Below are 144179 nucleotides of genomic sequence, written 5' to 3'. Positions count from 1 at the left end.
AATGATAGCTGATTGGGGAGTGTGTATATACGTGTGGTGCGATGGGCATAGTGTTGGCGTGAGGAGCAGAAATGATGGGATTTCCTTGAATCAAACTTGGTGGCTGTTCATGTTTATTTTGTAGTAGTTTCTTTAGGTTTTCTCTTTGTGTAATATGACTTGGTCCAGATTGGAATGGGCTTTGACTTATTTGAATGATGAATTTGTTTGAATGGTATAATGTAAATGGTAATTTTGAATGAGTTTGAATGGTATAATGTGAATGGCTCCTTCCTTTTTTTTGTAGTTTCGAATGAGTTTGGATGGGCTCTTTGAATGAACTTGGATTTTTATGGTGGATCTTGAATGACATAAGGATGTAACTATATTTGGATTTTTTATTCCATGCTTCAATTTTCCATATTGCTTGCCCCTTGTTTATTCCTCTCATGCCCATTCCAAAATCACGACTTAATAGGCATTATGTGACTTTGCTTAGCACAAGTCAACTTCCCGAATTGACCTTGGCCAAAGAGAAAGAAATTGATCATTGCATCTTTTAATCCAACTTGTTCCACTTTATAAGCCGACCCGACCGACCCAACCTTAATTCCCTTGTTCTTGATGGAAAGATAGCCTAACGAGTCATGGAAAACCTTAACACTAGTACAAGTCAACATCAGTCGAAATATCCTCAAGCATATGAATAGAACCCCAATGTCAATGACTTGAAATTCCACTAACGAGCGATATCCTTCAAATTATCACAAAAATAGGGAAGTAGACCCTTAATCATGGAATTTGATGAATATGGGTGAAGAATAACTTTGAAGCTTAGTGGTGAGGAAATCCGCAGTATCCATGAACCATAATCCTAATTCCATATCTCCTTCACAAAAGAACCTGTTGAAGTAAGTCTGCCTGAAGTAGGAGCCTTGGACCAATAAAACCCTAATTCACTAGAATACCTCTGATCCCATGTCTCAAATTATTGATTAATAAATGCATGTTGTGTTTATGACCTAATGAAGTATGTACATGGATGCATAGTGTAAGCCAGTTAGAAATTAAAAGGTAGGACAAATTTGGGGTATGACAAGGCTGAATTTGAAATGAGCATGATGGGAGAACTCAAGTATTTCCTTGGGATTCAAATCAACCAAACTTCTGATGGAACCTATGTTCATCAAACGAAGTATGTGAAAGAACTTCTGAAGAAGTTTAATCTTTCTGAAAGTAAAGAAGCCAAAACTCCTATGCATCCAACATGTGTCCTAGGTAAGGATGAGGTAAGTAAGAAGGTAGATCAGAAGTTGTACAGAGGTATGATTGGATCTCTTCTATACCTAACTGCTTCTAGACCTGACATTCTCTTCAGTGTTTGTTTGTGTGCTAGATTCCAATCAGATCCGAGAGAATCTCATTTAACTGCGGTTAAGAGAATTCTGAGGTATCTGAAAGGTACTACTAATGTTGGTTTAGTTTACAGAAGATCCAAAGAATACAACTTAGTAGGATTCTGTGATGCTGACTATGCTGGAGATAGAATTGAAAGAAAGAGCACTTCTGGAAGTTGTCAATTTCTTGGAAGTCATCTGATCTCATGGTACAGCAAGAAGCAAGCTACTATTGCCCTCTCAACAACAGAAGCAGAATATGTTGCTGCTGCTGGTTGTAGCACACAAATGCTCTGGATGAGAAGTCAGCTAGAATATTATCAGATATATGAGAGTAACATTCCTATCTTCTGTGATAATACCTCTGCTATATGTTTATCTAAGAATCCTATCTTACATTCAAAAGCTAAACATATTGAGATTAAACATCATTTCATAAGGGACTATGTTCAGAAGGGTGTTATATCTTTAAACTTTGTGGATACAGACCATCAATGGGCTGATATCTTTACAAAACCTCTTGCTGAAGATAGATTTAAGTTCATTCTGAAGAATATCAGTATGTGTAGCGGGGAAAATCTGATATCAAAGCCATAGGATGACTCGAATCAATATTTCAGTGAAAGTCGCCACCGCGCTTTATTGTTTCCAAAGGAAAAGGGAAAAGAACGAAAAAACCCAAAGTTTGTTTTTTTAAAACAAAAAGAAGAGATCTTAGGTACGGGTGTTGCTTATACAAGGGGAAGGTTTTAAGCACCCCTCATATCTGTGGTACTCCACAGGAACCTTTTTGAAAATCTGTGTGTGTATGTGCTAAAAAGGGTTTATTTTATTTTTAAAATAAGCTCGGCAAAGCGTTTAGCTTTGGGCCTACATACCTCCTCGGTGCAATGGAGAAGTCAGAGCTAATGTAGTTCCGCTTAAAGGGAAAACATTTTAAAAAACGAATAAACACTTTATCATCGTCGGAGAGAAATACTCAGCCATTGATCTTGAGCATGAGAACAAACAAGTTCTTTGCATCGCAAATGAAAGAAGGGCTCCAACTCGGATAAAATCGACGAGTATTCCACTAGCTCTCTCACGCGGAAAAGATCTCATTATATCAATCAATTTCAAAATCGTGGGGTATAACCACTCGTTTCGACAATTAACGGTGTCTAAACTTTTGAAGAAAAGCCACTAAGGGCGAAAGATATTTTAAAAGAAAAGGTTTTGAAAAGATTGCAAACATAAGAAGGTTTTTGAAAAAGGGAGAAGATTTTGAAAATTTAAGAATGGGAGGAGATGAAGAGGCTATCCTATTGCGTAAAATAAAAGCTAAGGAAAGAAACGGTCTAACCGAAATAAGAAGCCAACACTTGACATTATGAGTCAAGGTAGATTTCCCATCCTTTGGAATATCAATACTAAACCAACATTATCACTTGGGGATCCAGATGAACTTATTATCTTTAGCACCACTTTGCATTAAGCACATTAAAATTCTGACGAAAATCGGGCAGAGTAACGGCTGTTTTCGAGTAAAATCCTTATCTCAATGCCTTGGAATTAACCATCAAGGGCTTTCAAGGAAATACCTGCACATACAAACAGACAACAATCCAATGCCAGACAGACAGAATAACAGCAGAGTAATAACAGAATAAGAGTCCAGAGGCACTAAGTCCATAAGTCCGAATCTCCAAAATGCTAGGGATAGTAACCAATAGTCCAAAGAGAGCCTTATGTGTTTTTTAGATTTTGGTTGTTTATTAGTGTTTTAGCATAAAAATAAAGTATGGTCCAAGTGGACAAAAGGAAAATAGCGGAAGCATAAACATATGTCCAAGTGGACAAAGAGAAAATAGCGGAATTATAAACGTCCAAATGGACAAAGAGAAAATGGCGGAATTATAAACGTCCAAATGGACAAAGAGAAAATGGCGGAATGTAAATATGATGAAATGATAAAATAAAGCGATAAAGCGAGAAATATAGAGAGCGGTATAATAAATGGCGGAAATTAAAGTTAGTTGTTAGATGTTAAAGATAACCATCTTGAAACTTGTCAAGTATGTTATCAAAGTTAGTAATGAAGATCGATGGTGAGTGAATGATGTACTCGGATTTAAGGTCAATGGAAACTTATCAGAAGCTTGATAAAATCATAGCGACTACACGATAAATTTCCATAAGTCATAAATCAACCGCATACAATTCTCTTCCATATTTGATCTTTTATCGAGTCGGGACAAATGTAGGAGAATTCTCCATGTATCAAGATCATCAATCAAAAGAAATAAGAAGGAGAAGAAGAAATGATCTAGTCTTTATCAAGAATCCATAGAATTCTCAAGATATTAAGACTTTCATCGATCAAAAGAAAACAAGAAGAAAGAGATAAGAATGAAAACAAATTGATCTAGTCTTTATCAAGAATCCATAGAATTCTCAAGATATTAAGACTTTCATCGATCAAAAGGAAATAAGATAAAAAGATAAGAATGAAAACAAATTGATCTAGTCTTCATCAAGAATCCATAGAATCCTCAAGATGTCAAGACTTTCATCGATCAAAAGAAAGATAAGATGAAAATAAGAATGGAAACAAATTGATCTAGTCTTCATCAAGAATCCATAGAATTCTCAAGATGTCAAGACTTTCATCGATCAAAAGAAAGTAAGATGAAAATAAGAATGAAAACATAAAAGATAATCAACTCACACTATAATTAATATCATTCATCCATTTTGGTGGATTAGGTCATTTCAAACCTATCAACACCCTAGATCCAATGATATTAATGAAGTGTAGGAAGAAGGAAGCCAAAACAAGCACAAAAAAGGCAAAAAAACCACATTCTGCCTGCTGGAAATCGATTTCATGCAGGGGAAATCGATTTCCATAGTGCAGTTTTCAAAAAAACAAGTTACGTTCAGCAGGAAATCGATTTCAGCCTTAAGGAAATCGATTTCCTCAGTGTAAATTTCAGCAAAAACAGCATTTAAAGGCATGAAACTTGATTTGAACAAATATACAAACACCTTATGATCACACATCAACTTGAGCACGAATTTTACATCAAATCACCAACAAATAGCACCAATATAGCATCAAAGATGCATTGAACACAAACAACAAAGAATCACATTGTGATATACAAAAAGGATGAAGAAAATTACCAAATCTTGAACAAAACTTAGATCTACTTCAAGAATCACCAACACAAATCTTGATCTCTCAACAATTGAAGAAAAAAGAGTGAAATAGATGGTGGTTTAGCTCAAAGTTTGTGAGGTTCAAGGTGTGACTCACAAACTTTATGAAAGAACAAAGAGCTTTGGTGAATTTGGTAGGGATGAGGAGAGAAATTGCAAGGGGTTTTTTGGCTCTCAAAGCTTGAGAAATGAGAGAGTAGTGGGCTATATTTATAGGATGAGATCAAGAGTAGTGGTAGTTTGGTCTTTTTGCATTTGGTAATTAGCTTGTGTTTAATTGGTGATTAAAGTGGCATTTAAATGGTAAGAAATGGTAAAATGAGGTTTAAGTGGGTTTAATGAAGGGGTTAATTTTGATGAGGTGGAAAATTGGTAAAATGATCAAAAATAAAAAGGTGCCAAAATGATGTCAAGCTTCCCTCCTTATATTTTTTTTGAATTTTGCCTTAAGGAAATCGATTTCCCCAGGAGTGAAATCGATTTCACTCTGTTCCAGAAGAGAATTTGGCGCAAAATACACTGGGGAAATCGATTTACCCAGGAGGGAAATCGATTTCATGCTGTCCAGAATGTGATTTTGGTGAAGATTGCTGCAGGGAAATCGATTTACCCAGTAGGGAAATCGATTTCATCAGTCAAAAATGTGAAAAATGCCTTGTTTATTGCATGTCTTGGCTTGGTACCTACAAAACAAAAGCCTACAAAGAAATAAAGCAATGTTTTTGGTATTTGGGTTAGTATAACAAATAAAAAGCTAAAAGTGCTTGATGATTCCCCTCAAAGGAAAAATGATACCTCAAGATTGTGATCTTGATTGATGATTGAAATGCAAATGATGTATGATCTTAGGGTCAAAAATTGGGGTATGACAGTATGGATTTATGCCCAAAATGATAAGATGAGAAGATCTTATGTATAAGTATCTTCTGAAATGTGATTGGACTTTTTTATAAGAAGTTCTGATTGTAATCAATTAGAAGTAGTGATTATGTTATTACTAACGTTTCATTGTCTAAGTTGACTCAGAATCTCTTTAAAAGTAAAACAACTGTAACTGGCTTTCCAGATGGTAAACACGTGTTCACTATTTCTGGAAAAGCATGCGTGCAGTTGAGGGGACGCCTACTTAGGTAACTGTGTTAATCACTTCATTTGTCATAAGTCTCTCTCCTCATGTCACGTAACATTAAATGCCATTCATCATTTCTGTTTATTTTTTTTATACTCTTCAAACGTTTCATTTCCCTCTTATATTTCTCTCTCTTGCATTCAGTTTCTTTTTCTCTCTCATTATCTGCATTTCGCATAAACCCTAGTTTATTCATCTTCAACCTAGCATTTACCATGAATCCGTCTTCAAGTTCCTCTCAAGAGGTTTCTCCACTGAAAACTTGCTCCATTCCTCCACCAGTAATGGAAGTTTTGTGTAAATCTCATGTGGACGCTGATGATTTGGGTGCTTATGGTTTCAACCAAGATGCGAAGGCGAAGGCTCAAGGGTCGTCGATCTATTTGAATAGAACGGTTGGAAGGGTTGATTGGTTCCAGGTTGAGAAACAAATCTCGGGGATCGCCTACATTGATTTCAAGACGGGTCTCACAAGAGACTCAAGATTCCAAGAAGTCTCAAGCCAGATCTCTTCTGTGATGCTGTTATCAACATTTATCCAAAGGAAGAAGACTTTCTTGAGATATTGGATGAAGTTAAGCATCATGTACTTGACTTCTATGTTAAGGGAAAGCCCCGTTTGAGACATTAGCTTTCTTCCTGTGAACTGTCTCTCACTTCCTCCTTGGATTCATGTATTGTCTTCCCGTAGAGCTTCTCGTCTGGACAAGCATGCAGTGTCTCAAGCTCTTATGGCTAGACAAACTGAGAACGATGCAGGGATTCATGATATGTTAGCCAAGATTATGTCTAAGCTAGGGTTGTAGTCCTTGAGTCCTTGTAGTTTTCTTTACTTGCAGCATACTTTTGTTTGCATATCTTTTTTTTGTAACTCTGTTTGTTTGATCAATGAAAAGCTCTTCTGTTTGACGTTTTCTACATCTGAATCTTTTATATTCTTTTTGATGTTATGACAAAAAGGGGGAGAAAATGTGATAAATGATCTGATTAATATTATCAGTTACTGGGTAAAAAGGCCCTACATTACTAACAGAACTTGCAAAGTTCTATGCTTTAAGTTGTGTTGTTGCAGGAATTGAAGATTCTCTTTAAAGATCAACATAAGAAGCAACAAGATGAATCAAGCTCTTGGATTCTTGAAGCAAGCTGAGTGCTATGAAGCTTCAGGATCAGAAGCAAGAAGGAAGAATGTTCAGATATTCTGATGATAGAATATGATCTGAAACATTGTGTCTATTTGTTCTGATACATTTTATATGGCTCTGATACATATTATGTGTTCTGAAACATATTCTATGTTCTGACTCATTCATGCTGACTTTTGTCGTTTAGCGTTGTTCTGTAACATTTCAGGATGTAGAGATGCTCTGATGATGCTCTGGTACATTCAACAATGTTCTGATACAATGTAGCATGAAGTGATGTAAGAAGAAATTCAAGCTCTGAAGCTGTCCTGATGGAAGCAAGAATCAGAAGCTGCGAATGTTCTGAAGATCAAAGAAATTCAAGTTCTGAAGCTGTCCTAATGGAAGCAAGAATCAGAAGCTGTGAATGTTCTGAAGATCAAAGAAATTCAAGTTCTGAAGCTGTCCGATGGAAGCAGGAATCAGAAGCTGTGAATGTTCTGAAGATCAAGCATATGTGAACGTCTCTACTGAAATACTCAGGGAAGTCTTTTATTATTAAAATTCTTCTAGTATTAATTTCAGGGGGAGACTATTCATCTCAGGGGGAGATTGTAAATCTCAGGGGGAGACATATTCACATGCTTATGCTTTAGCTGTGTAATTGTCTTTAGCCGTCTGCTCTTTCTGATCACAAATTCATATCATTTATATATGTTTTTGTCATCATCAAAAAGGGGGAGATTGTTAGAACAAGATTTGTTCTGATCAATATTCTTAGTTTTGATGATAACAAGGATATGAATTTTGTGTAAGATAATGTGGTACTCTAATACACTGCAATTTCTCTTTCAGGAAATATATAAAGAGTATGCACAAATCAGCGCTCAGAAGCTTTAACTCAGAAGGTTCAGCATGCAACATCAGAACATGGTCTGGCAAGACATCAGAAGATGGTCAAGCAGAATCAGAACATGGGTCTATGGATGCATCAGAAGAACTTGAGATCAGAAGCAGAAGCACTGAAGTTCTCATGGTATCACGCTCAGAAGCACTTCAAGGTCAGAAGACAAGAAGATGCTTTGCACCAAGCTGTTTGACTCTGATGATATTCAAACGTCGTATACACAAACATCAGATCAGAAGCAAGTACAAGATGGCAGGCTACGCTGACTGACAAAAGGAACGTTAGAAGCTATTAAAGGCAACGTCAGTAGACACAGCGTGAACAAGGCTCGAGGTAGTTGACAAAAGAGTGAAACATTAAATGCAATGCTGTACGGAATACGCAAAGCATTAAATGCTCCCAACGGTCATCTTCTCAAGTGCCTATAAATATGAAGTTCTGATGAGAAGCAAGGTTACCAATGCTGAACAAACTTATTCTGAAAAACTTGCTGAAACGCTGTTCAACTCAAAGCTCAGAAACTTCATCTTCACCAAAGCTCACTACATTGCTGTTGTAATATATTAGTGAGATTAAGCTTAAACATTAAGAGAAATATCACTGTTGTGATTATAGCTTTTCAGAAGCATTGTAAAACTCTTATTTGATTACATTAATTTGTAAGTAACTAGAGTGATCAAGTGTTGATCAGGATACTCTAGGAAGTCTTAGCTTGTGGCTAAGCAGTTGTAATTAGAGTGATCACGTGGTGGTCAGGATACTCTAAGAAAGTCTTAGCTTGTGTCTAAGCATTTGTTCCTGGAGTGATCAGGTTGTGATCAGAATACTCTAGAAGACTTAGTCGTGGGCTAAGTGGAAAACCATTGTAATCTGTTGCGATTAGTGGATTAAATCCTCAGGTGAGGTAAATCACTCCGTGGGGGTGGACTGGAGTAGTTTAGTTAACAACGAACCAAGATAAAAATAACTGTGCAAATTGTTTTTATCACTCAAGTTTTTAGACTACACTTATTTAAACCCCCCCTTTCTAAGTGTTTTTCTATCCTTCATATATATCTATTCTTGCAAGAATGAAAATATTTTTCAATATGCTACTTACAAAAATGATAACTTCATATCCGAAAAAATTAAATAAATAATAAGATTAAAATTTCTAGTTTGCCAATATCAAAAAGAGTTCACAATTATTAAAATATTATAATAATAGTAAAACTTATTTAAAATAGTCACCATGGTAAAATTTGTAAAGTTAGAAAAAAATTGAAACTAAATAAATCAACTGAATTAAAATATCCAAAAAAAATCTTTAACAATATAAACATATAAAATATGATTTTTGTTATAAATAGTAATATCTGGAACTCCCTAACAATACAATAAATAATAATATTAAAAAAAATATATTTCATACATGTATATTTTAATAAAATAAATAATATTAAAATTCCATAATAATAAAAAAAATATGATTTTATTTTGCAATAGATATAAAAGATCAAGCGAGTTAAAAAAATTGTACGAGATATCATGGAAAAATAAAATTTTATATATTGATGGTAAAATCAAAAAGCATATTGAAAAATATTTTTGGTAAGATTATATTTTTATGAAAATATTAAACATAATAGAAAAGATTCAATAAAGTGCTCCTAATGTGAAATTATTAAATCTGATTGTTGATATTAATAGTTCTCGATTCTCATAAAAGATATCAGTTATATATATATATATATATATATATATATATATATATATATATATATATATATATATATATATATATATATATATATATATATATATATATATATATATATATATATATATATATATATATATATATATATATATATATATAAAAGGAGATACATTCTTTTGGCTGACTCTTTTATCTCTCAATTTTACCCTTTGTAATTTATAAATATATATATATATATATATATATATATATATATATATATATATATATATATATATATATATATATATATATATATAAGGAGATACATTCTTTTGGCTGACTCTTTTATCTCTCAATTTTACCTTTTGTAATTTATAATATTTTTAAAATAAAATCTATAACTATATATAAAGGAGATAGAGCATTTTGGGCTGGCCTATTTTTATTCCTATTTTACCCTTTAAAATAACTGCAATTTAAAAATAAAATCCTATTAAAATGAAACAATTTTCATAAATCGAGGATAACTTCCAGAGTTGGTTTGTTTTCAAATTTTCATAAACCTCTCAAAATGATGTAACTGTAAAACACAATTATTAAATTTATATATTTAGGAACAACCAATAAGAAGAGAGAGAATTTAAATTTATTTAAAGTTTAATTTTATTTTTAATTGCCAACATGGAGGGTGGTTGTGATAATGGAGGAGAGAGATAATTTTAGTTTTATTATTTACTTAATAAAAAAATGTGATTGGTTGTATGTAAATCCAGGTGTTATGGCTGTGTCCATCTAAGTATTTTTCTATACGTAATTATTGTCTCCCACTGTGTGCATTGTAAAAAGCGGACAGACGGGCACGAGAGAGAGAAAGTTATCATTTTATTTTTATTTTTAATAATTATGTCCATATAATATTCTTTTTTAAAAGGAAAGTATGTGAAAAAGATAATAAAAATACATACACACGTTTAGGAAAAAAAGAAATCGGACAGACGGACATGATTTGATTAACGCGAATAGAAACACCAGACTACACTAATTAGTCTTAATTTCACTATCTTTTTCTCTAAGATTATGCTAATGCTTACATTTTTGTATTACTATGGAAAAAATTGCTAGGAAAAAAGAAAGTCATTTGAATAAAAGAAAGTTATTCAAATAAAGCTTTCATGTTTGGCATTCCTCTTAAAGAACGTCATTGGTTACACAATATAAATAATACTTCAGTTCTTGAATATGATTTCCAATATATTTGTTTTCCATTTTCAAAATGTATAATATTATTAGCATGTTTAGACAACACAAGTTTATTTTTATCTTATTTTTATTTAGATCTAATAAGTGTGTCTAAATAGATTTATTTTTGGTATGACGTATACCAAAAACTGTGTTAGTCTAATAAAAAAATAGTATGACATATGTAGAGCGAGAGATAGAGTAGAATGCTAAAACATATTGAAACTAAATATTTGTCATCTTAATTTTAATTAAACTATTTATATTTAAATAATATTATTTTTAATGGGACATATATCAAAAATTAAATAAAAGCGATGCCCTCTCTCAATAGAACTTTATTAATCTATAATATAAGAAAACTCTATCTTTTTGAAGAGTTCTTCTCATGCTGCCAAGTGGCTTATTCTGAGAGCAGGAACTGTTGCTTATGGATGCGCCATGTGGACTGTTGATTTATAAGGTATGTTCTTCCATCTTCCACTATTGATGTGTTACATAATTGGCATTAAGGTAGTCTGTCCATGCATCTTCTCTGCTGAATAATTATGTGTTACATAAAGAACTTAATGATGACTTTGTATTCTTACATAATTGGCATTAAGGTAGTTCTGTCCATGCATCTTCTCTGCTGCATAATTATGTGTTACATAAAGAATTTAATGATGACTTTGTATTCTTCTTTCCATTCAGCTTCTGCATCGGTTATGTAATGAAGAGTGTAATGAAGAGTTTGTAACTCCTACATTCTACCTTATGATTTTGTTATTTATAGTATTTGTTGACGGATCGGTAATGACGTATCGGTAATGAAGTGATTTCTTTGGTTGGTTTTTCCTATACTGTTTTTGGTTTGTTGTCTGTCTAATATTATTTTTTGTGTTGCACAGGATGGTGACTTACATGTTGTTCCTGCATCACATGTATCTCTATTTTATGAAAAAATGGCATAACAAAACTCATCAGGTATGTTTGTTTGTTATTGTTTTGATTTTGATGAGGTTTTTTCTTATATTCTATTATTTTGGTCTTATGTTGTTTAGATACGACGGTGGAATGAGATTAAGCAACATCAGAACAAACCAACTGACATCTTGGTTTAATTTTCTACATTTATGTACTTTACTTGGGTTTTCATCAAAACTCATCTGATCAAGGGAAAAACTGTCATCAGGGTTTTCAAATCATTATTTTTAGTTGATTTCTGCCATTTTTGTAAGTACAATTATAGAGTACGTAACGTACAATTTTTGTAATCAGAGTGCAATTAATTTTTGTAATAGGATGAAAAGAAAATAGATAAATTATATTGTGATAAGTGTGATGATTGTATGTGGTTTATTTGTTACTATTTTGGTTTTAATGAATTTTCATTTTCATTTTTTTATGTTGTTTTGTTCTTATTGTTGAACGGTTCCGTTGGTTTTCTACCTTAGAAATGATTCCACTTTTATAAGTCCTGTCTTTCCAACTTTACTTTTCAACGCTTCTTCCAGTTCTTCTGGAATTATAAGTTTCCAACTTTACTGTTGGACGATTCTTCCGGTTCTTCTGGAATTATAAGTCCCGTCTTTTAAACTTTACTGTTGAACATTTCTTCCCATTCTTCTGGTGATTTTGGGTCTTAGTTTTTGTTGATATATTTTTTGGGTCTCAGTTTAAAGAAGAAAAAAAATAAGAGTAAAACAAGAATAAATAAAATTTAATCCATTATATCTCATTATATCTAATGAATTTTGATTTGTTTTATTATTTCTATATATGTTACCGATCAAAAAGAGAACATAATCACGATTTGATCATTAATAACCTATATATTTAGTTAATTTCAAAATATTTTTTTATAAAATTTTTAACCCAAAGAAATTATACTGTACTTTAAATAAATAAAATAAAAAATATTTTCTATAAAATCCAAATCAAAAAGAAGAAAAGTGAAAATAAGAAAAATATAAAGAAGATAGACATAAAATATAATTTTTGTTTCAATTGTTGAGTTGAGAATTCTATTTGTAAAATTATTATTATTGCTACATTAAAGTCTAAAATGGATAAACATTTACAAACTTGATTTTTCAAAAATATTTAAAATAAATAAAGTAAATATATATTACAATAACTTAAAGGGAAAAAATTACAATACCTTACATATACGCGGAAAAAAATATAATAAAAAATATAATAATGATCAAAATAAGAGAAAAATAGAATGTGATGTTTGTTATTGATCTAAATATGAAAAAACATGTTACTATTGAAATCTATGTCATTGAAATAATTATTTAATAAATATGTACTAATTATCTAAATACGAGAAAAGTATTAAAATTGTCATAGTAGGGAAATCCGATAGAGCAAATATATAGTGAAATCTTGGACGAACCAATGAAGAGGAGACCCAATATGATTTTTTTTAATGGAGCGAGATAAGATTGCAAATAACTTGCTATTTGTGTTATATTTTGATGAACAACTAATTATAAATTTTAATTTATTATACGTGTTATTTAATATTTATAAGATTTATTTTTATACGAAGAAATTATTTATTTTGAATATAATTATCCATATAGGTCTATTAATTTGTCTATATTTAACATTTTGTTAATGTAATAGTGTTATTAGACAGCAAAATCGACCAAACAGTAATATAATATGCATTTGATTTGTTTCCTTTTTTATTCTTTTTACTTTTAAATGATAATAAATTTGTTATTTTTTTATATTTTCTAATATCTACTGTATATTTCATTTTTATATTTTAAAAATATTAAATGTTACATTCAATTAAAAATAAATTATAAAATATTATATAAAAATTATTTTATATAAAAAATACAATATAGACAAAGTTATTTTTATAAACGGGAACAATCGTTTTTATAAAAATTGTGATCCAGATATTATTTATATAAAAAAAAAACTTATAGGCACATGTTTTGTTATTCAGCTAACATTTCAACTTCTATATAATGCTTATTTATATATACTCTAATTATTTTAAAAATAACTATATTAGTTATGAAATAAAAGATAACCATATTAGTTATAAAAAAATTAGTTACAATCATTTAAATTGATTATCATTAATATTATTCTAATTTTTAATTTATATTTTTTTAATATTTATTTATATTATATTATTTAAACTATATACATATGATGTTAAAAAATTTAATGCGACGATTTTAAAATATAGGAATTTGCTACACATAAATTTAATACGGGTTAGAGTTTACAATTGTTTTGAATGTTAACATATAGAATATTCATTCTCACATAAAATATATGATATTTGTGTTTGTGAATGAAATGTATGAGAGTAAGAGTTGTATTTAGTTTATGAGAATGTGAGTAAATCAATTGTGTATTTTTTTTATAAAATAATTGTGTGTTTTATCTATTACTTAAAATTGTTTTTTTAATTTGACTCAACAAAAATGGTTTTTTTAATTAAAATTAATTAAAAAATTTTAGTACAAAATTAATAATATATTAAATGCATGTTTTTATCTTTTATTTAATTAATTAATAAAACACAAATGTGTGTAATGGTGAAGTGTTTACGGAAAAAGTTTTGATTGAAATGAATTTAAGATGAAATCTTTTATATTTTGTATCTTGAATTATTTTAAAGGTTGGAGACTTTAATATATATATATATATATATATATATATATATATATCAAGTAGAAGAGAACAAAGGGAAGAAAAAGAATATAGAAAGACATCAATATCTACATTACCTGCGTTCTATTTTTTTAATACATATCAATTTAATGCCCCTTTATTTTCTTTTATGGGGGGTTAATTAAATAGTCAATACATAACATATAAAAGTAATTTATATTCTTGGAGAATTGATTTTAATAGAGAATTGATTTCTATTAAAAGCAATCTTTATAATCTCTTAAAAAATTAGGCATGTTGGAAGGGAGGGAAAGAGAGATATTGTGGAATCAAAATATTGTTTTAATTATTTATAAATCAATAAAAACTTATTTCTCAACCTATTAAAGGTATGTATTATTTTCAAGATTGAACTTTATTTTTTTAAATATTTTCTAATTTAAGGTATTCTCATATTATATTATTCATATCACCTTTTTTTCACCTAAATAATTTAATTAAAATCAAAATTATTTATATTTTTACCTTGACCTATTTATAACAATGGTGTATATCACAAATTTTATAGAAACGCCGATCATGATCTTATTTATATTTACACACGGGTACTTATATGGTACGCATATATGGTACTGATATTAACCCATTTAATTCAAAATTATTCGATTGATTCGATTGAATATTAAATATTAACAGAAAAATAATGTTTATTGATCAAAATATTTAATATTAAAACAAATGAGCCTACCACACTGGTCCCAGTGTGAATGCACATGTATCCCGTTAATATTCAAAATATTGAATATTAACTGGAGCACGGAGTTATTGATTAAAATATTGAATATTAACGGGAGCACGAAGTTACTGATCAAAATTTTGAATATTATTGGAAACATTAAGTTACTGAACCAAATTTTAAATATTAACGGGAACAAATTTTGAACATTAACAGGAACATGAAGTTACTAATCAAAATAATAAATATTAACGGGAATACGGGGTTATTGACAAAATATTGAATATTAACGAAAACACGAAGTTACTGATAATTTTTTTGAATATCAACATAAACATTAACTTACTGATACATTTTTTCAATATTAACGAGAACACGGAGTTACCGATCAAAATAATGAATATTAATGGGAACATGACGTTACTGATAAAAATATTGAATATTAACGGGAACAAATTTGGAATACGTTGAAAGTAAATGTGACTAAGTTTATTGCATTGGACAATCGACATCGTGTATTCTTTATTGATCTTCTCAATTTTTATTGCATATTAATAAAATAACACTTCATTATTCTATTTTTTATCAATTTTATTTTTAATTTTATTATGTATCTTTCATGAACGAAAAGTATCATAATAATAATTACATCAATTTCTTTTTTTTTATAAAAAAAATATAATATTGAACAAAATAAGCAAGAACATGAAGTTACTAATCAAAATATTGAATATTAACGGGAACATGAAGTTACTGAATAAAATATTTAATATTAACGAGAACATGAATTACTGATCAAAATATTGAATATTAACGGGAACATGAAGTCACTGATCGAAATATTGAACATTAACGGGAACATGAAGTTAGTGATCGAAATATTGAATATTGTAACAAATGAGCGTACCACACTGGTCCCTGTGCGAATGCACGGATATCCCGTTAATATTTAAAATATTGAATATTATCGGGAGCACGGAGTTATTGATTAAAATACTGAATATTAACGGAAGATAAAGTTATTTATCAAATTTTTTAATATAATCGGAAACATTAAGTTACTGATCCAAAATTTGAATATTAACGGGAACACAAAGTTACTGATAAAAATAATAAATATTAACGGGAACACGAAGTTACTGATCAAAATAATGAATATTAGCAGGAACATGAAGATACTGATCAAAATATTGAATATTAACGGGAACCTGAAGTTACTGAATAAAATATTAAATATTAACGAGAACATGAATTACTGATAAACATATTAAATATTTACCGGAATATTAAGTTACTGATCGAAATATTGAATATTAACGGGAAAATAATTTTTCTTGATGAAAGTATCTCAAACTTTGCCCAAACCTTTAAAAAGAAATTTCTATATTTCACATATCTGGTTTTATGACATTTACCTCTAGAATAATATATATATTGAACAAAATAACACGGCCACAACGGGTACCCGTGCGGACGCACGGGTATCACGCTAGTTTAGTATAAGATTAATAAAATTATCATATATAGTAAATTCACTAAAACACTTTTAAAACATATATTTATCACCTTAATTTTAATTCTATTAATTGCTTATAAATAATATTATTCTTAAGGCAGTATATAATAAAAACTTCATAAAAAAAATATACACACATTTTTTTCTCTGCTGTGCGCATTAAAAAAAGCAGACAAATGGGCACGGGAGTGCCCGTTTGAACGCTAGTTATAGATAATGTAATTATAGTTGTGTATTGTGTAACTTTTATATTTTGATTCAAAATTTATAACTGTGTTACCGTTTTTAAAAAATTGAAATAAAACATTTTCATAACTTCTTTACAGTTTCTATACTGCCCTATTCAATTTCTTCTTTCTATTTATTCCAATTAAAAGAGGTTTTTTATTATACTACAATAATTAGAAACAAAAAGAAACGGGAGATAATGAAAGAAAGCTGTTCTGGACTGGACCAAGATTCGGCTCAATCTACTTTCGGCCCACTTAACCTTGGGGGTCCAAACTATCTCATGGCCCCTGAAGAGCAAAGACTGCTAGTCTACTCCCTGCCCGGCATAATGCTCCCCGCGAGCTGTCTGGCGCCCGGCATGGGTGCTCCCCGCGAGCATCCTCTCCGCCGAGGACCTGCTCCTCGTAGGGCTCCTTCATATCCACCCCCCGAATAATGCGGAGTCCACGTGGTCCCTAAAAGACCGTGTCTCCCTTAAACTTCGGAGCGGTTAACCAGGATAGAGGGAACTCACGCACCTCCGATATTTCCGCCCCGGAAACCCGGCAGTCTCCTAATTGGGCCTGGGCGTCCAGCCCAAATAGCGAGATCGTGGCCCAACGCTGGGGGCTATAAATACCCTCTTTCACTAGAGGGTCAGGTATTCAATCTCTTCTAACCTTTAGCTCGTACTTGCACTCTTTTGCCCGTCTTCTTACTTTGGCATCGGAGTACCCTGCAGGTACACCCCCCCTTCACTCCACAAAGATCCAACTTTCGAGCAGGCCTTGACGATCCTTCTGATCAGGCACGATCAAAAGCTAAGTAGAAAATTAATGAAAAAATAAGTAGACGATGAAAATGGAAAAGAAGAGAGGATTAATGTTTCTTCTGTAGATTTTTTTTTTCATTTTTCTTCTCTTCCAATCCTTTTTTTCCTCTTCTTTTTCATGTTAGTTTGGTTACCTTTCTGTATTATTTTTTTATTTCGATATTTCAAAAATGACTAACCTTCTCCTCCACTCTTTGCATATTTCTCTTTTCCTTTATTTTGTTGTGATACATTTTGATTATGGATTAGTGTTTCCTTCTCTCTTTCCAATGGTTTGATATTATTATTTTTCAATGTCAATTTTTATCTAGATAATATGGAAACATATATACTTCAATAGCATGAAGGATGTGGAGAAATGAAATTCTTAATTTTCTTGACAACGCTGCAATAATTAGAACTGTTTTTATATTAGTTTTTGTTTGATTCATGTTTATCAATATTTTTCACTTAATCTTGTTTATAGACACACGACTTCACATCTACTTTCAACAATGCATCTATTTATTCTATATGGTTTCGTTGGAATTTAATTAGGGTTTAAATGATGTTAATTATATTGTTGTTCAACCAATGATTTTTGTAATGTTTGAGTATGTATGTTTGTATTCTATATTCTAGATCTTTGTCTCTGACAGGGAAACATCAACTTGATGTCATCTCTTTGGATAAAAGTATATAGGTTTTCAATTTCATAGACTAGGACTCTAGTAAGTGTATTTTTAAATTCGCCTAAACTAGTTCCCACAATCTTATCTTTCAAATTAGCCTCCTAACTAAGTTCTTTTCTGTGAGCTATACCATAAAGCATCGCAACCAAGCGATTAAACTCCATCTTCCATTACCACCCCTGCTCTCATTCATAGCCATTACTGTGAAAATATCCATATTTTGAATTTGCATATATAAAAACTATATTAATAGCATTGGAACAACTTTGGCATGTAAAAAATTAGTGTAAGCAATGTAGATGCATTGCACTGTTTAGGGCACTTTTGTATAACACTTCACACTTTCATGTATTAAATAACATTTGTTGTTTTGAAATTAGTTCTTGCTTGCTTTGATTTTGATGATAATGCAAAGGAAATGGAATATTTGTCTTAATTTGATGTTGTTTTGATATTAGTTCTTGCTTTATTTGATTTTGATGATAATGCATAATGCTTTGGTTATTTTTCAATTGGAAATTGATTCTTGTCAACATCGAATTATGTAGCATCGACATTTTAGATTGAATATATGTTTGGTATATGACACGTGTCTGTGGACATTGACACACTGGTTACATTCAATTTTACGTTGGTTTGTGTGAGTGCTTTATTGACAAATTAAAGTTTAAAACATGTCTTATGTTATCTACAGGTTTTGGTTCCTTCAGAATTAATTCTTCAAAAATACCTTGTTAATTGGTCACCAAGTCCCTCAAGGCCATGTAGGGTTATATTGGAGATGAGGTGCGCTTCTCAAAACAATTACAGAGCCAGGTACTAAATGCTTCTTGTATGTAATAGAAATTTAGAGCATTGCATAGTTGAGAGTGAAAGTGAGAGTAACTAAGAGAATTATGTTACAAATATTTTATGTAATTTAGATCTGTTTACAAATTAGCTAGCATAGTGTATTTATATATATATATATATATATATATATATATATATATATATATATATATATATATATATATATATATATATATATATATATATATATATATACTCAACTTATTCTAAATCATCAGATAGAGATGCGCTAACACTAATTTACAAGCTTAGGACCTTGCTTGGTTTGGCCATATGTAACTTTACTATATTATTTTCAATGATTGCTTTCACAATATCTCTATTCATGTTTGTAATTTTAATTCTTCCAGGTTTCCATGTGAAGATGCCTTTTTTAACTCATATTGAGCCTGTCCAAGTGATACTTTAAACCGACGAGGTAAATTCTTTAGAACAATAATGTGAAATAGGGTTTTTGTTGTCTTTATAATTTGGATTTTGAATCATGGTGAAAATTGCAGGTGACAGATATACCATGTGTAACATTCCTCTACTTAATTATTTACAACAACCTGCTAAGAAACAATCTATTGCCAAAACTTTTGGAAAAGTTGCACAAGTTACAGAAGCATCATCAAGGCAAGATGTTTCACCTGTTGAATAAATTGAAGAAGAAACTTCTCGCTTTTGGACCATGAACATGCTACTAGAGCATGGATTCAACTTAGCAAAGGCAAGCCCATAATTTTTGTCAACTGTGGAGAATCTGAATTGGCAGCTATTTGTGCAACCCAGGAGATTCTATATTGAACCAGTAGTCAGGGAGTTCTACGTTGGTAGTCAAGATGCACAAGGAGGTAAAGTTGTTTCTCACTCTATAGTTAGAAATAGGAAAGTTTTTTTTGAACCTGAGAGACTTAATAGTCAGTACATGCTAGTATGTGAGAGTGATGAATATGAAAAAGAAGTTGATAGTTTTGGGGAAAAGGATATGGAGAAAGTGAAAATATAATTGTTGTAAAGGGAGCACCTTAGGATAAGTTTTCACACAATGAGTTTAAATTGAAGACTAGATACTTAATTATAGAACTAGGGAACTTACACCTGTTTATTGATACATTTATCATTCCCACTTCATACACATCCTCATTAACTAATGAGAGATTACTTTTGTTAGATGCAATCTATACTGATCGTAATGCAAACATATGCAAAATAGATTATAAGAAAATAATGACTTGCTTGGGGGAGAATTCTGGAAATCTATTTTATCCATGTTTGATTACAGAGCTGTGTAGAAAACAAGGTGTTCAGTTTGATAAAACTGAGATGCTTCAAAGAAAAGTTCCCCCTGGTGCTTTATTTGGGTTGTTTTTGTGGTGACTTTTGGGGTGGTGGGGATTTTTTGGTTGGGATTTAGTTTTGATTTCTTTGATGGTGGTGGTTTTTTGGTGTGTTTTGCAGCTCTCTTCTTTAATTCCCTCATTGGGATATCATCCTCACTTTAACTTTTTTCTTCCTCCTCATCAGATTCAGTTTCTTCCTTAACTTCTTCTTCACCAATCTTCCTCACCTTTGTCTGTGTTTCCTCATCCTCTTCAGTCTCCTCATCATCACCTAACTCAATTATCTTTTTCTTCCCCTTCACATCTTTCTTGCTTACTCTATTTCTTTTTGGCTTCTTCTTTTTCTCACCTTCTTCATCTTCTGATTCATCTTCCCCCTCATCATCAAATATCCACTTTGAAAATTCAGGAGTTTCATACTGAGATTCTTGCTCAGATAGTTCTGCATACCTGAGTTTGATCCAATCATGTTGCTCATCCTGAAATTTTCATGCAGCCTTCATTCTCTGCATTCAATGCTCTTGTGCGGGTTGCATGGGCTTTGGTTTCACCATGACTCTTTTCTCTTTGAAAGTTGCAGATAAAGCACCAGGGGGAACTTTTCTTTGAAGCGTCTCAGTTTTATCAAATTGAACACCTTATTTTCTACACAGCTCAGTAATCAAACATGGATAAAATAGATTTCCAGAATTCTTCGATAAACAAGTCATTATTTTCTTAATTATTTTGCCTATGTTTGCATTACGATAGTATAGATTGCTTCTAACAAAAGTAATCTCTCCTTAGTTAATGAGGATGTGTGTGAAGTGAGAATGATAGCTATATCAATAAACAGATGCCAGTTCCCTAGTTAAACTCATCGTGTGAAAACTTACCTCAAGGTGCTCCCTTTACAGCAATTCTATTTTTCACTTTCTCCATATCCTTTTTCCCAAAATGATCAACTTCTTTTTCATATTCATCACTCTCACATACTAGGATGTACTGACTATTAATCCTCTCAGGTTCAAAGAAAACTTTCCTATTTCTAACTATAGAGCGAGGAACAACTTTACCTCCTTGTGTGTCTTGAATACCAGCGTAGAACTCCCTAACTACTAATTCAATATAGAATCCTTTGGGTTGCACGAACAATGGTCAATTCAGATTTTCCACTGTTGACAAAAATTCTGGACTTGCCTTTGCTAAGTTGTAACCACGCTCTAGTAGCATGTTCATGGTCCAAAAACGATAAGTTTCTTCAACAGCTGAAACATCTTGCCTTAATGATGTTTTTATAACTTGTGCGGTTTTTCCAAAAATATTTACAGCAAATGCCATTTGTCTAATAATTTATCCTTAATCTTTAAAATCTGTTTGAACTCAAAACATTAGTGTATTCAAATTTGTCAAAAATGATTAACGTATTCAAATTGTCATATTTGAATACTTAATATTTATTGTCAAATACTTAGTTTTCACATTTCATAATCAAGGAAAATTTTGAAAGCGTAAATCTTTATCAATTTCATTTATGTCCCAAATCATTTTCTTTAGCCCCACAATCCTACATCACACCGTAGACATATTCCTCCTAAAACTTTACGTCAAGAGATAAGGTGAGAACTAGTCTATTCCTTTATCACCACTGATAATCTTTATAAGTGCGCTCTTATCACAAATTACAACTGTTTTGTATACTAAAATAATATTTTTTACTACTGTTTTCAAGTAATACTCTACATTATATTACTATAATATAAAGAAATTAATTGATTAATTAATACTATAAAAAGTCATATGGCGATCAATTTATAAATGAAAAATTGTCAAATTGACTATTAAATAAGTTATTATCATTAACGAATAATAGTCCAGTAACAAGAGTTTAACGACATTTTTCATATCAATTTCAAAATATTTGGTATTAGTCATATTTATCTCATATCTTTTGTCAAATTTAAATTCAATAATAATTTTAAATACGTCATGGTGATTAGACATGGGACGAGGACAATTTTTACTTTTTCTTTATATCTAATTTAAATTTCTAAAATTTTTCATTTCCTGTCTTAATTTTTGACTGAGATGAAGATTAAAACTCTAATTAGTCTCAACTAGATTTAGGTTGAATTTGAAGGAGATGGATGTTTATTGTTTCAACTTAGTCCCGATCCATGTGGTATGCCTACTTGTTTTGAAACATTTCCCGTTTGGTAAAATGGTGAATTTTTAATTATTGAAGTTGATATCATTTAAAAATTATTTTAAAAAGAAGAGAAAGATGTTTCTTTTGTTCTTTCGAGGCAATCGGTTAACCGATTGGTCTTAGGTTCAAATGCTACTTGAAGAGATTTTAATCATTTCAAATTAAAGGCCAGCTAAAGCAAATCTCGTCTTTATGAAGTTTTTTGAGAACTCTATCTTACTTATAGTTCGTCACTTGTTGAGAACTAACTCTGTCTTTCTCTTAATAATTGGAAGTTTGTGAGTATTAATGTCATTAATATTAGACCCGTCATTATATTTTATAATTGAGGAAAACTCAAATATAAATTCAATCAAAATAAATTTTTTTTAGAAAATTTCTTTACCAACCTCCCAACCTTCTAGTTCACCTCTGGTGAAAAACCCAAACTACCCCTGACTTCGGAAATGAACTTCCGAAAAGCAAGAAAAAGGTGTTTTCGGAGATACATCTCCGAAAGCGCCTTTTTTTTTTTAAAAAAATTTGACATATTTCGGAAGTTCATTTCCGAAAACAGTATTTCGGAAGTTCATTTCCGAAATACTGCGCGTTTTGCAGATTAAGCAAAACGGCCCCCTCCCCCAAATCATTTACCCTAATCTTCTTCAAACTCAACCCCAAAGAGATTTTTGTGCAAACCAGTTCCAAGCTACCTCAAAGGCTCCATCTAGTTGCTCTATTACATTCTAAAGTCCTCCAATCTATTCAATAGGTAAGCATTTTGATTTTAAGATCTATGATTAAAATGTATATTAGGGTGTTTACAAATAGCAAAAAATGTATTAGGTTAGGTTTATACTGATATTTAGGATGTTTAGAATGTGTATACATAGGTTTGAATTTTGATTTTGGGGTCTGCCATTGAAGGTTGCAGAAAAGCTCTGCGCAGGGGTGTTTCGGAAGTTCATTTCCGAAAACACCTCCATCCCAGTTTCGGAAATGAACTTCCGAACTGTATCAGAAGTGCAATTTTTTTTTGTTTTTTCATTTGTCTCGCATATTAATCGATTTCAATTTCGATTGTTTACAGGAACATGACAGGCAACCAGCCAGCATGCATCAGACAGGGCAGGGAGTCCCAGACTGCGTCGGCTAGACGCGAGCGGGCGGCGGCGCAGCTGGCGTCGACACGCGGGCGGGGCCGGGGACGCCGTGTGCGCGTTACACAGGATTTGGTGGAGAGTTCATCTCCTTCAGGCTATAGGAGTAGGCTGGCTCGGGTATCTTCTTCCCGCCAGCGAGAGGAGGAGGATGATGATGAGGAGGAGGAGGAGGAGGTCATACCGGATGTTGACCCTCCAGTCGGGGAGGAGGAGGAGCAGGAGGAGCAGGAGGTGGATAGCTATCCGGGAGGGCCTTTTGACACTTCCCTGCTGATTCACTACCAGGATCACGTCGCTCGGCGGATCTGGGAGGGAGAGGTATTTTTTTAACTTAGCCGTTTATTTGTCACCATTTTTTATAATTTTACCGTTTATTTCTCGCTTATTTGTTTTTTGTTTGTAACAGGAGAGAGAGCCATTGAAAATGGTTAACCACTCCAGGAAGATTTTCGGTCTGTTTAAACCAGCAGCTCAGTGGTTTAACGACCATGTGCGAGGTTCAGGGCTTAGCGGGCTCTGCATGACCGGGTACACCACCATCAGCACCGGCATGCAGGGGGCATTTGTGGAGCGCTGGCACAAGGAGACTTCATCTTTCCACCTGCCGGTTGGGGAGATGACGATCACCTTGCATGACGTCCAGTGTCTTCTCCACCTGCCTATTAGGGGGCCGCTGTTGACCCACTCCAAGATCCAGAGGGTGGAGGCCATTGAGTGGATGACGCTCTATCTGGGCATGGAGGAGGAGGTTGCTCACTTTGAGTGCGCCACGACTTGTGGGCCTCATGTCCGGTTCACTACACTGAAGATCTATTTTGAGTTCCACCTGGACGCGGCGGCCGAGGCCGAGCAGGAGGATAACGACCTGTTCACACAGTATCACCGCGACTGCGCTCTCCGGTACATGCATGTGGTAGGCGCTGCATGCTTTGTGGACAAGAGCGCCAGGTACGTCGACGTGACCTACCTCCGCTATTTCATGGACCTGGATACCGTTCACCAGTGGAACTGGGGGGCAGCTACTCTGGCATATCTCTACCAGAAGCTGAATGAGGCCTCCAACTGGAGGACGAGGCAGCTGGTCGGATCCTGCACTCTGCTTACGGTACGTTTGATTTTAACACATTCTCGTATTTATTTATTTATTTATGTTTCGTATTTAATTTTAATACATTATCTTGTTTCTGTTTCAGAGCTGGATCATCTCCTACTTCTCCCGCATCCACGGCTTCCACATCGATCCTGAGTATGTGGACCCCATGCCCAGGGCCGCCAGATACGTTCTCCAGAGGGGGAACGATGTGGTGGGACCATACCGCCTGTACCTGGACCGCACGATGCACGACGACGTCACCTGGAGGCCGTTCGCCGACTACGCTCAGGTTGTCCCCTTCGACGGGGTTGCTCTATATTCAGGCTGGTTGGCATGCGGGACCGGCATCATGGTTCGGTATCTCCCGGAGCGGTGCATGCGTCAGTTTGGATTCGTGCAGATCATACCCAGGTCACCCTTCGAGGCTGCTCCTGACACAGTGACCAGAGTGCAGCTCACTGCCATATGGGAGCATTGGGAGGATCATGTGGTACCGGAGGAGTACCGTCGCATGCGGGTCACCCAGGACTGGCACAGTGTGGAGGGGTACGGTCACATGGTTCTACCGGGTGTCCCATCCTCTCTTGAGACCCGACGTTCCCGGCGCTCCTAGGCCAGCACACGAGGAGATCCTGGAGAACCAGCAGGCCGAGGATGATCACGCCATTGATCTCATGCCGATCTGTCAGCGGATATCGATGATTGGGCGGGACGCGTTGGATCGAGGTATCGTGGAGCGGGGCGGTCCAGAGGCAGTCGCGGTGATGGAGATGATCGTCCTTGATGCGGACCGTGCGGCGACATACAGGCGGCAGAGGAGGGCCCAGGGTGAGAGGGTTAGGCACACCCAGTAGTGGTCGGGTTTATTTATTTTTTGTTTTCGGATTGTATCTTTAGCACACTATTTTTATTTGTTTCGGTTTGTATATATTATTTTCATCGGATTAGTATTTTTTTTTTGTTTATTTATCATATTAGTGTTTTCAGTCTATCTATTGTTTATTTTATTTGCCGGTAACGTTTAATTAAAATGCGGTTGCGTTTAAGAAAAAACATAAAAAAAAAACACAGTTTCTGCATAATTCGGAAATGAACTTCCGAATTCACCCCCCATGAGGTGTTTTCGGATGTTCATCTCCGAACGCACCCCCCATGAGGTGTTTACGGAGATGAACTTCCGAATCAAGGAAATTTTTTTTAAAAAAAAAGCGCTTCGGAAGTTCATTTCCGAAGCAGGGGTAGTTTGGGAATTTCGCTGGGGTGACCCCCCATAGGGAGGTGGGTAAAGAAATTTTTTTTTTTAACGAGTTTGGAAGGATCTCCATAAATATAAATGATGATGTTTAGAGTCAATTTTAATTTTAAGAGTTCTGTATAAAAACTTGAAGTTGAGTTGTAATATTTTTTAAAAAAAATCTTGCTTAATTGTAAATTAGTCGTAGAATATGTGAATTGAAACTCTTTTGCTATAATTTAATCATAAAAAAAGAAGTGTAAGATCAAGTGTTGTAAGTTGTTTGGACCCTTAAGAGGGTGATGATGCAATGGTTAATGATGATATTCATAAGTGGTTTCAATGTATAGTTTGCGGTTGTTGTTGATACTTGATAGTAAGTAGTAATTGATAAGAATCTAAAGTGGCATCAAATTATCAAATTATGTTATTCCATGGATATTCTTTATGTGCATATGTAAGGTCGGCCAAGTATAGTGATGTGCCTAAGTGGAAGAAGAAATCAACAATTTGTTATTTGCTCCTTCAAAAAGCAGATCTAGCAAGGAGTAGGTATCATAGCAAACATATGCTCATTAGCGTTGTCCCATGGGACAATCCACAGTAAGCATGTAGATTGTGAGACTATTCGTAGTGAAAGTGTAGCGCTATTATGACAACTAGTGGCCCACACGGGTTTTTGGTGTGGGTTGGACAGTGTTTATCAGATACATATATTATTAAATAAAAAATTAAAAAAAAAATTATATGAAATTGAAACGTAAAAGTTATATTATTTAAACAAAACTATTAAATTGATAAAAAAAGAAGATATCAAAATTAGAAAATATCAAAATATTATTGAAAAGAAAAGAAGGAAAAATGGACTGCAACATAATTTTATAAGTTTTTAAAAACTTCTGTTAAGAAAAACTATTAAATACAACTTTGTAAATAACAATTGTGAAAATTAGATAAAATTGCCTAACTAAATTAATTTATTATATTTGTAATAGATAATAAATTAATTTCAACATTTTCTTCCGTATATAAATTGGACTCATACATTATTTTAAATATATTTTTTTTGTTGTTAATCACAATAAAGAGATAGTGGAAGGCTTAATAGGAAAAAATTAAAGTATAAACATTTATTCATGAAAAAGGAGTTGACCGAGTGTTGGGCAAAATTTGCATTAAATTTCCAGATTTGACAAATTAAACAATGATAAGACTTAATGTATTTTGTGGGATCTAAACCAAGAATAGATCTAAACCAAGAATAAATGGACTCAATGTTAAAACAAATCTTGTAGCCTTAATTATTTTAATTAAAAATAAAAGTTGATATATTTAAAAGATCGTAATTATAATTATATTTAGTTTTATAAAATCATAAGTTGTTAATCGCAAAAGTCAACCACACGAAATATTGTAACATTTAGCACAACCGACTTCTCATTGATCAACTCAGAGTCACACACACAATATTTTCTATGCGGCAAAGTGTCTACCATATTCTTTCTTTACAAACACACAAAATTTAAAACATTTTTATAAGCTCAATTTCATTAGTCTGGAATTGCACTTAAAAGAATTTATAGAAAGGCATTCAACATTTTCATACACTATGGGCCAAAATGATCGACGATATCGAGCTAAGGTGATCAAATTATGGAGTAATACTATATGGCTGCGTTTTAGTGAAATATTCATAGAAACCAATTGATATCACTAGATCCAGCCAAGGATTAAATGTTGTGCAAGAATTTTTATTCTATTTTAATTAGAAAAAAAAGAAATCCACAATCTACTTCATGTGAACCAAAGAAAGATACTTAATTGAAATACACTATCCATTTATTTTACAGATTAAATAAACCTTTTCAATTACTATTAATATTTTTAGTACAAGACAGTTTTGCCTAAAAGAACAATGTAGTACATGATAAAAGCTAAAAAACCATTGCACACAATCAAAAGATGATCTAGACAACAATGTATACATTAAAAATAGAAATTTGACTATAATCAATGAAAAATAATTGCTGGCAGCATGGCAACTTGAATCTTTAACTTCAAGGTAGTTTCCCAGAATCACAATTTGGATGTTGGGCACTCAAGCAACTCCTCCTTCATAGTCAAATGAAATTGAAAGCTCATATAACAACAATACAAGGTGATCAATTTCAAAAACTGAGTATATAAAATTTCTAAGTAAAAAGCTAAATTAAAAAAACAACAATAACAGATCCAATAGGAGCATATATGCCTTTAGATAGGAAAACCTAATTAATATTGTCAAACGAATCATACAGTTAGAATGATTACTACTCAATAAGATTTAGAAAGGAACTAAGTTTAACAGGTAATAAACACTGCCAAAGACAGAAGCAATGTTGAATCACAGTTAAAATAGGAAAAGAAAGGAAGAACATATTGAAGTCGAATCAGCTGCTTCGACGAGCCTATCCAGAGAAACACCGAGTGCCTGAAAAACGAATAAAAAATAATGAAAAAATGAGACGTGGAAGTTGATTTCAAATTATGCGAGAAACATAGTTTAGGAGACATAAACAAAATGCAATTTCAAATCAACTTATTTTCCTCTTAGTGCATACTGAGGTGTGTTTCCTGATCAGATGCAAATCACTACATCGCAATCATTAGATGCAAATCTTGTTTTTGAATTTTGTTTCGAGGAAGAAACCGTTGAATATGTTTCCTGATCAGCAGATTGAATGTGCACTTGGAAGATGCTGTCACATGGCGTTTTGACATTATTTTTTCATCGATAAGAAAACTCTAAGGCTCCCGAATAACAGAACGAAAGCATTCATTTTTTGGCACACTATCAGGAGGTAAAGTCTCAGAAGATTCATAATAAGAAAAATGAGCAGCAGGAGCTTCTCTCCAGAAAGGTGAGTGTAATATCAACATCCTAGCAGGACCCTCAACATGACTGATAGTTACATCCCGACGCCATGTAGTTAAAAAAACCTTAATGAGATTATACAAATAATCAAATACTATCAACATCCCATAAAACTATTATAAAGAGTTTCTCAATGTGTGAGGGTAATAATAAGGTCTTAATTTTTTCAAAAATACCTTTTCCATTTAATCAACTCTTAATTCAATAATTACTCACTGAGTAAGCAATAATACAATGAGCTCAAGAAATTAGAAAAGTACAAATACAAGCCAAAAACCATACCTAACTCCAGTCTTTCATAAGCAACACCAGTAATTGAGCCATGTTTCAAATTCTCATTAAACAGTGCAAAAATAAAAGTCTTAAACTGTCGATTTGGCATCAACGGCATCCTTTTCCCTTCCACTAAATGCCTTAGCAACTGGCCTTTATAAATCTAGACGAATAAGAAATAAAATCAAAAGTAAAACATGTTTCAATCTCATAACCCAAACAAACAACATCTCGCATTACGTAAAACACAAACGCGTTTTTCGAAAATGCATACCGTACTTCCAGCATTGTGGTGATAACTATTTCTCATTTCAGTTTTGGCAGGCCACCATCCTTGCCCATTGGAATGTCTGTTCTTGGCCTGGGCTGTCCTGCCAACACCATGGCAAAAACGTCTGAATGGAATGGTTTTTTTGTGGGCAAGAACACCTTCCAAATAACTTTTTATCCTTGATCAAGGGCATCTTCTTGATGGAAAACGCTGCTTCCCTAATGTTCTGCATGTACTGAAAGAGAAATATTACATTATTTACTGAACCTTTAGTCATGAACAAAGAATAAAGGTTCACCCAAAAATAATGGTTTTCATGTTCCTGAAGATTACGGGAGGACTGCTCGTGTAAGAAATAGACCACTGCTTTTATCAATCAGGTTTCTCTATGACTAATCTCACTTCCCGTATCAAGCACTATCAATACAGCTACATGAGACAGGCTACAAAGTAATTAATAGTTAGCAGAAAGAAACCAGTTGAAACATTTTGTCAAACACGTGACGCGTGAGTTGCAAAACGTAGACAATAGTACACAATAAAAACCTAAATTGAAGTAAAATATTTCAGATACCTATGTTATTCTCCAGTCCATGTTGTTCTTTTATTAGTCTCATTAAGACCACCATGTTTAAACTTCAAACTAAACGAAATTTCATTAGAACAATCCCGTTCAGAAAATGAACCACTATTGACCACCTGTATCTTGATGTAGCTCAGAACCTCAACCTGATCTGAATCAATTTGGAATACATCATGAACCAAATCTTCATAGTGAATTTTTAATTCGACTACCGACTTGTCGGAATCAATCTAAAATTTCTAGAAGGAAAAGCTACAAGTTAGTAAGTTGAATACATAAGATGCTATTTTGTAAACAAATTTTGTCATAACAAAAGCTAGAGATTAGTAAGTTGAATACATAAGATGTATAACTTCTCACAGCAAAATTGCAATGTTTTCCATGCCGGTAACAGCGCTGCAGACACAAACTGGGGGAAAGCAAGCTTTCAAACCTCATGACAGATCTGACAAAAAATTCACACAAAAATAATTTTGAATCCAACCACCACACCCTCCGTTAAAAAACGTGTTGCCGCTACTATAGTATACCACTATCAAACCGCCTATCGCCGGAAACGTCATATCCACCGCCATAATTTCGTAGATCTGTGTAGAGAGTCAAAGATAGAATCAAATATATGAGAACATAAAAACCCTCTTCATCACCACTTAGTAACAACAAAAAACCCCAGATCTGAAGAAGAAGATGCTCACCATATGTTCAAATAACCGCACCGTCAACGAAGCTTCCCCCTTTCGCGTGAGTCAACACCACCAAACCTGAAACAACAAACACCAAATCAAAATCAAAATCGAACTTGTATGAAACTCAATAATAACAATGAAGAAGGAGATGGAGAAGTAAGAAGAAGATGAAGGAGGAAGAAGAATAGGGAGAAGGAAGAAGGAGAGGGAGAAGGAAGAAAAAAGCAATCTGAGAAAAAACGAAAGGGAACTGAACGTGAGAGAAAGAAAAAATAAAAGTGAAAAAGTGAAAATGGGTACAAATACTGTTTGGAAGAGGATATTGGGAGTAATGAAAAAGTGAAAATGGGTACAGATACTGTTTGGAAGAGGATACTGCACTATTTGGTTCAGTTACATTAGAAATAAAAGTGCAGATTGTACATACCTTGGCCAATAGAGAGAGAAACAGATGAAACCATTAGTTAAATTGAAGCCAAAAATAGATTTTAGTCACAAAAAGTAATATTTTGACACATTTTACCTCAAAAAAAAAATAGGTGGAATTTTTTAAGCAAAGGGCAAATGGGTCTTAACCAGGTACACTTGTTTTCTTATTTTATAGATAAATAATATCATAATTGACTTTATTGATTCTAATTGTTTCGTTCAACACTAGGAATAATCATTGAAAACACAAGGTAATGCTTATTATATGATGGATTTGTGTTTTGTTTTTCATTCGAACGCTTAAATCAATGAGATAGGAAGGAGTAATGTGAAAATAAGAATAAATTTGAATATTTGAAATGATGTATTTTTCTCTTTATATAACGAGAGCAGTTAAAACCGTCCGCGTGAGGTGAGACGTGTTGTTCGGACCCGTTGGATCTAATCAGACAATGATTAATGTGTCTCGAGGCGAAATTGCCTCTTAGAGAATCATAGATCACTTGCTCTAAACACTATATCACTTGATGATGCTCTTGAGTCTTTCACTTTGGGCATTGTGGACGACCCATTACAATTATCCCCCAAGTTATTTCCCCTAGTTCATAGGACAAGAGTTTGTCGTGCAAACCCCTAAGCCAACTACTTGGCGGGAGCATACAAAAAGTCTTGACAAGATGTCACATTTGTTAGGAACAGGCATATTGTATATTTTTCTTGTAATGGACAACATTTTACAAGAAATCTCGGAGGTGTGTCCCTACACTAATATGTAATTATATCTCTTTAATCTTAGGGTACCCGAGTGCCTCGAACAACTCGCGAAGAGATCTAGACTGTTGATGGCGTGGTTTGAGCTTCCCCATACGGGGGAGTGTATGGTCCCTTATGGCTTAGGCACGTATAAAGGGTTCCTGAAGTATTTGTGAACTACAAAAACCATTCTTATTTTGTATCATCAACTTGCCTCTTTCTTGCAAACTCTTCTGCATTGATTTCTGCTTATGTTCATCAACGACATCTCGTTCGGTAGCACCTGTGATACGTAGGCGATCAACTCATTTCTTTAAAGGTAATCTCTATATTTTTCCACTTTCGCTTCCTTTATTATTTGGGTTCATGGAGAGTAGGTTAATTTGATCTCTCATGATCGAACTTATGTTATTGGCATGTTTGAACGAAGTTTGAATCTTTAACCTTGCCTATGTATTGTGTTGTTTCTTCATAATTTCCTTTTCTCTTTTGATATTATTCTTTAGAATGGAGATTCCACCTTCTATTCTTCGTAAGGTTAGAAGGGAAAACTCATCAGTGTGAATGGATCACGAAATGTTTGACACCGCTTCACCTTTCATCTTTGAAGCTGATTAGGATCTTGCTTTCATCGAGGTGGAACCTTAGTTTAACTAGTGAGTGCATGTTTATAGAGAAGATAAAAAGATATTAGCAAGTATGTGTTGAAGTTGTATAGCAGCAAGCAACAAAAGATTTGGAAATATTTATACGGGAATTATCGTGTCCACATAGATGGTTGTTAGAATGTCATTCAACGGTTTCGATGTTTTTGAGCTTGGGTTTGAATGGGTTGTATGTAAAAAGATATAAACAGAAAAAATAAATACATTCTTAGGAGAGAATAACTTATCAGGCATGCAAATATACTCCCTCGTCGCAAACTTAAACTTATCGACCAGTTATATTCAACCTACAATACTCGTCATTACCATCACGTGTCTCTCACATCAGTGTCCATCTCTGGAGCACCTACGAGACCAATCACAATCAAGGTTATCTCTAACACAAAGTTGCAATAACATTCGTATTCTCGCGTCGGAGATCTCTCGCGAGTAACTCGAACATGGAAGAATTAAGCTTCGACACACAAGTGATTGTCAACTCTAAATCCATATTTAGAGTTTAGAAACTAACATATATCCATCCCTAATCAGGATCCGTGAAGTTTATCTCTAAAGCAACACAAATCCCAAACATATATGCAAAAAGATTAGAGAAGATAACAATAACGATTTATAAAGCAGATTTTATACAACACCATGAGCGATAAATATACATAAGATTCGAATAAATATACAAACAAAACCCAACACAGAGGAAATACACAAAGAGGAGAATAAATAAACCGAACATCTCGCTGGTTGTCAGCTCCGATTAATGAACAATCCACCTCCAGTCATCCAAATGCACGACGCATTGTTGTTTTCTAAGCTAATTCTAACCTAATAATGAAGTTGATGGATTTGGGACACAAAAACCCCGAAAACCATAACCCTAAAATGTTACAAATGAAGAACATATAAACAAAATCTATGCAGGCTCTCTTAGCGAGCTACACTTATTATACACAATATCTGGCACAATAAAATGGCTCTCGCTTAGCGAGCTAACCGCGCTAAGCGAGCTTAGAAAATTTGCTTTCTCTGTTTCAAAAGCTCTAAGCACGTTACAGCTTGGCTTAGCAAGCTTATGCAGATTTTGCTTTATTTTGCTCCAAAAATGCATAATCGAGGTCCTGCTTTCGACACTTTATTACTCGAGGCTCTGATATGCATTAATACCTATAAAACAAAGGAAAACTATCAACGGTACATAAAATGAATCAAAACTCAATTATGCACATATTTACACAAAATTTGGGATTTTATTATTAAAACCAAAAGAATAGAATCGATAAGTGCCACAAATATATACTCAAAATAACGACATTTTACCACTATACTACAATGACAAAATGTAAACGAAACAAATCCTAAGTACAAAAATCATACAAAATATTCTAAAACAATACAATCTCACGTCATGAATCACACCTAGCAAAATTCATCAAAGGATGAATAACACACAAAAATGAGGGACTTTAACACTCATCCAACAATCTTGCAAACAATAGACTAAATTATGCATTTATCCAAAAATCATATTAAAAATACAAAAGCAAGAATCACAAGGGATTTTCATGGTTGTAGCAGTGTGGTTTGATTAACAAACAATGGATAAATCCTAAAGCTAATCGAAATAAAAACTTTCTTATTAGCATAATTATTCACCAAAGATGGTTGTTAGAATGTCATTCAACGGTTTAAACACAAAATTTTGATCAAACTTCTTCCTTATTCCAAGGTATCAAACCAGTGACCATACTTATTAGCATAATTATTCGCTTCTCTTTTCTTTTTCTTTTTCTTTTTCAAAACTTTTTCAATTTTCTTCTTTCTTTTTCTTTTCTTTCTTTTTCACATTTTTTTCTTTTTCTATTCTTTTCAACCTCATAGCAACAACTAAATAAATGAACAATCATTTCTCTTTCCAACTTGAATTCAACCAACATTAAAGTGTGAATACTCCTTACTTTCTAAGGCAAGGTAAAAGTTCAAATAAAAAATCATGGTTGAGGGTTCAAGAAAACAAAGGAATCAACATCTATACAAAAATAAGCAAACAAAATGCAAGCATAGAAGTTCAAGAAGTAACATGGACGTTGACAAAAAGCTCAAATGGGTTAACAACTGATCACACACTCACAAGGTGAATTGACTATTTGGTTAGGGTGGTTGTGCACAAAATGAAACAAATGCCTTGATCCTTTTCATGCTTTTATAAAATTAACATAATTAAAAGATTAAGCATAATAAAATCAAGTTAAAACAAAGAATGTGGTCTCTAGCATTTATGAACAATGTAAAGCTTCCTCGCAAAAAGCTGGGAACTAAAGTGATTCAATCATCAAGCAAGTAATGTGAAAGAATGAATGGCGTGATAATTATTCAAATGAAATTTTTTCTAAACATGTTATGTTATAAAAAGCGATGAATGAGTACATTGAATGATACAACTAAAAAACAATATCATTACCATACATCCACAAGTTGATACACTCAATCTTGGCAAATCACCTAAAAAATCTTCGAATTAATGACCAAAATTTGAGTCCAAACAACCAACAAAAGAATCAGAAAAAAATAAATACTACTATCTACTACTAAATAGCAATGGTGAAAATGGGAAAATGACGGGCCAAGCATTGACACTTGCATAAAGGGAGGGGAAAATTTTCGGTGAGCTTGCTAAATCATAGCAGAGAAATTCTGAAGAAAAAAAAAACAGAAGGCCTCTGGTCCTTCAGCTTCACCCAGAAGTGGCGCAAATTTTCTTGAGCTCGCTAAGCGAGCCAACCTCTCTAAGAGATAGCAGAAAAATGCAGAAAAATTAAACTTGGGTCTGGTCTTTCAAGCTCGCCTCCACTTCACACACATCTATAAAACAGAAAAAACAAAACTTAAACCCGTTGGGGTGCCTTCCAACAAGCGCTTGGTTTACATCGTTAGCTCGACACCTTTATTGTTTCGGTGTTTGGAAAGTAGCTTCCTCTTGTCATGCCATGGTAATGTGTTACTGCGCAAACCTAAAGAAAGTGTCCTAACCAAAACACTCAACAAACATTATAGGTACAAATATATACAACACTTGCACGAACATAAAAGAAAACACAAATATACAAGTATGAACAAATACAACTATTAACATACAAAAAAGAGAAAGTTGGTGAATGTTGGATACGCAAGTTGAGAAGTGAAGATTTATAATTAAAGAGCTAATCCGAGTTCAAATTGTTTCGTCAACTTTCACCAACAAAAGTATACTTATATGTAAACATATAACAGTAAACATGTATAGGTGAAAATTTACAAGTAAGAATATAATATATATACGATGTATACACAGCTCAAAACTAAGGAAATTATTGCGATGCAATCCTAAACAAAATTATCCCCGGAAACGGCGCAATTTTGTTGAAGTTGTATAGCGGCAAGCAACAAAAGATTTGGAAATATTTATCTGGAAATTATCGTGTCCACAAAGATGGTTGTTAGAATGTCATTCAACGGTTTCACTGTTTTAGAGTTTGGGTTTGAATGGGTTGAAAGTAAAAAGATATAAACAGGAAAAATTAATACATTCTTAGGAGAGAATAACTTATCAGGCATGTAAATATACTCACTCGTCGCAAACTTAAACTTATCGACCAGTTATATTCAACCTAAAATGCTCGTCATTACCACCACTTGTCTCTTACATCAGTGTCCATCTATGAAGCGCCTATGAGACCAATCACAACCAAGGTTATCTCTAACACATAGTTGCGAGAACATTCGTATTCTTGCGTCGGCGATCTCTCGCGCGCAATTCGTACACGAAAGCATTAAGCTTCGACACACAAGTGACTGTCAGCTCTAAATCCATCTCTAGAGTTTAGAAACTAACAGATATTCATCCCTAATCAGGATTCGTGAAGTTTATCTCTAAAGCAACACAAATCCCAAATATAAATGCAAAAAGATTAGAGAAGATAACAATAATGATTTATAAAGCAGATTTTATACAATACCATGAGCGATAAATATACATAAGATTTTAATAAATATACAAACAAAACCCAACACAGAGGAAATACACAAAGAGGAAAAGAGATAAACCGAACATCTTGCGGGTTGTCAACTCCGATTGATGAGCAATCCATATCCGATCATCCAAATGCACGACCCATTGTTGTTTTCTAAGTTAATCTTAACCTAAGAATGAAGTTGATGGAGTTGGGACACAAAAACCCCCAAAACCATAACCCTAAAATGTTGCAAATGAAGAACATATAAACAAAATCTGCGCATGCTCTCTTAGCGAGCTAGGTGGGCTAAGTGAGCTACACTTATTACACAAAATATCTGGCACAGTAAAATGGATCTCGCTTAGCGAGCTAACTGTGCTAAGCGAGCTTAGAAAATCTACTCTTCTCTGTTTCTAAAGCTCTAAGCGCATTACTACTTGGCCTAGCGAGCTTCTGCAGAATTTACCTTATTTTTCTCTAAAACTGCATAATCGAGGTTGTGCCATCGACAGTTTATTACTCGAGGCTCTGATATGTATTAATACCTATAAAGCAAAGGAAAAACCATCAAACGGTACATAAAACGAATCAAAAATCAATTATGCTCATATTTACACAAAAGTTGGGATTTTATTATAAAAACCAAAAGAATATAATCGATAAGTGCCACAAATATATACTCAAAATAACGAAATTTTGGCACTTATCAGTATGACATTAATGTCATTCCTTTTCACACCTACTTGTTTTCTTTGATTGGTTTTTGTCTTCCTTTCAATAATTTTGACGTTGGCGTTCTTAACCATTTGTTAATCATCCATTTACAATTACACCCAGTGAGTTGAGCTTAAGTTAAATTCTTACGATACTGGTGCAAATATAAGAAAATTGTGCCAGCCTTGATGCTCTTATTTCATCTTTTCAAAAGTTAGTTTAGCTTGACTGCTTCAATAAAGGGCAAGGGTTTGATATCTCTTCGTCAGTGCACTAGGACGTTTGATGTTTATTTGGATAATGTGAAGTACTTCATGGATTGATTTTTTCTGGTCACTCTCCTCAACAAAGAAGCTCGTGCTAAAATATGCTCAGTAGACTCTATGCCTTCTTAGTAATTCTCGGGCATGTTCTCAAGTTTTGGCGCCAAAGCCATTTCTTGTCTAACTCTAGGTCTTATGTTTATAAGATTAAAGATTTGTCCCAAGAAGACATTTTCATGAAGATGTAATTTGTGTCCTTCTTCGAGGTTCTAATCTACATCAGGGGCGTTATCCCTCCCGATGCAACGTCAAACAAGTAATAAAAGTGGTTCATAGAGATGCGTTTGTTGGTGGATATCAACTCGAAAGAGGACATGGATGTTATTTTTAATGAATGAGCTAGGGAACCTTTTTTTCTTTAATATTATTTGGTTATTCCTTCTTAAACCTATTTATTACAGATAAGATGGAATGTGAGACAATAATGCAACAAATGAGGAGGACTCCATGGGTTATCCCCCTCCTAGTTAGTCCTACCACTATTTCATCCACTATAGGGTTTTGGCAACAAGGATCCCTACTATTTCAATTACCTGGGGCACACCTACTCTGACGTAGGTTGAAGTTTTGGATTTATCTGAATGTGTTACGGTGGAAGATGCTTTCTATTCGTCATAGCCTAATGATAGAGGAGGTCAGAACCTCCGCATTCAAGTTGAAGAGCTTGAAGTGTAAGGTTCATTTGTTAAGTTTCCCTAGTGTCTAGCCTAAAGTTTAAAGAGGTGTATCTCTGAGGGGAATTATGCATCAATTCCTTTTAAGTTGCCTCCTATCTTTTTGGCCCTCTCTGGTCCACAAACACCAAGGGAGTTACGAGCTTTTATCTCTAAAGAATATTATTCCTATTTCATAAGCATATGTGAAGAAGCTTGTCAAGAGGAGTTATCAAACTTGGCTTATTACACGCGTCAGGAATCAGCAGCCTTGACCTTTGGTACTTCCTAACGAGAAGAAGCCTTCTTGCTTGATTGTCTTTAGAGGAAAAAATATGTGCTTCAAGAGAGCATAAATGCCATTACCGTTGAGAAAGGTCGATATTTGGAGGAGCTTACAGCGGGTGTCTATGAGATATAAGATATTTTTGAAGTTATAAACAAAAATGAAGCTTTATCTTATGCCCATACATCATTATCTATATTGGAGTATGCTCTTGCTCAAACGAGTCGAGCACTGAGCATGTTATTGCCACTTTGTAGTCTTTGTTTTTAATTGTGCGCTTGTAGTGTATGGTTTTGATTTCTTTGTGATAACGCCCCCCACATTGTTTACCATGAGATTTTAATTGCTTTGTGATAATGTCCTCCACATTGTTTACCATGAGATTTTGATTGCTTTGGTCATTTACCCCTGATATTTTACTATCCTTTGTGATCATAGGGAAAAATGATTTTTTTAGTGAAAACATATTTATTCTTGCTTGAAGAAATATTGGTGCATCATAATAGTAATTTTGAATTTTACGTACAAAATAAGATAAAATTTAAACAAATGGGTTGACCATTGCTTATTGTCCTCTGGTTTACTGATGCGAATCAATGTTTTCCGCTTTAATCTTCATCTAGGATTACTTCCTGCAATTTCAAGCTAGAATTATTTGTAATGTATCTATCAGAGACCTTTATCTCTTTTTAAGGAGGACCAAATTCCATTTTTCCTATCTATATAATAAGGGATTCCACGTTAATATTCATATCATCTTTCCTCGTCTATCCCATTTTGATCATTTCGCAGGGTCTTGTGTCTCCTTCGTGCTTTGGATAGGTTAGTAGACAATGTAACAACCGAGTTTTAATTTTAATATTATTTTAAATAATTAATTAGGTTTTGATGTGCTTTTATTTAATTAAATAAATATTATTTAATTAGCGAGTGATTGAGTTTTTATTAAGAATTATTTTAATATTTAAATTAGTTAAGAACAATAGAGAAAATAGAGAATTTATGGTTTTGGAGAGAAAACTAGAAATTAATTAAAAATAGAGTAACAAGGTGGAATCAAGGAGAGTTAGGGAGAAAGTTAGAATTATTTCAAAAAAAAAGTTAGATTTTTGTTTTAAATAGAGATGTTGGAGAGAGAAATGAGACAATATGTGTTTTTGGTGGAAAAGAGGCAAAAGAGAGAAAATTTAGAAGTATCATCTGGAAGGAGCAGGGAAAGAACCTCATAGCCAAAGCTTCAACCTTGCTATAAATTTGAGGTAAAAGGGAAAATTATTCATGTATGGGAGCTTAAGTAGATGGATAGAGAGAGTTCCTTACCCTCATTCCTTCTTGTCCCTTGCTTTTTCTCTGTGATGATGTTTCAAACCAAATAAGGTTTGTGCAAAACCTTCTGAGGTGGTTAATTTAGTTTGATTTTCTATATGCCTTATTGATTGTAGCTTTTGAATTGGTGTTATATGTTGATGCCTTATAATAAGGTGAGAGTTGAATGTTGAATCTTGGTGGATGTTTTGTTATTTTGTATTGGGGCGGTTGGGATTCATAGGTGAGTCTTAGATCTGTTCAATAGTGCAAAAAATCAAAAAATTGCAAAAAGTTGGAAAATAAGAAAAATCGAAGAAAAAAAGGTCGAGGGGAGCCGTGCAACGGACCCGCGATGATAAGGGAGAAGTTGCATGGCGAAGCTTTGCCAGAGGTCGTCGGCGCTGCGAAGCGTGTTAGACGAAGGCGGCTTATCTAGAGGGGTGAATAGATCCCCAATTAAAAGTTATGGTGAAAATATTGTTTTAAAGTGTTTTCAACTATGGACAGCGGAACACACCCGAATCAAATCGTCTAATCCGAACCGTTATCAGAAAACATAGATATGCGTTAAAAATATCTAAAACATGCAATGATAATGGTAAGTTATCGAATCAATATATTTCAGCGATCACTACAATATGTTTGAATTAAACACGCAAGTAATCAATTTCCTATGAAACACTTATTGTGCAATCAATTTTGACCATAATTTTCTTAAGGTTTTGTTGATATGAAATCCAATTACAGTCATAAAGATTGTAATCAACACAACAAAATATTTTTGAAACAACAACGAATCAATCTACTAGTATCGATTGCACAAATTTAGAATTCGATAATTTGCTATTGAAAGTAAATTAGAGAGATAGAGAGAGGGGACACAAGGATTTGTTTAGGCAGTTCATCAATCATCATTGTTATGGCTACGACTTCCCTTTATTCCAAAGGAATTGAGATAGTCAATCTTACTTTTCAAAATATGTTTACAAGAGAAATGTAGAAATCTAACCCTACAAACCATATGTTTGATGTTGATCCTAACACTTTCTCTTCCATTGATCTGAGTTTAATCAAGTCACCAAAAAATACCAATATGATCCACCTTCTCGTGCTACTCCTTTGTAAGAAACCACTGTTCTTCAAAATTTTCACCCAGTCGAATCCAAATTGCAAATTGTTGTCACCCAAGATTTCCAAGTGATTCACCATATCACGCTACTCCTTTGCAAGAACCTCTCATTCTTCAAAGCTTTCACTCGATTGAATCTAAATTGTAAAAATCTTTTCAAAACCCTAAAATCAACACCTTGATCTTGGAGGATAAACCCTCACAGTTTTTCCCAATGAAACCCCAAAGATTCTCAATCCAATTTACCGGTACACAAACATAAATTGGACGTTATCAACCTAATCTAGATGGTACCCAAACAAAATATGATTATGCGTAGTTTGCTTGTGTGTATGCATAGATGTGAGGTTGGAGATGAAGAGCAATCTTTTTATGTGTTTATAGTTTCATCAAATTTTGAATGATGCATGTATGAGGTATTTATATGTGTGAAAGTTGGAGGCAAAAGAAAAACAAGAGGTTTAGAAAAAGAATGCAAATTTTACAAAATTTCGCAGCATGTGTCGACATATACGAGTCATGTGTCGACCCATATCAGTGCATGTGTCGAAACATATCAGATCATGTGTCGACTCATGAGAAATAGAACCTACAGGCTTTAAAATGGGTTGCATGTGTTAACACATAAGTAATATGTGTTGACTCATAAAGGCAAAATTCCTTCTATGTGTCGACTCATACAAATAAAAGTTATAGTATGTGTCGACTCATACAAATAAAAGTTATAGTATGTGTTGACTCATGCAAACATAGCCTACATGCTTTAATATTGATTCACATGTGTCAATTCATTCCTCGTATTTGTCGATTCATAGAAAAAAATTCTTCTATGTGTCAACCTGAAGGTTGTATGTGTCGACACATCCATTAAAGAAGCCACGGGCTTTAAAAGTCACTTACATGTGTTGACTCAAAGAATGTATGCGTCGACACATGGACCTGTTTTTCACTTGAAAACTGATTTTCACTACATGAAATCTTTTCTTAATGCCCAAAGCCTTTGCTAAATGCATTCTATTATGTTTTTAGACTTTCTAATGCAAAGATGCACATCATGACTTAGATTATACCGTCCAATATAACGCTAAAGATCCTAGTTTTGACATCATGCAAAACATCTAATTAGGAAAGTGAACTCACAAAGCACATGCGCGAATCAGAGTCGCGACGCAGCGTCAGCGCAAGGATAGGAGTCGCGACGCGGCGGGGAACGGGTCGGCAGATAAATTGGGGCTGTGACGCGGCGGTAGAGCCACGTTCGGTGGCGGCGTGTTTTCGTGATCCTGCTCGGCGACTTTTGAGTAGTTTTAGAATAAGGTGACTTTTCGCTATTGTTTTGATGAACTTAGAGTTGAACTGAATTAAGAGAGTTGAGGCTGTTATGTTTTAGGGCTTCATTCATGTTCCTTTTGCAAATCTTTGATGGTTGTTAGAGTTAAGGAAAGGGATTTTGGAACCCTTATCAATTACAGTGACGCAATTTTAGAGTAATTTAATGAGTTTTGAGTTCTATGGTATATTAGAGTTATGTTTGAGAATTAAGTGATTTGAATTTGGGTTATTTGATATGTTTAGAGTTAAGTTGTGAGTGATCAGACGGGTTAGAGTTGAGTTGATTTTGTTTAGAATTGTTATGAGTTAAGGTTAGAGTACACCTTGTGACTCTTTGATTTTTGAATAAAAAGTGAAATAGTTATTGTAAGCTCTCTTGAGTTATGAGTTGACCCTGCTGAATTTTGATGGTTGTGAAATGCTATTTTTACCGTGTATATGAGTATTGTTGAATAATTATATAATTATATGTGTTATGTTAATCTATAATTATATATATGCGGTATGTGAGAATATTGTGAACTCTAAAAAAACCTCGCATTTTATGAGCCCAAGGTAATTAAATAACTCGTGACATTCACTTTTATACTTTTATACATATATTTATATATGTATATATATTTTAAATTTGTAGATTATGACACAATCAGAGGGATACGAGTGTGGGTAATATGTAATGAAACACATGTTTAACAGCGTCTCTATCGGCATTGTTGATCCGTGAGATCAGGTGTATATATATATATATATATATATATATATATATATATATATATATATATATATATATATATAATGTCATGAAATGTTTACAATAACATATTAATGTTAAAGTAGTTTGCTATTATAATTCACATCACGTTATATTAAAAAAAAATTCACTTGTTTATGTAAACGCTTAACAACAGGACACATTTCTCTCCCGATGACTTAGAACACGTCGGTAGATGTTGGGCGTTTATTTTCATTACATTAATTGAAATGAGGGTGGTACTGTATGCAAGGTCGACTCAATCAACGCAGAGGCCTCGTTCTAGTTTTAAAAATGGACCCAAATTTAAAATATAAATACAATTATAATAATTAAAAAAGACACATAAAAATTACATTTATGTATTAATCAATACTATATTTAATTATAATTATTTTGAGTTTTGATATATCTTAATTTTTGTATGTATTAAGTTTTTATTGTAGCATTTTTTTGATTTATTGGATTTTTATTATAACATTTTATTTATTTCGATTAATATTTATGAAAAAAATTGGACCTTTTAAAAATTTGGGGCCTCCCAAAACTTGGGGCCCTGTGCTGTAGCACTTCCTGCACATGCATAGGGTTGGCCCTGACTGTATGACTTTATCTTTGATAATTATAAATATATTTTTGCCACTTAATTTCATATTTTGTAAACATTTAGCTAATATATGTATACTATACAGGTAAAAAAAATACAGGTTTGTAATATATAGAAAAATAAACTAAAATTAAAAAAACAAAGTATTTCATCACGGTTATTTATACCAACCGTTGTTATAGATAGAGTGTAAAATATTATAAATCATACAATCACTGGGTTTTGAACCCATGTCTTTTCTCTTTATATCACAACATTTGTATACTTTGACTGTTGTGATATATAGTGCGGTATCTAGTTTATCACAGTGATCATACGTCCATGGTGAAAAACGTCATACATACAATCACATATTACCTCACAATAGTTTATAGGATGTGGTTGTATTCCTTTTCCAACTATTATGAGAGGTGTTTTTCGTAGTAGTGTTAAAGAGAATTTACCTGCAAACAATCTGACACTTAAGTTAGTATGTGATTGATGCGGTTTTTTTTTAATTTAAAATAAAACATATCTTAAAAGATGGAGATGTGATACTTATATAGTCGAAAAATGATAATATACTTTAGCCAATATTAAGTATAGTCTAAAACAGTATGACTTTTGACGATATTCTTTTTCAGAGACACACTTGAATGTGTAATATTCCCTATGATTAGGTCGTAGTGGATTGTCTTAGCATCCTTTTACTCAATGTCGTAAATGACCCTAAGAATGAGGGAGGGTTGGGATTCCGCGATTTCAAAGCTTTCAACATGGCGATGGTGGCAAAATAGGGTTGGCATATTATGAAAAATCAGGATACTTAAGTCTCTAAAGTCTTCAAAGCTAAATATTATCCTAACCCCTCTTTTTTTGCCGTGGAGTTAGGTACCAACCCAAGCATAGTATGGGAGAGTTTGTGGAAGCCTCGACAAGTGCTAGTTTTGGAGAGTAGATGGAGAATTGGTGATGGTAGTAATATCAATGTGATGTTGCATCCGTGGGTGAGAGGTGTTGAGGGCCATAGGATGGAGGCTCCTCGAGAAGAGCATGTCTACAATTTAATGGTCCAGGAGTTTATGGATTCTCATCGTAAACAGTGGGATTGCAATAAAATTGAACGATTGTTCCTAATGAGATTTCTGACATTATTTTACAGGTTCCCCTTGTGGAAGATGATACGGAGGATGGCATTATCTGGAAGGAAGAACGAGATGAGATTTATAGTGTTAAAACATGCTATAAACTTTGGTGGCAAAAGATGTATCATCATAATAATAGAAGTATAATTGGAAAGTGGGGGAGCCTTTGGAAAATTAAAGCACCGCCAAAAACTAAGCATCTAATTTGGTGTGTATGTCGGGGCTTCCTTCCTACTAGGAAAAACCTCAGCCACCACTATGTTTCGTGTCCCGCTAGTTGTCAATTGTGCAATGAGGAAGTGAAGGATGAGTGGCACATTCTTTTTTATTGTGCGTTAACTAATAACTGTTAGGCTGTTGCAGGTATTGACCATCTCATTAGACCGCGTCTTACTGCTATATTTACTAATGTGAGAGATGTGATCCAAGACATCTGTTGTAAGGAAGATATTAAAGACGCGGGGAAATTGGCGGTCATCATTTGGGTGTTGTGGAATAAAAGGAATAATTGGATCTGGAATGAAGAGAAAAAAGATGCTAATCAGTTAGGCGCGCAAGGATATCATATGTGGCAGGAGTGGTTCTTGGCCCAAAGACCAACAGGTAACGACACTAATGGAATCCACCATCAAACTACATGGCAACCACCCCAACCGGGATGGTTGAAGTGCAATGTGGATGCGGGGTTCAATGATAATCTCTGTAACACCCTTCTAAACCCCGCGGAAATTTATAAAATAATTCAGAGTAAAACATGAAAACAAGGGTGCCACAATTCCAATTAAAACAAATTATCATAAATCAATTGTCATGCTTTCACTAAGGAACAATTCATCATAATACATAAACATCTCATGTTAACACAACGGAAATTCACCATACGAATAAGCATAACATCATCTATGCAATATCCCACAGAATTAATACAATAACCACACGATAGAGTATCATCATAAACTCTAAGCTATCGTTTCCCCAGTGTTACAATATCAGAGCATGACACCGACGCTATACTAAACGAACTGGCTCATGAGCTAATCCTCACCGAGCCAAAAGTAGCTATCCTCAATCTGAAAATGTCAACAGTAAGGGTGAGTCTCATCACAATTAAAAAATGTTATTGCATCTTAAATAACAACACATCATAGTTATATTATTCACCCAATTTCATCATATTCAAATTATCAGGAACATCCATCATTTACACAAACGTCAGCAAAACACATCTTTCAAACAGACAATCATACTCAACATTAATTCAACAAAACACACAACCAACACGTCATCAATATTTATAACACCGGAATACTTCCAATCATGTTATAAAAGTATGCATATGTATGAACTGACACTATGCATGTGGTACCAACATCATCCAATGGGAATAACCCATGACCGATCCAACATCATCCAGATACGGACCTGCCAGCACAGATTCCACACAATGGGAATCATGCCCTTCACTGATCCAACACACCCTTATGGATACAGTATCATCAATGAACATGAATGAATGCAACATATACAACATACTTATACCATCGTCATGTCTAATGAGTAACATCATATAATACCCATTTCATCATCATCATCATCATCAAAGTATGTTTACATACATTAGCATCATTCAAATACAATCAATCATCATCATCATTAAAGAACATACATGTGTCCACATCAATCATCATCATCAATAATAAGAACACACATGTATCCACATCATTCCAAAGCAAATCAGTCATCATCATACAACTCTTAACAAATCATCACATCATAATGTTTTTCAAAACAACATCTTATATTGTCACATTTCATCATATATGTCAACAATATATCATCCAATTAAACAAATCGTCACATGATTAATATTTCAACGTAGCATGTATTTAACACATCTCATCACATATATGTACAATACATCATTCACCAAGAAATAAAATCATATTTAAAAATAATTGGATTCACACCTCATTCCATCATTTAAAACATAGGCTATCTCATAAGATTCATCGTGCTCGAAACGGCACTAAAAATAGACTTACGGTTCGAAAGTTACACATCATTTAACTTTTCAAGAAAACAACTATCGCTACAGCACGCGGCGCAACCAAGCCTCGCGGCGCGACCTGAACCACACAAACGCGTTCGCGGCGCCAACCTATGCATGCGGCGCGATACGAGAAAACAAGTACGCCTTCGCAGCGCCAACACTGGGACGCGGCGCGAACTGGCGATTTCACAGATTTTCGGGTCTGCGTCAGATCCTGCGATCTGACTCAATCTGAGTCCAAAACTGACTCTAAACGTCATATACAGGCAGTTAATCATCAATTGCATCATTATTCATCATCACACATCAAAACAACACATAATCAATCAATAATCCATGTAATTTTCATCAATTCATAACCTCCCTAAACCCGACATATAATCCAATTGACTCAACAACATCCCTAATCAATATTATTATCCAAGAATACGATAATAGATGATAACCGGAGAGTCCCCCCTTACCTTAGCCAAAGATTCTTGATTGGTCTCTCCCTCCATTGCTCCTCTTCACGTACCAGCTTTCCAATCCCTCATCTCCTCTGCTCTGCTTTTCACGTTCCTTTTTCCTTTCTCCCAATTTTCCTTATTTTTATGAAAAATAACATATTAATTAGTAAAGGGCTTTACTAACATAGCACCCCCTCTTTACTAACACCACACTTGGCCCAATACTATAAACCATCTTTCTTCCAATTAAATCCCACAAACCACCAATAATTCTAATTATAAATTAAATTTCCATTTAAATTAAAAATTAAAATATACGGGTGTTACAATCTTGGCACGACTAATGGAGGTTGGTGTGTTAGAGACGACGATGGATGATTCATGGTGGCGGGCACATCGTGGAATAGGAGAAAATTATCTATTATTGAAGTTGAGGCAATTGCTTTGAAGGAAGCAATCTAATGTGCAATCAACATAAACTTGCAACACATCATCTTTGAAAGCAACTCCTAAATAATGCTTTAAGCAACTAATGCGCCTTCATCGGGTAATTCTGAATACAGTATGATTATTAATAGTATCCGAAATTTACTAAGTTCTAGAAATCACTTTGAGTTCAAGTTTGTTAAGTGTCAAGCTAATTGTGTTGCCCATAGTCTTGCTAAGGAGGCCAATTCTTGGTCTCGACGCACGGTTCTTTATTGGATTCCTCCGTGTATTGAACGTTTTTTTATTAATGAAATGAATTGAGTTTGTTTTTGTCAAAAAAAACTAGAAATCTCTTGTTGAAATTAATGCTAAATGAGTCTGATTTATTGTAGATTGATCTGATAATGAAATTGATTTGTAATTATAGTCATTTCTGGCATAGTAACCTTCAAAGTTATTTGTTGATACAATTATTACATATTGAATTGAAGTTAAAGTTAACTCAAACTCAATATCACATTTTTTATATTATATAAGCTTCACATTACCACATCTTAAGTAAGTTTCATTAAAAATCTATCCTTCACCTCAAATAGATACTAACTTAAATATAGAGTGTTTACATATAGATTTAAAAACAAAAAGAGATTTTAACCAAACAATGTCACCTCAAAATCTAAAAGAATTATCATTCACTTATCCAGTAAATTAAAATATTTTCACTAAAATAATCAAATTCAGTTGTTGTGTTGTTTACTTTGTTGAAAATATGTTTTGTAAGAAGAATATAAAATCAAACTGAATATAAATGATTATAAAGATAAACTAATATAAATGGTATTTCAAACATAATTGTTGGATCACGATTTTAACAAGTTTGCCATCAAAGAAATTATAGGGTCGAGTCGCAGATCGATACGCTTTCTTTGAGACGTTTAACGGTAATGTCAAAATTATGCAAAGCAGCTCTTATAACCACGACGCCTCCAGGATAAAACAACCTAGTTCTATACTATACGATTACTACTTGCACGATAGATAATCGGTCTAGAAATACACCCTTAGATGGTACTTAGACCATCCAAATATGGTATAAATACCACCTTAGTATCTGGTATATCGACCAGTCGTAGTAATTTCTCAAACCAAGAGAAATTTCATTATAATTTTCTAAAGAGAATCCAAGAAAAAATATAGTTGATAATTTCTCAACTCAAATGAGGAGAAATTAACATTATTCTCTAAGGAGAATTCAAGAAAAAAACTCAGAAAATTCAACGAGTAGAAAGAAAGGGGGAGAAGTTAGCGCTTCGACAATTCGAAAGACGCAGAGTTATGAGAGTGAGGAAGGAAAAACTCATAATAAGTTTTTGGTGTGTTTTGGAATGAAACAAGTGACTTCCTTATATAATGAAGTAAAACTAGCCAAAATTTCTAATCTAAGCAATGTGGGACTCAGAAGTTTTTTCAACTAACACACAATGTGGGACTTGACTTAGGAACTTTTTCAATTCATCTCCCTGTTTTGGAATATTAACATAATGTTCCAACAATCCCCCACTTGAATTTAAAATAGTGTTTCATAAGTAACGTCAAATGTTTCTAAGATTGTGCATAAGCAAAGGTGTCTACGACTTGAACCTTTGCTTATCAAGTAGGATTTCTATTTAACAAGAGTGACACTATTGTCTTGAACTCTATCTCAGACATCAGACCCGCACACAACCTTTTCTTAAGGTGTATTCTTAATAGTCCGTGCTTTTAATGGCCCTGCACGTGTATCCCGGTTTAGTGAAGGCTCTAGGAATTCTAACTCGAAATTCCATAGGAACCGGCCTCAGTTCTACAATTATATAGGTGAGTCTATCAAGAGTACTCCTGTAGCCTAAGTACTCCCTCATACAGAGTATATATCTCATTAAGAGTTTCTATTATCTCATCCTCTTATTACTTCAGGATTCATGCTTCTCTTATTTGCTCTAGCATGATCGCCTCATATTACTCACAACTTGTTATTACCGATTGAACCTATTTCTTGGGATCTCCAGTTATTTAGGTCGGGTTACCATCATGAGAAACTCATATTCCTATAGGAATTAGTCCCATCTTATATGATGTATTATAGACTTTCTCTCTAGCTAATCCTTTCGTCAAAGGATCTGCTAAATTTTCATCAATGCGTACATGATCCACTCTTATAGCTCCTTTAGAGATACAGTCTCTAACAGTGTTATGCTTTCTTCTAATTTGACGTCTTTTACCATTATAATAACGGTTCTCGATTTTTTCAATAGACGTGGTACTATCGCAATGGATCAACAAAGCTGACATTGGTTTTTCCCATAAGGGAATCTCAGCTAGCAAGCATCTTAACAAATTTGCTTCTTCACTAGTATTTGCTAATGCTATCATTTCAGACTCCATCATGGACTGAGCCAGGATAGTCTGTTTCTTTAATTTCCAAGATATAGCTCCTCTAGCTAAACTAAATATATAGCCACTAGTAGCTTTGGAATCATCCAATAAGGTGTTCCAATCTGCATCCTTGTATCCTTCTAGTATAGCAGGAAATTTCTTATAATGTAGGTTGAGATCCATGGTCCTTTTAAGGTACCTCATGACTCTCTCAATAGCTTGGCAGTACTCGTTGCTCGTCCTACGCGTAAATATTATTAACAATCCTACGACATATGCGATGTCGGGTATAGTACAATCAATGGCATACCTAAGGCTGCCAATGATGTTTGAATATTCATCTTGCCTCACACTTTCACCAGTGTTCTTAAAAAATTTCACACTTGGATCATAAGGTGTGCATGCATGTTTAGAATCAAAGTATTTATATTTCTTTAAGATCTTCTCCACATAGTGTGATTGATCCAAAGAAATTCCTTGCTCGGATCTCGTGATCTTGATACCAAGAATCACACTCACTTCTCCAAGGTCTTTCATATCAAAGTTGTTGCACAACAATGATTTCATAGCATTAACGGCCTGAATGTTTGATTCAATACGAGTAGATCGTCTACATATAGACATATGATAGTGCATAGGCGATTCTCAAATTTATAATAAACGCATTTATCACTTTCATTCACTTTATACCCATTTGATATCATTAAGTTATCAAACTTTTCATGCCATTGTTTAAGAGCTTGTTTTAATCCATACAGAGACTTGTTTAACTTACAGACATTGTTTTCTTGTCCATGTATCACAAACCCTTCTGATTGTTCCATGTAGATTTCTTCTTCTAAGTCACCATTTAAAAAAAAATTGTTTTAACATCCATTTGTTGTACTATTAAGTTATAAATAGCAGCTATAGAAATAAGTACCCTAATGGATGTAATCCTGGTGACTAGAGAGAAGGTGTTGAAGAAATCTATATTTTCTCTTTGTCTAAAACCCTTGGCTACAAGGCGAGCCTTGTATTTATCAATTGTTCCATCGGGTTTTAGTTTCTTTTTCAAAACTCATTTACAACCGATTGGTTTGCAACTTGGAGGCAAGTCTACTAAGTGTCAGGTCCTTTTAGATTCTAGAGATTCTATCTCATCATTGATAGTTTCTTGCCATAAATCTGAATCTAGAGATGACAAGATTTCTTGAAGATTTATTAGATCTTCTTCTACATTATAAGCCGCATAATCAGGCCCATAGCAATTAGAAACTCTTACTCTTCTACTTCGTCTAAGTTCTGTTTCTACATTGTTGCTGGTTTCTGTGCTTCTTATCATAAGAATGTGACTCGATTGAATGCCCCCACTATTTCTCGATTTGAAGAGGAAATTTGTCTTAATAGAAATTAACATCATTTGATTCTATGATCACTTTTGCGTTTAGGTCATAAAACCTGTATGCCTTACTGTTTTTTTCATACCCAATGAATACACTTTCAAATGCTGTACTAGCGAGTTTAACTCGTTTCTGATCTGGAATCCTGACAGAAGCCAGCCATCCCCAAGTTCTCAAATAAGACAAGTTTGGTTGTCTTTTATTTAATATCTCATAAGGAGAGATATTATTCTTTGACTTGGGAACTCTATTCAGGACATGACAATCAGTCAATAAAATTTCCCCCACCAATGAGGTGCAACACCAGAATTCATCATAATTGCAACAACAAATTCAGTAAGAGTTCTATTCTTTCTTTCTAATTTATCATTCATTTCAGGGAAATATGGAGTAGTCGTTTCATGTACAATTCCATGTTGTTTATAAAAATTATTAAATAAACTAGAATCATACATATTACCTATCACTACAAATTCTTACTGAATCATTTTCAAATTCTTTACAAAGTTTTTAAAACTTACCAATTTCATTCACAAAAATATCATTCTTTGTGATGATGGTGTATAAATCTACCCCAATAAACTGACTAAATCTTGCCTTATTTAGAAGAAGAATAAAAAAACATAAACATGATTCTTTATAATCTCGGGAGCATACAAGACATCCTTCAAGATTGAAGTCTTTTCTTAGGTGGACATGTTCCACTTCTCCAATGTTGACAACATTATTGGTGTGGACATCTCCCAACAACACTTTCCTATCTTTAGTATTCGTGTATGTTTTAAACGTAACACGATCATAACAAACACGACGAGATACGCCAGTGTTTATCCCTCAACCATCAGATCCATGAACCATGTTGATTTCAATGATCATAGTAATAAATTGTCCATTAGCCAGATTAACCTGTGCATCACGGGCTACATCAGGTTCAAGCCTGCTTCTACATCTCTTTTCCATATGACTTAGTTTTTCATAGTTGAAACAAAGGAAAAACAACGTCATTTCTTTGAGGTGGTGGTTGTTGTCTAGTTGGAGCAATTGGGGCCATAGAAGGGTTATCATTCTTAATTCGGTTCACAATATCGCAGTACTAATTCTTAAATGATTTGCCACATGGCTTTAGAACCACACCGAATTTCTCTTTGTTGTTTAAAATAACCAAGATTTTTCTATTTAATCATTCTCTAAGATTCTTCTTCAATTTAAATGAGAATAATCAGTCTCTCAATTAAAAATTATTTTATTTTGTAACAAAGCATAATTCTTAAAAACTTTCAAACAAGGGGCAGTTTGTCAATAATAAAAGAAATTCACATTGTTCTTATAAATACATACCTTCAGTGATGATCTTATGAGAAATCTTTTGAAGTTCGTAACTTTGGATTTCTACGGACCTTTCATCTACCATCTGATACTTCACGTAGCTGCTAAAACATTTCTTATGTTCTCTAGCTTCTTCAATGTCGGACTTGTTTTTCAGAGCCTCTTAAACATATTTTGAAGTATCGCAGTTACTATAATAGTCATATAGATCACCTAAAATTCCATTCAGAATGTTATAATCATTCTTTCTATAAAGTAATTTCTTTCCTATGCAACAAACCATTCGCTTTAATCTGTGCAATAGATTAAACTTCAACACTATTATGTTTTCCTTTTGAATCCTCAAATTTCTTACCGTTAGTTTGTTCGATTGATCCAAAAAGAGCAACAAAATGTCCTCGGTCAGAATATTAGCTATCTTTTTTAACATTAAGAAGAAAATCATCTTTTTGTTGCCAACATTTGAAGTGACATCTCTCAAACATTAACGGTTTGTCAAGGACAGTATCCACAAAAGTACCAATAATTTCTTCGGTAGCCATGACAATTCGAAACGTCTTAAAATTGTTGGATCATGATTTTAACAAGTTTGCCACCAAAGAAATTACCGGGTTGAGTCGTAAATCAGTATGCTTTCTTTAAGACGTTTCGCGGTACTGTCAAAATTATGCAAAGCAGCTCTTATAATCACGACGCCTCCAGGATAAAACAATTCAATTCTATACTATACGATTACTACTTGCACGATAGATAATCGGTCTAGAAATACACCCTTAGATGGTACTTAGACCATTCAAATATGGTATAAATACCACCTTAGTATCTGGTATAACGACCAGTCGTAGTAATTTCTCAAACCAAGAGAAAGTTCATTATAATTTTCTAAAGAGAATCCAAGAAAAAATATAGTTGATAATTTCTCAACTCAAATGAGGAGAAATTAACATTATTCTCTAAGGAGAATTCAAGAAAAAAACTCGAAAAATTCAACGAGTAGAAAAAAAGGGGGGAGAAGTTGGCACTACGACAATTCAAAAAACGCGGAGTTATAAAAGTGAGGAAGGAAAAACTCATAATAAATTTTTGATGGGTTTTGGAATGAAACAAGTGACTTTCTTATATAATGAAGTAAAACTATCCAAAAATTTTAATCTAAGCAATGTGGGACTAAGAAATTTTTTTAACTAACACACAATGTGAGAATTGACTTAGAAACATTTTCAATTTATCTCTTTATTTTGAAATATTAACGTAATGTTCCAACAATAATTAATTTTATGAGTTAATTAATTATATTCAAAATTTCATCTGTTCGAAGTTCATCCAAACACTTTAGCGGAACAATTGTAAAATGTGAGAATAGGCCTTAAAGCAGTCAGTGGATGCTCAAACCGACATAAGGGCATAAATGAAGATATTTAATATACCATGAAGTGAACATTTCTGCCGACAAAATGCATGTGATTAGGTACTTTTTGAGGAATCATTTATGAAGTCCTATGTTTATAATTTAAAACGTGTGTATTACAAACATTATCTTTAATGTAATCAAAATAAATGCATATGCATGCTGTTTTTTATCTTCTTGTGGTATAGAAGTTATTTAATAATCTAATGAGTATAATAAAATATTGAATATTATGCTATTCTTGAATTTAGTTGGGTACCAATATTTTCGTCCAATTTAATAATAAAATTTGATGCTACATCATTTTTTATTTTATTTTATTTTAAAATAAATTAAAATTAAAATACAATTTGCTCTAAGGGTATTGATACTCAACTTAAACTCATGGTACCAAAGAATTTATCTAATAAAATAGGATATTGTTAACTAGTGCTTCAGGAGTGGACACTCTTTAAACATACTAAATAACGAAATATTATTTATAAAAACTAATATTTTAGTTTTTAATATATTTTCAATACATTAATTACATAGCATTTCTCAATAAAATATAAAATATTAATTAAAATTATTTCTTAACTATAAGTGAAAAAGATATAACTGTTACTTTGAGTTGTAAAATTTCATTCTGCAAAATATACAATTTTGTGTCGTTGAACCTCAGTTTTACTGTAAATATTTTGAAAAACATATTTCTCAATACAAATTAATGTTTGAGGAAATTGCAAAACTAAAACTAGCTTTGTACAGAACTAAAAAAAATTATTAAATACTCCTCCCTGGATCTAGAAGAATGAATTTATTGCATTTTTTTTCTTTTTTCTTTTTCTATCAAAATCAATAGAATTAAAGCTCTGTATCAAAAGAGATTTGGACTAATATATAATATGGGCCTTCTTCTGGCCCAAATGAGTTATTAATCAAGTGAGCATAAATAATTGTTGAGAAATCTACATGCCACCCCCTAATTTGACATGTCACCTCCAACAAATGAAAAGACCTAAATGTCCAATCATTTTCAATTACTATATTTTTTCAGATTTATGGGAGCAACCGGACATTCCAAATTCTCGAGAGATATCGGAAATTTCGAGGGCATACTAGATATTTAACGAAATCAAATAAGCTTCTGGTATTTTTAATAAATTTCCGGTATTTTCTCATAATATTAGTCCAAATCTCTCTTTGAGGGCATGTAGATTTCTCATAATTGTTGGACTACAATATTATTTTTGAGAATTGCTTATTATACCTTATATGATTCTTCAAAATTTTATGAATTTTTAAAAATTGTCCTTTTTGTTTCGTTTGAATAATATAATCCGGACACACCCAAAACACTCAACTTCATGTTGTTTATTTGAAATGATTAGTTTAAGGAAAAATCTTTTTTTTTGACGAATACTATCCGGATACACCATCCAAATAGTGATATCAAGACACGTCCTTAATATAAACCTCGCCTCACCTTCCTCTCTATTATGTAACTTTGAAAAACTAAAAAAAAAACTCAAACAGAATTGATCAAACATATACCTTCCAAAATCTCTCAATTCCTACTCTTATTTATTCAAATTAATTTTATTAATCAATTTCAGACATTCCTCTGATCTGGTTGCTACATTTGAAGGACATTTGATAATATTAGTTGCTTGACATCCTCACATTACTCCCGGTAAGTGTGATAAATTCATTTTCTTTTTAGTTTTGATATCTCATTTATTGACTGCTTGATATCTCATTTATTGCTTACTTGTTTAATTTTTGATTTTATTGGATTTAGGGGTAAGGGTTCTATGATTATGTCTCTGGTTCAAAATCGTATGGATTGTGCTATCCAGAGGCTCCATCCGGATAGTGTTATTCAGATACCAGATATGTCCATTATATCACATATGTTGGAATATGGCTAGTGAGCCCTCTAGACAGAAGATCACATTTTAGAGGATGATTAATGTTTCATACCATTCATTGAACACCGTCAGACACAGTTGTTATAGGAAATCTGTATATACTCTATATGGTTGGCTTGCAAGCCTCGACTTAGGCATATATATCTTTCTAAGCAAGTACTGATACCACTCAGGTATCTGCATGGTATACATAGGGACCTTACATTAGTTTTGTCTCCCACAGTCATCCGTAGAGATATTGATGAGCTATTTGCAGAGTACCATGCACATTTGGTACCAGAAGATGTATGTAATGTGCGAGCTCCTAGTCTATGAAGTATGATATGAAATTACGTGAAATGGTTTTATAGAGTTTCACATTCTTATCTGATTCCAATGCCAGTGGGAGATCCCTAAAGACTAGATCATATGGGGATATTATAGATGGAACATGCTAGGACATACCATGTTACGAGTGTCTTGTCCAGATGTCGTCATATTATCACTATACTTAAGGGATCCTTTGCTAAATGAAAGGTACAAAAAGGCACCCCTAGTAGGACTCGATGAATGCAACATTAACACATGCATGAGGTGCTCTAAGGTATATGAGGAATAAACTTTCGAGGTACAAGAAGGCACCTCTATCTAGGACTCGATGCATGCAACATTAACACTTGCACGAGGTGCTCTTCAGTATAAGAGGTATATGAGGAAGAAAGGTTCGAGACATACTCAAAGTTAGACTCTTATATAGACCACTTCCATTTCTTGTGAACAATTAAAATCCGGTCAATGCATGTGTGCATAAAAATTTGCATTTCTTCAAAGTGTTTCACTTTTTTCGTAAAGGTGAGGAAGCGAGGGTTTGTTGATGCAAGCACTCTTATTAGAACATTTTTTGGATTGTGAAAATTGAGAATCCGGATAAAGTTTGTTTACATTCTTAACAAATGATGACGACCTTTTGGTAGAATTATCACTAGGATTTTACCAATTTCACAAGTGGTTTCATATTAGTGGTTTCTGGATAGGCTATCTTGTGCATCTATTCTTTAATGTACAACTCCATGTTATACTGAAATTTCATAAATCTTTCTTGAATCATCTCACATTCTTCCATAATAGAAATATTTGATGTTCCATCCTTAGTCACACCCTCATATTCAAATTGAAGTTATTTCCAATGTGTGGTTACATCATCCATGCATATAGATCTATCGAACTTGCTGCTAAGGCACCAGATATGGTATATCCAGAAGTTGAATACCCATCAGAACCTGCTGCTCCTACACCTCCAAGGAATCTGGCTGAGATCCTTCAGGCTCTTGCAAATTCTGATTCTGATATCCCTGCTCCAGAATATGCTGAAGATGTTTCTATGTCAGAAGCTGATGCTGAGAATCACGTTGCTGAGAATCATCCTGCTGAGAAACTTCTTGTTCAGGAAAATCAAGATGATGTTCTCATGATTGATGCTGCTGTTGAGCATGCTACTCCTTTGAACGATGGTTGTGAAGCTTCTTCTGCTGAACCTTTTGTTCTGGTGAACGCCATGAAGGCTCTTCAAAAGAATCAAGTTGATCTAGCTTCTAGTTTGGACAAGCATGAGGATACTCACAATGAGTTTCGCTCATTCATGAAGACGCAGACTGAAAGCACTTCTGAGATTCAAAACCTTCTGGCCAAAATAGTTTCTAAGCTAGGCTAGTCGTACTGTGTCTTGGTCTTAGATGGTTTCTTGTTTCTTGCATCTGTTTCTTGCATCTGCTTCTATCCTTTTGTATCTTCTGATATTTTATTAAATCAATGAAATATTATCTTCTTTACTCATATTTTTTTTCATCTGAATCTTTTAAATACTTTTTGATGTTATGACAAAAAGGGGGAGAAACATGATAATTGATTTGGTTTATTATATCAGTTACTGGGTTTAAGTCTCAACATTCCTAACATTATTTGCAAGTTCTATGTCTTTGAGATTTTTTGCAGGATTGAAGACATTCTGAAAAAGCTCAACATGAGAAGCAAATACATGGGGAAATGCAATTCTATAAAGAAGCATGTTCTTGGAATTGAAGCAAGCTTAGTGCTATGAAGCTTCAAGATCATAAGCATGAAGGAAGAATGTTTTGATATTCTCGTGACAGAATATGCTCTAATACATTCTTATCTCTCATATGTTCTGATACATATTATTTTTAAGAACTTACCAAAGTTTGCTCTGATACATGTTCTTTCTTAAAAGAATGTTCTGATTCATTCATGCTCTGACTTTTGTTGTCTAGTTTGTTCTGAAACATTTCAGGATGTAAAGATGCTCTGATGATGCTCTAATACATTCAAGAATGTTCTGATACAATCAAGCATGATATGATTCAAGAAGAAACTCAAAGCTCTGAAGTTGTCCTATGGAAGCAAGAAGCAGAAGCTCTGAATGTTTTGAAGTTCTAGGCAAATGTGAACGTCTCGACTGAAATGGAAAATACTTAGGGAAGTCTTTTATTTATAAATTCTTCTAGTATTTATTTCAGGGGGAGATTGTTAATATCAGGGGGAGACATATTCACACACTATGTTTATATGCCTATGCTATAACTGTGTAATTGTCCTTAGTCATCTGATATTCTGATTGCAAATTCATATCAATTATACATGTTTTTGTCATCATCAAAAAGGGGGGGATTGTTGGAACAAGAATTGTTCTGATCAATATTCTTAGTTTAGATGATAACAATATATATGAATTTTGTATAAGACAATGTGGTACTCTAATCCTATGCATTTTCCGTTTCAGGAAATATATAAAGAGTATGCACAATTCAGCGCAAGAAGCACTGACTCAGAAGGTTCAAGTATGCAACATCAGAACATGCTCTCGCAAGACATCAGAAGATGGTCAAGCAGAAACAGAACATGGTCTATGAAGTATCAGAAGAACTTGAGTTCAGAAGCAGAAGCACTGAAGTTCTTATGGTATCACGCTAGAAGCACTTCAAAGTCAGAAGATAAGAAGATGCTCTGCACCAAGCTAAATGACTATGATATTCAAACATTGTATCTACAAACATCAGATCAGAAGCAAGTACAAGATGATAGGCTATGCTGACTGACAAAAGGAACGTTAGAAGCTATTAAAGGCAAAGTCAGTTAAAGCAGGAAAAGCAAGGCTCGAGGTAGTTGACAAAAGAGTGAAACATTAAATGCAAAGATGTACGGATCACGCAACGCATTAAATGCTCCCAACGGTCATCTTCTCATAACGCCTATAAATAGAAGTTCTGATAAGAAGCTGAATATACAACTCTTGCGCAAAATACAGAAACACTGTCAAATTCAAAAGCTCTCAAACTTCATCTTCAACCTCACTGCATTTTTAATATCTTAGTGAGATTTAAGCTTAGAACTTAAGAGAAATATCACAGTTGTGATTATAGCTTTTTAAGAAGCATTTGAATACTCTTGTAAACGTTTATTTCACATTGATTTGTAAAAGGTTCCTAGAGTGATCAAGTTGTGATCAGTAGACTCTAGAAGACTTAGAAGTTTCTAAGTGGTGAATTTCCTAGAGTTATCAAGGTGTGATCAGAATACTCTAGAAGACTTAGAGGGTATCTAAGTGGAAAACCATTGTAATCAAGATTGATTTGTGGATTAAATCCTTAGTTGAGGTAAATCACTCTAAGGGGGTGGACTGTAGTAGTTTCGTTAACAACGAACCAGAATAAAAATCATTGTGCAATTGTTTTTATCTTAAGAGTTTTTAAAGTCACACTTATTCAACCCCCCCTTTGTAAGTGTTTTTCTATCCTTCAATTGGCATCAGAGCACCGGTTCTAGGTGCAAGCACTTAACCGTGTTAGAAAAAGATTCAGGGTGAGAAAAACACTAAGTCAATATGGTTGATGCTATTCCTCCGCCTACTACATCTACTTTAAATGATCAACACAACAATGGAAATGGATATTCTAGACCACCAGTAGTTGATGGTGAAAACTTTGAATACTGGAAAGATAGATTGGAAAGTTACTTTCTTGGTCTAGATGGTGATTTATGGGACTTGCTTGTGGATGGTTACAAACATCCAGTAAATGCTAGTGGAGCAAAGATGTCAAGACAAGAAATGAGTGATGATCAAAAGAAACAATTCAAAAATAATCATAAGTCAAGGACTATTCTGCTGAATGCTATTTCTCATTCTGAATATGAGAAGATATCAAACAGGGAAACTGCCCATGACATCTTTGAATCATTAAAGATGACTCACGAAGGAAATGCCCAAGTCAAAGAGACAAAAGCTCTTGCATTAATCCAGAAGTATGAAGCCTTCAAGATGGAGGATGATGAAAACATTAAACCAATGTTCTCAAGATTTCAAACTCTAACTGCTGAATTAAGAGTGCTTGACAAGGGATATACAAAGGATGATCACATCAAGAAGATCATCAGAAGCTTGCCCAGAAGATGGGGCCCAATGGTGACTGCATTCAAGATAGCAAAGAATCTGAATGAAGTCTCTTTGGAAGAGCTGATCAGCGCCTTGAGGAGTCATGAAATAGAGCTGGATGCTAATGAACCTCGGAAGAAAGGTAAGTCTATTGCATTAAAATCTTTAAACAAAAAATGCACTAACATTTTTCAGGTTGAAGAAGAAGATTCTGAAGAATCAGAATCAGAAGAAGAAGAAGATGAACTGTCCATGATCTCCAGAAGGGTAAACCAACTCTGGAAAAGTAAGCAAAGGAAGTTCAAGAACTTCAGAAGTTCCAAAAACCTGAAAGAGGAGAATCTTCTAGAAGCAGAAGAAATGACAAGAAGAAGGTCACGTGCTTTGAATGCAATGAGCCAGGACATTACAAGAGTGAGTGTCCAAAGCTTTAGAAGGAGAAGCCCAAGAAGAAGTTTCATAAGAAGAAAGGTCTTTTGGAAACTTGGGATGATTCAGATTCATCAGAATCAGAATCAGACTCTGAAGGCGAGCAGGCAAACATTGCGTTGATGGTTACTGTGGATGCTGAATCAGAATCTACATCAGAATCAGACTCTGATTCTGAAGAGGTATTTTCTGATCTATCTAGAGATGAGCTGGCTTCCAGTTTAGCTGAAATTCTTGAAATCAAGGCTAAGCTTAGTATCAAATAAAAAAAGCTGAGAAAGCTCTTTGTATCTGAAACTAAGAAGCTTGAATTAGAAAATTCTGAACTCAAAGAAAAAGTTTTAAAAGTATCCAAAGATGTTGAGTCATCTTCTGGTTCAAAAAAATCTATTCCAAGCTTGGACAATATTCTTAAAGAATATGACTTGAGTTTCAGGAAATTCTTATCTAGAGGTATTGGTAGAAGTCAACTTGCCTCTATGATATATGCTGTAAGTGGAAACAAGAGAGTTGGCATAGGCTATGAGGGTGATACCCCATACAAACTTGAACCTGTAGATGATATGAAAATCACATACAAGCCATTGTATGATCAGTTCAAGTATGACCACTCCCATGATATTAGGCTCACCTCACATGCTAAAAGCTTCCACGTTACACACACTAAGAAGCATGTGACACAAAATAGAAAATATCATGTTGCTCAACCTAAGGAATATCATGTTGTATCTCCTGTTGTTTACCATGCTAAACCCAAGTTCAATCAGAACTTGAGGAGAACTAACAAGAAAGGACCCAAGAAAATGTGGGTACCTAAGGAGAAGATAATTTCTGTTGCAAATATCCTTGGCAGTAAAGAAGACAAAGCAAAACATGTCATGATACCTGGACTATGGGCGCTCGCGGCACATGACGGGAAGAAGGTATATGTTCCAAGACCTGGTGCTTAAATCTGCTGGAGAAGTTAAGTTTGGAGGGAATCAGAAGGGCAAGATAATTGGCTCAGGAACCATAAGTACTGGTAACTCTCCTTCTATAACTAATGTTCCTCTTGTAGATGGATTAGCTCATAACTTATTGTCCATAAGTCAATTAAGTGACAATGGTTATGACATAATCTTTAATCAAAAGTCTTGCAAGGCTGTAAGTCAGAAGGATGGCTCAATCCTATTTACAGGCAAGAGAAAGAACAACATTTACAAGATTGATCTTCAGGATCTTAAGAATCATAAGGTAACTTGTCTTATGTCTGTTAGCGAAGAGCAATGGGTCTGGCATAAAAGATTAGGCCATGCTAGTTTGAGAAAGATTTCTCAGATTAACAAACTAAATCTGGTCAGAGGACTCCCTAATCTGAAATATAAATCAGATGCTCTTTGCGAAACATGTCAGAAAGGAAAATTTTCCAAACCTGCATTCAAATCTAAGAATGTTGTCTCTTCCTCTAGGCCGCTAGAACTTCTGCACATTTATCTGTTTGGCCCAGTCAAAACAGCATCTGTCAGAGGGAAGAAATATGGATTAGTCATCATAGATGATTATAGTCGATGGACATGGGTAAAGTTCTTGAAACACAAGGATGAGTCTCATTCAGTGTTCTTTGACTTTTGCACTCAGATCCAATCTGAGAAAAAATGTAAAATCATAAAGGTCAGAAGTGATCATGGTGGCGAATTTGAGAACAGATTCTTTGAGGTTTACTTCAAAGAAAATGGTATTTCCCATGATTTCTCTTGCCCTAGAACTCCACAACAAAATGGAGTTGTAGAGCGAAAGAATAGGACTCTACAAGAAATGGCCAGAACCATGATTAATGAAACCAATATGGCTAAGCATTTCTGGGCAGAAGCAATAAACACTGCATGCTATATTCAGAATAAAATCTCTATCAGACCTATTCTTAATAAGACTCCTTATGAATTGTGGAAGAACATAAAGCCCAACATTTCATATTTTCATCCTTTTGGATGTGTTTGTTTTATTCTGAATACTAAAGATCATCTGAGTAAGTTTGATTCTAAGGCACATAAGTGTTTCCTTCTTGGATATTCTGAACGCTCTAAAGGCTACAGAGTATAAAATACTGAACATTGATTGTTGAAGAATCAATCAATATCAGATTTGATGATAAGCTTGGTCTTGAAAAGCCAAAGCAGTTTGAGAATTTTGCAGATATAGATATCTCAATTTCAGAAGCTGAAGAACCCAGAAGCAAAATATCAGAAGATCAAGTTGCTTCTTCTTTAGAGATTCTTAGAATTTCTGAAGAGCCAACAGTCAGAAGATCTTCTAGACTCAAGTCTGCTCACTCAGAATATGTTATTCTTGGAAAGAAAGAAGATCCTATCAGAACAAGAGCATTCCTTAAGAACAATGCAGAATGTCAATTAGGTCTTGTTTCTCTGATCGAGCCAACTTTTGTTGATCAAGCTCTAGAAGATGCATACTAGATAATTGCCATGCAAGAAGAACTAAATCAGTTTACAAGGAATGATGTTTGGGATCTGGTTCCTAGACCAAAAGGATTTAACATCATTGGTACGAAGTGGGTCTTCAGAAACAAGCTAAGCGAAAAAGGAGAAGTTGTAAGAAACAAAGCCAAACTGGTTGCTCAGGGTTATAGTCAGTAAGAAGGGATTGACTATACAGAAACCTTTGCACCAGTGGCCAGGTTAGAATCTATTCGCTTATTAATTTCTTTTGCCACTCAACATAACATCACTCTATATCAGATGGATGTTAAGAGTGCCTTCTTAAATGGTTATATAGATGAGGAAGTCTATGTCCACCAACCTCCTGGTTTTGAAGACTCCAAGTCTCCGGAACATGTTTTTAAATTAAAGAAATCATTATACGGATTGAAGCAAGCTCCTAGAGCTTGGTATGAAAGATTAAGTTCTTTCCTTCTGGATAATGGTTTCACTAGAGGAAAAGTGGATACTACTCTCTTTTGTAAAACCTTTAAAAAGGATCTTTTAATTTTCCAAATTTATGTTGATGATATTATCTTTGGAACATCTAATGCTACACTTGGAAAGGAGTTTGCTAAATCTATGCAGGCTGAGTTTAAAATGAGCATGATGGGAGAACTCAAGTATTTTCTTGGGATTCAAATCAACCAAACTTCTGATGGAACGTATGTACATCAAACCAAGTATGTGAAAGAACTTCTGAAGAAGTTTAATCTTTCTGAAAGTAAAGAAGCAAAGACTCCTATGCATCCAACGTGTATATTAGGTAAGGATGGGGTAAGTAAGAAGGTAGATCAGAAGCTCTACATAGGTATGATTGGATCTCTCTTATATCTTAATTCCTCTAGACCTGACATTTTATTCAGTGTTTGTCTGTGTGCAAGATTCCAATCAGATCCTTGAGAATCTCACTTAACAGCTGTTAAGAGAATTCTGAGGTATATGAAAGGTACTACTAATGTTGGTTTAGTCTACAGAAGATCTGAAGAATACAACTTAGTAGGATATTGTGATGCTGATTACGCTGGAGATAGAATTGAAAGAAAGAGTACTTCTGGAAGTTGTCATTTTCTTGGAAGTCATCTGATCTCCTGGTACAGCAAGAAGCAAGCTACAATTTCCCTTTCTACAACAGAAGCAGAATATGTTGCTGCTGGTAGAGGTGTCAATTTAAGGGGCCAAATAATTTGGGCCCTAGCCCCTATAATAAGAGGGCCTAAAATAATTTTAAAATAGTAAGCCCTCAAATACATAGGGCCCAATGTTAGAAGGCCCCAAAATTTTAAAGAGGGCTATAAGGCCCCAAATAAAATAAAAAACTTAATTTTTAAATAGAATAAAATCAAAAACTCAAAAAATAAATCACTTTTAAATAAAAAAATTAAAAATATGTTTAAAATTTTCAAAAAAACAAACAACTTGTTAAATTAGTTTTTTTAAAAAATTGACAAAAAATAAATTAAAAATTCTGTTAAAAAATTCTAAAAATAAAAAAAAAAGTTGTTCCAACAAAAATTTTCAAAAATAAAAAATATATTTGAGTATATAAAAAACAATATATATATATATATATATATATATATATATATATATATATATATATATATATATATATATATATATATATATATATATATATATATATTTTGAGTAGGACTTTATATTTTTTTCTTCAAACATAAGCAAGCATATTATGTATCTCAATTCAAAAATAATATCATGTAAAGATATATTTTCAAAATGAAAAATGTCTATGGCACTAAAATATCAATTAAAGACATGAAAATATCAATTCAAAGTATCTCCATTACAATCCACAAACATATCGGTTAAAGGCATAAAAATATCAATTCAACAAACTCATTAAAGTATATGACACTAAAATTAGTTGTCCACTTCAATCTTGCAATCCAAATGTATGTTGAGTCATTGTCATCTCAGTATTGCATTCATCCATAGTGTTGATATCTTCCTCATCTTAAAAACAAAACAATGACATTAGTATATAACAAATATGAACAAATAAAAATAAATAAAATACATAGTATTATTACCATTTATATTTTCAGGAAATCCATACAACCAGCTCCGAGTACAAATCAACATTTGGATGTGTTCTGGAAGAGTAGAACTTCTGTATTTGGTAAGAACACGTCCACCAATACTAAAAGAAGACTCAGATGCTACAGTCGTGATAGGAATGCTAAGCACATCACGTGCCATTATAGAGAGTATCGGAAACTTTTTCTCATTTAACTTCCAATAAAGAAGTACATCAAAATTTTCGGAGTGTTCTTCATCCAGCTCCATCAATTCATCGTCAAAGTATATATCTAACTCACTCTTTTCAGGAACAAACCTACTCTCAATCGAGTTCCATGATTTAAAATCCTGCAGGATATATATGATGGATTAGTGAAGAAGAAACTAAGTAAAAGCATATTGTGACAAGGTATAAAAATACATAGTTTTCCTTTAAGTAGAAATGAAACAGATTATATGAAATATAAATTTAGAAGAACTAGTTTATTATTATTATCATTCCTTCTTCTCCTAAGAAAAAGATAAAAAGCTAAAGCCTATAAACCTCTCTCACACCACTACTGTAGTTCCATGTCTATTCAACCAGACAGAGAGTCCTATACTTACTTTTTCTATTTATATATTTTTTATACTTCTCTCATTATCATGTAACAGAAGCTTTTGTTAATCCACATAACTTTGCATGTACAATAAAGAAAGAGAAAGTTTCATATCTCATAACCAAAATCACTTTCATATAAAAAGCCAAAATTTACCTCCCTGACAAGAAAGGTACAATATTCATACATTATATCTATATCTTCCACTTCTTTCTCTTATTTTATCAAACCAACTATAACCTTTCTTTCCTACTTTCTCTCTATGTCTCTCTCTCTAAGGCTCTAACCAATATCATCATGAGAGGAGGAATTTGCAGTATTCAGCTTCAAGCTCTTACACAAGAAGCTGCTACTGTTGTTAAACAAGAAGTGAACAACACACAAATCACACCTCTATAAACTATTGCTTCAAACAAATGATAATAGAAATACAGTGTCGAAATGAACTAGTTGTTTCAACAGTTAACATTTAATATTGCAATCTGCAGAGAATTACAAACACAACTATAGAAGAGTTGGAGAATATTCTCATTCATGCTATTATATGTATTTACCCTGCTAGTTTTGCACCACGGTTTGAGCCTAAAAGACGGAGAAAAACGGCGATCAAATCAGTTGCAAGCTAAGCAGCTAACATGATCCATTATGATAATAAGATCCGTTATTTTTGTTTCTAGTATAAAAGTATGATAACTCTTAATCTTTATTAGTCAACTATTCCTTTCGTTTCCAATTGATCTATGTATAAATAACATGGATCATCACAAATATAATTACTTCACAGCTTTTACTTCAACAACATATAGAACATGTAGTAATAGTAGCACACCTCAAAGTATGATTTATTATCATTTAACAAAGAAAATTTCAATTATTATGAAGAAAATGCATTTGAACAAGAGGAGTTAGAAGAAAACTTACACTTATAATCTTTGACTTTTTAGCTTTATTCCCCTCTCTAGGTAACTTAGCCAACGAGTTGAACTCGCAAGATGATTGAGAAAGAGAAACGCTTTGATTGGTTGAACAACTCACATATTCTTCATAAAGCCCTTTGAACTTATCCATCACCTTCTCAAGTTTCTCTTTAGATGTTGACGCATCAAGTGTACTGTAGCAAAACTTCAAAAACTTCTCCTTCAAGCGGGGATCAAGAATTGCTCCAAATGCGAGCACGACACTATAATTTTTCCAATATTTGTCAAATTTAACTTTCATCTTATCAGACATATCCTTTATCACCTTATCAATACTTTTTTGATGTTTTTCTAAAATGCATTGTACTTTCCACACTTGCATGAAATACAGGTTTGCTGTTGGATAAGATGAACCAGAAATCAAATTTGTGATATCGTAAAACGGTTCTAAGAACTCACAAATTCTTTCTCCCCTTTCCCATTCCTCCTCAGATGGGCAGTATCTATAGCTTCTATCTGCCACCTTATAAAACTCAAAAGCTTTTCTATATTGTAAGGCACTTTCGAGCATCAAATAAGTGCTATTCCATCTAGTAGATACATCATATCTTAAACCACCGCCAACATTTATCCCTGCATCCTCGACACAATCTTTAAACTTAAGCATCCTTCCATCAGATCCTTTAATATACTTGACACTCTCTCTAATTTTGTGGAGGGCTTCACTAGCAATTTTTAAACCCTCTTGGACAATTAAGTTGAGTACATGGGCTGAACACCGGATATGAAAAAATTCACCATTACACATCAAATTTCCCTGCACTCGAAGATGAGTTTTCAAATGGTCTTGCATGTTGTCATTGGCAGAGGCGTTATCCAATGTAATAGTAAATATTTTCTTATCTATTCCCCATTGTTTTAAGCAATCAAATAAAGTAGCTTCCAATGCAATACCCGTGTGTGGGGGCTTCATTCGAAGAAAGTTAAGAAGACAACTAACTAACTTCCAATTTTCATCAACAAAGTGAGCAGTCAAACAAATATAGCCCTCGCTAGTAGATGCTGTCCAAACATCCGATGTAAGACAAATTTTATTTGGAATCCTACCCATGATTTCCTTAAGCTTGATCCTTTCTTTATCATATATCTTTTCAATATCAGACACCGTGGTATTCCTAGAGACCATTTCAACACATGGATTCAAATATTTCACCCAAACTCGAATTTTTTCATACTCGACAAAGCTAAAAGGAAGATCATGTGCAATAATGGCTTCTCCAAGTAATTCACGATGTGTGTTTTGGTTGATTGGGGTTAGGCTTGACGATTCCTCTAGACTAAGAAGGCTCATCTGAAAACTTTTACAAATAAACACATGACGACTTAGATGTGAAGTTCCATAACTTTGACCGGACTTGGGGTTTTTCCCGATGGCAAAATCAGTACTACAAAAATTGCATGCAGCTCTTTCAACTCCATCTTTTCCTTTACCGATTTTAGTGAAAATAATCCAAAGTGTTGACAATGCTTCCTTACGAGTTTCATCTTGACCTTGTGCATACTCACTCATATCCATTGACTCCATACTATAACAATAAGAACGTGTGTTATCATAAAAATTTTGTCATGGTTCCAACATGTATCTACTCAAAAAAAATTGTAAAGAATTGCACTCAACAATAACCATTAAAACATCACATTGAGATGAAAAAAAGTAAAAGGACAGGACATATACCTTTGAGAATGTGCAGAGCACCCCAAGCACAGTACAATGAAGGACAGTTCAAATTTCTTCAACAGGAGAACTCTGCAATTAAAAAGCCTAAGATTAAAAGGGATGTGTTAAGGTAAATAAAAGATGATTGCATTAGTCAATAATGTTTACACAAGCAGTAAAATAATTTTAAAAATAATGATTATATGTATTTTAGACAATCCAAATCAGAGAAAGATCATATTACAAACATTAAGTACCTTATGCTTTAACTATGATTACAAACATTAAGTAGCCTATTGCATAAGAAAAATATTCAAAAAAATCCTGTCAAAATATTAAGTAGCCTATGCTTTAACTATGATTATGTGTGTCAGCAAATTATAATATTGCTTACTAGATGGAATAAAAACCACTACACACAAACTACATCACCATGAATGAAAAAATCAAGATGTTCTTTCTTCTCTTAGAATATTCTAGACTAATATTAATAAACAGTAAAAACAACATTTTAGGTTATGAATGTACCAAGCTTACAACCCCAAACTTTGAGCTAGAGTTGGCTTTCGAGATAATATAATAGTGCATGATCAACTCATAACCAAACAAACATTGTTTTGATCTTTTGAATGTTCATGAATGTAAAAGCCTCCTTTTATGCACCTAAGCCAATATAGCTTCCCACTTGTTTCTAAACTATTATTAAACACACAGCATACTTGTATGAACTGTCAACTGTGATTGTGAGTGAGCCCTGATTTTCGCTAGCTAGTATAGTAGTACAGCTTGCCTCGGAAGACTCGCAAACTTCCCTCTTTCTCTTTATTTTTCTTTTAGTTTTATGGTTTGTTGAAAATTACAATAAAATGAAATTAATTATTGAATAAAAGATTAAATTTGTAGAGTTAATCTAAATTATAAGTTCTGCCTATATTCCAAGCCTACTGTGTCTACTGTGATCAGAACAATGATCATCTTCTGAAACAAACACACCTTCTTTGATTAAATTCACCTTCTCTAAGTTCTGTCCAACATCCAAATTATCCAAAATGTTCATAGAAGGGTTAATCACAAATTCACAATACAAGGAGGGTAAAACCTGTTATCAAAATTAACACCGCAGCAAGAACACCTTAAACCCTCTTCATCTTTCTCAACAACCATCCCATCACCACCTTCAATCCTATCTATCTCCTTCATCCATGGAAAAAAATCAACACTTTTCAACAACTCAACACAATTCGGTTTCGACGAAAACGAAACCGAAACTAAACAATCCTCACACATATCATCTGACTCAGCAAGTCTATGATGATTTGAACACATATCATACGCCAATTTTACTTTTATACTACTACACACAAACTACAAATTGGATAAGTAAATGCCCATACTAAACTACAAATTGGTAAAGGAAGAATTCTTAATTGCAGCTTATCACACAACTAACACAAGTAGAAGTTAGAATAGTAACAATCTCTATTAATTGCAGCCCCACCCAGCATGTATAACAAAACCCACTCATCTAAATTTATAACATATATAAAGCTGTTGGGGCATTTTCACAAACAGCTTGTGAGTGAACATATTAAGCAATATTATAAACATAAAGGATGACCCATGAGAATTCAAATAAGATGAAAAAATAACCATTTATAATCCTATTGATTCATTCCTATAACATGAAGATTTACAGCATCCGAATAAAAATGAGATGAAAATTGATTTTAGGAAAACTGGATATTAAAGAGAAATGGAGAGATAAGAGCACCTTTGTTTTGTAATGAGAAGATGCAACGGCGGCGCAATGGGGTGGCGGTGGCGGTGGCGGTGGCGGTGAAGCTTTGTTGCAGTTCTAAATTCTAGTGTTACAGGAAGTGAGACAAAGAAGTCTGTGTTTTTTTTTTAATAAAATAAGGCCCCCTCAATGGGGCCAAAAAAAGGGTATTATGTAAAGGGCCTAAAATTTTAGGCCCTAAAATAAATCTCAATAATTAAGGGCTTAAAATATTGGGGCTTTAATAAGGCCAAATAATGAGGGCTTTTAACTATAGGGCTTAGTTGACAGCTCTAGCTGCTGGATGTAGTACACAAATGCTTTGGATGAAGAGTCAGCTAGAAGATTATCAGATATATGAGAGTAACATTCCTATCTTCTGTGATAATACTTCTGCTATCTGTTTATCTAAGAATCCAATCTTACATTCCAAAGCTAAACATATTGAGATTAAACATCATTTCATTAGAGACTATGTTCAGAAGGGTGTTCTATCTTTAAACTTTGTGGATACATACCATCAATGGGCTGATATCTTTACAAAACCCCTTGTTGTAGATAGGTTTAAGTTCATTCTGAAGAATATCAGTATGGATTTATGCCCAGAATGAGAATATGAGAAGTTCCTACGTATGGATTAGTTTTGAAATGATTCTGTCTTATCTTCTTATAAGAAGTTCTGATGTTGATCAATTAGAAGTTTTGATTCTGTTATTTCTAACGTTTCATTATCTAAGTTGATTCAGAATCTCTTTTAAAGCAAAATAGCTGTCACAGCTATTCCAGAAGATGAACACGTGTTCACTCTATTTGGACAAGCATGCGTGCAGTTGATGAGACGCCGCCCTAGGTAACTGTGCAAATCATTTCAAATATTATGTTATCTCTCCTAACGTCACTTTTCATTAAATGCTTTTCTTTTTCATTCTGTAACCTTGTTCATTCAAACACATATTGTATTTCTTTTCAAATCCATCTCTATATAAACACATCTCCATAACATTTCATCTCTTTACATTCTCTCTTCGTTCATCTCTCTCTTTCTCGTTTTTGCATAAACCCTAGTTTCTAAACCGAATCTCAGAGTGCATTCTTGATTTCATCCTCAAGTTTTCAACACAAAATGTCTTCGGCACATCTTGTTCAACAAAAATATGCTTATCTTCCCTTGAAGACTTGTTCTATCCCTTATGATGAACTGGAAGTTCTATGCGAAACTATGGTAGATTTTGAAAATCTTTTGAAACATGATTTCAAAACCAAGGCTGCAATGCTGGTACAAGGTTGGTCAAACTACTTTGAAAGATTGATTGGACCAGTTTATCCTCTCTTGGTTAAGTATTTCTGGACTCATGCAACAGTTACTCCAACTGCTATCATCTCCTTCGTATTAGGGCATGAAGTTGTTGTGACTGAGAAGATGTTAAGGAAGCTGTATGGTCTTGATGACACAGATGGAATCTCAGGTGCTCTTCCTGGAAGAGTTGATTGGGAGAAAGATGATAGAGAATTGTTTTCCTCTGGATCTGCATCTCATCTCACTAATTCCTTGAAGCCTTCCTATAGAGTTTGGGCTGAGACTATTCTGGGATCTCTCTATCAAAAAAAGCTATCTCTTGCTGCTACGTATGTCAATCAGGATTAGAAGTATGTACTTTTCTGCATTGGAAAAGGTATGAAAGTTAATCTCTCACACATTCTCTTTCAACATTTGAAGACAAATATTGAAGAATCAAGAGATGAAGAACGTAAGAAGAATCCAAATTTCAAGAAGAATTCTATTCCTCTTGCTAGAATGATTTCAGATATTCTGATAAAAAGTGACTTGATGGATGTTCTGAGAGCTGTTGGTTCACCCAAGTTCTTAACTGTCATCCAAGGACGTATTCTGAATGCTCTTGATTTACAAAGGATGAAGCTGATTGAAAAGGTAACTTCTATTCCAAGAATATTTCCCAATATTATGACTAGAAGAACTCCTGTTGTGAGTTTCTCTCACATGTTCAAAGAAGAGCTAGACAAGTCTGTTAAGCGTTGTTTGAAGTCATGTGTCAAAGCTCAAACTTTTGTTGATCCTGCGTGGATTCGAGGAAGAACTCTTCCATCTCTGGATGAGTTGAGAAAGAAAGAAAAGAAGAAGAAAGAAAATAAATTGAAGAGAAAAGCCTTAGAAGCAAAACCTAATGCTAAGCCAACTAAGAAGCAGAAGAAACCCTTCGATCCTCTCAAGGTACAATCTGATGATTATCTTGCTGAGCGTATTCATAAAGCTTTTCGTGCAGATTCTTCTGCCTGTTCCTCTCAGAAAAAGCCTCCTCCTTCTGAACCCCACAATTCTTTCACCATTCCAAACAGTAACCAACCACCTCGTTCTACACAAATTCTGAACCCTCAACCATTAAATGCTATCCCCCACACACCTTCTGAAAACATATCTTCATCATCCTCCTTATCAGATTCTACATCTTCTTTCAAACCTTTTATCACCCATTCTTTACCTTCAAGAAAATCCAAACCCTATTGCCTTCTATACCCTAATTATCGTTTCACCTTTAACCCTCCTGAACCCTCTATTGATATCTGCTTTGACCTGCTCAAGCTTAAATTCAGAACAAGGATGGAAACTTTGAGAGCTGCTCATGACTCCAAGTTGGATCATGTTGCTATTTAAAGCTTATGGAAAATCTTTAAGAAGGACTTTCAGTTTGATGCTCTGAACATCCAGAAGAGATGCTTGGCTGAGGCATCTGGTTCTCCTAGTTGTTTTTTAGAAGTTGATGATGGTCGGTACTATCATCCGATCAGAAATTTGAGATCCCTTGAAGAGAAAGAATTTGTCGATGAACTTGAGGAAGTGCAGCCTCTTGCTATGGTTGTATGGAAGCCTCAGTTTCATGTTCTGACTGGAGACTTTCAGTCATTATTCAACTGGTTAAGGGAGAATCCCTCTGCTAAGGCACCAGATATGGTATATCCAGTGAATACCCATCAGAACCTGCTGCTCCTACACCTCCAAGAAATCTGGCTGAGATCCTTCAGGCTCTTGCAAATTCTGATTCTGATATCCCTGCTCCAGAATATGCTGAAGATGCTTTTATGTCAGAAGCTGATGCTGAGAATCACGTTGCTGAGAATCATCCTGCTGAGAAACTTCCTGTTCAGGAAAATCAAGATGATGTTCTCATGATTGATGCTGCTGTTGAGCATGCTACTCCTTTGAACGATAGCTGTGAAGCTTCTTCTGCTGAACCTTCTGTTCTAGTGAACGCCATGAAGGCTCTTCAAAAGAATCAAGCTGATCTAGCTTCTCGTTTGGACAAGCATGAGGATACTCACAATGAGTTTCGCTCATTCATGAAGACATAGACTGAAAGCACTTCTGAGATTCAAAAACTTCTGGCCAAAATAGTTTCTAAGCTAGGCTAGTCGTACTGTGTCTTGGTCTTAAATGTTCTCTTATTTCTTGCATCTGCTTCTATCCTTTTGTATCTTCTGATATTTTATTGAATCAATGAAATATTATCTTCTTCACTCATATTGTTTTTCATCTGAATCTTTTAAATGCTTTTTGATGTTATGACCAAGGGGGAGAAACATGATAATTGATTTGGTTTATTATATCAGTTACTGGGTTTAAGTCTCAACATTCCTAACATTATTTGCAAGTTCTATGTCTTTGAGATTTTTTGCAGGATTGAAGACATTCTGAAAAAGCTCAACATGAGAAGCAAATACATGGGGAAATGCAATTTTATAAAGAAGCATGTTCTTGGAATTGAAGCAAGCTTAGTGTTGTGAAGCTTCAAGATCATAAGCAAGAAGGAAGAATGTTTTGATATTCTCGTGACAGAATATGCTCTAATACATTCTTATCTCTCATATGTTCTGATACATATTCTTTTTAAGAACTTACCAAAGTTTGCTCTGATACATGTTCTTTCTTAAAAGAATGTTCTGATTCATTCATGCTCTGACTTTTGTTGTCTAGTTTGTTCTGAAACATTTCAGGATGTAAAGATGCTCTGATGATGCTCTAATACATTCAAGAATGTTCTGATACAATCAAGCATGATATGATTCAAGAAGAAACTCAAAGCTCTGAAGTTGTCCTATGGAAGCAAGAAGCAGAAGCTCTGAATGTTCTGAAGTTCTAGGAAAATGTGAACGTCTCGACTGAAATGGAAAATACTCAGGGAATTCTTTTATTTATAAATTCTTCTAGTATTTATTTCAGGGGGAGATTGTTAATCTCAGGGGGGAGACATATTCACACACTATGTTTATATGCCTATGCTATAACTGTGTAATTGTCCTTAGTCATCTGATATTCTGATTGCAAATTCATAACAATTATATATGTTTTTGTCATCATAAAAAAGGGGAAGATTCTTGGAACAAGAATTGTTCTGATCAATATTCTTAGTTTTGATGATAACATTATATATGAATTTTTTATAAGACAATGTGGTACTCTAATCCTATGCATTTTCCATTTCAGGAAATATATAAAGAGTATGCACAATTCAGCGCAAGAAGCACTGACTCAGAAGGTTCAAGTATGCAACATCAGAACATGCTCTCGCAAGACATCAGAAGATGGTCAAGCAGAATCAGAACATGGTCTATGAAGCATCAGAAGAACTTGAGTTCAGAAGCAGAAGCACTGAAGTTCTTATAGTATCACGCTAGAAGCACTTCAAAGTCAGAAGACAAGAAGATGCTCTGCACCAAGCTGAAAGACTCTGATGTTCAAACGTTGTATCTACAAACATCAGATCAGAAGCAAGTACAAGATGACAGGCTACGCTGACCGACAAAAGGAACGTTAGAAGCTATTAAAGGCAAAGTCAGTTAAAGCAGGAAAAGCAAGGCTCGAGGTAGTTGACAAAGGAGTGAAACATTAAATGCAAAGCTGTACGGATCACGCAACGCATTAAATGCTCCCAACGGTCATCTTCTCATAACACCTATAAATAGAAGTTCTGATGAGAAGCTGAATATACAACTCTTGCGCAAAATACAAAAACGCTATCAAATTCAAAAGCTCTCAAACTTCATCTTCAACCTCACTACATTTGTAATATCTTAGTGAGATTTAAGCTTAGAACTTAAGAGAAATATCACAGTTGTGATTATAGCTTTTTAAGAAGCATTTGAATACTCTTGTAAACATTTATTTCACATTGATTTGTAAAAGGTTCCTAGAGTGATCAAGTTGTGATCAGTAGACTCTAGAAGACTTAGAAGTTTCTAAGTGGTGAATTTCCTAGAGTGATCAAGGTGTGATCAGAATACTCTAGAAGACTTAGAGGGTATCTAAGTGGAAAACCATTGTAATCAAGATTGATTAGTGGATTAAATCCTCAGTTGAGGTAAATCACTCTAAGGGGGTGGACTGGAGTAGTTTCGTTAACAACAAACCAGGATAAAAATCATTGTGCAATTGTTTTTATCTTAAGAGTTTTTAAAGTCACACTTATTCAACCCCCCCCTTTCTAAGTGTTTTTCTATCCTTCATAAACACGTGGAAGACCATGTGTTTTTCTAAGTGTACACCACACTTGGAGTAATTTGGCACGATTTTCTATACTTGTACAACTTCATGAAAAATAAAATTCAAGTTTATACAAGATATATTATCACTCAACTTTAAATACAAACTTTTGCCCTTTAATTTATGTTTTAGTACTATGATACTTTTACCAAAGGATACTTGTATCTCATTGAGTTTCCTTACAACTATATTGTTTATAATTTCTTAACCCTTGAAAATATCACCCTTACTATATGCCAACCATTTCTTTACTAAGTCTCTCGTCCAAGTACTTATCAGTTAGTCAGTAAGAATTGACTATTCACACTAGATCATTCTGACTGAATACCCCTTCACACTTATATTATTTCCTCTTGGCAATAAAATACTTTCAAACAACTGAAGACAAAGGTATGATGTTTTAACATTTAAAATGACATCACCCTTTTATGGTTCTTGACTAACATCTCTAACATCTTATTCATAACACTTGGGGTGAGAACAACATACCATAGTAAATAGTAACTTTACATTCAACCATATCAAGGAACAATATAGGCCACATCTCAATAAAGTTTGCTTCAGAATTTCATTCTGATCTTGAGATGATAGATGCCACAGTCTGTACTTATAGAGGAGATTCCCTCATCTAAGTTTCTGGAACAGATTCACTAATGGCATGACACTAAAGTAGTCAGATTCTTCTGAGCAATCTGACTTCCTTGATTCTTATTGACACTACCCTTTCTGGATAATAACTTTGGGGCATTTAACCTTCAAGACCATATTTTACTGTGGTTGAGACACATTATTCAGTTCTATAGATTACTCTATGGTCATGAATACATTTCCACATATATAGTTCCTTTGATTAGAAGGATATACCTGGTATAAGCTCATCTTGATTTCTCATAAGGAGACTGTAGAGAGTACCTTTATGAATCATTTTACTTGCAATGAGCTCAACTTCCATACTCCCATAAGCTTAGGTCATAAATACACTGACATCTGGAGCATAAAACTGTGTTGATCGTGTCCTGATCAACTAATACAAAGCAGATGTCTCCTCTTCCAGATCAGGAGTAGGTTCCAAACATATGTACTTACACTACATTAGTTTAGCACCAGAACATCTGTTCTTCAACTGGTAGTTGCATACCAGTACTAATGTCCGAACATTCAGTAGAACATCTATTCCATCTTCTAGGAACACTTCAGCCTTGAACATCTTCAAGGAAAACACTTTGCAAATAAATATTAGAATCATTGATCAATTGATGCCCATCAGCTCTAATATCCATGCCTTTATGAGTGGACTTGAGAGAGATCTCAAGTATCTTTGACACTTTTACTATAGTTGTAATATCTTACTAAATATTCTGTTGAATAACCCTAGAATTCTTCCTTCACTATAGGGATTGTATCAGGGGCTATGCAACGGAAAATAGCCACTCTTCAACAGAAGTTACACATTGCTTACCACCTAATTCAACAGTAAGCATATCACCCAAGGATTGAAAGTAATTCAACCCTACAACTCGCTTGCTTCTTCTCCAAGCAATAGACTAGACCCAACCAATATCCTGACCAGATATAGACACATAAACACAAGGATTACCTTATCAATTTCTTCACTCCCGCAAGAAGGTTTTGATAACTGTCATCTCTGTGTTGAGGCTAAACAATTCAACCCAGAATCTTCACTTCTTAATGAAATTTCTGAATTTAACTTTCTCGTTTCAGCATTTTCTTTCTTTTGACAGGTTGGTCTAGTTTTCCACACATAGGTCCATCCTTCACTTCTAGGGACCATACAATATGAACATTCCTTGTTCAGACAATCTTCTACCTTGTACACAACCAGAAAGTATCCCCCATGGATCTTATCCATAAACATACAAGATGCCTGCTCTGATACCAATTGAAATTCTGGTATGACAGAATCCGGATGTCATCTAAGATGTCGTGACATCTGGTCTGTTATAAAACTGCACAAGTAGGATATTATGATCTTCAATTTTAATACTCTCATGATGGAAGACCATAAGGATACTGAGACCATATAAACATAATGATAGTACAGAGATTACAATCAGGTTTTGATCTAGGTTGATTTGTTGAAAGCACATGTTTTGAAAGAATTCCATGTAGTTATAACCGATGTTACAACATCTTATACCAGATCAATAAATCAATGCAAAAAATAGATAACACAAAGAATTGTTAACCCAGTTCGGTTCAACCAACCTACTCTGAGGGCTACCAAGCCAAGGATAAATCCACTATGATAGTATCAATTCAAAGCTAAACTCCCCCGTTTACAACTTCTCACTTAATCACTACCCAAGTTAGATTTCTATCTAAGATTCACCTAGATATGAGGCCCCCCTCAATCCCTTCAATCACAACCAGTGATAACAAACAGACGAAAATAAGAATAGAGTGAAGTCACAGTGCAAACACACCTTGATCTTGCTTACCATCTTCGATCAAGAGACACATATCACTTAACTCTTACCTACAGGTTTAGAGTGAGAACAATACTTCTCTTCCCTACAGGTTTAGAGAAGAACATGGAAACCATCCCATAGCTCGGGTGATCTGCCTTAACAAACCCTAATGTTTACATCTTTTCAATACTCGGCTTGCTTACTAAACTAGGTTACAAAGCTTCCTATTTATAACCTATTCCCAATTGGACTTGGGCCTTCAATCACAGCTTTATTTGCTGTTACAAATCAGCAGAAAACTTCTTCTAAAAGAAAGGTCTTTGAATCATAAGTTTCCTAAATTGTCTCCTTAATTAGAAACTACACAATCTTCAATATTCTGACTTGATTCTCTTGATCTTTAAAACTGCGTCACATATGATTGTATAATATTCCATAGAATATTCTGCATCTGTTAATTACATCTTGAATCTTCACATTCCAGCTCAGCAGGCGCAATGTCACTTGTTTCTGCATATGACATCCCACAGGACATGATGTCACAGCACATGTCGTGACATTCCATAGAACATCTAGATGTTACTACATTTTAACCAAACATAAATTCCAATTACATAAATCAAGGCATTAACACTAATAATTTACCATCTCTTGAGTAGCTTTTTCTTTTGTAAGAAGTTCTTTTAGTTACGAGCTAAACTAGTAACAGCTCTTGTTTGTTTTGTGGGATTGTCTTAAGAAGTCTCTGTTTGGTTCTGAGTTTCTCCAAGAAGAAACGCTATATTTTGGTTTATGAAGATTAGCGATTAAAAATCTCTATATTGATTCTTGAGCTCACCTTTGTTAAAAGCTCCATTTGTTTAATATTAGCTTGGGTAAAATCTCAACTTAGTTACTAAGTTCAGGGTGGTAAAAGCTTAGTCAGTTCCATGTTTTCTAGTATAAAATCTCAACTCGATTTGTGGTCACCCTGTGTAAAACCTCAGTTCAGTTCGGAGGATAACCAACTCAAAACTCCATCTCAGTTCAAGATTAACCCGTGGAAAATATCTATTTGGTTTGGAGGATAACCGCTATAAACCTTGTTCTTTGTTTGGTTGGAAGTTAGCCTTTAGACTTCATTTCCTCGTATAAAAAGGTTCACGGGCATATCCTTTTAAAAACTCTCAAGTTTAGTGGATAATCTCCAGAATAACTCTTGGGCACATGAGTAAATCATTTTAGGCCGAACCTATATAAATTTTTGTTGTATATCTCTATCCCTTATCTCTTTATTTTATTATCTTTCCTTTGGCTTTCTGATGCTTAATTACTCATTTGATTTTAAAATGTTTTCAAACTCTAATTTTAAAAACGATTTTATTTTAAATCATTCTTTTTCAAATCTCCATAATTCACCCCCTTCTTGTGTTTGAAGTCACATGTCCAACAAATTTTACTTTTACATTTTTGTTATATGATACCTATAAACTAAAACATATGATGTAGGAAATACCTTTGTAACATAATTCATAAGTGAGGTGTCTTAATCACTAACAATCATTTCTGGCATGTTTTCTTATTCTTTCAACATAACGCAACATATTTTTAAAACCCATATAAAACTATCCTCTTTTTCACATTCCAACAATGAAATGGCAACTTAATAAGTCATATTTGTATAAGTAGCACCAACAATTTCAAGAAGAGGTAGCATGTACTTGTTGATAGTCAAAATAAATTACCAATACACTGCTAAATGTCTTAAACAAGTTGATGGATCCTAGATGCATCCAAAATATATGTGTAACATACTTTCCATTCTCACATACTCTATAAATAGAAACATAATGATGATCATCACATAGTTTTAACAAATATTTCATTTTATGTATGGGACCCCTAGTCACCTTGTTGTTTATGTGTTGTATATTATAAACTTGCTTAATATTTGAGACATATCAACAACATTTTTGGAATGAAACATGTCTTTATCATATCAACAACATTTTCCTTCTATTTTGAATCTAAACAACTAACAATCAGATGGCCGACTAATTTGTAATTCAATCCATGATTATGTACACCACAAATTATACTAAATGTCCAAAAATTATTCGCTTTATGGTACTCGCACAACTTAAAAGGACATCCATATTCCCTTGCTCTGATGGCATCACGTTTCAACTTCCAAATAGGTTATTTATGTTAACTGCTTCTTTTGCGACTCATGGTAGCCAACACTTGTCTTCTATCAGAACCATAATTCGGACTTCCGATTACTATACCAAAACCTAATTTAGAAGCATTTACACGGGCTCATTTGAGCATATAATCATCTAACATAAAATCGTATTCAATGTTAAGTTCTTTTCCAATATCAACCTCTATAACACCAGGTTAAGGATTTTCCGACAAACCCTCCTATGATGCATTAGCTTGGTTAACAGCATCAGGGTGCACCATTTCAATTAGGATGTCGCTCGATCCTTCTAGTATTATCCCTTCCCCCTTCCATTTAAGTTAGACACCATATCGACTAACAAAACCCATATTGACGCCATATCCTCGCTCATCTTCCTTAGGTGAACTGAATTCTACCAAAAATAGGCTAGGACTTAAGATTTAACGCTAATTATCATGACAAAGGTAATTTTGTATTCAAACAAATCTATTCCACCATGATACCCTTTTTTAGGCCAAATATGGTTTCTTTAAAACCTAGAAAATGGTGTAATTGGTTTTAAACAAGATTCGATGCCCCTGGAAATAAGGTCTTAGCTTCCTTGTTGTCTGTTGAAACGGTAAAGCGGCAAGCAACAAAAGTTTTGGAAATATTTATCCGAGAATTTATCGTCTCCACAGGGACTAGTGCATTAAACTGCCGTTTAACAGTTTCCAAAGTTATGAGTTTGGATTGAATTGGTAAAACATAAAAACCGAAAAGTAAATATTAACACAAAAAGAATTCATTTTTCAAAAAGAAGAGACTTATCAGGCATTGCATAAAATCTATTTCTCACAAGCTTAAACTTATCGATCAGTTATACTCAACCTACAATACTCATCAATATCATCAAGAATCACTCACACCCTAAGTCATTTCTAACCCAAAGTAGAGAGAACTACTATATCATCTCGGCTACAATCTCTCAGCTAACTTAAACAACACAGCAGACAACCGTATTGCTCGCGTCGACGATCTTCCAACCAACACAAACAACACAGAGGCATTAAGCTTCGATACCCACGACGAATATTAGCTCCAAAAACTATCTCTAGAGTCTAGAACTAATAGATGTCCATCCCTAATCAAGATTTGTGAGGTATATGTCTATAACAACCAAAATCCAAACATAAACCAAAAAGATTAAGGAAGACATCAATAATGATTTGTAAAGCAAACTTTATACAACACCATGATCAACAAATATACATGAGTTCAAAGTAAAATCATATACAAAACCCAACCAAAGAGAAATACACAAAGAAGAAGAGAAATGAACCAAAACTCTCCCGGTTTGTCAACTCTGATTGATGATCAATCCACCCCGGATCATCCGTATACAACATCCAAAGTTTTTTTCTAAGCTATTCTACCTAACAAATGTTTGTTGATGGAGTGGAAGCAAAAAATACCCAAACCATAACCTAAAAAATGTATTTTTGGCCCTTAAAACGTGTTTATGCCAGGACCGCTTCGCCCGATGGCTAAACGGCTCGCCTGGCGGATCAACAATTTTTTCACGTTTTTTGGTCAGTCAGGTTCGCCCAGCGAGCCAAAAATTCGCCCGGCGAATCACACCAAAAACAACAAAAAATTCTGCACTGGCCATAACTTGAGAACCGTAACTCCGAATTGCGCCCGGTTCGAAGCGTTGGAAAGCTTATTCAATGCTCTATCTAACAATGACAAGATGGAAACCAAATTTATGATTTTTATCATCCTTATTTTGATCCTTATTCTTTGATGAATTGATTTCGTTGCTCAAAATCACACGTTTGAAGTCGTGTCTTCGACACTTTATTGCCCATGCTCCAAATACGCCTCAATACCTACAAAATGAATAGAAAATTATCAAACGGTACATAAATGTATCAAAACACTAGTATAAACAAACTAAACATATTTACACACAAAGCGAGGGATTATTCAACATAAGTTACACAAAAAAAGATAAGTGCCACAAAACTATATATACAAAAGCACTACAAATTTGCACTTATCATTGTCGCAATTATCACTAATACCAACCTATCGATCTTCTAGTACCTCAATTCATTTTCCTTAAAAATTTTGCAAGCAAAATATAACGAATTCTGATTTCCATCTAATTCTTGCACTAATATTGAGTTCATGGATTCGTTGGTTATTAGCATGTGCAAGAATATATGCGCTCCCTCATTCATGTAAGTTAGTATCGATGCAGTTTTCAAAGAGACTTTTTTATTTTAGAAAGGATTCTTCACATTAATTCTTCCACTCAAATTTATAATTTTCTTCAATATTGCAAAAAATTGGAATGATTTATACTTCAAACATGAAAGGAAATGGAATATGGCCACAATTTGCCTAGTAAATGATTGGGTTTCTTCAATTAAGATTAGGCTTCTTATGTTAGTTATAGCCTGGAGTTTGTCAAGGTTAGCTTGTATTCCCCACTCAGGTCTACATGAAGCCTAGGAATATTATTGCTTGGACCCCAAACAAGAATTTGGCTGGATTAAGGCATATTATATGCTTTTTGACTAACTTCAATATATCTTTAAGGGTCTCACAATGATTATTTTCCTCAGGAGTGTTTCTTACTACCATGTCGTATATGCAAACTTCTAGGTTATATCCATTTTGATCTTCAAATGTTGTGCCCATAAATCTCTGGTAGGTGGTATAAGCATTTTCTAGACCAAACAACATTACCTCAAAGTAATAATTATGGTGGTTGGTAATGAAAACTGTTTTTGGCGTGTCAGTATGATCCATTTTCCATTACCTAAGAGATACATAATGGTCAAATATAGCATAAATTTAATTGTTTCCAAAGTTTTGAACTCGGGTATGCCAATGATAATGTTGTAGGGAAAATGAGGTGTTTACCACAAGATATATGAATTTTATTACTTTGGCACTCTTGCCTACCTTAAGGTTGTTTTAATTGAAATTTATCCTCGAACATGTACCTCTTTGCCTTGGAAGCTCACCAAAGAGCATTTGAAGGGTTGCAAATGCTCTGGTTGTAATTGTAATCTTTCAAAAGCATCAAAATAAAGGACATTAGCCAAACTCTTGGGATCAATGATAACTCTCTTCACATCCCAGTGGAACATTTGCATACTAATGACCATGGGGTCATCCTCATGTTGTGGGATTCAACAATATCTTGCATAAAAATTAACCTCAAAGAAGCTTGAGTTTGAAAGAAACAGTTGGGTATATTATCACCATCTAGGTATTGATGGAGGTAACATGCTCCCATGTGTTTCTTTTTCCATCGAAGTTCATCAAAGAGGAAGACTTGAAATAATTTAAGAGAAATGCATTCTATATCTTACCGGAGAGACAGGGCCGGCCCTAGGGGTAGGCCATCAAGGCTACTACCTAGGGCCTCACATTTTTATTTCACATGTATATAATTTTAATTAATTGATTTTTTAAAAGTAACTTTTATATTATGTTATATATCAATTAAATAATAATACTTATTTAGAATATATAATAATAACAACCATTTATAATGTATATTATTTGATTTATTTATTTAGAAATCACACGTATAAATATATTTTTTTTTAATACAATAGGAGATTTAATATCTATTTTTTTTTTTATAATTGTGACATTTTTCTTATATTAAAATTGTTTAATTTTCAATTTCACCCCAAGCCTCAAGATGTGTTGGGCGGCCTAGAGGAGAGATACTGAGGATCCAAGGCCTCAATACGTTCATGTTCGTCGCTTTTTAGTTATTGTTCCTATTGAAGGTTGATAAGGTTGTTCTTAAGGGTTTCGTTATGGTTACGTAACTCTTCATAGCGACATGCACCGTTGCTACGACTTATCGATCATCGTTGTTACTACTGATGGAAACCCATACCATTGTGTAATGGTGGTTAGGATAACATAAGCTTTTAGTGAAAGTATGGTCCACACTAGCTTTACCAAGACCCCACAGTGGGAACCAAATGTACTTGTGAAGAGTACACATATGTGTGAACTTACCTACAACGAGGAAACAAAACCTCAATATTCCTAATATATGAATTAGTAATGATCTTTCTCGTTCTCGTGTCGGTGTATTTGTAGTTATTCTTTTTTCCTTCAACCTTTATGCCTTTTGTCCTTTATGTAAGCTTCCTTTTCTACGTTATGTATGTTACTATATTATTGTCATTCATTATATTTTTCCTTCTTGGTTTGGGAAGCGTGACTCCTACCAGAATTTGTTACAAGACTAGAAGTTGAGTCAGCTTCTTGATTCGAGGTTGAGTCTACCTCGCAATATGATGATCTCGCCTATCAAGCATGGTGCGGCGAGTTGGCCCACTGATAGTGTTAACAAAATTGTTGTTAATTGCTCCAACTAGAGTAGGAACGACACTTTTAAAAATGGAGGAAGACTAAGATGTTTTTTATTAATAACTTGCTTATCCGTTTCAAGTACAATACAATACAATAGTTTATATCCATACAAATTAAGTGTTTACTACTACTTAGGATACGAGAAATTTAGGATACAAGCAATTTTTCGTTAACTCCTTTTATAAAAACTAAAAAAGATGGCTATTAACATTAATTACTAATTATTAATTATCTACTAAAATCTCCATAATAAGGTGACTTCGTGGCACGTTTGAACCAGAATGCAGTAAATGTATACCTAATTACACTGTGACACTTTGCATTACCCACATGATTTGAAGATTGTTTCATCTCACCTATTTAGACTTTACATGATTTTCTTGTGTTTTGCATACCCTATAGCGAATGAACCAAATTCTTTTGATGTTATATTGACTTAATTATTATGATATAATTGTCCACAATCCCTCAAGTATAGTAACCGAGTATAACATTTCAAACAACCACACCTTATGTAAAAAAATGCATTGATTTAGTGGCACCCGTCCATGCACATATTTTGCTTTGCCTCTAGTACAATCCATGGGAAAGAACAAATAAAAATCAAAATAGCTCATTGCCCGATTTGAACGTGTGCCCTATAACATAAAGATAGAAAGAAAGCATTACTACTACCCACCTCATCATAATTTAAATTATAACGATAATGAAAACATTAGCATGATGAGGCACAAGAGTGTAAACATAGTTGATCAAGAAGTCTCAAAATATTTTTTGGAGCCTCTCCTATAATTTGCAACCTTAACATTACAAAGGAAATATATAGAGAAAGTGAGTAATTTATGATAAAAATATTAAAAGCATTGAATAAATTTTGAAATCTATTTACAAAAACATCCTTTAATTTGTGTTGCTTTTGAAATTTGTTTGGACATAAATTTAGCTTTTGGGCCTATTTTTTATATAGATAAAGATAAGGCTACTTTTCTCATTGTCAGTGGAGGAGAGCCATCTTATAGAAACCCGAAAATGCCCCTCAAATTTAGAAATGCACTTTCGGACGCACCTAATATACACTCTCATTTTTCCCAAAACAAATAGTTCGGAAATATACTTCCAAAATAAATTCTGAAGTATACTTCCGTAGGAAACTGACATGTTTCTGTATTATCGTTTTGTTTCCTATGTTGTTGTTTCATATGAATTCAACCAAGAAGAGGATATTTTTGATGATGGAAATACACGTAGTTACTATGCTATTCAAAGGATGTTATTGGTAATCTTCCTTTTAGTGTTGACAGTGCTCAACTCGCTGAGATTTTTGAAAGTGCTGGGAATGTTGAGACGGTTGAGGTAATTTTCAATTTTTTTCTCTTTTATGGTTTGATTTGATATCTTTTGGATGGAGAATATTCAATTTGTGATGAATTTACTTGGGCTAGTGTTAAGTTATGAAATCGTTCTTGTGTTTTTATAGGTGATTTATGGCAAAACCATCAGGAAAAATAGGGGATTTGGTTTTGTTACTATGTCTTCCACTACTGGAGTTGAAGTGGCTGCTCAGAAGTTCAATGGTTATGCGAGTTTATATATCAAGAGATGAATTGACACAATACCAATGAAAACAACCTAATTAAGAACAAGAAAGAAAGCATCATAGACAAAGGAACCCATGGCCTTGATGCAAACAACCACACGTAAAAAATTAGTTTCAATCGTAAACAGAAAAAGGATGATCATAGCCAAAAAAATGTGGTCTCCCACGAAAGTATACTTCTAGACTTTATTTTGTTGGTAAAATGAGGGTGTGACTCACTTACAAAGGGATGTGGTGTATATTAGATACGTCCGAAAGTGTATTTCTGGATTTTAAGGACATTTTGAGTTTTTTACGAGGGTACGAGAGCAACACTTATATGGAATGCCCTAAAGATAATATTTGGCTAATCTAGCTAGGCCCGAGCTCAATCAACATTAACTACAGGGGATTTCATTTAAGCTTAGACCACTATTCTTGCACTCAAGAGTTTGACGCATTCAACATTTTTTAGTCGTTAGATTAAGATTAATATCTTTATCTCACCTTATCAAATAAAAGAAAACTAAACTACGTCACCACCCACCAAATTACATTACAAATAGACCCCTCATTTTTTTTGGTTTTGTTTTTCTTGGCAAAATTATATCAGAGGTCCATTAAGTTATTTTGGTGTAATAAATTGGTTCTTTAAGTTTTTTTGTTTGTTTGTTTGTAATAACTTGATCTTTTTTGGTGTTTGTGATTGCCTTGTTTGGACTCTTGGGAGTCTTTCAAGCCTTTTTTTTAGTTCTTAGAACTACAGAACCACTATAATCTTCAATCTTGATTAATGTCACATTTTCATTTTTGAAATGGAATTTTTTAAAAAGAGTAATAGTGTACACATTTGATAACTTAAAAGACCAAGTTGTTATAAAAAAAAACAAAAAAACAAAAAAAAACTTAAAAGACCTCTAGTATATAAGAGGATTTAACCTGCGACTCTCAGTTATATTTGGCAGCCCCATATATTGCGTGTTTTTACCGTTATACCCTTTCCTAAAGTATAACCGGTTACAATAGTTTACACGGAAACAATAGCGAAATTGTTAGGGCTGTAACCAGTTACTCCCAGTTGTTCTGTTTTAATTTTAAATGTGTTTTTAGTTTTTCAATCATTTTGTAACTTGATGTATATAAGAGACTCAATGTTCCCTATTATTGTTAATGCCAATTTCACTACTCACCCTCTCTCTCTCTCTCTCTCTCTCTCTCTCTCTCTCTCTCTCTCTCTCTCTTAATTTCTCTCAATTATCTAAACTTCACCTTCTTTAATTGAACCTAATTCTCCATTGATACACCTTAATTGATTTTATATGTTCTAACAAAAACAACACTTTGATAAAAATCCATCTCAACGCACACAACTGAATCTTGAGTCTGCTGAAGAGTCTTTTCCAAATAATTATTTCTTATATATTGTAGATCAAACAATTGACTCACTTGATAGAAGATTTGATCAGTATAACACATGAAAATATTTTTGGATTCTTGTTTAATATTGAAAGGATTAGATCATTATCTGATAGGGACTTTAAAACATGTTGTAAACCTCTTGAAACTTGTTTAAAACATGACAATTCTCTTGATCTTCATGGTGAAATTTTGTTTGCAGAATTGAAAGTTATTAGAGAACTTTTAAGAGTGAAATCAAAATCAAGCTATATGATATTGAGTTCTTTAAAGATTTTTAATTGTTTTTCTAATGCATGCATAAATTATAGAGTAATATTAACTATTCCTATCGGTGTTGCATCTTCTTGAAAGAAGTTTTTCTAAATTAAAATTATTAAAATCTTATTTCAGATCTACTATGTGTTTACGGTGATTTCCGGTAAACAACCGCTAGTCTTTCAAATTATAAATATACTTTTGTTACTCGCAGGATCGACTAGATTGATCCTAGGACATGTGTCGAAAAGTTGTCTTTCAGAATAATTGGATTCATGTTCTCTTGGTTTTTTATTGGTTTTGTGAGATTATATTGTGAATGTATAAATACTTTGCGAAATAAACTAAATAAATGTACAACGAAAAGTAAATCGGTTAGACAATAAAAGTAAGTAAAAAACTTCAACAAGAATGTAAAAAGGAATGTAAATTGCAGGAATGGAAAAGACTTAGCGAAAAGTAAAAGGACTTAAACTAAAAGAAAGACTGGGCGAAAAGGTAAAGGAAATTAAAAGATAATTCGATTTTGAAATAGAAATACAAACATATGTAAAGTGTTGGTGTCATACGTACATTTCTCAGCGAAACTGTTTCTCTTAACACTTGATACTTGAGGGATTTGTGAGTGATTTGTACAAAATGAACACCCTGGATCCTGATACTAAGACCCTTATTTATACTAATTCGACCCTAACGGTCCTACGCTAACGAAATACCACGTTGCCCGCATGCATGTGTTTCGAATCCCTGGGGCGCCATCTATCCTCGTCGGTTTAAACAGAATATTTCGAAATTCAAAATCTCCCGCCTGAATCCTATTTCGATACGTGGCAACGTGTTCTTTGCGAGAATGCATCGAAATACTTCAAGTTTCAGCACTCTTGTATTTCAAAAACCATTTAAGTCCCGAAGACTACCTATCTCGATTCAGCTTCGATTTTAGGAATCTTCATCACAAATAACATTCTCGGAAATGGCTATCCAAAGCCATTTTTCTCTTCGAACCTTAAGTCTTCGAAAAACATATATAACAATCGAAATCTCCAGCTAACACTATGTCACAAAATAGATTAAAAAGTCCTGCGTTGATTTCAATTGAAAATAATTTTTTAAAGCACCTTGATTATGAACAAATTATTAACGATTTTACAACCAAAAATGCTACGAGGATGATATTTAAATAATTTTGAAGATTTAGCCAAGAAGAAGAAAAAGAAAAATAAGTCTCTTTATACTAGTTTATATTTTGATGTAGTATAAAGATTGATTCAAAGATCCATATTTCTATTTTATTTGCACAATGTCATAAAAATGTGTTTTTTATTCAATTATTTCTTTTATTTTTATGTATTTCTTGTTAAAAAAATGATAGGAATACCATTATTTTGATTCGTCCAAAACATCTAAATTCAAATAACCTCCCACTAATTCTGTCCATCTAAGTATTTTTCACGAGCAGTGGTAGGTTAAATTGTGTTAGTATTATAACTTTGCCTTTTTTTTTTTCTTTTATTATTTGCTATAACTGACCTCAAATTATAACAATTTTGACTCTCATCCCTCACGTTCGTTAATTGATACTACTCGTCTTTCGCTAACAACATCACATCTCATAACAGAAAAACACAACCCACTTGAATCTCGTCTCATCTTCTCTTCATTATCCTGCCTCCAATCCTGATTTTTTATGGGAAAATCCGTTGAATCCGTTTTCATAAAGGGATTATCACGGGTCGTATCATCTTCAAAACCATACAAACACAAAACAACCCAACCCGTATCACCGAACCGGGTCCCCACTCCACGAACCACAAAACAAGACCTCACTGTTAAGGCAGAATCGCCCAAGAAGATGGACGCTATCGAACGTCGAACGCCTCTCGCCAGTGTTGTCGCTGATTGCACTAAGCGGTGGTTCCAAGACACTCTCAAGGAGGCCAAAGGTGGGGATAGCACCATGCAGGTTTTGGTTGGTCAAATGTATTACTCTGGTTATGGTGTTCCCAGAGATCCTCAAAAGGTCATTTATTTTTAAATTATATCGCTGATTACTAACCCTAATTATTGGTTCTAGAATTCTGATTGTACTGTGTTGCGAAATTTGTTTATAGGGATATGCTTGGATTAATAGAGCATCAAAAAGTAAAAATTCAGCTTGGAAAGTAAGCGAAAAACAGCCAGGTAAGATGCTCTCTATCTTATGTTCAATTTTATTGAAATGTTGTTTTGTATGTTCTGATTTTTGTTTATTTTGTTTACATATAGGTTATAGAGCAAGTGATTCTGATTCATGTGATTTGGAGAACAAATCTTCTCCTTAGTTTGCAAGTATGAAGGTAATGGTTAGACAAAATCAATGATTTGTTGTGTTGTTCTTTTCCCTTAAAGATGATATCATATAATAGTCGAAAATGTCAACTATATTCCTTGCTGTACATTTATGAAGCCTAAATGAATATAGGTTTGTTTCCGTTTTTTCTTATAATTGACCACCTGCTATCTAGGACTATGACAGTAACTCTTGTACGGAGGCTTTAATCTACAGTCCTCAATTCTTTGGAAGATCATAACTGCAAGTGCTATTTCACGACTCTGATACTAATTAGTAGTATGGTTGCTATCTGGGTGCATTCTGAATGAGACGATAAGCTGCAGTTAGTATTATCACTATCTTAACCTCCTGTTTGGATAAACAAATCAATTAAACACATAGCATAAACACTCGTGGTACTAGTGTTTTGTGTATAAATTATTTCTATAAAAAACATAAAATTAAATTAATTTTTTTTCGTATAAACTATAATCATAGACATTCCGGGAGAGTTTATTGAAATAAGTTGAAAACAACCCATGTCCGTGTCATAAGTTGTTTCTATAAATTGTTCCAAACAATTTCACTAATGATCATGTTGGCAGATGAAACTTTGATAAGTCAATCCAAATAGGCCCTATTGTTGTTGTTCAGCTGGGTGTTGCACCTATTTTGTCTGTATTGAGTCATTTAATGCTTATTAGCATGACAACAAGCGTGTAGTCTACTTGGTTGTTGCTACTGTTAAGAGTCCCACATCGGATAATATATGGCCTGAACATGTCCTTATAAGTGGGGGCAATCTTCACCCTACAAGCCGGTTTTTTAGGGTTGAGTTAGGCCCAACCACATTTCTTAACAGCTACAATTGGCATGAAAAGCTGCCCAATAATAACAAAGAGTATGATAAGTATCTCAGTGTATTCAGTATGATAAGCTTCAATCGGTATGGTCAATGTTATAAGCCCTTTAAGGAGGTTAGGTAAGTTCACATTTATTTTGAGCGTTTTATGTTTAAGTCAATTAATATGATCACAAAGTGTATTTGGTGACCCTGATAGTGATAAGTGAGACACTGAGACTCATCATACTGAACTATTGCAGCACTGGTGATCACCAAACCAGCAAAACGATATTGGGGTATAATTGCCTCATGAGATGTAAAATATATTCATTGCAGAATGTACCCCCATGAAATATAATTTCTTATAAGTTATAACTACAATGTCAAAGACCAATCATGAGAGTGGACTAGACGATCGGGACTGCTTTCTTAAAAAACATATACAATGTTTGGAAATACAGTTGTTGTGCAAAAGAGAACAATTTTGGCTGCGAATTGCGGTGTGATAGTGTTAGGTCTGGGGCTGAAGTTAGTGGCCGAAAGATCCATTACCATTACTACATATGTCTCAGGGCCCAAAGATATGGATGATCTACACACTTAAGGGTTAATCAGCAACAGGGGAGTGAGCAGTTGCTGAGTTGGTAATTTCTAGAAGAGAGAGGATAATTTTTTCTGTTATGATCAAGTTGTAATAAAAGGGGTAGTGGGTCCATTTTTCCGGATATCTCGGAATATTTCTAAAGTTGTTAGAATGGAGACCACACACTCTCTGTAAGGGCTGAGCCCTGTGGCAGTGGAAGTACCATTTTCCCTACAAATCCCTTATTTCTTCATCAATAATACTACTGAATCTCGCTAAATTTCTTCTTGTTCCTTCTGATGCATTTGTGATAATTTCTGGTTCCTAACAGATAGACACAATATGGAAAGTGCTATGCTACATACAATTGGCAGTGGTCACTTCTCAGACATGCATGATCAAGCCATAGCGAATTGATAATTATGTTTGTGATAACAAGTGTTTAAATACGTTTAGGATTAGGTTTCAAAATAGCAAGCTTGCTTGGTACTATGGTGATTCTAAGAGACCTGTACCTGTTAATGAGAATCTAGGGAAGTTTAGATTGTTATGAAATATGCTTTTAGTTCTATTATTACCTTGGGCGTTTTGTAAGTAATGTTTTGGCTTGACATATGATTCTTCATTTTTGTAGTGACCTGTAGTTGTTGGGCTCCACATCTTGGCACTCTTAGTGTTTTTATAACATCAAAAGCCTGATTTTATATTTCTAATAATGCAGACTGCATCTCTCATACCACTCTCTGTTCCATTTGTTTCAAATCGTAAGTATTTCTACTTCTATGTCCGTTTCTCTGCAAATGTAGTCATAATCTTTGACATGTTTCTTTTTTCTTTTACAGAAAAGTGTCCTTACTCTCTTTCACCTGATCTTGGCCGGTACTGCATTACTGCCTTGTCAATGAAGAGGAAGTGTTTGAAATCCCCGTTTGAATTTGCTGCATTGTGCAGCAAGTATTAGCATGCATGCCCCTTTATACAAGACAACTATGTCTTCTTTCAATCTTCTAAAATAAGCTTTTTGTATTCTATGATATGTAACCACTGGTGGAGCCGTACATATTTGGTTTATCAAAAAATTTATTGTATTTTAAGAATTATGAAAGGTGTTTTATGAATTATGAAGAGCATGAAAAATAGCCTCTCTTAAATTATTTTCAACATTACATTGTTATTGCTAAGAGATAATCAAATGAAATTGCTGATATTTTAACCATGGTGGCTTCATTTTAATCTTACTCTTAATTTTTTTTTATGGCAATTCACTTGTATTTCTACTTTGAATGATAATAAAATGAAATGATCTTTCTTTCATGAAAAAAAGTTGATTTATGCGAGTGAGTAAGATCACCTAAGTAAAAGTGTTTTTTCACTTCAAGTCTTTGAAAAAAAAAACCCATTTATATATATGACAACAAATTATACCAAATATCAATTTTGAATAGTGTGATTTGGTGGCAACAAGATGAGGTTTATTTTATTAGAAAACTTCCTTATCTTTGTAACACTTTCCAATACTTCAATTTTCTTCCTTACGGAAAGTAAAAGCTTCCTTAATTTACGTTAAGAATCCAATTTCTGTCTTCATCTTGTCTTTTTCTCTTCTATATTTTATACTATTTGGTTTGATTCGGTTCCAAAAATCATTACAAAGTCTCTTTCTCTTCCTCTTCTGTCATCTCTGATAAAGACTTGAAAACCATCACACACAATCAGAATGGCTAATGTAAGAGCCAACCAACCATTGATCATCTTTCTGTTATCATCTATTTGCCAGAATCTGATCTGATATATTCGTTCTTCTTACGCTTCATCAGGTGGTGGAAGTGAAAGTTGGTTTGCACTGCGACGACTGTATCAAGAAAATCCTTAAAGCGATAAAAAGAATTCAAGGTACTTTTCATATTACTTCTTAAAAAACATGGACTGTTTACTGAAATGAGAACCTATGCATATGTTTGGCTTTGCAGATATCGAAACGTATAACGTTGATACAAAGCTGAACAAGGTTATCGTTACCGGGGACGTCACGACAGAACAAGTTATCAAAGTTCTTCACAAAATTGGAAAGAATGCAACTCCCTTTCAAGAAGATGCAGTTTAGCTTTTCTAGTATAAAGTTTTCCTTCTTTGCAAAAAAAACATATTGTACTTATGATTTGTCTGTAACTTAATAATAACATGTTTATTTATGCTACATAATAATATTAATTTATATTATTAAACATTTTAAAACAGTATTAAATTAATTAAAAATATTTGTTTACTCAATGCCTAACTCAATGCTCTCTAGTTATATTTTTTTGTACAAAAATAGAGTTTGCAAGAGAGTGATTGGTTTCTATAATAAGAGAAGTTGAAGGTGAACCATCAAACATGTTATTTCCAAAATACAAGGAAAGCCTCTTATTCCCTCATCACTCTTATAATCTTTTCTCTTTCACTATCTTCTTCTCTAGGAAAATACTGTTGAAACAATAAAGACAAGTTTCATTTGCTACAAGTTCATATATAATACAAATGGATGTTATAAATTCTACAGTAATATGCACACATCCTTCTGGAAGTTCTCACAGGAGTGTGTGGATGTTAGGAAACCCACTTAGTTCTCCCACTCCTCTTCTCTTTCTGCAGGTCTCACTTATTACTGTAGTTACACAACTCATGGATGCTTGTCTCAGACCACTAGGACAAACCTCCCTTGTATCTCAGATTCTTGTAAGCTTTTTTTTTTATATTCCATCAATCATATAACTAGATAATCACATTCGTCCGTGTCGGTGTTACGCAGAATGTTACACTTTATTTATTATAATGTTGTATGTTAGAAAGAGGTTGGTTGTATTTAACTAACATTGTGAATACCTGAATAGGGAGGATTGGTATTTGGTCCATCGATGTTGGGGCACAAAGAGATGGTGACAAATATCTTATTCCCTATGAAAGGTTGTCTAATACTTGACACAGTAGCAACTTTCTGCCTCAATTTCTTCTACTTCATAAGTTGTGTAAAGATGGATACTGGAACAGTGCTGAAAACGGAAAAACAAGCCATCACAATTGGTATTTCTGTATTCGCATTTGCATTTGCATTCCCTCTTGGATTATCCTTTGCATTGACCAGTTTTATTTCCATGGACAAAACCCTCGCGTCTGCTCTGCCGTTAATAGCCATATCACAAAGCTTTACGGTATTCATCAGCATCTCTGTCCTTCTAACAGAGCTTAAAATCCTAAACACCAATGTCGGCCGTCTAGCATTATCATCGGCGATGTTTACCGATGTTGTTAGTCTCCCTATGATCACACTTATATTTGCAGTATTGCAGGTTAAACATAGTAATAAGAGTATGCTGACACTACTATGGATCCTTCTATCCATAGCTGTACTCTTGGTTGTTATCTTCTATGTAATAAGGCCGACTATAATATGGTATGCGGGCCGGTTAAATGGAAAACCGGTCGACGAATTCTTCTTTGTCTGTATCATTCTGTGTGTTCTCTTCACTTCATTTTGCAGTGAGTTCATTGGACAGCACTATTCTATGGGACCGATATTTTTAGGCTTGGCTGTTCCTGAAGGGCCGCCTGTAGGATCGACTTTGATATCGAAAATGGAAACGGTTTCTGGTGCTTTTTTGTATCCATTATACCTTGCTGTCAATGGATTGCAGACTGATATATTCAAAATCAACCTTCAGGCTACTTGGATTGTAACTGCCGTCGTGCTAGTTGGTTTTGTCGCAAAGATCATTGCTGTTATTTTACCAGGTTATTATTACAATGTTCCCATGAAAGATTGTCTTGTGATTGGGCTAGTTCTCAATGGCAGAGGTATAGCTGAGCTCTGCATGTACAATTTAATGAAGAACTCCAAGGTAAATTGATATTTCATACGAGTAAGTTCAATCGAATATATCGAAACTTCGATGTATTTTTTGTCATGCAAACTTTGTAAAATTTGATTTTGATTCTACAAAACTTTTGAGTGAGTGACTAACATGATGCATAAAAATATCTTTTTTATGGCAGCTATTAACAGGACAACTGTTCTCTTTATTGGTGCTGACCCTTATAGTGATAAATGGTATCATAGCACCACTGGTAAAATTCACATATAATTCTTCATCCGAGTATCATTCCGGAAAAAGAATTTCAATACAACATACAAAGCGAGATTCCGAGCTCCGAATCATGGTATGCTTTAACAAGAATGAAAACATACCAACAATGCTCAACATCATAGAAGCATCTTGTGCAAGCAGAGAGAGCAATATTGAAGTTATAGCACTTCTCCTTGTAGAGCTTCTAGGAAGATCAAGGCCTCTTCTCGTCGCTCACCAACCGCATGACACGCTTCCGGTAACCAATTGTGATTTAACTCAACTCGACAATGCATTGAAGCAATATGCACAGCTCAATGAAGGGTGTGCACGTGTTCAATCATTCACATCAATCTCCGACTTCGATACAATCCACGAGGACGTCTGTCGAATATCCTTCGACAGAAGAGCCAACATTTTGATCATGCCATTCCACAAAAGATGGGAGATAGATGGAACCGTCGAGGTAAAAAATAGAGGAATCCAAACAATAAACACTAACGTCCTCGAAAGAGCGCCTTGTTCAGTCGGAATCCTCATCGACCGAGCTATCTTAAGCGGTTGTCCATCGCTTTTAATCGGTAAATCAACATACTATGTAGCAGTACTCTTCATTGGAGGTGCAGATGATGCCGAAGCATTAGCCTATGCTAGTAGAATGGCTAGGCATGAGTGTGTGAATGTAACAGTTATTCGGTTCCTTGTTTTTGGAGAAGAGAATTCAAAAGACAGAAAATATGAAACTGATCTTGTAGATGAATATAGATATCATAACAATGGAAATACAAGGTTTGAGATAAGTGAAGAAGTTGTGAGAGATGGAATGGAATTTTTTTCTAGTGTAAGAAGAATGGTAGATTGTTTTGATTTAGTTATGGTAGGGAGGGCACATCCACAATCAGTTTTGTTACATGGACATGATCAATGGAGTGAGTGTCCTGAGTTAGGTGTGGTTGGTGATATGTTGGCTACACAGGATTTTGTGACAAAAGCATCTGTGTTGGTTGTGCAACAACAAAGAATGGGAGGGAGATTCATTAACCAAAATGTTATGCCAAATCAAAGGGATCAGCTTGTACATAACGTTCCAATGAATGAACCACCAATACCTTCTTGTACTATTTCAATGGATAAATATGACAGAAAGTAGATAGGTTTATTTCATTAGTGCTAATTTTTATTTTATTTTATATTTTTTAGTTCACTCTATTGAGTTTCCTTAGAAATTTTTGTTTATAAAGGCCAATTGATGATTCTTACATGAGTCAATTCTATTTGACTCATGAGTAACATTTTAACATCACTTCATAATATCAAAAGATTAAAAAGGATTTAGATTTTCTGCAGTCAAAAGCGATTATGAATCATTAAATCTTTCACAAATAGTTCATATTTTTTCAAATGTGTGATTGTGTGAAAATTTCTGTGCATGTCTGGCGTAGTAGATATAAGTGTCGGCCGGCCCTATGCATATGCAGGGAGAACCACAACACATGACCTCAAATAATTGGAAAGAATGCAACTTGTTTTGATGAAGATGCATCTTAATTCCACCATAATTGAATTTTACTACTCCCTCAAAATAATTGGAAAGAATGCAACTTGTTTTGACGAAGATGCATCTTAATTCCACCAGAATTGAATTTTGCTACTCCCTTAGTCTCATACAAAGTGTTTGTGTTTTATTTGTCTCCAAATAAATGTCTCTTTACAAAATCAATACAATATTTTTTTTCACTATTCAACTACTCCACTAACTATAATTAATAAGAACATTTTAGTAAATGATACTCCTCTGAGCCGACTATGCCAACCACCAAGAAGGGGTCCCACTCCTTCTAGAATATTCTGAACACATGAGGATTATCATCCTAATAATCATGAGAGATTTCAATTGCAAGTGCATCCAATGACTCTCTAGATTTCACGGCTAATAAATAATAAGTTCGTTGTTTCCCTCTCTCTATATATAGAGAGACGCCAAATTGAGGTATTAAGTTTCAAATTCAATTTCACCACACTCTTCTTCCTCACTTACTAACTTAAACGTTAGAGTACTAATCTTTCAAGTTCCTCTATTCCACCGCATCATAAACTTGATCCGCTATCACCGTCATTTCCTCTCTCGTTTCTGGTTCTAGAACAGAACAATGTCGCCTTCTGTAGGAATTGACTTCTGATTCCTATGATTTCCACGAATTCACATTCACTCTCAAACTTCGCTATTCGTAACTTCTTTCGATCAACAGAGTGAAAGCATTTGCGATCAAATGCGAGGATCCATCACGTCTTGATTTAACCAAGCATAACCTTAATTTTGTTTCCTCAGATTCCTAGATCATCAGTTCTTGCAATTCTCAGTGATAGCTGGATCTAAAGCTACTGGATTCGCCAATGCTCTACTGGTAAACAATCAACCGCCTCTCCCCCTCCACAAAACACCAGAGGTCCTAGAACGGTTGTTTCACTACATCCCGACCTAGTTCAAGCTTCGCAGTTGGCAGATCTATTCAAGTTACTCCAATAGAGACTTCTGTTTCACATCCGATTACACAACCGAAAGCCTTGCTTGGCCTCCACGCTCTACAAGCGGACCTCAGCATATAAGGTGCTAACGAACTGTGAACAAAATGTTTAACATTGTTTGATAGCAAAACTCACACGCACTTGAAGTGAGGCTTTGACACTAAGTATAAAGCCTTCACATCGTTCCCTCCCACGAAAATACTGTCCAAGAAGTTGCTTCAAGAAAGACCAAAGAGAGATGAGGCGCCCCTGTCGAAGGATCAACGTTAAATTAATAAGTATCATACTCCCCCTCAGAGCCCTGGGGGAGACCTCATGCTCCGTCTCCGACTCAGGAAGAAACTCGTTAGAGAAAGGTGCAACCGAAGCACCCATTTCCAGTAAGAATCCTGGAAAGCAAGATCCTGAATTCCATGGAGAAGCCATCTAAGTTGGGGGAATATGACGAAAATGGAAACTCAATTACTTCAGTGCCGAAGATGCGCTGAAGTGAAAGCTGTATGCATTAACCTTGACCACGCCGACTCGGTTGTGGTTCAATGGTCTGCCCAGCCGGTAGTATCGACTCTTGAGCAGACTTCTGTGAGAGGTTCTCTGCGCATTTCATAGCCCAAAAGCGACAACCTGTAACTGAATTTTCCCTGAGCAAGATCATCCAAGAAAAGGAGAGTGCGAACGGTCATATATCGACCGACTCACAGAGGTCCCATTCGAGATGTAGGGGACCCAAGAAGGTCTTCAGTGCTGAATCTTTGAGAATGACCTTCTGAGAGACTATCCCTTCAGGAGGAAGTTATGAAAGAAGAAAGAAAAATATGTCTAGGAAATGTTAACCATGTTTGAACCTTATATGATCCTAGAAGAGAAACTGACCATGCATTTCAAAAATCCTTCCTCTTTCAAATCTCACTCCAGTCGCCCAACTGAGAAGAATTCCCATCGACGTCTAGATGACTTCGGCTGGGGGTATACTGGAGAAGTACGACAGGTAAACCTCTGATGGTCTTCGGAGAGAAAACTTATCAATACTATGCAAATACTTAAAAAGGGGAATCCAACCTCCTTGCTCCGTTTGAGAGACACCTCAGACTGATAAATCAAAATATCGCCGCTTCTTCCAGAGCCAGAATTACAACATCGGCGATTGGATCCAGCTGAAGGATGTCATTGAAGGAATAATCAAGAGAGGTCGGCTAACCGAGTATGTCAAGAGGAGAAAGTGGAATAGAGAAGATTCACTTAAAGGTAAGTCTCATTCGAAGATTGCAAAGGCCAGAACAAGCAGAAAAAGCAAGGAGGCAAAAAAATGGAAAACACCCATTCATCGCCGCCATAATCAGAGAAGCACCCTAGGCAAATCTCTCCTCCAAAGGCACCATGAATAGGAAGGAACTACTTCAGAAAAACTGCCTGACTGGCCTATGTTGGGATTTCTAGACTCGGAGAAAGTTGGAGGCGTTCCAACGAGATTTTCCCCTCGTAATCATTGCTACAATTGGGCAGTTTGACGTGTCTCAGATCCTCGTTGACGGAGACAACTCCTGCAACATCATGTACTTGGAGTTGTTTGAGAAAATTAATCTGGGATGAAGCGGTTTATTGCCAAACGAAGGCTTTGATCTCTAATAGAGCCATTACTTGTCCATGGGGATATGTGAAATTGGTGGTTTATGTAGGTTACGGAAAATATATTCGGGCGGTAAATTCTTAATTTCTTGTTTTTCCTTGTTGAAGTGTTTACAACTGCATCTTGGAACGACCCTTTCCAGCCATACTGGACGCTGTTGCCTTGCCCGTGCACGTCAAGCTTAAATATCACAACCTGCAAGGAGAACCGATCACTGTCACCGCTGACCTAGAGAGAGCAAAAAGAATACACCAGACTCTCTAAAAAGATCGGGGAGAAGGCATAGTCATGGAGATCAACGTCGCTTCGCTCATCAGAACACTCAACATGATGGACATCAGTGCTCCAAAAAGTGGCTGAACCGGCCAAAAAGATGGGTACGAGTTTCAATTATTAATTTTATATAAAAAAAATGATTTGTACATACATGAATAACTTGAAATATATAAATACATAAATTGTATATATTGTGTTTAATATAATTTTTATAATTAACCCATCGAAATTTATACGGTGGTGAAGACTTGAAATTTAAGAGTGTTCTTTTTGAAGATTCAGGTTCAAATTCTCTTTAGATGTTAATAATTTCAGTGTTAGACTTCAATTGGAGCCGATCTTATGATTGAATACTGAGATTTAAAATAAAAATAAAATATATTTTTCATAATTACAGGATTATAGGAATTGGTTATATATTTTCTATATCAATTTTCACAATCCTCTGAATGAAAGTTATACCAAAATAGAGTTTTCAAGAGAATGATTGGCTTTTAAAACAAGAGAAGTTGAAGGTAAACCATGAAACATGTTATTTCCAAAATAAAAGGAAAACCTCTTAATCCTTCATCACTCTTATCATCTTTTCTCTTTCACCATCTTCTTCATTGTATGAAAAATACTGTTAAAACAATACAGCAAAGTTTCCGTTGCTACAACTTCATGTATAATAAAAAATGGATATTATAAATTCTACAGTAATATGCACAAGTCCTCCTCTTAATACTCACAAGAGTGTGTGGCAGTATGGCAATCCACTTTCTTCCCCAACTTCTCTTCTCTTTTTGCAGGTCTTTGTTATTACTATAGTCACACAATTCCTGGATATTTGTCTCAGACCACTTGGACAAACCTCTCTTGTTTCTTATATTCTTGTAAGCTTCTTATATTCTATCATCTTCATAATATTATTTATTACCTATTAATCACATTCGTCAGTGTCCAAAAGGAGTAACGACATTTCCCGTTTGCCTTGTATTTTTATATAAACTTTATTAATATGTATTTATATCTTTATTATATAACTAACTTTCCTCATAAACTGAATAGGGAGGATTGGTATTTGGTCCATCAATTTTGGGTGACAAAGTGATGCTGACAAAATTCTTATTCCCTATGAAAGGTTCTCTAATACTCAATATAGTGGCAACTTTCTTCCTCGGTTTCTTCTACTTCATATGTTGTGTAAAGATGGATACCGCAGCAATGCTGAAAACAGAAAAACAAGCCATCACAATTGGACTTTCGGTTTTCGTATTCACATTTATAATCCCTCTTGGATTAGCCTTTGCATTGACCAGTTTTGTTGCCATGGACAAATCTCTCATCGAGGCTCTCCCTTTAATAGCCATCTCGCAAAGCTTAACTGTGTTCATCAGCATATCTGTCCTTGTCACAGAGCTAAAAATCCTAAACACAACTGTTGGCCGTCTGGCATTATCATCTGCGATGTTTACCGATGTTTTTAGTTTTTCTATAACAGTATTTATATTTGCAGTATTGCAGGTTAAGACTAGTAATAAGAGTATGCTGACACTAGTATGGATTCTTCTTTCTATAGGCGGAATCATTATTTTAATCATATATGTAATGAGGCCGGTTATGAAATGGTACATTGCACGATTAAACGGAAATCCCGTCAGCGAACTTTGCGTTGTCAGTATCCTTCTATGTGTTCTCTTCGCTGAATTTTTGAGCGAATTCATTGGGCAACGTTTTGTAATGGGAACAATATTTTTTGGCCTAGCTGTTCCTGAAGGGCCGCCTTTAGGATCGACTCTGATATCAAAAATAGAAACGCTTACTTGTGGTTTTATGTATCCAATATACCTTGCTGTCAGTGGATTGCAGACTGATATATTCAAAATCAGCATTCACACTACTTGGATTATAACTGCCGTAGTGATGGTCTCTTTTTTCGTAAAGATCGTTGCTGTTATGTTGCCAGGCTATTATTACAATGTTCCCATGAGAGACTGTTTTGTAATTGGGCTTCTTCTCAATGGCAGAGGTATCGCCGAGCTCGCATTATACAATGTCTGGAAGGAAGGCAAGGTAAATCGATAATTCATACTAGCAGCGCAGCCTACTGCCCGTTTGCCTTCTATTTATGTATAAACTAAATTTCTCTAATATTGATTTTTTTTAATATATCGAAATTTCGATGATACTTAAGAATCTATTTTTTATGGCAGCAACTAACTGGGCAACAATTCTCTTTATTGGTTCTGACCCTTCTACTGATAAATGCTATCATATCACCACTGGTAAAATTCGTATTTAACCCTTCAGGCCAATATCGTGCTGGAAAAAGATGTTCAATATTACATATGAAGCAAGATTCCGAGCTACGGGTCATGGGATGCTTTTACAAGAATGAAAGCAGCCCAACAATGTTCAACATCATAGAAGCCTCATGTGCAAGCATAGAGAGCAATGTTACTGTTATAGCACTTCTCCTTATAGAGATTCTCGGAAGATCAAGGCCTATTCTCGTCGCTCACCAACCGCATGATACACTTCAAACAACAAGATGTTATTCAGCTCCACTCGACAAAGCATTGAAGCAATATACACAACTGAATGAAGGTTATGCATATGAGGAATCATTCACATCGGTCTCCGACTTCGACACAATCCACGAGGACATCTGTCGAATATCCCTCGATAGAATAGCCAACATTTTGATCATGCCATTCCACAAAAAATGGGAGATAGACGGAACCGTCATGGTAAATAATAAAGCAATCCAAAAAATAAATATTAAAGTCCTTGAAGGCGCTCCTTGTTCAGTCGGAATCCTCATTGATCGAGCTATATTAAGTGGTTCTGCATCGCTATTATTAGGAAAGTCCGCATACTATGTAGCAGTAATCTTCATTGGAGGTCCAGATGATGCCGAAGCACTAGCCTATTCTAATAGAATGGTTCGACACGAGTGTGTGAATGTATCAATTATTAGGTTCCTTATATTTGGAGAAGAGAATTCAAAAGATAGAAAACGTGACAGTGATCTTATATCCGAGTATAGATATTATAACAACGGAAATAGGAGGTTTGAGATAAGTGAAGAAGTTGTGAAAGATGGATTAGAGTTTTCTTCTATAATAAGAAGAATAATAGATTTTTTTGATTTGGTTATTGTAGGGAGGTCACATTCACAATCAGTTTTGTTACATGGACTAGATCAATGGAGTGAGTGTCCTGAGTTAGGTGTGATTGGTGATATGTTGGCTTCACCAGATTTTGTGACAAAGGCATCATTGTTGGTTGTGCAACAACAGATAATGGGAGGGAGATTCGCTAAACATAGTGTTATGCCAAGTCCAAGGGATCAGGCTGCTGTACGTGATGTTTCAATGGATGATTCAACAATACCTTCTTGTAGTATTTCAGTGGGTAAATCTGACATATAATATAGATACATCTAATTTATTAGTGCTATGTATAACAATCATGATCATCTCCAACACCTCAAAATATAACAAAGAAAGTAATATGGAATTATACACATACCCAGAGTACCAAGGACCCATGTCCTAAAAGTAAGGCTTCAAATGCTTCTTCTTCACCTTCTCAAATTCTTTAACAGAGAGCGGGTGAGCGAGAGGCCAACTGTTGATTTTTAAGACATCAAAAACAAGATATTAAGATAATGAAAAAACAAATTGATATAATGATTATATTAATGTATTATGAAAATGTGATTTCCCATAGTAAATATTTCCTCAGTGTACTTCTGTTCCTAGGGATCATGGCACTGTTGTGCATTGCATTTTGCAGGGAACTATGGCCAGAAAATAGTTTCGCAAAAACAAAACAACTATAAATAATACAAATTTCATTGGGATGACTAGACAATATAACAAGAACACAAGATCAAGTTAAAAACATCCCAAGAAATTCAGGCGCAAAATTTCATTTATGTTCAACAGCAGTCTGCCAAATCAAGAACAAAAACTGGCATATTCTAAAGTTTTCACGTGACTAACTTCTACCGGAGTTTAATATTAGAAGGATTTTACAATACAACTTCAATACTTTGGAGCACGTAAAACAAAAAACCATACTAACATACAGAAATATAGCAATGTTTAGCACATAAAAAAGAATTACTCACCCTGTTGACCTTTCAACCACATAGTTTGCAATGTAAAGCCCAATAAACATAGCCCAAAGTAAGTAGATGGGGGAAATCTCATCTGACAAACCAGGACATGAACCATTGCAGGCTATCTAAAACATTAAAATAATTCTTGCATCACAACATGTAAAGGACCACTACAGACAAAGATACACAAGATTATATAAATTATAATAAGAAACACAATGGATGAGATATATATTTTCAAAAACAAAGATAGATTCATCCTCATATCCACCCCCGTTGACCGAAAACTAGGAAGATGGTACACTGCAGCCACTAAAATCCAGGCTATGTACGTGCAAGTGGATGCCATATCAGTTCTAATCTTGTAGAATCTGTCAGATTCACTTGTATCACTCCTAGAGTGTGTTCGATCTTCTCCTCATAATTCGACAGCACCATGTTGTAAGGTTTGACATCTGTATCGAACATGCCAATCCTTTTTATCATAAACTGGGGCATTAGGTTAACAGGTGCTCCCCATCTACAAGGACCTTATTTATTCCTACATGTCCGACCCTAGCCCTAATATATAAATGCTAGCTTCAAGTGATTTCTCATACCCTGATCAGGTCTTTCGAAGAATGCATTTTGTTCTTCGACCGCTCCATTATTAAGCACATAGTAACAAACTGGTTTGTGCTTTGCCATTTCCTGTTCGTCAGCTTCCTCACATTCTTCGATTTCTGTTTCCTGGTAATATTCATGGGGTAAGACCGACACCACATTGCAGTTTAGATTAACAGATGACACCCCATCAGATTCGAAGTCATCTGTCAGCATCTCCTCTTCCTTTATTGGATTTTCCTTCACCTTCTCATTCACCATCTGTGTTTCTGAAGTGAATAGCTTTCGACCTACAGGTGGCTTGCTTGAACTTGCCGCTCCAAAAGGGAATTTGCTGCTGCTGGATTCTTCCACATCCCTCGACTTCAATTCTCTTTCAGCTTCCTTCATCCTCTAGTGTCGCTTCCACTGAGATCTTGACATTGGATATTTTCCTTTGTAGTTTTCCAGCCTGTATGCCTCTCTCTTCGACGCTTGGAATTGTTTCCTGTACGCCATTGCAGTCCTTCCTCCTTGGTCGAAGCTTCTCCATTTTTCTCTTCCTGCCTTAATCTGAGTCCACCTATTAGTAGGCACAACAACAGGGAGTTTGAAGGTAACTCTCCTTGCCTTGAGATGAGGGTTATCTTGTCTCTTAGATATTCCTCTTTTTTCGAAAACATACATGTTGGGGTGTAATACGGTGAACTGACTTTATCGAAATGTATGGCAAGCAAGAGTCGCCATCGACTTTTATTTTATCCAAATTAATGAAAGGCTAAAAGAACAGAAAAAACCTTTTTAAAAGAAAACTGAGTTCGGGGGGTAATTTATACAAAGGGAAGGTGTAAGGCACCCTTTGCATCCATGGTTTTCCATGGACCCTTAATTGCTTTGCTCTTTTTGAAACCAAAAGTTTAGAAATGTAGAAGAAGAAAATAAGGACTTTAGCTCATAAATGAGCGTAGCCTTATTGAAGTTTTTTTAAGAAAAAGGGTAGAAAAGGAATTTAAACCAGAGCATGCAATTAAGGGCAAATTACCTTGATATTTATAAAAAGATTCTTTAGCCTTTCAGGGCTATCCATACCATAGGAGGGTAGGAAGTCCGTTTATTTGGAGGTTGAAGGGTCGTCGCAATTATCGTTTGCCATAAGACTGTCCCTGCCATAGAGGGGCAGGTAGTCTAAGGGAAGGATCAGAATAGCCATCATTATTAGGCAACCAGAGGACACCTCAACATTTCGTAGGCAACTTCGAGGGACGAGATCATATTAGCGAATCGAAGGCAGCATCATTGGGACTTATGATCTGAATGAACTGAGGACAACACTGCTGAGGCGTCCTCGTATTCGAGGGACTTGGCTATTCTGCACTGAAAAACACAAGGCAACAAGGCAACAGGCAGCAGGCAACAAGAGAGGTTACCATAAAAGGTGTGTGGGTGCACAATCACGTGGTTAATTCAAACAATTATCTTATAATTAGTTATTCTAAATTCAGTTCGAGTTTTCACGCCCTAAATTACTAACCACGCAATAATAACAACAATTTAAGTGCCTTCAAGGCCACACAATACAACCAGGAGCTGTTACATAATAAGCCATGGGGAAGGGGAAGAAATGCAATAAAGTAAATCCCGACAGAGCAATAAGTCTGACATAAATAATAATTAAAAGAAAAATAAAAAAGATGAGTTTCAGGGTTACCGAACATTTGAGCTTTGACCAGTTGGTTAACCCTGAAAATTGGTAAAGAAAGAATGAACAGAAGGGTGAGTGTAGGAGGAGTTCATTGGCTATTGAAAATAAACCCTAATTTAATTTATAAGGCAAAAATAAATAAATAAATTTTAATCAATAAAGAATCAGAACTTAGCTTCTCGATTGATGTGGAGCGTAATCGGAAGAACCCTGATGGTAACCCTGAAAAGCTGCACAAAGGAAATTTTTTAGTGCATGAGTGATCTAGACAAATCTCACAAACCCTGATTTAGGGCACAAGTTAACCATGATTAATAAAATAATAAAAACCAAATTAATTAATTATTGGTTTTCAACCTAATTAATTAAATCGGAAAAAATAGGTTTTCGATTAAATTATCTAACCTAGTAAGTAGATTAATCAATTAATAAAAATACTAAACTAATTAAATAATTAAACAACTAAATTAATTTAATCATTTAATCAAATAAATAGAAAAAGAGTCATTAATAATTAAATCAAATTAATTATTTAATTATAAATTAGATATTAAAAATAAATGATTTTATGAACAAAAAGAAAATTTAAAAGAAGATTAAAAAGAAATTTTTTTAAATAAAACAAATAAACAAATTAGTTATTGAATAAAATAAAAAAAAGATAACAACTCAGCTTATGATTCAGTGAGGTGGAGTCCTTGAGGGTCCATGGTGTGTTGCGTCTTCATGGTCGTCAGATCTAGAGTTGGTGTTGATCCAATGGTGGATACGAGAGGAGTACCATGTGTGTTGATTAGTGAGGAGTGCTGGATCGTTGACTCAAGCCTTTGATGAAAAATAATAACAAGGAACATGAAGGCTAGGGATCAAACCCCACCCTCATATAGTCACTGGCGCCTCCCACTTGCCATCCAGCCAGATGCTTTTCGCTGTTTAACATTTACCTCACCAATAATAAAAACAAACATTAGAATTCTGAAACGAAAAGAGCGCGCATCCAGCCAGTTTGAATCGCACCAACAAAACACTGCCACCTAATCATCTTCTTCATCCTTCATGCCCAGAAAGTTTGCTACGGTTTAGCTTCCAACTTGCTGCGATTTTTTTCATGGCCAAAACCTTTTAAATCAAAACTCAACAAAAACACCATATAAATTCGATTATAGAACATGATTCGATTACAAATCATCTCTCGGACTCAATGATATCATTGGTTTTGGCTAATTCTCCCTAATTCCGGAATCCCTAATTCAAAGCTCGGGTGACCTAGCAATGGTGAATCTCCAAACCTGCAGCGAATCTTAAATCAAAGCATCCAGAAACAATGTAAACATGAAGATAAACACAAATACACAAGTAAATCACGTTTATAGTTTGTGAAGTTGCGAAATCGAAAATAAAAAAGTCACGCAAACCGTGAGTACATGGGACGTGATTCTGGATGCTATAGGCTTGGGAATTGATCTGAATCGCTTCAATACCTCCCAAGGATTACGTTTTGATGATCAAAAGCTCTTGAATCTTCCTGCAACTGCAAAACCGATTTCGAATTTCTTAGAGAAATTTGAAGCCTTTGAGTGAGTTCCTCTGGCCACTAATCCTTGTGAATCCTCCCTTTCGTCTCAGCCACTTTTGTCTACTTATATGGAACCTATTAGTTCAATATATTTGAACAAAATCCTATTGAATCAATCTATTGAAATTTGAATAAAAATCAATTTTGAAACTTTCCACTTTTGGTCTAAATTTGATTCAATCTTTTCAATCATCATTAGTACGAATTTGATCACATATAATGTCTAATTTGGTGATTGAGTTTGTTAAAATAAGACTCTCCAATCAAATCTTTGAATTTTTTTATTAAATTATTTGATTTATATCATTTTTTAATGAATAAAATCAATATAAAATCAAATAAAACTCATAAACTCGTGGTACTTGGATTGGGCATCTTTGATTACTTGAGGATCAAGATTGGATCATAAAAAGTTGGGCCTCTTTGCCAAGAAATCCATTTTGAGGCCTTTTCTTTCACATTTTCTTCCTCAAAATTGTCCAACTTTGACAAGACATATCTCCCTCAATTTTTAAGATATGGAGGAATTCTAGGACTTTTTTGGAAACCTCAAGATGTCTTATACAAGCCACTTTGGGAACTTTTTCCCATTTGAAGAATTTATCTTGATGATATGGGCTTTGACAAAAAACTATTTTTGGGTGACTTTTAAAAAGGACCTATAGTGTTTTGATCCATATCTCTCAAATGGTGCATTTTTAGACCTGGCATGTGAGAGACAAAATTGTAGGTAATTAAATTTCCTTCAAAATGAGCTTTGGATGGAAAATTTATGATGTTCCATGGGGGAGTTATGGCTGGTCAAAGTTCAGTTGACTTTCTCCTATGAAACCCCTAATTTAGAAACTTTTGAATTTGTTGATTTCTGATCTCTTCTTGATGAACCATGATCAATCCTTGATCAAATGGTGAATGATACTTCAAAATGAGGTTGTTGACAAAAAAATCAGGAGTTTTGACTGTACTTTGACCACAGTTGACTTTAAGGTCAAACTAGTCGACTGTTGACTTTCTGAGCAATTGAATGGTCAATCCTTTGAATTAGAGCCTGAATTTTGTCATGGGGGTAGTTTGAAACATCATAAGCCATATGAGATGCCTTGGAGCCTTTGGTTCATTGATTTTCTTCAGGAAACCACAAACCCTAGTTTCTTGAGCCTTTGTTTAGGAGGGATGTCTTTTAACCTCGCACTTTGATATGAGTTTGAACCAGAGGAATAGGATGGGCAAATTTTGGGGTATGACATGGGGTTACTTCCTTGGTGATCCCATCCAGCAGTTAAAGGAAGTCTTTCGAACATCTCAGCCATTTCTTAGTCATACACTGCCCCGCACCTGAGACACATAAGACACTCTGTTTCAGATTTGTAGCAACGTACCAAAAAACCTAAAAGACTTTCTCCTGGCCTTAGGTATACCTTCATCAGTTGGCTTATTTGCCTCCAATTTCCTTGAGTTTTGGCACGTTGGGCTCTCTCATAATTTTCAGCAATCCTTCGACTCAAGACAATGGAACATCTAGGGCACACCAGCATTTTCTCAGAGTTCTTCTTGTGGCATCTCTAGAGATATTCTCGAAGGATTTCATTGGACTTTGGGTAACCATAACTCACTTTCTCTTTCTCCATCATAAGGCACCTTTCTAGTTCCTCCATTTCTGGCGCTGGTTGGTTCAGATCCACCATGTTAACTCCTAAGGCAGGAACTTCAGAAATCTTCACATTCTCGAACTTCATTCTAAGGCCTTCAGTAGCCTCATTCATCTTTCCTACAAGGCATTCAGTAGCCTTTGGTTCAGACTTTTCTGCAAGGAGACCTTCGACATCAGCGTTGAAGGCAGTGTTGTTAATGAGGCTTTTAGTATCCTGCTTTCCAGTTGAGACGACTTCCACTTTCTTGGCTTCATTGTCTCCAACTTCGACCATGTCCACCATGTTGATCTCTATAGGTTCAGTATAGTTGGTATCTGAAACATGGAGGGGATCAACATCGACTTTCATATGGCTTTTGACTTTGTCAGCAAATTTCAAACGTCCATCCTTAATAGCATTCTGAATAAGATCCCTGAAAAGAAAACATTGTGAGGTTTTATGGCCCCGAAAACCATGATATTTACAGAAACCTCTTTTCTTCCGTTGTTCTAAGGGAAGAATCTTAGTATTAGGAGGAATTATCATTTGACCATTTTTTATCAACAAATCAAAAATCTCATCACACTTAGTGACATCAAATGTGTATGTTTTCTTAGGAAATTTATCATTCTTCTCTACTTCGACAGGATTTTTGTCGTTCGAAGGTGTGAGCATTTTACAAGAGTATGGTGGTGCCTCTTTTAATTTATCCAGATCTACTTCGAATTCCTCAAAATCATATGAATCATTGAAGGTTTAGAATTCTTCTCCTTCAGCTTCGACATAAGCCACCCTTTTTTTATAACTCTTATTTGCTATGACTTTTTCAGATTTTAATCGTTCGACCTGTCGAACTCTATCTGCTAGTTGGGCCATATCCCTTAGATACTGGGTATCTAATTTCTTTCTAATAGAGTAATCTAGCCCTCATGCGGCGATTTCGACTAGTTCATGCTCAGGCACTACTGTAAAACATCTAGATTTCAATAATCAGAACCTATTCAAATAATCATCTATAGGTTCAGTAAAATTTCTTTTAATGCTGGCCAATTCCTTAAGACTTATCTTAGTCTGTCCCATGTAAAATTGCTCATGGAACAATCTTTCTAGATAAGGCCATGCATATATATAATTTGGTGGCAAAGTAGTGAACCATGTAAATGCATTCTTTGTCAACGAACAAGGAAAATATTTTATCCTCAAGTTTTCACTATTCGTCAAATCCCCTGCCTCAGTTAAATACCTGACTATATGTTCGACAATTGATTCACTAGTATCCCCTAAAAATTTTGTAAACTTAGGGATTTTACAACCCCTTGGCAATTCAGCTTGTAAGACAAAGTCTGCCAAAGGAGATGTACAATTTGGGCGTCGAAGCCCTATGTTCATGCCATTTTGGGCCATGATTCTTTCGATCATGGTAGTTAGGTTATTTTCAGCCACCATGTTATCTTGTCTAACCCTATGGATTACTTCATCTGCATTTTGATCTCTATTAACCATCACTATTCTCCTAGGTTGTTCCTCAGGGGCCTATTGTCGAATCTCTGATTGTTCTACCCTTGCCCCCATGTTTCTTTCGACGACATTTTGTCTGGGTGGTTGAACTTGATTAATGGTTGGTTCTTCTTGAGTCCCTACAGTGTTTTGCCTACGTCGAATTGATGGTTGGGGAGCCCCAAAAAAAAATTCTATACGCGCCATTTGCGCTGATAATTGTTTATAGGACTGGGTATTTTCTTGGTTAGTTCTATTGACATTTTGGATTAAAGGGGAGAAGATTGTGTTCATTTCACGAGCAAGAACTCCAACCATATCATGGTTGCTAGCGTCCATTTGTTGCTTAAACGTTTCTTGGTTATTAGTTGTTAATGTAGGCATTTGGTTCGAAGGACCTTGGTTTTGGGCACTTCGACCTACAACGCCAACATTTTGTATTGGTGAAAAAGTAGCCATATTAGGTTGTGTATATGTGGATATGCCATTATGTAATCCTGCCATATAATAGGATGGAATTCTATATGGTTGTTCCCTCTAAGGCCTGAAATTTTCAAACCCTGATGGCCTAGGGGTTGTAGGTTGTGCCTGGTTTCCAAGATATGTTAAAATAGGACCACCCTGAGTATTTGATGGAATATCAGAGGTATTCATAAAGGGAGGGACAATAGTCAAACTAATGATGGGCGTAGTTCCTATGGACACTAGCATGGATTTTTTTGTAGTCATAGATCCCGAGGATGTGGGTATGGCCTGAGAATTAGGCATATTGATCGAAGCATTGTTCGAACTTGCAACGACCGTACCTGACCCTTGTGGAGGATTTTGTCCTCTTTGATCATTGGCCACATTAGCCATTTTTCTGTTATATTTTTTCTTAGGTATTGGTTGTGAACTGTTGGTAGTTTTACCACTCCTAAGGTTCATACAATGTCTTGGTATGTTCTTAAAAAAGGACAATAAATTACAAATGAAACTTATGAACTTATAAACTTTTTCGACACCGTTCCACTGGGCGTGCCAATTTGTTTACCGTGATTTCTAGTAAACAACTGCTAGTCTTCCAAATTATTAAATGTATTTTGGTAACTTGCAGGATCGACTAGATTGATCCTAGGACATGTGTCTGAAAGTTTCTATTTTTAATAACTGAATTCATATTTTAAAGGGATATTTCGAATGTGTAACTAATGTAAAGGCAATACAGTATGTAAAGATGAAATTCAAAGAAAAAATACTTAAAAGGCTTCGATGATAAATTTAAAAGACATGACTCGAAAAAAATTGTATGTAAATGACTTGAATTTATAAAACCTGAAAGTAATATAAAATTACAAATGGTGTTACATGTACATTCTCAACAAAACTCTTTCTCTTTCACTTGGTACTTGAGCGATTTTTGAGTGATTTGTACAAAATAAACACCCCCAAATCCTACCACTAAGATCCTTATTTATACTAATTCGACCCTAACGGTCATACTCTAAGGAAATGCCATGTTGTCCTTTTGCATGTACTTCGATTCACTAATGCTTCCACGTGTTTTTATGACTGAATAGATCATTTTGAAATTCGAACATTCTCGCTCGAAGTTCTGATATGCGAAACAATGTGACTTTGCCAATCGTGTCTTCAAAATATCTCGAAATAAACTAAGTCTTTTATTCCTTCCACTTCAAAGATATTACAATTCATGCCTTACTTCAACTGATAGAGAATTTTCAACGTAAAGAATCTAAAAATAGCCTTACAAAGCTATTCTCCCTTCGAAGCATAAAGCTCTTAGAACATCTCGTGTCTACTTGTCGAAATCTCCAGCTAACAGACTGTTACTTGAAGCTAAACAATCACCTAGGCTCTGTTTGGTAAGGCATAATTTTGAGCTTATGTCTTATAACGTATAACTTATAAGCTCATATGACAATTTAGACCTGTTTGATAACGTTCTTTTCATCACTAGATTATAGCTTATTTTTCAGACGCTATTTCAAATAGCGTTTTAGCTTATAGCTTATCATTTTTTTTCTTTCTTTTTTATCCTTATATTTTAGCATAAACTCATTTTTATCCTTTATAATTTATTTTAATTTTAAATTAAATAATTATGTATTAAATTTCTTTTATGTCATTTTACATTTATAAGTTACTTGAACCGCTAATTTTACCAAACACTTCAATTAGCTTATCAGTTATCAGTCTCAACCATCAACCATAAACTATAAGTTATCAGTCGTCAGCCATTAGCTATAAGCTATAAGATATCAACTAGCTTATCAGTCAACCACTATTTTTGCCAAACAGACTCCTAGTACATTGCACTTGCAGTTTTTCAATACAATAATTCTAATCATTAATAATTTAACATTACTTTCTTTCTCTCAAAATCAATTCATATTAAATAGTAATAAAATTGTAGTCTATGTGTGCTAGTGTTCTTTCTCTTTGTCTACTTCATCTCATCCATCATTTTTATAGTGCTAACCTTGCTTACACCTCTTAGTTCTCATCCAAATCTTGAAAAAAAAAAGAAGAGAAAATCAAATATTATTAAAAAAAAAAAGCACAAACATAAGAAGAACAAATACAAGCTTAAAGCAACCTTACTAATAACGGGTTTTATTTATTTAATATTTATCGTTTAATTTTTATTCTTAATAATTTAATTTTTTTATATTTTTTTTTTATATTTAGTGAATTTTATTTGTTTTATATTGAGTGAATTTTATTTGTTTTATATTTTCTCTTTTAATTCTGGTGTTTTATTTTGAATAGAAGAATGTCAACACAAAAATTTGAATTAGAAAGTTTAAAATTGAAGAAAAAAAGAATTGAATCTTAAGTTAAATCACAAAAGGGAGTTTTAGATAAATTTATCAAAATAAACAAAAAAAGGTAAATTTGATGGATTAGATTTATTTATGGAACTATAAATTTTAAAAGATATAATAAAAGTAGAAAATGATAGACCAATTGATATACTTAATTATATAATGAGATTTGATTCTTTTCCAAATGTGTATATTGCTTACAGAATAATGTTAACAATTCCTATAACTGTTGCATCTACCATGAGAAGTTGTTCAAAATTAAAGTTAATAAAATCTTATTTAAGATCACCAATGTCTCAACAAAGATTAAATGGATTGGCTTTATTATCAATTGAAAAATAAATACTAAATAAAATCGATTACAACAATTTAATAAATAATTTTGCATCTCAAAAAACATGTAAAATAAAATTTTAAATAAAAATTAATTTTAATTTAAAAGACCTCATTTTAAGATTCGTCTCAGATCACAATATGTATTGGGTCGGCCCTGGTTTACATGGTGTTGAAGACTTGATATTTAAGAATGTTCTTTTTAAAGATTCAAGTTTAAATCATCTTTAGATGTTAATAATTTATGTGTTAGACTAATCCAGATAAGAATAAAGCTTTGACTTCAATTAGAGTTGAATAAATATAATTTTCATAATTAAAGGATTAAAGGAATTGGTTTTATATTTAGTATTTCAATTTTCACAATGCTCTCTAATTAATATGATTGGCATCCTCTGAATGAAAGTTATACAAAAATAGAGTTTGCAAGAGAGTGATTGGCTTCTAAAACAAGAGAAGTTCAAGGTAAACCATGAAACATGTCATTTCCAAAATACAAGGAAAGCCTCTTATTCCTTCATCACTCTTATCATCTTTTCTCTTTCACCATCTTCTTCTGTATGAAAAATATTGTTAAAACAATAAAGAAAAGTTTCCATTGCTACAAGTTCATGTATAATAAAAAATGGAAACCGTAAATTCTACAATAATATGCACAAGTCCTCCTCTTAATACTCACAAGAGTGTGTGGCAGCATGGCAACCCACTTTCTTCCCCCACTCCTCTTATCTTCCTTCAGGTCTCTATTATTACTATAGTCACACAATTCTTGGATATTTGTCTCAGACCCCTAGGACAAACCTCTCTTGTTTCTTATATTCTTGTAAGCTTCTTATATTTAATCATCATCATAATATTATTTATTTCCTATTAATCACATTCGTCTGTGTTCAAAAAAGGAGTAGCGGCGCAATTTGTTAACAGTTTGCCTTGTATTTTAATATAAACTTTATTAGTAATATGTATTTATTACTTTACTATATAACTAACATTCTTCGTAAACTGAATAGGGAGGATTGGTATTTGGTCCATCAGTTTTGGGGCACAAAGAGACGCTGACAAAATTCTTATTCCCTATGAAAGGTTCTCTAACACTCAATACAGTGGCAACTTTCTTTCTCGGTTTCTTCTACTTCATATGTTGTGTAAAGATGGATACAGCAACAATGTTGAAAACAGAAAAACAAGCCATCACAATTGGTCTTTCGGTTTTCCTATTCACATTTATAATCCCTCTTGGAATAGCTTTTGCATTGATCAGTTTTGTTGCCATGGACAAATCTCTCATCGAGGCTCTCCCTTTAATAGCCATCTCGCAAAGCTTAACCGTGTTCATCAGCATATCAGTCCTTCTGACAGAGCTAAAAATCCTAAACACAAATGTCGGCCGTCTGGCATTATCATCCGCGATGTTTACCGATGTTTTTAGTTTCTCTATAACAGTATTTATATTTGCAGTATTGCAGGTTAAGACTAGTAATAAGAGTATGCTGACACTAGTATGGATTCTTCTTTCCATTGGAGGACTCATTGTTTTTATCATATATGTAATGAGGCCGGTTATGAAATGGTACATTGCACGATTAAATGGAAAGCCCGTCGGGGAACTTTGCGTTGTCAGTATCCTTCTATGTGTTCTCTTCGCTGAATTTTTAAGCGAATTCATTGGGCAGCATTATGTAATGGGAACAATATTTTTTGGCCTAGCTGTTCCTGAAGGGCCTCCTTTAGCATCGACTTTGATATCGAAAATGGAAACGCTTACTTGTGGTTTTATGTATCCAATATACCTTGCTGTCAGTGGATTGCAGACTGATATATTTAAAATCAGCATTCACACTACTTGGATTATAACTGTCGTAGTGATGGTCTCTTTTTTCGTAAAGATTGTTGCTGTTATGTTGCCAGGCTATTATTACAATGTTCCCATGAGAGACTGTTTTGTGATTGGGCTTCTTCTCAATGGCAGAGGTATCGCCGAGCTCGCGTTATACAATGTCTGGAAGGAAGGCAAGGTAAATCGATATTTCAGCGCAGCTTTCTGTCTGTTTGCCTTCTATTTTTGTAAAAACTAAACTTCTATAATATTGAAAAATTGTTTAATATATCTAAATTTTGATGATACTTAAGAATCTCTTTTTTATGGCAGCAACTAACAGGGCAACAATTCTCTTTATTGGTTCTGACCCTTCTACTGATAAATGCTATTATAGCACCACTGGTAAAATTCGTATTTAACCCTTCAGGCCAATATCGTGCTGGAAAAAGATGTTCAATATTACATATGAAGCGAGATTCTGAGCTCCGAGTCATGGGATGCTTTTACAAGAATGAAAGCAGTCCAACAATGTTCAACATCATAGAAGCCTCATGTGCAAGCATAGAGAGCAATGTTACTGTTATAGCACTTCTCCTTGTAGAGATTCTCGGAAGATCAAGGCCTCTTCTCGTCGCTCACCAACCGCATGATACGCTTCGGACAACAAGGTGTTATTCATCTCCCCTCGACAAAGCATTGAAGCAATATACACAGTTGAATGAAGGATGTGGGCATGAGGAATCATTCACATCGGTCTCCGACTTCGACACAATCCACGAGGACATCTGTCGAATATCCCTCGACAGAATAGCCAACATTTTGATCATGCCATTCCACAAAAAATGGGAGATAGACGGAACCGTCGTGGTAAACAATAGAGCAATCCAAACAATAAACATTAAAGTCCTCGAAGGAGCGCCTTGTTCAGTCGGAATCCTAATCGACCGAGCTATATTAAGCGGTTCTCCGTCGCTAATATTAGGAAAGTCCGCATACTATGTAGCAGTAATCTTCATTGGAGGTCCAGATGATTCTGAAGCACTAGCCTATGCTAGTAGAATGGTTCGACACGAGTGTGTGAATGTATCAATTATTAGGTTCCTTATATTTGGAGAAGAGAATTCAAAAGATAGAAAACGTGACAGTGATCTTATATCCGAGTATAGATATTATAACAACGGAAATAGGAGGTTTGAGATAAGTGAAGAAGTTGTGAAAGATGGATTAGAGTTTTCTTCTATAATAAGAAGAATAATAGATTTTTTTGATTTGGTTATTGTAGGGAGGTCACATTCACAATCAGTTTTGTTACATGGACTAGATCAATGGAGTGAGTGTCCTGAGTTAGGTGTGATTGGGGATATGTTGGCTTCACCAGATTTTGTGACAAAGGCATCATTGTTGGTTGTGCAACAACAGATAATGGGAGGGAGATTCGCTAAACATAGTGTTATGCCAAGTCCAAGGGATCAGGCTGCTGTACGTGATGTTTCAATGGATGATTCAACAATACCTTCTTGTAGTATTTCAGTGGGTAAATCTGACATATAATATAGATACATCTAATTTATTAGTGCTATGTATAACAATCATGATCATCTCCAACACCTCAAAATATAACAAAGAAAGTAATATGGAATTATACACATACCCAGAGTACCAAGGAACCATGTCCAAAAAGTAAGGCTTCAAATGCTTCTTCTTCACCTTCTCAAATTCTTTAACAGAGAGCGGGTGAGCGAGAGCCCAACTGTTGATTTTTAAAACATAAAAAACAAGACATTAAGATAATGAAAAAACAAATTGATATAATGATTATATTAATGTATTATGAAAATGTGATTTCCCATAGTAAATATTTCCTCAGTGTACTACTGTTCCTAGGGATCATGGCACTGTTGTGCATTGCATTTTGCAGGGAACTATGGCCAGAAAATAGTTTCGCAAAAACAAAACAACTATAAATAATACAAATTTCATTGGGATGACTAGACAATATAACAAGAACACAAGATCAAGTTAAAAACATCCCAAGAAATTCAGGCGCAAAATTTCATTTATGTTCAACAGCAGTCTGCCAAATCAAGAACAAAAACTGGCATATTCTAAAGTTTTCACGTGACTAACTTTAACTTCTACCGGAGTTTAATATTAGAAGGATTTTACAATACAACTTCAATACTTTGGACCACGTAAAACAAAAAACCATACTAACATACAGAAATATAGCAATGTTTAGCACATAAAAAAGAATTACTCACCCTGTTGACCTTTCAACCACATAGTTTGCAATGTAAAGCCCAATAAACATAGCCCAAAGTAAGTAGATGGGGGAAATCTCATCTGACAAACCAGGACATGAACCATTGCAGGCTATCTAAAACATTAAAATAATTCTTGCATCACAACATGTAAAGGACCACTACAGACAAAGATACACAAGATTATATAAATTATAATAAGAAACACAATGGATGAGATATATATTTTCAAAAACAAAGATAGATTCATCCTCATATCCACCCCCGTTGACCGAAAACTAGGAAGATGGTACACTGCAGCCACTAAAATCCAGGTTATGTACGTGCAAGTGGATGCCATATCAGTTCTAATCTTGTAGAATCTGTCAGATTCACTTGTATCACTCCTAGAGTGTGTTCGATCTTCTCCTCATAATTCGACAACACCATGTTGTAAGGTTTGACATCTGTATCGAACATGCCAATCCTTTTTATCATAAACTGGGGCATTAGGTTAACAGGTGCTCCCCATCTACAAGGACCTTATTTATTCCTACATGTTCGACCCTAGCCCTAATATATAAATGCTTCAAGTGATTTCTCATACCCTGATCAGGTCTTTCGAAGAATGCATTTTGTTCTTCGACCGCTCCATTATTAAGCACATAGTAACAAACTGGTTTGTGCTTTGCCATTTCCTCTTCATCAGCTTCCTCACATTCTTCGATTTCTGTTTCCTGGTAATATTCATGGGGTAAGACCGACACCACATTGCAGTTTAGATTAACAGATGACACCCCATCAGATTCGAAGTCATCTGTCAGCATCTCCTCTTCCTTTATTGGATTTTCCTTCACCTTCTCATTCACCATCTGTGTTTCTGAAGTGAATAGCTTTCGACCTACAGGTGGCTTGCTTGGACTTGCCGCTCCAAAAGGGAATTTGCTGCTGCTGGATTCTTCCACATCCCTCGACTTCAATTCTCTTTCAGCTTCCTTCATCCTCTAGTGTCGCCTCCACTGAGATCTTGACATTGGATATTTTCCTTTGTAGTTTTCCAGCCTGTATGCCTCTCTCTTCGACGCTTGGAATTATTTCCTGTACGCCATTGCAGTCCTTCCTCCTTGGTCGAAGCTTCTCCATTTTTCTCTTCCTGCCTTAATCTGAGTCCACCTATCAGTAGGCACATCAGCAGGGAGTTTGAAGGTAACTCTCCTTGCCTTGAGATGAGGGTTATCTTGTCTCTTAGATATTCCTCTTTTTTCGAAAACATACATGTTGGGGTGTAATACGGTGAACTGACTTTATCGAAATGTACGGTAAGCAAGAGTCGCCACCGACTTTTATTTTATCCAAATTAATGAAAGGCTAAAAGAACAGAAAAAACCTTTTTAAAAGATAACTGAGTTCGGGGGGTAATTTATACAAAGGGAAGGTGTAAGGCACCCTATGCATCCATTGTTTTCCATGGGCTCTTAATTGCTTTGCTCTTTTTGAAACCAAAAGTTTAGAAATGTAGAAGAAGAAAATAAGGACTTTAGCTCGTAAATGAGCGTAGCCTTATTGAAGTTTTTTTAAAGAAAAAGGGTAGAAAAGGAATTTAAATCAGAGCATGCAGAGGACACCTCAGCATTTCGTTCGCCATAAGACTGTCCCTGCCATAGAGGGACAAGTGGTCTAAGGGAAGGATCAGAATAGCCATCATTATTAGGCAACCAGAGGACACTGAAGGATAGAAAAACACTTAGAAAGGGGGGGTTTGAATAAGTGTAGCTTTAAAATTTGTAAGATAAAAACAATTTGCACAATGATTTTTATCCTGGTTCGTTGTTAACTAAACTACTCCAGTCCACCCCCTTGGAGTGATTTACCTCACCTGAGGATTTAATCCACTAATCACACGAGATTACAATGGTTTTCCACTTAGACAACTTCTAAGTCTTCTAGAGTATACTGATCACAACCTGATCACTCTAGGAACAATCTGCTTAGATACCCTCTAAGACTTTCTAGAGTATTCTGATCAACAACCTGATCACTCTAGTTCTTACAACTTAATGTAAACAAATTCTAAGAGTTACAATGCTTCTAATAAAGCTGTTATCACAACTGTGATTTTCTCTTAAGTTTAAGCTTAATCTCACTAATATATTACAACAGCAATGTAGTGAGTTTGATGATGAAGTTAGAGAGCTTTTGATTTGAACAACGTTTGTGCAAGTTGGTTCAGAGTTCGTAACCTTGCTTCTCATCAGAACTTCATATTTATAGGCGTTTGAGAAGATGACCGTTGGGAGCATTTAATGCTTTGCGTATTCCGTACAACATTGCATTTAATGTTTCACTCTTTTGTCAACTACGTCGAGCCTTGCTTTCACTATGTCTACTGACGTTGCCTTTAATAGCTTTCAACGTTCCTTTTGTCAGTCAGCGTAGCCTGCCAGCTAGTACTTGCTTCTGATCTGATGTTTGTGTGAACAACGTTTGAATATCATCAGAGTCAAACAGCTTGGTGCAGAGCATCTTCTTGTCTTCTGACCTTGAAGTGCTTCTGAGCGTGATACCATGAGAACTTCAGTGCTTCTGCTTCTGATCTCAAGTCCTTCTGATGCTTCCATAGACCATGTTCTGATTCTGCTTGACCATCTTCTGATGTCTTGCCAGACCATGTTCTGATGTTGCATGCTGAACCTTCTGAGTCAGTGCTTCTTGCGCTGATTTTGTGCATACTCTTTATATAATTCCTAAAATGGAAATTGCATAGTATTAGAGTACCACATTATCTCATACAAAATTCATATACATTGTTATCATCAAAACTAAGAATATTGATCAGAACAAATCTTGTTCTAACAGACACCTCAGCATTTCGTAGGCAACTTCGATGGACGAGATCATATTAGCGAATCGAAGGCAGCATCATTGGGACTTATGATCTGAATGAACTGAGGGCAACATTGATGAGGTGTCCTCGTATTCGAGGGACTTGGCTATTCTGCACTGAAAAACACAAGGCAACAAGGCAACATGCAACAGGCAATAGGCAACAAGAGAGGTTACCATAAAAGGTGTGTGGGTGCACAATCACGTGGTTAATTCAAACAATTATCTTATAATTAGTTATTCTAAATTCAGTTCGAGTTTTCACGCCCTAAATTACTAACCACGCAATAATAACAACTGTTTAAGTGCCTTCAAGGCCACACAATACAACCAGGAGTAGTTACATAATAAGCCATGGGGAAGGGGAAGAAAGGCAATAAAGTAAATCCCGACAGAGCAATAAGTCTGACATAAATAATAATTAAAAGAAAAATAAAAAAGATAAGTTTCAGGGTTACCGAACATTTGAGCTTTGACCGGTTGGTTAACCCTGAAAATTGGTAAAGAAAGAATAAACAGAAGGGTGAGTGTAGGAGGAGTTCATTGGCTATTGAAAATAAACCCTAATTTAATTTATAATGAAAAAATAAATAAATAAATTTTAATCAATAAAGAATAAGAACTTAGCTTCTCGATTGACGTGGCGCGTAATCGGAAGAACCCTGATGGTAACCCTGAAAAGTTGCACAAAGGAAAATTTTTAGTGCATGAGTGATCTAGACAAATCTCACAAACCCTGATTTAGGGCACAAGTTAACCATGATTAATAAAATAATAAAAACCAAATTAATTAATTATTGGTTTTCAAGCTAATTAATTAAATCGGCAAAAATAGGTTTTCGATTAAATTATCTAACCTAGTAAGTAATATAATTAATTAATAAAAATACTAAACTAATTAAATAATTAAACAACTAAATTAATTTAATCATTTAATCAAATAAATAGAAAAAGAGTCATTAATAATTAAATCAAATTAATTATTTAATTATAAAATAAATATTAAAAATAAATGATTTTATGAACAAAAAGAAAATTTAAAAGAAGATTAAAAAGAAAGTTTTTTAAATAAAACAAATAAACAAATTAGTTATTGAATAAAAAAAAAGATAACAACTCAGCTTATGATCCAGTGAGGTGGAGTCCTTGAGGGTCCATGGTGTGTCGCGTCTTCATGGTCGTCAGATCTAGAGTTGGTGTTGATCCAATGGTGGATACGAGAGGAGTACCATGTGCGCTAATAATAACAAGGAACATGAAGGCTAGGGATCGAACCCCTCCCCTTATAGTCACTAGCGCCTCCCACTTGCCATCCAGCCAGATGCTTTTCGCTGTTTAACATTTACCTCACCAATAATAAAAACAAACATTAGAATTCTGAAACGAAAAGAGCGCGCGTCCAGCCAGTTTGAATCGCACCAACGAAACACTGCCACCTAATCATCTTCTTCATCCTTCATGCCCAGAAAGTTTGCTACGGTTTAGCTTCCAACTTGCTGCGATTTTTTTCATGGCCAAAACCTGTTAAATCAAAACTCAACAAAAACACCATATAAATTAGATTATAGAACATGATTCGTTTACAAATCATCTCCCGGACTCAATGATATCATTGGTTTTGGCCAATTCTTCCTAATTCCAAAATCCCTAATTCAAAGCTCAGGTGACCTAGCAATGGTGAATCTCCAAAGCTGCAGTGAATCTTAAATCAAAGCATCCAGAAACAATGTAAACATGAAGATAAACACAAATACACAAGTAAATCACGTTTATAGTTTGTGAAGTTGAGAAATCAAAAATAAAAAAAGTCACGCAAACTGTGAGTACATGGGACGTGATTCTGGATGCTATAGGCTTGGGAATTGATCTGAATCGCTTCAATACCTCCCAAGGATTACGTTTTGATGATCAAAAGCTCTTGAATCTTCCTGCAACTGCAAAACCGATTTCGAATTTCTTAGAGAAATTTGAAGCCTTTGAGTGAGTTCCTCTGGCCACTAATCCTTGTGAATCCTCCCTTTCGTCTCAACCACTTTTGTCTACTTATATGGAACCTATTAGGTCAATATATTTGAACAAAATCCTATTGAATCAATCTATTGAAATTTGAATAAAAATCAATTTTGAAACTTTCCACTTTTGGTCTAAATTTGATTCAATCTTTTCAATCATCATTAGTACGAATTTGATCACATATAATGTCTAATTTGGTGATTGAATTTGGTAAAACAAGACTCTCCAATCAAATCTTTGAATTTTTTTTATTAAATTATTTGATTTATATCATTTTTTAATGAATAAAATCAATATTAAATCAAATAAAACTCATAAACTCGTGGTACTTGGATTGGGTATCTTTGATTACTTGAGGATCAAGATTGGATCATAAAAAGTTGGGCCTCTTTGCAAAGAAATCCATTTTGAGGCCTCAAGATGTGGAGGAGTTCTAGGACTTTTTGGAAACCTCAAGATGTCTTATATAAGCCACTTTGGGAACTTTTTTCCATTTGAAGAATTTATCTTGATGATATGGGCTTTGACAAAAAACTGTTTTTGGGTGACTTTCAAAAAGGACCTATAATGTTTTGATCCATATCTCTCAAATGATGCATTTTTAGACCTGGCATGTGAGAAACAAAATTGTAGGGAATTCAATTTCCTTCAAAATGAGCGTTGGTTGGAAAATTTTTGATGTTCCATGGGGGAGTTATGGCTGGTCAAAGTTCAGTTGACTTTCTCTTATGAAAACCCTAATTTAGAAACTTTTGAATTTGTTGATTTCTGATCTCTTCTTGATGAACCATGATCAATCCTTGATCAAATGGTGAATGATACTTCAAAATGAGGTTGTTGACAAAAAAAATCAGGAGTTTTGACTGTACTTTGACCACAGTTGACTTTTAGGTCAAACTTGTCGACTGTTGACTTTCTGAGCAATTGAATGGTCAATCCTTTGAATTAGAGCCTGAATTTTGTCATGGGGGTAGTTTGAAACATCATAAGCCATATGAGATTCCTTGGAGCCTTTGGTTCATTGATTTTCTTCAGGAAACCGCAAACCCTAGTTTCTTGAGCCTTTGTTTAGGAGGGATGTCTTTTAACCTCGCACTTTGATATGAGTTTGAACCAGAGGAATAGGATGGGAAAATTTTAGGGTATGACAGCTGCCCCTGTTCAATCTTCTTAAACCTGAAGATGTAAAGTGGTTTGTATGCCAGTCGGTATCTGAAGGTGGAAGAGGATAGAACACTAGAATACCCAGAAATTTGTACCATCGGGGGATGGGCTTAGAGGTGCCATCCAGATGTTGGGGACATGATTGAGATGGGCTTAAAGATGCCATCCGGCTTGATAGACTTTAAAGTCAGAATACGTCGTACGTTAGACTATATCTGAAGGATATACTTAGGGTGAGTCGTGCGTTAGACTGAAGGATGGGTCGTGCGTTAGACCGGATCCAATTTGCATCGGTAGATGTCTGGAAAGCCGTGCGTTAGGCTGAAGGATGAGTCGTGCGTTAGACCGGATCCAATTGCACCCGTAGATGTCTGGAAAGCCGTGCGTTAGGCTGAAGGATGGGTCGTGCGTTAGACCGGATCTAATTTGCATCGGTAGATGTCTGGAAAGCCGTGCGTTAGGCTGAAGGATGGGTCGTGCGTTAGACCAGATCTAATTTGCATTGGTAGATGTCTGGAAAGCCGTGCGTTAGGCTGAAGGATGGGTCGTGCGTTAGACCGGATCCAATTGCATCCGTAGATGTCTGGAAAGCCGTGCGTTAGGCTGAAGGATGGGTCGTGCGTTAGACCGGATCCAATTTGTTATCAGAAAGAGCCGTGCGTTAGGCTTTGCCTTTGAATGGATTTAAGATTTGAATTATTGCGTTGACTATCTTTGTAATGTACCTGTAAGATAATATTCACTTTGTAGCAATGTCAGTTTTATGCAATGTTTATGATGCATGTAATGAGATGCAGTTCTCAAAATAAATGGGGAGCTTTGTATGTTATGTATGAATTATAACTGTGTGCAATGTATGAATATGTATGTGATGTATATGATGTTTATGATGTATGACTGATTCTGTTTGGAGTGTTTTGAGAAAGTAAATCTCTGCATTGTTGTGATTTTTGATATTTGATCTTGTCTTGAAGATGCTCTGTTGGGGATTTATGATTTCTTCTTGGGGATGAAAACGATTTGAATGATTGATCTTTGATGTACCCTAACTGGGGATAAGAGAGATGAATAACCCTGTTTGGAGAAGAGAATAGTATCGGGGAACCGGCAGTGTCGAAGATGTAATCTTAGTTGAGGAACTAAGTCTTTGTTGGGACGAGAACATTTGAAGATATCTTCTTAATGATTATTCTGTGGGGATATGATCCTGTGAAACCGGCTTTGTGGGAAAGCATGGATGTCTTGAACGTTGCCCCTAGTATTATAGTAACTGCCATTCCTGAATTTGTATTGACTGGGACACACCTAAGAGTGTTGGTCGAAGTGTCGAACGTGCCTTGCACAACTTTGCCCCCAGCTATTGGAGAGATTTGCCTTGTGGGGACCTTTGGACATATACTATGGGTGGTGCCCTTAGTGCTCATGAACTTAGGGTGATGCCCCTGATTGACCGGGAAGTAGCTGCAGACTCACTTGGGTGCATGCCCCTGATTGTTTGGCGCTCCTGAGAGATTATTTGAATCTTGACCTGATTACCCCAGTATTGACTGTGTCATGCCCCTTGTATTCATTGACTTTTGGTCAACTGAGTCAGTTATAGAGGATGTTGCTGTTGGAATAGTTTCGTCTGTCGGGATGACTTTTTGCCATTAGTTGTACCCTGTGCTGATTCTTTCTGATGCTAACATTTGAAATTATGTAGCAGAATATTTTTATTAATGAATTCATGAGATGCAATGCATATGTCTTGTCTTGAGTTTGTTGAAAAACATTAAAACTGGAAATGTAAAAGCGTGATGTTTATAAAAACGTGATGTTTGTAAAAAGCGAAATACCAACTCAGCGTTTGTGGTAAACCTTAAGGAGTCAGGATACCTTTTTGGCAACAATATGCTTTCGAACTAACCATGCTTCAGTTAGGACTTTCAAGGGTTGTAACGTGGCTTGGTTCGCGGTTTTAAGAAATAAAGGATAGTGGCTCAAAGTTTATTTGTACCCATCCCAATCTTCGTGATGTTCTTCTATCCTATGCTCAGTTAATCCTGCGTTTAAGCCTTTTAACAAAGCTTGAAGTTGTAACATTGATGTTTGATGATGGTTAAAGTATCAGATGTTTAATTTGGACAGGAAGTCATCCTTTGTTGTGACCTCTTTTGAGATGTTTTCTTTTGTCGAGGATTTTTAGTAACCTCCTTTTTGACTTTGTTATCCCTAACTTTTGCCTGAACTGTTTATTTTGAGATTACAGTCAGCGGGATGTTTTAATTTTTGATAAGTCTCCTTCATAGTTTTGACTTAATAGCTTTTTTCTTTTGATAGATGTTGACTGACTGACTTAATGGTTACGGGAACCCATCACTATTTGTGTAAGCACCGACTAATATCATTGAGTTAACTGAGTAACTACCCTGCCCCATGTTATGATCAAGGGTTTTAATTTGTACAAGAAAGAAACTTCTACTCCTTAGGCTCAAAGGGGTTGACAAGGGATTAACATCCTTATATCTCCACTGTTTAGGAATTGAAACAATGTTTGTACATCGTCAGCATAGTCCGTTCAAAAGCATACTGTATGAGGTTGCGGTATCGTTTTCGTCATCCTCCCTTAAAAGGATTACAGCTTAGCAGGAGTTGAATATCACAAAATATATGCAAAGTAAAAACATAATTTAAAATGAGTGATACGAAATAATTTATTCAAGACAAACATATGCAAAGCACTAATGATGATTATTAAAACAGATAATGTCTATCATAAGTCGAATGTTTTAAACAAACAGAATAGAAATCAGCAAATGAAAAGTAAACTAATAATCTGAAAGTCCGTCCTTCTAGCCATCCACAACATTAGCAGTCACGTTAGGAGTCTCAGGAGGATTAAATTTAACTTCCCCGACATCGATCATATCTTGGATCTTATTCCTCAATGTCCAGCAGCTATTCGTATCATGACCATGACTATCAGAGTGATATGCACACCTCACATTAGGATTATAGCTACGAGCAAAAGTACTAGGATTCTTAGGGGGATCCTTTAAAGTGATCAACTCTGGCTTCAACAGGTGTTGTAATGCTTGAGCCAGTGACATATTGATCTTTGTGAACTGACGCATAGGCGTGTCTTGCTTGTTTTGACGACCTTTTTGAGGTGTCGTTGTGGAGATCAGAACTGCCCCGACAGATTTGTCATGGTTACTCCTTTTCTGACTGTATACCTCATTTGACTCTGACTTCCCATTGGGATGCTTCTTTCTAACGCCCGAGGATGTAGCGGCTTGAATCTTACCACTTCGGATGCCATTCTCGACACGTTCCCCAGTCAGTATAAGTTTAGTGAATCCAGATGATGAGCTTCCCAGCAAATGACTATAGAAAGGGCCAGTCAGTGTACTCATAAACATATCTACCAACTCTCTGTCAGCTAAGGGAGGTTGAACTCTGCTAGCCAGGTCTCTCCATTTTTTAGCATACTCCTTGAAGCTTTTGTTAGAACCCATAGACATGCTTTGTAGTTGCATGCGGGTTGGCGCGAGATCAGCATTGTATTGGTATTGCTGGTAGAAAGCAATAGCCAAGTCTTCCCATGTATGAATATTGGTACCCTCGAGTTGATAATAACATTCCAATTGTGCCCCTGATAGGCTTTCTTGAAAGAAATGGATCCAGAGCTTCTTATCAGCAGTATGAGGCTGGATCTTTCTCACATAAGACCTCAAGTGTAGTTTAGGACAAGAGACTCCATCATACTTAGCAAAGGTCGGAGTTTTGAATTTTGGGGGAATAACAACCCCTGAGATAAGTCCTAGTTCTTCAAAGTCTATCCCGGGTACCTTTTGAATTTCCATGGCTTTCATACGGTCTTTCAACAGCTTGTATTTGTCATCAGGATGTTCATCCTCATGGTGATAGTCCTCTTCTTCTTTGGAGGGCTTGGCATAATCATGGTTACTTTTTGCATCAGTTTTGATAGTAGCATCATCATCTTGCTCATCTTTGTCACTGTCTTCAGAGGCTTCGGCATCTCTGAGTTGCAAGATCGGTCTAAGCCTTTTCACCAGAGTCTTCTTGCCCTTCTTCTTCTTCTTCTTGGTAAGGATGGTTTTCATCTCTTCTTACCCCTTGGACAAATTCAGAATCAAGGCTTGGAACTCAGCGTTTTGAGCTTGGAGATCCTTAACTAATTGTTCGAGATTCATGATGCTGAAATAAACAGCAAGGAGGTGAGAAACCTATGGTAGAAACCTGTGATGCGATGTTATGAATGCAGATGCAATGTTTTCAAGGATCTATAGGAATATAGTTAGCATGTTTAGAGAATGATTTGGTCGCATCTTCGTTTGGAGAAATTTGATTATGGGATGTTCTTCTTTGGGAATCAAGCTCACCATATCCAGTGGGTCATAGCCTCTGATTCGGGATACTTCTGAATTTGAATGCATATGACTAGAGGAAAATAAATCCTCTTGCCCCTTGATAAGTGCTGAGCCTTTGAATTGGAAGGTATGTGGCTAGAGGAAAATAAATCCTCTTGCCCCTCGATTAGGAATTTTGTCCTTGATAAGAGCACCTGAAATTGTGCGCCCTAAATTCCTAAGATCCTTGAAAGGGTTAGTTAACATGTGATGTTATGATGCTATGATGTCATGATGTCATACGAATGCAATGCATTAGGGAAAGCGCAAGGTAATAAGGACAAGTATGTCCTACAATCAAAACCTGCAAGGAAATCATGTGGTTAGATAACAAACAAGTCACACAAGAGTCCTTGGGTTAAAAAGCTTGCATGGAGTCTGACCAGGTGACTACCCTTCCCCAAAGGTACTTCTATGGATAAGGATGATATCAGCAACGAGTTCTACGAGCTATCCAGAATTGTCAGCCCTTCTAAAGCACCCTCGGACATGATACATTCGCATCATGCAATGATACTTTGAGAAAGAACCTATCTGAATTATAGTATCGGGTAGCGACTAGGTTCTCAACATTTGTCAAGATTAGTCCCCCCACTATGTTCCTAAAGGCCAAGATGGGTTAAAGGTAACTAAAGGTCCTTGAGCTCCGGTGCACCCACAGGCACATACATAGACCTCCCTCATTTGAGAAAGGTGTGCATATAGCTATGGAGTCCTAACTCAAGCGTGAACTTCATATTGACTCATCTCCCACATATGTGAAAGAGGTCGCCATGACTATGTCACTCCTATCTTAAGTGTACTTGAATCCGGGTGTAGGATTCGTCCTTCATTTATTCCCAAAGCGTCCCTAAAAAATAAAGCAAACAATAGAAAACATTTAAGTGAATCCTAAACTTTTAAGGTAACCCCTCTTTTATTCGAAAAATCCCCAGCAGAGTCGCCAGTTCTGTAATACGGTGAACTGACTTTATCGAAATGTACGGTAAGCAAGAGTCGCCACCGACTTTTATTTTATCCAAATTAATGAAAGGCTAAAAGAACAAAAAAAATCTTTTTAAAAGAAAACTGAGTTCGGGGGGTAATTTATACAAAGAGAAGGTGTAAGGCACCCTATGCATCCATGGTTTTCCATGGGCTCTTAATTGCTTTGCTCTTTTTGAAACCAAAAGTTTAGAAATGTAGAAGAAGAAAATAAGGACTTTAGCTCGTAAATGAGCGTAGCCTTATTGAAGTTTTTTTTAAGAAAAAGGGTAGAAAAGGAATTTAAACCAGAGTATGCAGTAAGGGCAAATTACCTTGATATTTATAAAAAGATTCTTTAGCCTTTCAGGGCTATCCATACCATAGGAGGGTAGGAAGTCCGTTTATTTGGAGGTTGAAGGGTCGTCGCAATTATCATTCGCCATAAGACTGTCCCTGCCATAGAGGGGCAGGTAGTCTAAGGGAAGGATCAGAATAGCCATCATTATTAGGCAACCAGAGGACACCTCAACATTTCATAGGCAACTTCGAGGGACGAGATCATATTAGCGAATCGAAGGCAGCATCATTGGGACTTATGATCTGAATGAACTGAGGGCAACATTGCTGAGGCGTCCTCGTATTCGAGGGACTTGGCTATTCTGCACTGAAAAACACAAGGCAACAAGGCAACATGCAACAGGCAACAAGAGAGGTTACCATAAAAGGTGTGTGGGTGCACAATCACGTGGTTAATTCAAACAATTATCTTATAATTAGTTATTCTAAATTCAGTTCGAGTTTTCACGCCCTAAATTACTAGCCACGCAATAATAACAACAGTTTAAGTGCCTTCAAGGCCACACAATACAACCAGGAGCAGTTACATAATAAGCCATGGGGAAGGGGAAGAAAGGCAATAAAGTAAATCCCAACTGAGCAATAAGTCTGACATAAATAATAATTAAAAGAAAAATAAAAAAGATGAGTTTCAGGGTTACCGAACATTTGAGCTTTGACCGGTTGGTTAACCCTGAAAATTGGTAAAGAAAGAATAAACAGAAGGGTGAGTGTAGGAGGAGTTCATTGGCTATTGAAAATAAACCCTAATTTAATTTATAATGAAAAAATAAATAAATAAATTTTAATCAATGAAGAATCAGAACTTAGCTTCTCGATTGACGTGGCGTGTAATCGGAAGAACCCTGATGGTAACCCTGAAAAGCTGCACAAAGGAAAAATTTTAGTGCATGAGTGATCTAGACAAATCTCACAAATCCTGATTTAGGGCACAAGTTAACCATGATAAATAAAATAATAAAAACCAAATTAATTAATTATTGGTTTTCAACCTAATTAATTAAATCGGCAAAAATAGGTTTTCGATTAAATTATCTAACCTAGTAAGTAATTTAATTAATTAATAAAAATACTAAACTAATTAAATAATTAAACAACTAAATTAATTTAATCATTTAATCAAATAAATAGAAAAAGAGTCATTAATAATTAAATCAAATTAATTATTTAATTATAAAATAAATATTAAAAATAAATGATTTTATGAACAAAGAGAAAATTTAAAAGAAGATTAAAGAGAAAGTTTTTTAAATAAAACAAATAAACAAATTAGTTATTGAATAAAAAAAAGAAGATAACAACTCAGCTTATGATCCAGTGAGGTGGAGTCCTTGAGGGTCCATGGTGTGTTGCATCTTCATGGTCGTCAGATCTAGAGTTGGTGTTGATCCAATGGTGGATACGAGAGGAGTACCATGTGCGCTGATTAGTGAGGAGTGCTGGATCGTTGAGTCATGCCTTTGATGAAAAATGATAACAAGGAACATGAAGGCTAGGGATCGAACCCCTCCCCTTATAGTCACTGGCGCCTCCCACTTGCACTCCAGCCAGATGCTTTTCCCTGTTTAACATTTACCTCACCAATAATAAAAACAAACATTAGAATTCTGAAACGAAAAGAGCGCGCGTCCAGCCAGTTTGAATCGCACCAACGAAACACTTCCACCTAATCATCTTCTTCATCGTTCATGCCCAGAAAGTTTGCTACAGTTTAGCTTCCAACTTGCTGCGATTTGTTTTCATGGCCAAAACCTGTTAAATCAAAACTCAACAAAAACACCATATAAATTAGATTATAGAACATGATTCGATTACAAATCATCTCCCGGACTCAATGATATCATTGGTTTTGGCTAATTCTTCCTAATTCCAGAATCCCTAATTCAAAGCTCGGGTGACCTAGCAATGGTTAAGAAATCCTTCCGGGAGAAATGATGGCACCGCCCCGACATAGAATGGAATTGATGAGGTTTACCCAGATCTTTATCTTCTAACCATGAAGAGCTCGTGACTCTGCGCCCGCATGAGTGAAGGGAAATGCTAGTTTCTTTATTTCCAGGTTCACCCGTGAAGGTAGAAAGATTCTCGTTGCTTTCCCCTTTCCTAATAGGTCAGGACCGCCCCTTTCTGAAGACTTGCATGCAAGTGAGGCGGAATGGGATTCATGCAGAGAGGCTAGAGTGGAATACTTGTAACGAGCCGGAGAGGAGACTGTGGCACTGACTTTCTGAATCTCCAAACCTGCAGCGAATCTTAAATCAAAGCATCCAGAAACAATGTAAACATGAAGATAAACACAAATACACAAGTAAATCACGTTTATAGTTTGTGAAGTTGCGAAATCAAAAATAAAAAAAGTCACGCAAACCGTGAGTACATGGGACGTGATTCTGGATGATATAGGCTTGGGAATTGATCTGAATCGCTTCAATACCTCCCAAGGATTACGTTTTGATGATCAAAAGCTCTTGAATCTTCCTGCAACTGCAAAACCGATTTCGAATTTCTTAGAGAAATTTGAAGCCTTTGAGTGATTTCCTCTGGCCACTAATACTTGTGAATCCTCCCTTTCGTCTCAGCCACTTTTGTCTACTTATATGGAACCTATTAGGTCAATATATTTGAACAAAATCCTATTGATCAATCTATTGAAATTTGAATAAAAATCAATTTTGAAACTTTCCACTTTTGGTCTAAATTTGATTCAATCTTTTCAATCATCATTAGTACGAATTTGATCACATATAATGTCTAATTTGGTGATTGAATTTGGTAAAATAAGACTCTCCAATCAAATCTTTGATTTTTTTAATTAAATTATTTGATTGATATCATTTTTTAATGAATAAAATCAATATAAAATCAAATAAAACTCATAAACTCGTGGTACTTGGATTGGGTATCTTTGATTACTTGAGGATCAAGATTGGATCATAAAAAGTTGGGCCTCGTTGCAAAGAAATCCATTTTGAGGCCTTTTCTTTCACATTTTCTTCCTCAAAATTGTCCAACTTTGACAAGGCATATCTCCCTCAATTTTTAAGATATGGAGGAGTTCTAGGACTTTTTGGAAACCTCAAGATGTCTTCTACAAGCCACTTTGGGTAAATTTTTCCATTTGAAGAATTTATCTTGATGATATGGGCTTTGACAAAAAACTGTTTTTGGGTGACTTTCAAAAAGGACCTATAATGTTTTGATCCATATCTCTCAAATGATGCATTTTTAGACCTGGCATGTGAGAGACAAAATTGTAGGGAATTCAATTTCCTTCAAAATGAGCATTGGATGGAAAATTTATGATGTTCCATGGGGGAGTTATGGCTGGTCAAAGTTCAGTTGACTTTCTCCTATGAAAACCCTAATTTAGAAACTTTTGAATTTGTTGATTTCTGATCTCTTCTTGATGAACCATGATCAATCCTTGATCAAATGGTGAATGATACTTCAAAATGAGGTTGTTGACAAAAAAAATTAGGAGTTTTGACTGTACTTTGACCACAGTTGACTTTTAGGTCAAACTAGTCGATTGTTGACTTTCTGAGCAATTGAATGGTCAATCCTTTGAATTAGAGCTTGAATTTTGTCATGAGGGTAGTTTGAAACATCATAAGCCATATGAGATGCCTTGGAGCCTTTGGTTCATTGATTTTCTTCAGGAAACCACAAACCCTGGTTTCTTGAGCCTTTGTTTAGGAGGGATGTCTTTTAACCTCGCACTTTGATATGAGTTTGAACCAGAGGAATAGGATGGGCAAATTTTGGGGTATGACATGGGTTTACTTCCTTGGTGATCCCATCCAGCAGTGAAAGGAAGTCTTTCGAACATCTCAGCCATTTCTTAGTCATACACTGCCCCGCACCTGGGACACATAAGACACTCTGTTTCAGATTTATAGCAACGTACCAAAAAACCTAAAAGACTTTCTCCTGGCCTTGGGTAGACCTTCATTAGTTGGCTTTATTGCCTCCAATTTCCTTGAGTTTTGGCACGTTGGCTCTCTCATAATTTTCAGCAATCCTTCAACTCAAGACAATGGAATATCTAGGGCACACCAGCATTTTCTCAGAGTTCTTCTTGTGGCATATCCAGAGATATTCTCGAAGGATTTCATTGGCCTTTGGGTAACCATAACTCACTTTCTCTTTCTCCATCATAAGGCACCTTTCTAGTTCCTCCATTTCTGGCGCTGGTTGGTTCAGATCCACCATGTTAACTCCTAAGGCAGGAACATCAGAAATTTTCACTTTCTCGAACTTCATTCTAAGGCCTTTAGTAGCCTCATTCATCTTTCCTACAAATCATTCAGTAGCCTTTGGTTCAGACTTTTCTGCAAGGAGACCTTCGACATCAGTGTTGAAGGCAGTGTTGTTAATGAGGCTTTTAGTATCCTGCTTTCCAGTTGAGACGACTTCCACTTTCTTGGCTTCATTGTCTCAAACTTTGACCATGTCCACCATGTTGATCTCTATAGGTTCAGTATAGTTGGTATCTGAAACATGGAGGGGATCAACACTGACTTTCATATGGCTTTTGACTTTGTCAGCAAATTTCAAACGTCCATCCTTAATAGCGTTCTGAATAAGATCCCTGAAAAGAAAACATTGTGAGGTTTTATAGCCCAGAAAACCATGATATTTACAGAAACCTCTTTTCTTCCGTTGTTCTAACGGAAGAATCTTAGTATTAGGAGGAATTATCATTTGGCCATTTTTTATCAACAAATCAAAAATCTCATCACACTTAGTGACATCAAATGTGTATGTTTTCTTAGGAAATTTATCATTCTTCTCTACTTCGACAGGATTTTTTTCGTTCGAAGGTGTGAGCATTTTACAAGAGTATGGTGGTGCCTCTTTTAATTTAGCCAGGTCTACTTCGAATTCCTCAAAATCATATGAATCATTGAAGGTTTAGAATTCTTCTCCTTCAGCTTCGACATAAGCCACCCTTTTTTTATAACTCTTATTTGCTATGACTTTTTTAGATTTTAATCGTTCAACCTGTCGAACTCTATCTGCTAGTTGGGCCATATCCCTTAGATACTGGGTATCTAATTTCTTTCTAATAGAGTAATCTAGCCCTCCTACGACGACTTCGACTAGTTCATGCTCATGCACTACTGTAAAACATCTAGATTTCAATAATCAGAACCTATTCAAATAATCATCTATAGGTTCAGTAAAATTTCATTTAATGCTGGCCAATTCCATAAGACTTATCTTAGTCTGTCCCATGTAAAATTGCTCATGGAACAATCTTTCTAGATAAGGCCATGCATATATAGAATTTGGTGGCAAAGTAGTGAACCATGTAAATGCATTCTTTGTTAACGAACTAGGAAAATATTTTATCCTCAAGTTTTCACTATTCGTCAAATCCCCTGCCTCAGTTAAATACCTGGCTATATGTTCGACAATTGATTCACTAGTATCCCCTGAAAATTTTGTAAACTTAAGGATTTTACAACCCCTTGGCAATTCAGCTTGTAAAACAAAGTCTGCCAAAGGAGATGTATAATTTGGGCGTCGAAGCCCTATGTTCATGCCATTTTGGGCCATGATTCTTTCGATCATGGTAGTTAGGTTATTTTCAGCCACAATGTTATCTTGTCTAACCCTATGGATTACTTCATCTGCATTTTGATCTCTATTAACCATCACTATTCTTCTAGGTTGTTTCTCAGGGGCCTATTGTCGAATCTCTGATTGTTCTACCCTTGCCCCCATGTTTCTTTCGACGACATTTTGTCTGGGTGGTTGAACTTGATTAATGGTTGGTTCTTGTAATACGGTGAACTGACTTTAAAGAAATGTTTCGGATAGCAAGAGTCGCCACCGACTTTTATTTTATCTAAATTAAATAGAAAGGCTAAAAGAACAGGAAAAACCTTTTAAATGAAAACTGAGTTCGGGGGGTAATTTATACAAAGGGAAGGTGTAAGGCACCCTTTGCATCCATGGTTTTCCATGGGCTCTTAATTGCTTTGCTCTTTCAGAAACCAAAAGTTTAGAAATGTAGAAGAAGAAAATAAGGACTTTAGCTCGTACATGAGCGTAGCCTTATTGGAGTTTTTTGAGAAAAGGGTAGAAAAGGGAATTTTAAAACAGAGCATGCAATTAAGGGCAAATTACCTGGTTAGATGAAAAATGTTCTTTTAGCCTTTCAGGGCTATCCATACCATAGGAGGGTAGGGAAGTCCTTTTATTTGGAGGTTAAAGGGTCGTCGAATCATCGTTCGCCACAAGACTGTCCCTGCCATAGAGAGGCAGGTAGTCTAAGGGAAGAATCAGAATAGCCATCATTTTTTTAGGCAACCAGAGGACACCTCAGCATTTCGTAGGCAGCTTCGAGGGACGAGATCATATTAGTGAATCGAAGGCAGCATCATTGGGACTTATGATCTTAAGAATGAACCGAGGGCAACACTGCTGAGGTATCCTCGTATTCGATTAAATTATCTAACCTAGTAAGTAATTTAATTAATTAATAAAAATACTAAACTAATTAAATAATTAAACAACTAAATTAATTTAATCATTTAATCAAATAAATAGAAAAAGAGTCATTAATAATTAAATCAAATTAATTATTTAATTTAAAATAAATATTAAAAATAAATGATTTTATGAACAAAAAGAAAATTTAAAAGAAGATTAAAAAGAAAGATTTTTAAATAAAACAAATAAACAAATTAGTTATTGAATAAAAAAAAAAGAGAAGATAACAACTCAGCTTATGATCCAGTGAGGTGGAGTCCTTGAGGGTCCATGGTGTGTTGCGTCTTCATGGTCGTAAGATCTTGAGTTGGTGTTGATCCAATGGTGGATACGAGAGGAGTACCATGTGCGCTGTATAGTGAGGAGTGCTGGATCGTTGAGTCAAGCCTTTGATGAAAAATAATAACAAGGAACATGAAGGCTAGGGATCGAACCCCTCCCCTTATAGTCACTGGCGCCTCCCACTTGCCATCCAGCCAGATGCTTTTCCCTGTTTAACATTTACCTCACCAATAATAAAAACAAACATTAGAATTCTGAAACGAAAAGAGCGCGCGTCCAGCCAGTTTGAATCGCACCAACGAAACACTGCCACCTAATTATCTTCTTCATCCTTCATGCCCAGAAAGTTTGCTACGGTTTAGCTTCCAACTTGCTGCGATTTTTTTTCATGGCCAAAACCTGTTAAGTCAAAACTCAACAAAAACACCATATAAATTAGATTATAGAACATGATTCGATTACAAATCATCTCCCGGACTCAATGATATCATTGGTTTTGGCTAATTCTTCCTAATTCCAGAATCCCTAATTCAAAGCTCGGGTGACCTAGCAATGGTGAATCTCCAAACCTGCAGCGAATCTTAAATCAAAGCATCTAGAAACAATGTAAACATGAAGATAAACACAAATACACAAGTAAATCACGTTTATAGTTTGTGAAGTTGCGACATCAAAAATAAAAAAAGTCACGCAAACCGTGAGTACATGGGACGTGATTCTGGATGCTATAGGCTTGGGAATTGATCTGAATCGCTTCAATACCTCCCAAGGATTACGTTTTGATGATCAAAAGCTCTTGAATCTTCCTGCAACTGCAAAACCGATTTCGAATTTCTTAGAGAAATTTGAAGCCTTTGAGTGAGTTCCTCTGGCCACTAATCCTTGTGAATCCTCCCTTTCGTCTCAGCCACTTTTGTCTACTTATATGGAACCTATTAGGTCAATATATTTGAACAAAATCCTATTGAATCAATCTGTTGAAATTTGAATAAAAATCAATTTTGAAACTTTCCACTTTTGGTCTAAATTTGATTCAATCTTTTCAATCATCATTAGTACGAATTTGATCACATATAATGTCTAATTTGGTGATTGAATTTGGTAAAATAAGACTCTCCAATCAAATCTTTGAATTTTTTAATTAAATTATTTGATTTATATCATTTTTTAATGAATAAAATCAATATAAAATCAAATAAAACTCATAAACTCGTGGTACTTGGATTGGGTATCTTTGATTACTTGAGGATCAAGATTGGATCATAAAAAGTTTGGCCTCTTTGCAAAGAAATCCATTTTGAGGCCTTTTCTTTCACATTGTAGCAAAAAACCTAAAAGACTTTCTCCTGGCCTTGGGTAGACCTTCATCAGTTGGCTTTATTGCCTACAATTTCCTTGAGTTTTGGCACGTTGGGCTCTCTCATAATTTTCTGCAATCCTTCAACTCAAGACAATGGAACATCTAGGGCACACCAGCATTTTCTCAGAGTTCTTCTTGTGGCATATCCAGAGATATTCTCGAAGGATTTCATTGGCCTTTGGGTAACCATAACTCACTTTCTTTTTCTCTATCATAAGGCACCTTTCTAGTTCCTCCATTTCTGGCGCTGGTTGGTTCATATCCACCATGTTAACTCCTAAGGCAGGAACTTCAAAAAATTTCACTTTCTCGAACTTCATTCTAAGGCCTTTAGTAGCCTCATTCATCTTTCCTACAAAGCATTCAGTAGCCTTTGGTTCAGACTTTTCTGCAAGGAGACCTTCGACATTAGTGTTGAAGGCAGTGTTGTTAATGAAGCTTTTAGTATCCTGCTTTCCAGTTGAGACGACTTCCACTTTCTTGGCTTCATTGTCTCCAACTTTGACCATGTCCACCATGTTGATCTCTATAGGTTCAGTATAGTTGGTATCTGAAACATGGAGGGGATCAACACTGACTTTCATATGGCTTTTGACTTTGTCAGCAAATTTCAAACGTCCATCCTTAATAGCGTTCTGAATAAGATCCCTGAAAAGAAAACATTGTGAGGTTTTATGGCCCAGAAAACCATGATATTTACAGAAACCTCTTTTCTTCCGTTGTTCTAACGGAAGAATCTTAGTATTAGGAGGAATTATCATTTGGCCATTTTTTATCAACAAATCAAAAATCTCATCACACTTAGTGACATCAAATGTGTATGTTTTCTTAGGAAATTTATCATTCTTCTCTACTTCGACAGGATTTTTTTCGTTCGAAGGTGTGAGCATTTTACAAGAGTATGGTGGTGCCTCTTTTAATTTAGCCAGGTCTACTTCGAATTCCTCAAAATCATATGAATCATTGAAGGTTTAGAATTTGTCATACTCCAAAATTTGCCCATGCTATTTCTCCTATTCAAATTCAAATCAATACACAAAGTTCCAAGACACACTCTCCTAAACAAGGCTCAGAAACTAGGGTTTGGTTTGTTCAAAGGAAAATCAATGAATCAATGGCTCCAAGGCATCCTATATGGCTCAATATATCTCACACTATCTCTATGACAAGTATCAAGTCTGAATTCAAAGGATTGGTCACTCAATTGTTCAAAAAGTCAACAGTCGACTAAGCTAACCTAAAAGTCAACTGTAGTCAAAGTAAAGTCAAAACTTCTGATTTTTTGTCAAGATCCTCATGTTGAAGTATCATTCACCATTTTATCAAGAATTGATCATGGTTCATCAAGGAAAGATCAAAAAATCAACAAATCAAAAGGTTTCTAAATTAGGGTTTTTATAGGAAAAGTCAACTGAACTTTGACCAGCCATAACTCTCACATGGAACATCAGAATTTTTCCATCCAAAGCTCATCTTGAAGGAAATTAAATTCTCTACAAATTTGTCTCTCACATGCCAAGTCTAAAAATGCTTCATTTGGGAGATATGGACCAAAACATTATAGGTCCTTTTCAAAAGTCAACAAAAAGTCACTTTTTTCAAAAGGATATATAAGGAGCATGGAAAATAATTTTGATATGAGACCAAAGACACTGGTTAGAGGACTCTCTAAGGTTTCTAAAAAGTCCTAGAACACTTCCATACCTCAAAAATAGAGAGAGATATGCCTTGTTAAAGTGGGACTATTTTGGAGGGAAAAATGTGAAAGAACTTGATTTTTTTTGCAAATGGGCCCAAGTTATTTTGATTCAATCTTGATCCCCAAGTATCCAAGAGCCCAAAATCTCTTTGCCACGAAAATATCTGATTTATTTGATTTATTTTGATTTTTTATTTTAATTAAAAAATTTAAAATCACATGAATCAAAAGAAAATTAAATATTTGGCAAAAGATGTGATTTGGATCTATTTTAATCATCAAATATACTGCAGAATCAATATAATTTCGTGCACTTGAAGATTGGGAGAAAATTGAATCAATTTGACCATATTTAGAAAGTTCCATAACCATATTCTCAATCAAATTTTCTCCATTACAAATCAAAGATTCACATAGATTCAAGCCACTTTTATTAACCTAATTCATTCTCATATAAATACACAAGCTTACTACATGATTAGGGGACGAAATTCTGAGCCAAAGAAACCTAAATCCGAGCACAAAAGTTCAAGGAAATTCAAAACTTGAATTCTGGGTTAGAGGCCGATTGGTGTTGTTCTATCGATCCCCCCACTTGCTCCGAGTCTCCCTGAAACTATTAGAACCATCACAAGCAATCGGAAACTCCAGAATCACCTCCACTTAGGCCAGGTTTGTCGCAGACTTTTTTTGATTCGTATTCCATGATTCATAGCATATAAACATGATTTGGATGCATATTATTATTGATTATGGTGTGTAGAATGATTCTGGACGTTTAATTTTGGTTCTGGGTGCATTCGTGACCTATCACCATTGTTAGGGTTTGTTAGATGAAATTAGGGCTTTTCGTTCTAAGGAAAATCATAGGCAATTGCAGGTATCATTGTGATCGTGAGGATGAGACGATCTCGTCCCTCATATCGCGAAGAATTTCCATGGCCGTTTGACTGTATTCGTAAGAAGAAGTTTGTAGTGACGTTTTCAAACCGTCACTAAAGGTCTTTAGCAGACTTTAGACGATGGAACCAAGGACAGGGATGACTTCGTGGCGTGTCCTCATTGGCTGGGGCTACGCGCGCTTCAGTTTCAAATCCAGGGTGTTCCAGTGCTTTAAGACGTACGCACTATCATGGTCTCTCGTCATCTCTGCCATCCATTCAATCACCAGATCAATCCAACACTTCCAAGCACGCAGGCGCACCATGTTCCATCGCGCGTGAGCCACACAGGATCGCAAGTTAAGTTTTTTGCAATTTTTTTTATTTTTAATTGTATGGCCTTTTATTTATTTATTTATAATACATATACATATATATATATATATATATATATATATATATGTGTGTGTGTGTGTGTGTGTGTGTGTGTGTGTGTGTGTGTGTGTGTGTGTGTGTGTGTTGTTTTATATCCTTTTCTTTTCTTAATTATAAAAATTATTATATGTTTTTTGTATTTTATTTTCAAAACTTTTTATATAATTTATAATAATTTATTTATTTTATTTAATATCTATCTTATTAATTCTTCTTTATTTATAATTAATATTTATTATCACATAATATTTATTTCCTTATTTATTTATTTATTTATATAAAATATTTATTTCATTTTTATTATATATATTTATTTTCTTATTTAATTTATATTTAATTATTTATATATATTCAAAAATTCATATTTATTTTGTTTTAATTCTGAAAAATTCCAAACAATACCTGCATGCTCAATTTTATTTTCTTTTCCCGATTTAATTAATTAGGTCGCAAGACCAATAATTAATTAAATTGTTTTCTTTTTCTCATTCAATTTGTACCCTAATTAGGGTTTATGATGATCGGTCCATACACTGAAGATATCTGTTTTCCGTGCCTTTTTCAGGGTTACAAATACACTCCGACTATGCGCCACGTCAAATACGAAGCTAAGTCTTAACTTCTTTTATTTAAATATTTGTTTGCCTGATTTTTTATTTAATTAGGGTTTAGTGCCCTCGTCAATAGAATTCCTCCTACACTTATACTTTTGCCAATTCTCTAATGATCAGGGTCAATGCTTAAGGTTCGAGGCAAACCTTTGCCCATCAACCTTCCAATCGAAGTTAAGTATTCAATTTAATTTTTAGATTTATTTTGTTTCCTTTTATTATAGGGTTTATCCTTTAAATCTTTTTTGAACTATGCCTACATTCAATCTTCTGCCTCTGCCTTGTCATTTTCAGGTTTAGTCCTGAGGCTTCCTCCGACCGCCAACCATGTCAGATCAAATTCAAATGCAAAGCTAAGTGCCTTTTTATTTATTTATTATTAATTTCTTTATATTTATTTTTTATTAGGGTTAGCAATGTCCGCCTCCGAACCGATAATGCACTCACCCCATTTTTTTGTTTGCCATTTTTCCCACCTTTTCAGGGTTTGTCAATTGCTAAAGCGTCGAGTATCGGTAACCCTAAACCCTAATCTCAATTAAATTATTACTTGTTTCAAACCTATTTGTTTTATTTTATCCCGCTGGTTTCAGTTCCCCTCTCCTCCGCTGGTTGCAATTTCCCTTCCCCCATTATTACTGTTTATATTAAACTGCTTGGTTAGTAATCCTAGGGAGTGCAAGCCTGTAATTAATTTAGATCACTAATTACAAGATAACATAACTGAACATAATCACGTGATTGGTGCACACACGCACACTTTTGGGTAAGCCTCTCTGTTGCCTTGTTGCCTTGTTGCCTGTTGCCTTGTGTTTTTTCCGCAGAATAGCTAGTCCCTCGAATACGAGGATACCTCAGCCATGTTGCCTCGATTAAGATCATGGTCCCTAATGATGCTGCCTTTGATACACATGATCTCGACCCTCGGAAATTGCCTACGAAAAGGCTGAGGCATCCTCTGGCTGCCTACGAAAAGGCTATTCTGGTTCTTCCCTTAGACTACCTGCCTCCCTATGGCATGGGACAGTCTTATGGCGAACGAACTCTCGATGACCCTTCGACCTCCAAATGAAAGGCTTCCTGCCCACTTATGGCAAGGATAGACCCTTTCACTCTGAAAGGCTAAAAGAACTCTTTTTCAAACTGTCATACCCCAAAATTTGCCCATACATTTTCTCCTATTCAAAATCAGATCAATGCGCAAAACTCATGAGACACATTCTCCTATACAAAGGCTCTGAACTAGGGTTTGATTCTTTCAAAGGAAAATCACTGAATCAATGGCTTCCAAGCATCTCATATGGCTCAACATGTCTCACATTACCTCCATGACAAGTATCGAGACATATCTCAAAGTTTTGGTCACTCAAAAGTTCAGAAAGTCAACAGTCGACCGATTGATCCAAAAGGTCAACTGTGGTCAAAGCAAAGTCAAAACTCCTGATTTTTTGTCAAGATCCTCATATTGAAGTGTCATTCACCATTTGATCAATAATTGATCATGGTTCATCAAGGAAAGAACAAAAATCAATAAAGCAAGAAGTTTCTAAATTAGGGTTTTGTATAGGAAAAGTCAACTGAACTTTGACCAGCCATAACTCTCACATGGAACA

At 34.8% G+C, this 144179-nt stretch overlaps 6 protein-coding genes, 1 long non-coding RNA gene, 1 other non-coding gene and 1 pseudogene across 22 annotated transcripts; 6 read left to right on the top strand and 3 right to left on the bottom strand.

Annotated features, from left to right (window-relative positions):
• Positions 1–24687: 24687 nt before the first annotated feature.
• On the top strand, positions 24688–25789 carry LOC131656159 (protein MAINTENANCE OF MERISTEMS-like). The gene is made up of 2 exons (XM_058925919.1): positions 24688–24864; positions 24953–25789. Exons 1-2 carry the CDS (start codon positions 24739–24741, stop codon positions 25463–25465), a joined length of 639 nt encoding a protein of 212 aa, XP_058781902.1. The 5' UTR covers positions 24688–24738; the 3' UTR covers positions 25466–25789.
• A 1770-nt stretch (positions 25790–27559) lies between these two features.
• LOC131661986 (uncharacterized) lies at positions 27560–31222 on the bottom strand. Of its 12 annotated transcripts, XR_009301340.1 has the most exons (5): positions 30823–31219; positions 30119–30714; positions 29878–29987; positions 29548–29779; positions 27560–29436 (listed from the first exon to the last, which is right to left on the bottom strand). It is a non-coding gene; the product is annotated as an uncharacterized LOC131661986 (long non-coding RNA). The 12 variants fall into 12 exon arrangements; XR_009301336.1 differs by having other exon boundaries at positions 27561–29436; positions 29878–30714; positions 30823–31220; XR_009301338.1 differs by having other exon boundaries at positions 27563–29436; positions 29548–30357; positions 30467–30714; positions 30823–31218.
• LOC131593860 (small nucleolar RNA snoR74) lies at positions 29789–29917 on the bottom strand. Its single transcript, XR_009281237.1, has one exon. It is a non-coding gene; the product is annotated as a small nucleolar RNA snoR74 (small nucleolar RNA).
• Positions 31223–65379: 34157 nt separating the features above from the next.
• Positions 65380–68998, bottom strand: LOC131656158 (zinc finger BED domain-containing protein RICESLEEPER 2-like). Its single transcript, XM_058925918.1, has 4 exons — positions 68863–68998; positions 67132–68713; positions 65623–65959; positions 65380–65545 (listed from the first exon to the last, which is right to left on the bottom strand). The coding sequence occupies exons 2-4, from the start codon at positions 68710–68712 to the stop codon at positions 65466–65468; spliced, it is 1998 nt and encodes a 665-aa protein (XP_058781901.1). The 5' UTR covers position 68713; positions 68863–68998; the 3' UTR covers positions 65380–65465.
• A 17321-nt stretch (positions 68999–86319) lies between these two features.
• LOC131658388 (RNA-binding protein CP29B, chloroplastic-like) lies at positions 86320–86766 on the top strand (annotated as a pseudogene).
• Positions 86767–89950: 3184 nt separating this feature from the next.
• Positions 89951–92764, top strand: LOC131661985 (uncharacterized). Of its 2 annotated transcripts, none has more exons than XM_058931651.1 (4): positions 89951–90433; positions 90525–90594; positions 90679–90749; positions 92483–92764. In XM_058931651.1, the coding sequence occupies exons 1-3, from the start codon at positions 90101–90103 to the stop codon at positions 90732–90734; spliced, it is 459 nt and encodes a 152-aa protein (XP_058787634.1). In that variant the 5' UTR covers positions 89951–90100; the 3' UTR covers positions 90735–90749; positions 92483–92764. The 2 variants fall into 2 exon arrangements, with proteins under 2 accessions (XP_058787634.1, XP_058787633.1); XM_058931650.1 differs by lacking the exon at positions 92483–92764 and adding an exon at positions 90918–92476.
• A 23-nt stretch (positions 92765–92787) lies between these two features.
• Positions 92788–97885, top strand: LOC131661983 (cation/H(+) antiporter 15-like). The gene is made up of 6 exons (XM_058931646.1): positions 92788–92915; positions 92994–93877; positions 93969–94044; positions 94122–94869; positions 95025–96029; positions 96184–97885. The coding sequence occupies exons 4-6, from the start codon at positions 94672–94674 to the stop codon at positions 97402–97404; spliced, it is 2424 nt and encodes an 807-aa protein (XP_058787629.1). The 5' UTR covers positions 92788–92915; positions 92994–93877; positions 93969–94044; positions 94122–94671; the 3' UTR covers positions 97405–97885.
• Positions 97886–98447: 562 nt separating this feature from the next.
• Positions 98448–104099, top strand: LOC131661984 (cation/H(+) antiporter 15-like). 2 transcript variants are annotated; one of them, XM_058931649.1, is made up of 4 exons: positions 98448–100784; positions 101475–101558; positions 101734–102738; positions 102879–104099. In XM_058931649.1, the coding sequence occupies exons 3-4, from the start codon at positions 101776–101778 to the stop codon at positions 104097–104099; spliced, it is 2184 nt and encodes a 727-aa protein (XP_058787632.1). In that variant the 5' UTR covers positions 98448–100784; positions 101475–101558; positions 101734–101775. The 2 variants fall into 2 exon arrangements, with proteins under 2 accessions (XP_058787632.1, XP_058787630.1); XM_058931647.1 differs by having other exon boundaries at positions 98448–101558.
• An 11426-nt stretch (positions 104100–115525) lies between these two features.
• LOC131656157 (cation/H(+) antiporter 15-like) lies at positions 115526–118313 on the top strand. Of its 2 annotated transcripts, none has more exons than XM_058925917.1 (3): positions 115526–115682; positions 115954–116958; positions 117093–118313. In XM_058925917.1, exons 1-3 carry the CDS (start codon positions 115569–115571, stop codon positions 118311–118313), a joined length of 2340 nt encoding a protein of 779 aa, XP_058781900.1. In that variant the 5' UTR covers positions 115526–115568. The 2 variants fall into 2 exon arrangements, with proteins under 2 accessions (XP_058781900.1, XP_058781899.1); XM_058925916.1 differs by having other exon boundaries at positions 115526–115766.
• The last annotated feature ends 25866 nt before the right edge of the window (positions 118314–144179 follow it).

This window comes from Vicia villosa, linkage group LG3 (genome assembly GCF_029867415.1).
Source record: "Vicia villosa cultivar HV-30 ecotype Madison, WI linkage group LG3, Vvil1.0, whole genome shotgun sequence".
NCBI classification, from domain to species: Eukaryota; Viridiplantae; Streptophyta; class Magnoliopsida; order Fabales; family Fabaceae; genus Vicia; species Vicia villosa.
The sequence above is the reverse complement of the archived record's forward strand: the minus strand, read 5'-3'. Positions and strand labels throughout refer to the sequence as shown.

Coding starts and splice junctions, on each gene's coding strand:
- LOC131656159 (XM_058925919.1), top strand. CDS start 24,739: ATGGACCTGGATACCGTTCACCAGTGGAACTGGGGGGCAGCTACTCTG. Junction 24,865..24,952: donor GATCCTGCACTCTGCTTACG/GTACGTTTGATT, acceptor TTTCTGTTTCAG/AGCTGGATCATCTCCTACTT.
- LOC131656158 (XM_058925918.1), bottom strand. CDS start 68,712: ATGGAGTCAATGGATATGAGTGAGTATGCACAAGGTCAAGATGAAACT. Junction 65,960..67,131: donor AAAAGTCAAAGATTATAAGT/GTAAGTTTTCTT, acceptor TATATCCTGCAG/GATTTTAAATCATGGAACTC. Junction 65,546..65,622: donor ATTTCCTGAAAATATAAATG/GTAATAATACTA, acceptor TTTGTTTTTAAG/ATGAGGAAGATATCAACACT.
- LOC131661985 (XM_058931651.1), top strand. CDS start 90,101: ATGGGAAAATCCGTTGAATCCGTTTTCATAAAGGGATTATCACGGGTC. Junction 90,434..90,524: donor TTCCCAGAGATCCTCAAAAG/GTCATTTATTTT, acceptor ATTTGTTTATAG/GGATATGCTTGGATTAATAG. Junction 90,595..90,678: donor AGTAAGCGAAAAACAGCCAG/GTAAGATGCTCT, acceptor GTTTACATATAG/GTTATAGAGCAAGTGATTCT.
- LOC131661983 (XM_058931646.1), top strand. CDS start 94,672: ATGGATGTTATAAATTCTACAGTAATATGCACACATCCTTCTGGAAGT. Junction 94,870..95,024: donor CCCTTGTATCTCAGATTCTT/GTAAGCTTTTTT, acceptor ATACCTGAATAG/GGAGGATTGGTATTTGGTCC. Junction 96,030..96,183: donor ATTTAATGAAGAACTCCAAG/GTAAATTGATAT, acceptor TTTTTATGGCAG/CTATTAACAGGACAACTGTT.
- LOC131661984 (XM_058931647.1), top strand. CDS start 101,361: ATGGATATTATAAATTCTACAGTAATATGCACAAGTCCTCCTCTTAAT. Junction 101,559..101,733: donor CTCTTGTTTCTTATATTCTT/GTAAGCTTCTTA, acceptor TAAACTGAATAG/GGAGGATTGGTATTTGGTCC. Junction 102,739..102,878: donor ATGTCTGGAAGGAAGGCAAG/GTAAATCGATAA, acceptor TTTTTATGGCAG/CAACTAACTGGGCAACAATT.
- LOC131656157 (XM_058925916.1), top strand. CDS start 115,569: ATGGAAACCGTAAATTCTACAATAATATGCACAAGTCCTCCTCTTAAT. Junction 115,767..115,953: donor CTCTTGTTTCTTATATTCTT/GTAAGCTTCTTA, acceptor TAAACTGAATAG/GGAGGATTGGTATTTGGTCC. Junction 116,959..117,092: donor ATGTCTGGAAGGAAGGCAAG/GTAAATCGATAT, acceptor TTTTTATGGCAG/CAACTAACAGGGCAACAATT.